The following is a 142,071-nucleotide window of genomic DNA, read 5'->3' as shown; positions in this document are numbered from 1 at the left end:
CCATGTGATATCCACCCTTGATCACCCAGAACTGACAGGCACTGTAATATCTGCCCCCATCCCTCAGTACTGACACTCGGGGGATATCTGCCCATATCAGACAGTGCCAACTCCCTATATGATATCTAACTAGGATTATCCAGTACCAACATACCATGCATGGATCACCCCATACCATTATTCCACGTGATATCTGCCCCAATCACCTAGTACCAATACCCCGCTTGATATCCACCCTTAATCACCTTGTACTAATACCCCAGGTGATATCTGCCAGTGTCACTGATCATCCAATACCAACAATTCATGTAAGGTGACCAGATAAGTGTGAAAAATTGGGACACTTTTTCTGCCTGTGAAAGACATCAGGTCACCCTAAACCAATGTGATATCAGCCATTGACAGGGGTGAAAGTAAGTCAAGTGACTTACCCGTACACTGGGGCCAGCTCCGGCCCCTGGAAGGGGCGGGGCCTAGGGTGGAAAGGGTGGGTCTGAGGGGGTCAGAGCCAGCCCCTGCCCACCCTGTAAGGTAAGTGACCCCCGTCCTTTTCCTTCTCTTCCTCCCCCACCGGGGTAGCAGCAGCAGCCTGGGGACCCGGGGGCTATTTAAAGGGCCCGGGGCTCCCCTGCTTCTACTGCCCCGGTCCTTTAAATAGCCGCCAGAGCCCTGGGAAAGCGACGGGGCTCCAGTGGCTATTTAAAGGACTGGGGCGGCAGTGGCAGCTGGAGCCCCAGGCCCTTTAAATTGCCCCCTGGGGAAGCCGGGCTGCACCAGGGCGTACCAGCTTACTTTCACCTCTGGCCACTGATCATCCAGTACCAACACCCTGTGTGATCTTCTCCACGTATTAACTAGTACTGATGCCTGTGTGATACCCTCCACAGATTAGCCAGTACCAGGACCCCATGCAATCCGTAGTGGTTGAACTAATCAGCTAGTTCCCCGCACATTATGTAATATCTAGGGGTGTCCAGCGATTAAAAAAATTAATCACGCTTAATCACACGATTAATTTTTTTAATCGTGATTAATCATGTGATTAATCGCACTGTTAATAATAGAATACCATTTATTTAAATATTTTGGATGTTTTCTACATTTTCAAATATATTTATTTTAATTACAAAATAGAATACAAAGTGTACAATGCTCACTTTATATTTATTTTTGATTACAAGTATTTGCACTGTAAAGAAACAAAAGAAATAATATTTTTCAATTCACCTAATACAAGTACCCTAGTGCAATCTCTTTATCATGAAAGTTGAACTTACAAATGTAGAATTATGTACAAAAAAACTGCATTCAAAAATAAAACAATGTAAAATTTTAGAGCCTGCAAGTCCACTCAGTTCTACTTCTTGTTCAGCCAATCGCTCAGACAGACAAGTTTGTTTACATTTACAGGAGATAATGCTGCCCACTTCTTGTTTACAATGTCACCTGAAAGTGAGGACAGGTGTTCTCATGGCACTGTTGTAGCTGGCATTGCAAGATATTTACATGCCAGATACGCTAAACATTCATATGTCCCTTCATGCTTCAACCACCATTCCAGAGGACATGCTTCCACACTGATGACGGATTCTGCTTGATAACAATCCGAAGTGGTATGGACCGATGCATGTTCATTTTCACTATCTGAGTCAGATGCCACCAGCAGAAGATTGATTTTCTTTTTTGGTGGTTTGGGTTCTGTAGTTTCCGCATTGGAGTGTTGCTCTTGTAAGACTTCTGAAAGCATGCTCCACACCTCATCCCTCTCAGATTTTGGAAGGCACTTCAGATTCTTAAACCTTGGGTTGAGTGCTGTAGCTATTTTTAGAAATCTCACATTGGTATCTTCTTTGTGTTTTGTCAAATCTGCAATGAAAGTGTTCTTAAAACAAACAACATGTACTGGGTCATCATCCAAGACTGCTATAACATGAAATATATGGCAGAATGCAGGTAAAACAGAGCAGGGGACATAAAATTCTCCCCCAAGGAGTTCTACCCCAGTCACAAATTTAATTAACACGTTATTTTTTTAACGAGTGTCATCAGCATGGAAGCATGTCCTCTGGAATGGTGGCCGAAGCATGAAGAAGCATACAAATGTTTAGCATATCTGGCATGTAAATACCTTGCAATGCCAGCTAAAAAAGTGCCATGCAAATGCCTGTTCTCACTTTCTGGTGACATTTTAAATAAGAAGAGAGCAGCATTATCTGCTGTAAATGTAAACAAACTTGTTTGTCTTAGCAATTGACAGAACAAGAAGTAGGACCGAGTGGACTGGTAGGCTCTGAAGTTTTACATTGTTTTGTTTTTGAGTTAATCCCGTGAGTTAACTGTGATTAATTGACAGCCCTAGTAATATCCAACCACTAATCAACGAGTAGCAGCATCTGTCCAAAATCTGCCACAAATCAGTACTGGGAACGCCATAATATCCTCCACAAATCAGTCAATAGTGACATCCAGATAGCATTTCATCACTAATTAGCCATTACTGGCACTCACACACATTTTCTACCACAAATCATTCAGGACTGCCAGTATGCCATGTTCAGCAAAAATTGACCAGAGTTGGCACCTATATTGTGCTATTTTGACAGTAAAGGAAATAAGAGCTTCAAAATAAATGTTTACTCTCACTATCATTTATGCTTAAATTAAGCATCTTTTAGTCTTGGCCATATCTTTTAGATTGCAAGTGTTATCCTGACTCTCCAGCCTCCATGATGTGTGTCTCCAGATACTCTGTCTTCAGGATTTTGGTTCTATCTGTACCTGATACAACCTGTGCTAGCTAGTCTTGGCTACAGGTCTGACCGAATAAAATAATTAGCTCTGCCCAGAGGCTGCTGCTTTCTGCCAGTAGGCATACAAATAAGAAAACAATAAAATGCTATGGAGTTCTAAGAAAAGTGCTGGACGCAGTCAGGATCAGGAAATACTAGGGCAGTACTTTTTAAGGAGCAACAATATGCATTGCTGCTGCACCACTTTAACTGTCAGAAGGGGAAGAGCTTTTGGCAAAAGTTCAATCTGATTTTACCTGAGTTATTCTGGCATATCACAGTTCATCACCATGGTAGCAATTGGGCTGTCACAAACAGTTGATTATATCATAGCATGACTCAACCAAACTTGGATGGCGTGGCTGAATAGAAAAGGCAAATTTTCCATGCACAAAACTTATAGTAATCAGAAATTACAGGAAAATAAATGCAGTGTGTGTGTGTGTATACTTTTTTCTGGAATATGGCAGTATGCAGAATTAAATTAATTTGGAGTCCAATCTTGCAGTCCATTTTCAAGAAAAATTCCACTGAAGCCAATGGGAAATTTCCCTCCACAAGGATTGTCATTTTGAGCCTTTTAGGTTTAAAGAAATGCTCTTGGAATGCTTCGGAAAGCCCAAGACAGCCCAAAGCCTCAGACCTCTCTCACTTTTACAGCATTTCCTGCTGTTTGGAAGTAAGTACTATCAACTACATGCTACAATGCGTAATTTTGCTTTAATTAGTATTGTTACAGACATACATAAAAGCAGAGACAAAAGAGTTAAGAAACATGGGAAGGGAAGAAACACTCAGTTTTTAGACGAGATCTGAAAATAGTACAAAAGTCAATGCGGCAAAGAGATATCAGAATCCTGGCACGACCTACAAAGGAGATGGCTCTTGGCTCCAACAGTGGCAAGTCTGTCTGAAATGCTAGAAAGGTGATCAGTGCTAGATGAAAGGAAAGAAACAATCAGGAGAAGATAAGATTTCATGTAGTAGGCAGGACTGAGGGAGAACATCCTGAATGGAACAGGAAGTTAATGAAACTAAGGGTATGACTATACTGGCAAGTTTCTGTGCCACAAGTTATACCACTTTTATTAAAACGCTGAAATTAAACCACTGTTGCATCTCCACTGTCCTCCTTGATCAGTTGCCAAGAGAAAACAGGACAAATGTCCACTTTTGCCAAAAAGTGGGGTGCAGAGGAACGTGCAGGGGGACAGCAGTGATGCTAGCCCCGCAAGGCGGGGCAGGGCTCTGGTAGGGGGCAGGCAGGGCTTGAGCGAGCAGTGATGCTAGTCCCAGCTCCACATGGGGGACAGGCAGGACTTGGGAGAGCTGTGATGCCAGCCCCAGTCTTTTGGAAATATGGTCACCCTATCTTGTATGTGCATTGCTGCTCATTTGAGCCCTGCCTGCCCCGTGGGAGGGAACGGGGGCTCTGACGAGTGGCTTGGTCCAGCCCTGTAGTGTGGGGGAGGGCTCGGGCCCGCCCCATGCAGTGTCCCTTTTTCCCTTTGGGAAATATGGTCACCCTATTAAGGAAGGAAGTTGAGAGAAAGCTACACATTTACAGAGTCAAAGTAGACAGAGAGGGTGGAATCATTTAAAGTTTTAACACCATATGTGCACTAGAGTATCCTCACTGTAAAGATGATAACTAGGGTTATCGGTAAAAATAATAAATTGGAGAGAGAACAAAGAGTATGTCTTTACTGCAGTTAGCCAGATGATTGGCACCAGGGGTTAGCTTTGCCCCGTGTGAGCAATCACACTGCAAAATCCTACCCGAGTTATGGTGCACTCACTGACTGCATCCTCAGGGCTTCTGTGGGCACAGCCAAAGGTTCTTAATGTAAGGGGATGGTTGCCCTTTACTAAAACTTAGTGGGGGGTTTTGGTTGGCCATTTCCCAGTACCAAAGAAAGCGGAAGGGTCAATGGGAAACCAGGACCCTGAGACTGACAGTCCCCAGGGGCAATGGGGAGAAGCCAACATTCCAGGTCAGCCTGACTGACAGGGCAGGCAGGCTACTGAGGGAGTCAGGAAGCCAGGGTCCTGTCCTCCCTGTGAGGTGAAGCTGCCTTACCAGAGTGGGGCCGAGCTAAGGAGAGAGCCGGAGCCTGAGCTGCGCCAGGGAGCTGAGCTGCGCTGAACAGAGCCTGAGTGAACCAGAGAAGCAGCCCGAGCTGAGCTGAGCTGAGCTGAGCAGAGCAGAGGAGCAGCAGGCAGTGGGGCCAGAGAAGCAGCCCAGAGAGCTGTGCTGAGAGCAGAGCTGCAGCAACCAGAACCAGAAGGACCAGAGAAGCAGCCCAGGGAGCTGCGCTGGAGGCTGAGGAGCAGCAGGAGAGCTGAGGCAGAGTTGAACAGGGGCCGGAGCTGTCTGGAACCAGGTGCAGTGAGTGGCTGGGAAGCATGGGGGGAACCCTGGGCAGTGGGCCCAGCACAGGGAGATGCCTCCAGCCAAGAGGCCTTTCAAGCCTGACAGGGAGGGAGATGATGCTGGGAAGAAGAGTCCTGCCACCTAGAGCCTGAAAGCATGTGGCCACTGCCAGAGCAAGTGTCTGACCTGCGGCATCCCTGACTTGGCACATGTGAGGAACAGTCTATGAATGTCCCTTACATTCCAGTGACAGCTATTTATGATGTCCCCATGCCACAGAGCGGGGTTACATGTTTCCCTTTAACCTTTCCCATTTTTTCCTTATTTTTTTTCAATTGATTGCTGTTTAATAAATTGTATTTGCTTGAACAATATGCAATGATCAGAGGGTCAGGGAAGCGTCCAGAGCAGAGCGAGTACCCCAGAATGGGGACAATGTAGCTCTGTCATAAAGGACCACAACAACATAGGGGATCAAGCCCCCCAAGAATCCTAAGCCCACCCTTTTCAGGGTCATGAGGACTCTGCCACACAGGAGGGTGGAAGGGGAGTCCTCAAGGTCAGGCAGGCCACTGTGTAAAGGGAGTCGGAGTAGGACTCAGATCCTTTCACTAGCCCATTCCACCAGGGTAGCGTATAAGCCAGGAAATTCCCAACAATTTCCCCGCTTACATTTGTGCTGCAGTAAGCTGAGCCACTTGATGATTCTTTTCCAGTGAAATGTGGGAGAACCTGTCTATCCTTTCGCACACAGGGTGGAACTGTGTGAACACACTGGAGGACTATCAAAGCTTGAGTGATTTAGTCCGAGTGCTGACTGCAAAGTGGGTGGGTTACCAGCCTGAATGAAAGCAGAACGTGGGCTCTACCCCACAGCTGGGCCGGCTAGCCTGGGCTGAGTTGCAAGCACTACTAAACTCAAGTGAGAGATTTTTGTGTGTGAACAGGCGGGGTTTAGGGGCAACGTCAGGTAAGAGTCCTGGCTACCTCTGCAGTGAAGACATACCCTAAAGAGCAAAGGGCCAAAACCTGAACTCCAGAAAGGAGATGTCTTAACACAGTGAAGGACTCACCTAACATTTGTCAATGGCAGTGATTCTCAACCCGCAGCCCAGTCAGCACACAGCTGCAGCCCATGTGACATCCTCAGGGCCATACAGGTAGCATGTATATATATTGAGTGGATGAGCCCCACATAACACACAGGGTGCTGCATATGTGGCCCACAATGGTAAATAGGTTGAGAACTGCTCAGTGGCACTGGAACATTTTTAATAGTGGGGGTGCTGAAAGCCAGCCCCCTTGCCCCTGTCCATGCCCCCGCTGAGGCGAGCAGCCGGGATCCCGGGCACAAGCTGGCAACCGAGACCATGGGCACGGGGCTGGCAGTTGGGAGCCGGGGGGTGCTGCAGCACCCCCCGCACGCCTTATTCCCACGCCTATGAAACTGCTGGTCTATGTGGAATATTTTCAAATGTCCAAATGGAGTTGGGCACTCCTCTTTTTGCCTTTCAAAATCTCCCTCCCCTGTCCATTTCAACTCCTCAGATATGGACACAGGAATTATATAAGATGAGAGCAGGAGCATGGGGCTCCTACGGCCTCACAGGCTTCACAGGACAATTATAAACTCTGACATTAACATTCAACAGCAAAAAAAAAAGACTGAAAATTATTTTAATAATGGAAACGCCGTACGTTTTAAAATGCTCTGTCTTACAGTCTGCCAGCGCTGGATACATGTGTCAGACTATACTAACGTTTTCAGGGCCAGTAAGCATTTGTAGTCAGTGGTCGTGGGTCACAAAGAAAAATTTGATCTTTGCCGTCTCAGACTCCACTGGCTGAAGCTGTCAGACCAAGCTGTCACTGTAGTTCGATTAGCTCAGTACTGCAAACGCAGGAAGTCCCACCGAGGGTGGAAATAGAATGCTGACATGCTGCCTCGCCTGGCAGACCCAGCTACGCCATTCCTCAGAGCTGTGGTTTTGAATAGATGGGCTTAACCATCCCTCTCTTTTATGGCTTTCTTTTGACATCCCTGGAATATTTCTTAAAGGATATATTCTCCACTCTGTGAATGGAGGAATTTTGGCAAACTATATAACTGTATAACATCTGTTAGCCAGAGTGAATATAGAGGTTTGCTACAGCTTGTGATGGGAATGTGGAATTACAGCTGAAGAATACTGAGTGTTGATGTTGATCAGCAGGTAGTAATTTATATTGATTTATTTTCCTGTATATAAAAGAATGGTTCTTAGTAAATCTACATAGCATCCATGAGGACCTGGACCAGTACTGACTGAATTTGGCAAAGATTTCCATTGACTTCAATGACAGTTAGATTGAGCCCTGATAGAGTCATCCTGTTGACTTCAGCCAGTAAGGACTACTTACATAAGCAAAGGTAGCAGGATTCGGCAATATTACAAATAAGTATCTGGATCATGGCCCATGTCTGAAAATCCTCACCCTCCTTGAGAGTGCAGATCCCTCCATTCTTTCAGACATGGAACTGAGGATTAGCAATGCCAGGAAAGCTATGTACTTACAGTCAAATAAAAGCTCTAAAAAGAGAGAATATGGTTACAATTATTCCATTTGCAGTATTTTTAACGAAAACTCTAAGACAATATAAAAGATATTCTCATCACTGTTCCTGAAATGGGTACGGGTTTGATCCAAAGCACATTGAAATCAGTGGCACATTGACTTCAATGGGCTTTGGATCAGGCACTAAATCACTACAAAATTTAGTATCTGAAATATAATAAACAAAAAACAACAACCCAAGAGGAAGACCCTGTTTTGTCAATGAGTATGTGGAGTAAGACTGAGAAGCTCCCACTTGAAGCCAATGGAAATCAGGGCATTTCAAAGTAGCTGTAAAGTTCTTACATATATAAATGTTTGATTAATTTTAGCAGTGCTTGAACGAATTGTGACATTAACCATTTTTTATTTATAAAAATGTCTAGTGCTTAAAACAACTTTGACATTTTTGTAGCATTCATGCAAGGTTCATGCACTTGGCAACTTTCAGGGCACACCCGGAGTGTTGTGTAGGAGCAGTGCACACACGGCTCCTCTCAAGGGCATGAATCTTGGAAACTCGCCCAGATGACATGAACCGTGGGAAGCCTCCCAGGACTAGGCTCAAGGCCCAAGAGCAAGGAATGCGGTAGATAGAAATTGGTAAATAAGAATATTAAACAAAGCCAGTGTATTCCTTTTATCTGTTGGAGTATGTAATGCGCAGGAGGAGGGAGAGAAATAAAAGAGAGGGTGGAAAGCTGACAGGCAGACCAGCCCGTTGGCAGACCAGCCTACTTGCTTGCTTAAAGCCTTGTTCTGTCTTGTATTTGAACCGCAACACATTTTCATTGCTATAAATTGGGAACTGAATACTTTCAGTCCTGCTGCACATCAAGGGCTGGACATCCTGCTGAGAAATACAATGCCGTATTATTATAATTGTAGTGTTACTTCACGGATGGTGGACTTATTAATCAGAATTTTAGGGAATGGCAATACTACATTTTGAGTGATTGCTGGAGATATGCCCATCTTGACTTACAGAGATTTAAATTATCCTACTATTTTCCCAGCTATATCACTAAGTAAAATATTGTAGAAAGAACATTAGCTGTGTTCAACATCTTTAAGTTACCCAGTAGCCTATAAATAGCTACATATCCCTCACTGTTTAAAAATCCTCAATACACTGTAACCAAATGCAGATATTAAAATAATGATAGGTATTTGAAAAAACTGTTATTGCTCTGGCAGTATGTGCCTGCCTAGAACACCCCACTGTGCTAAAAGATGTGGCTCCTGCTGGGAAAGAGCTCAGTGGAGTCTGCTGCCCCATCTAGCTAGAATAGAAGTTGGATAAAAATTTGAACATAAACCATAAGTCATTTAGTGGAATACGAGCAACATTTGCTCTGGAAAGAAATATTGGGCATTATATACATGATATGCACTTTTTATACTTTGCCTTTGCGATTATTTTTCAAGAGAGCTGAGAGACACCTAGTGGCAGGATTCTTAGTTAAACAGCTTAATTTCCCTTACATCCACCTTATCTGACAGTGCTTCCACATTGTAAGATTGTACTTTGAAGGCAAAAATTCTCAGCTGATACAATATAGTCTATTTTCATATAGTGGCTTCAGTACTCTGAGTCACCAGAGCCCTTACTACATCAGTCAAATAGGAAAGAAAAGTTCAAGGAGAGATTTGTGCCATTATGGCCTGCTCCAAAAAATACGGTCATCAAAGGAAAGACTCCTGTTTCAGTCCGGCCCTGAGTATGTTCCACAGAAAACTTAGATAACTGTATCACTAGTTTGAGTAACTCCTATGTGACTTGTTCTGATTATATACATAAAGGATTCTGCAAACTGACAATATCAAGAAGGCTGAGGAGTTTACTGCATATTGTGTTTGTCTTCATTAAGAAACTTAATAGTGACCAGATCCTCAACACAATTAATATTATCAACAAGGGGGAAGAAGAGCAAAGCAAAACAGGGAAAGAACAGATTAAAGAATATTGAGATAAGTTAGATGTATTCAAATCAGCAGAGTCCAGTGAAATTCATCCTAGGGTACTTAGGGAACTAGCTGAAAGAATCTCAGAACTGTTGCAATTATCTTTGAGAACTCATGGAGGATGGATGAGGTCCCAGAGGACTACAGAAGGGCAAACATAGTACCTATATTTAAAAAGGGGAACAAAGAGAACCTGAGGAATTATACACCAGTCACACTAATTTTGATACCTTGAAAGATACTGGAATAAATGATTAAACTATCAATTTGTAAGGACTTAGAAGATAATAGGGTTTTAAAGAATAGCCAGCATGGATTTATCATGAATAAATCATGCCAAACCAACCTAATTTTCTTCTTTGACAGAGTTACTGGCCTAGTAAGCTGGGGGGGAGGAGCAGCAGATGTGATATTTTGATTTTAGTAAGGCTTTTGACAGTCCCACATGATATTCTTATAAACAAACCAGGGCAATGTGGTCTAGATGAAATGACTTCGAAGTGGGGCACAACAGGTTGAAGGATAGCAGGTGTAGTTCAAAGAGTGGTTGTTAATTGGTCATTGTTAAATTTAAAGGGACTTATGTAGTGGGATTCCACAGGGTCAGTCCTGTGTCCGGTTCTATTCAGTATTTTTATTAATGACTTGGATAATGTAGTGGAGAATATACTTATACAATTTGCAGGTGACACCAACATAGGAGGAATTGCAAGCACTTTAGAGGACAGGCTTTAAATTCAAAAGAACCTTGACAAATCGGAAAATTGGTCTGAAATTGACAAGATGAAATTGAATATAGACAAGTGCAAAGTACTTCACTTAGGAAGGAAAAATTAAATGCACAACTACAAATTGGGGGGAAATGGCTAGGTGGTAGTACTGCTGAAGAGGATTTGGCTGTGAGAGTGAACAACAAATTAAATATGAGTCAACAATGTAATGCAGCTGCGAAAAATCACCCCCAGAATTATATTGGATTGACAGAAGTGTTGAATGTAAGATATGGGAGATAATTGTCCTGGTCTACTCATCACTGGTAAGACTTCAGCTGGAGTACTGTGTCCAGTTCTGGATGTCAGACTTTAGGAAAGAGGGGAACAAATTGGAGAGAGTCTAGAGGAGAGCAACAACATTGATAAAAGGTTTAGAAAACCTGATTTATGAAAAAAGATTTTAAAAATTTGAGCATATTTAGTCTTGAGAAAAGAAGACTGAGGAGAGACATGTTAACACAGTTTTCAAATATGTTAAGGGCTGTTATAAAGAGAGAAGAGTATGTACAATTGTTATCCATGTCCACTAGAGGTAGGACAAGAAGCAATGGGCTTAATCTGCTGCAAAGGAGATTAAAGTTAAATATTAGAAAAAAAATGCTAAAATCCTCATCACTGGAGGTTTAAAGAACAAGTTGGACAAATGTCTGCCAGGGATAGTCTAGGTCAATGGTTTTCAACCTGCGGTCTGTGGGCCCCTGGGGATCCACAGACTATGTCTAAGATGTCCAAAGGGATCTGCACCTCCATTCAAAATTTTTTAGGGGTTTGCAAATGAAAAAAGGTTGAAAAGCACTGGTCTAGGTTTATTTGGTCCTGCCTCAGCACAGGGGTCTTGATGACTTCCTGAGGTTCCTTCCAGCTCTACATTTTTATGATTCTACGAAACATGGTTTATCTCTTGATGTATGAAGCAGCATAAACAGGGCTCTCATACCTCATGTTCAAAGAGTGTTCTACACAGCACACAAAACTTGCATAGTTTCCAGTGTTAATCTGGAGGGCATTCAAGACATTGAAAGAAATAAGGAAAAAATGGCTGTCAGGAACTGGAAGAGAGTTTCTTATTAATATAGCAACATAAATGAAAAAAGCAACCCCTAATTAGGTGAAGAGGAGAAGGGTATGAAGTCAGAGGATAGGAGTGCAAGGGCTGATGCTTATTACACGAATCATAGTCCTCTCACTGTTTCTTTGTGCTTCCTGTCTATCTGTTGCATCCAACTGTTGTCTTTTGCTGTATACTTTGATTGTACGCTCTTCAGGGCAGGGCTCTTCCATTATGTGCGTATTCAGTAGTTAGCCACAAAGGGTTTTGATTCCTGTTTGGGGCCAATACAATGCAAAACAAGTATTAAAAAAAATAGAATAAGAGTATATCACATACTTAGCATGACAATGAATTATTAATTTAAAAATAAACTCATTGGACAGGAGAAAGTAAATTTTATTGAGGAAAATATTACTGTATTGCTACAAATTTACTGTACGTGTCTTTTGTACAAATTGGAAGTGTGTGGATATAATAAATACACAGATGTGCAGTATGTACTATAAGCATTGGCCCAGATTTTCGAACATGTCAGAAATGTAAATGCATGCCTACTTTAGGCACACAAATCAGATAATTGTGTATATAAATTTTGCATGTGCAGTTACTCCTCTGATCATTTGACAGTGTGGTCCATAATGCAATTACTATGTTTCCAAGAGCGAAACAAAGACATTGATACCAATAAGAGAAAAATCCTGGCCGAGAACTGAAAAAGAGTCATATGATGAATAAGCAGGTTTCTGCTGTTTACATCCTCATGGGTGAATAACAGAGGAGTCAAAAACAATGTCAAATGCAGCTCAGTGGAGTGACAATTATTATTCCCTACTGATAAGGCAATCAGATAACCCTACAATGCCACTACCCTTGATGTGACTATTCTGTGGAGAAGCAGGCTTTTAATCTGGCACCTTTACAAGAATTAAATTCATTTGGTAAAGGGAAAGAAAAGCAATGTGTAAAAACAAATACTAACTACAGGATATATGCCTTTCATTTTTACATATGCACTTTTATGTATCACTGGGTGAACACTAAGACAGGAGCTACTGTTTGTTTGTAAAAGCATTAAGGCCCTGAACCTGCAATGAGCTTCATGAAGGCAGACTCTGACTTCAGTGGAGCTCCACGTGGGTACAAGTCTCTGCCCATAAAGAATTCATTGCAGGATAAGGGCCTAAGATGACGTTTTCTATTATTTGTGCTTTAGGGGTGAAATTCACTGTAGCACTGGGTCTATTATTTGTGTTTTTGTTAATGGGAAATGTACTTTAAGTCCAGAGTGGGCACTTGATTGTAAAGTATCAGGGGGTAGCCGTGTTAGTCTGTATCCACAAAAACAACAAGGAGTCCGGTGGCACCTTAAAGACTAACAGATTTATTTGGGCATAAGCTTTCATGGGTAAAAAACCACTTCTTCAGATGTAGTAGTTCTTCACTTAATAAATTTATTTTTCAAGAAAACAAACATTCTTGAAGAGGTAATGTAGTAAGAATGATATATTTCACATTAAATAGTTTTTTGGTGCATCTCTTTAGTTCATTATTTTTTGTTTTTGTCTGTACCATTCAGGATATGTTTGATAGCTGTTCATATCTCAGGACTGGCGTGTGAGGGTTGGGCATGACTGAAGAGTAAGGGAAGGAAGCCACTGTGCCAGGCGCTTGGCCCCTTCAACTCCCATTAACTTCAGGGGCAGGTGAGGGAACTAGTCATCTTGCAGGAGGCACTCAGCACCTCTTACATATGCCCCAGAAGTGATCTGTCCCCTCACAAAGTCATGCCCCATCATTGTTAGTCATTTTGGCTTTGTAAAGCAAGATCTGTTGTGTGTAGATATTGCAAGATATTTTGGAACCAACTCCTCCTCTATTTTCCTCTGTTCAACAGACAAGGTGAAAGAGTCACAGCTAATGTGTCTGATATTGCTCCCACTACGAATCAATGGAAGTTTTATTAATCGGGTCTTTAAAGCAAGAACTATGTGATTAGAATGCAGTGAAATCTGTATGAGACCATGCATATTAGGCAACCTCTGGTCTTAAAGGGTTACCTCAAAGCATTCTCATGTGTACTATGGGCTATTCAGCTTTCCCTTTATTAGTAGGCCACCTCTACTGAGCAACTGGTTTGGGGGCAAGTTTCACTACAGCTGTGTATCATACAGAGATCTGGTTTTGCCTTAGAAGCTACATAGGCAATTATTCATAAAACTAAATTTAATTCATTCTTTAAAACAAATGAAATAAGAAAAAGTCCTCTACCATCTACAGTAGGTTGATTTGCCATTTATGGTAACACATTGATCAAACAGAGGTTTTTAATCAGAAGACTTAAAGCTTTCCAAATGTTTCTCAGATCTGTAAGCTGCAACCCCACCTTTATTGGCTCATTTTTCTGTTTCAGGGGCCCCTTAAACTTCTACATTATATAGTAAATGTGGCACATCATGCACTATTTGTTGTCTTCTCATTAAGCATTCTTTCAAGTCTACTTTTCCCTCCTCCTAAGGATCTCAGCATGGCATGCAGGGCATAGCAGTTCCACTTGAACATGGAATCTTCTGAAATGAGGTAAATATCAATAAAACCTTGTATAACTCAAAGGCTTTTGTAACCAGTTGCATGTTGAGACCATGGGTGAAATCCTTTTCCCAGGGAAAACGCCCATTGACTTCAGTGGGGCCAGCATTTCACCCTATAATTTTAATTTCTAAGATTTATTCTGATGGGACCAATCTTGGGTCTCTTCCTCGAGAATTTAGGCAAACAGTTCTTTTTGAGCCACACACTAGTACAGCTCTATAAATGGGTGATAAAACCATGGAATATGGAAAAGCATCATTTTACCTCTCTGCCCCAGAAGCCGGTATATATCTCTTCTACATTGTACCAAGTACTCCTGAGCCAAGAAGAGAGAGATTCAAGGTTACTCTCACACCCAAGCTTCCATGCTCCAATACACAGCATTACTGCCAAGCTAATGGATCTAATGCCTTGACATCCACAGCCATTCTAACAACACAGAGAGAAGTATTATCTTTGTATATGTTTTGTTTAATAAACTCCATTTGACTTAAAGAGAACAGTGGCACTAGTGAGTAGCAAAATTTTTAACCTCTATGGAATTTACATGGGGTCAAATCCTGCTGAATTCACTCAGTGCTTGGTTCTGGTATCACTTATTCTTGTGCAGGAATAACTCAACTGAAATCAAGTGAGTTAAACCACTGTAAAACTGATGGAAGATCAGAATCAGACCATCAGTTTTCTCATACTAACTTCCTATTGACTGCACTAGGATTTTTTGCTAGCGTGAGGACTGAATAAGCATTGAGCACATGTTTACTTCATAAATATAAAAGCATATTTTGTGTTTTAGGCTATACTTAACTGAAATTTGTGTGTTATGAACTGTAAATGCAAGATGAATAAAAACTAACACAAAAATATTTCTCCTTTTCACCTGAATGTCCTTGGATCTTGTGCTGCAAATAGTTGATTGATGACTAACATCAAAGGCATCTCAGTTTGTATGTCATATGCTCCAGTTAAAATAGTTACACACTGAAGCCCAGATGGGAAAACTCCTTGATTTGGCTAGATATCTGTAGAACCTTTTATTTACTGGGAAGTGGAATCTAAAAATGGAATAATTTTATAACAATTAAAGACACAATTAGAATCATGATTAAGTATATATACAAAGGGTCTGCATCAGTAGTGAATACACTGACTTCTGGCCCCAAGGATGGAAAGTCCAGCTGGAAGAATGCTGCAGTGGCATGAGGTGGCCTCCTGCAACCACTGCCCCACTGTTGGCATGGTGACAGCCAGTGGATCCTCAAAAAGGAGTGGTACTGGCCAACGATGGGGCATGGCTAGAACAGGGTTCTCACAACAAATTTTTTGGCAGCCTCAGTGTGGCCACCAACTCTGGCTGGTGGCCGCTCTGACAATTGTTTCCCTAAAATACTTAATTAACTTTAGAAAAACTCAATAGTAAAAATAACGTACAGTTATATTTTGGTGCCCCGACCTCCACTACCTCCCCGGGCCCCATTGCTTCTCCCCCATTGCCTCGGGCTCCCTTCCATGGCCTCGGACCCCAGGCTCACCCCACTTCTTGCTTCTGGACCACAGCGCCTGGTAAAACTGGCCTTGCAGAAGCCCAGAGCCAGAGCCCCATGGCTGGAGCCAGGGGTGGGCTGAAGCCCCAAGCCCACAGGCAGAGCCCTGCTACTATGTGGGGACTGAAACCCAAAGCCCTGAAAGTGGGTGGTGGTGGGGGGGGGGCTGAGGCCCACCTCAGGAGGCCCACAGCTGAAGCCCTGTGCCAGAGTCCTGCGGCTGCAGTCAGGTGATGGGGGGACTATAGCCGCCTCTGGCTGAACTGGGCGGGGGAGGCTGAAGCCCACCCCTGAGTGCTGCAGGGAGGGGCCACTGCTTTGCCCCCTCCCCCATCTCTACACAAGAGGCTGTTGTGGCTGCAGGAAAATCCCTTGGTGGCCGCATGTGGCCACAGAGGCCACATTTGAGAAACACTGGGCTAGAGCATCCAGGATATGTGCTGTTTGGGGCATCCTCTGCTGCTGAAAACTTCTATGGAGTCCCAGATAGAAATTAAAGCTATCCTTCCCTGGGTGAGTCCCCTGGGAGATTAGTGGTGTCACCATTGCCTACTCTCACAGGGGGTGAATCCCCCTGAGGCACAGTGGCTCCCATTGGCACAATGGTATAGGTTCAATTATACCTGTAGTAACAAAAGGGGTGAATCTAGTCATACATTGGGGCACAAGGGTAATAGAAGGTTTTTATCAATTAAATAGGAAAAAGGCTGGCGTGTCCAGTGTATACCAATTATTTACACAGGAAAAAATTGATTGTGTTCATGGTGATACAGTATACTAGCAAGGGTACAAATTCCTCAGTTATATTTGTTCTTCCCTTTTGTTACCCTACCTATAGTATCCACCCAGATACCCATAATATCTTGTGGAATATTTATCTCCTTTACTGTATCCAGTGGGTCTGTAAATGCAACATCCTAATGAACTACTTCAGCTAGTAACTTTGATGCTAGAATGTTACCAGCAAGAACTTTACTAAGAAACTATGCAGTTTTCTCTCATTGAGCAAACTGTAACTTCGATCTTTTCTTCAAAAAACTAACATAAAAGGAGACTGTTTACAGAATTTCTGTCACCAGAGGAAAACTTATAAAACAATGCTTCTCAGAAATCATTTTTTAACAATGCTAGATTCTTCTTTCTGCTTCTTTACTTTCAATACTAATTAGATTTCCCTCCCCTGTCCACTTCACAAACTCAATTTCACTGACAGTTGGATATGCAAGGTATGGAAGATCATGTCCCCCATGCATACCATGGAGACCCTCGGTAAGAAAGGAGTCTAAATCCTAGATTCCTTACTCAGGCAAAATGCCACTGAAATCACCGTAAAAAAATAAATAAAAGATTGAGTTATTTGGTTTAAACAATAGGTTACTGTGCATGTAAGTGCATATTTCTTACAAGATAGTACTTTTCATTAGTCCAGAATTACATATTTACACAATTTAACATCTGTTGTCAGAGGATAAATAAATACAGTTTTATTCAATATTGAAAAGAAATTCGACAACACCAAAGTGAAAGAAAAAGAATGACCAATATTTGCAAATTAGAAAGTCTAACGTTAGGCACCAAATACTTAAAAGTGTTGCTTGATTTTCAAGTAGCTCTCCCTGAAGTCATTCAGAGCTTCTAAGAACTCAGCACTTTTGAAAGTCAGGCCAGTTTCTTACATGACTAAATATGGAGTTTGGAACTTAACTTTAGACTCCTACTTTTGAAAATCTTGGTCCCAGCCATTTTTTTAGAGTGATTTCCATAGGAATTCACTGAACTCTGTGACTTGAATAAGAGTTGCAGGTGTTCAGCATCTTTGAAAGTCAGGCCATTTAGGTGCCCAAACATGGATTTAGGTGCTTACGTATACGCACTGAAATTTTTCATTTTTTGGCCATGCCCCCCTTACACCAGGGCTGAATTTGCCCCATTATACATGACAGCATGCAGTGATGTTAGGACCCTATAATTCCTCAACACAGAAAAGTGAGTCAGATAGTGTAAGTCAGAGCTTTAACAGTTAGCCCTGAGTTTATTTGCTTTTATTTTGCAGCGAGCATCTTAACCTTAATGTAATCTATATTTTGTGTGTGTTAATATTTTAGAATCTGGACAACGCTAGAAGTTGAATTCAGTTTTCATTTTAGTATTAAAATAATAGGCAAGTCATTGATGCGCTGATGAAACACATTCTCATGAGGGCATGCCTAGACTACCCCATGCTCTGTATTAGGAAATACTGTCTTGATCCTACACCATTATAGTCAATAGGAGCATTGCCATTAATTTCAATCAGCATAGAATCAGGCCCAAATACACCATGTTATTCTTCAAGTTTTAAAGAAACATCCCAGGTAAAGATGTAAGGACAGATTGCGATGCTTATATAACCTTTGAAGATGGATAGAAACATTAATATTTAATTATTCTCATTAAAGATTTCTATACACTTAGAATGTATAGACTATCATATGCCAGTCATAACAAGAGTTGATAATGTGAAAGTCTATGTATAATTGATATAAATACTACAATATACGTTTACCATACTATTTTTGTCTCTACTCACATTTTCAGCTGGAAATTAAATTCACTAATAATAGATGATAAACCTGAGATACTTGCTTTTTAGTGCTATCAGTCCAATCTGAGATCAATTATTCATGTGTGCAGCATTTCTAAAGCAATTTTGTATCACTGACATTCCTGTTTCCTAAAATATACCATGTTCACAAGGTATTTGTAATGGGACTTAACATATTGTAGTATTTACAGTGGAAAGCTTCAAAACATCTGTTTGTTTCAGAGTGTCAAGATGAGGATCAAAATAACACAGGAATAAAGTTACAAGAAGAAGATAATAATAACCCCATACTTACCCAGCTCATTAGTGAATTCATTGGATTCCTCCCCAGCAATGTTTTTTTCCAAACCTGGAAACTAAATTGAGTGTGAAGAAAAACAACATATGTTTAGTTTTGAACAAAATTTTAATTTAGCTTTGAAGGGCCCAATTCTGCAAAGTGCTAAATGTCCTCAACTTCTATTGAAGCCCGTGGGAACTGAGAACACAGAGCACCTTAGAAGACCAGGTCCAAAACTAATAATGTAGTACTGTACTCTGCAGAAATTCAGAGATTCATGGTTTATACTGTACTTGCTTCTCATGGCTCCCAAGACAAAGAACCATGGGACCAAAATGAATCAGGAAGCAAAGTAACCACTTTTTTTTCTGCCACAGAACTTTCTTCTCCAGACTTTGCCAACAAAGCATAAACTTGGTTGGTGATTAGTCATATCAGAGAATTAGTTTCTTGTCCTAGGAATGATAACAGTTTAAAATCCAAAGTCCACTGAAATCAGTGGAAGTCTTGGCATTGACTTCAACGGGCTTTGAATCAGGCTGATAGTCATACACACCTGTCAACTATTCAGAGAGAAGATGTAGGTGATTAATAACATCTAAGAGCAGAACCCAGAGAGGGTGTTCCCTCCATTTCCCCCCTCTCTTCTGGTTTTGTCTGTTTACCAGACCGTCCAGTTCCATTCATCCTGATAGTCACTGCAGTGGAACTGGAGGTCCAGGAGATAAGAGCAATGCTGAATAATCTAAACCAGCAGTTCTCAACCTTTCTGGGCTCAGGATCCATTTGAAAATATTTATGGCCTGTCGTGACCCAGTAAATAGTCTGGGGTTGGAAGCCCTGGGGTTGTTTTGGTCTGAACCTGAACCTGCCCCACTCCTTCCTCGAAGGAGTTGGGTCCTGCCCAGCACACGTAGTGCTGGGCAGCCACAATGGCAGCTCCTGCAACTCCTGTGCTGTGGGGCTCGCTGCACTGACCTCTCAGGTCTGGCTGGGCATTGCAACCTCCAGGACTGTAGCACCGCTGAAGTTTGGCCCCACCCTCCTGACTGGACAAATTTGTGAGAGTGGAGTTGTGGCCTGGCTCATGGGATTGCAGTGCTACTCACTCAAGTCTGGCCTACTCGGACTCCCATCATCATGACGGCTGGGCCAAACTGAGTGGCACTGGGACTCCACAGGTTGCATTGCCTGGAGCAGGCAGGTAAGCCCAACCAGCCCTGTGAGACAGGAGCTACGGAGCTGCCACATGATCCTTTGAAACATTCTCATGACCCAACAGTGTTATGTACATGTTTGTTTTGTAATTATTTATATACTAGGTTTGGTCAAACTATTTCCCCAGTGTATCACAGTATAGTGTAAAGGTCTACATCATGTGGTTTTTACACCTTCTCTGGAACCCAACATCCAACCACGTCTAAAAAAACTATGTTAAAAGTGAAGCACTTAAAAGTTAGAAAATGCCAGAATTAAGGTTCCTTGGACTTCTCATTCAGTCTCAGTTTCCTCATTTTTTCTGGCTCCTTGTCCCAGTCTCTTTGTCCAGCTAGTCCGCATCCAAGTCTACACCCCCGTGCCAGACTTGAGTCCCAGTCTCCACCTCCCAGGCTTCTTGGCCCAGTCAACTCCCAGGCCTCCACCACGATGCCTAGGTCTGGCACTTGTCCCCTCTGCATTTTAATCGGATGACTTCCTCCTCCACGCTGCCTGGGTGCCGTTGTGGAGTGGGAGGAGAGAGAGAGAAAGGGAGGGTGTCACTGACGGCACAGGTGAGACAGGCTCCCTGTTCTCAGTTCTAGTGTCTGACCTTACCCCGCCTTGGAGCAGTCATTACAGGAAAAAAGACAGCTTCATCCTTGTAGCCTGTGCTGGTGTATGCTCCATTGCTCTGTGGGGATAGCATACATGCAGTTCTGTCACACATAGGAGTTTTGATGGGATGGAGCATGTTCAAAATGTCTGCTCAGCACAAGGAGCTCTGACACTTGAGCATGCTCAGTGAGGATGGAATCTTTGGAGATTTTAGCTGCTAGAATGTCCAGCAAGTCTCTACTGAGCATGTACAAACTGTGACTTTTCAGAGGCTCGTAATTTGACCAAATCTGGGCAGATGTTCATAGGGACAGCAAAAGGCACATCCTTGACATAAACACCAACTTCCTACCAAATTTCAAGTCCCGGCACCAAAGTATGGGAGCACACGAGCTTTCAAAAAAAAAAAATTGACAGAATTCTTTTTTTTTTACATTGAAAAACAATGTATTTCCCCTTAGCCTTATTCTAAGAAATGACTGAACTGTTTTGGTTGAAATTGCAAAAAAACAGCTCAGCCTGAGGCAGATACCTATCATGGAAATTTCATCCCAAACTATTAGTTTGGCAGTTATAAAAACTGAAAACAGTCTTATAATGGGAAATGTTAGGCAACCTTAATAATAGATGGGGTTACCAGTCACACCTGTAAAGAAACTATCTACTGAAATAGACATTTTCTTTGTGTCCATTGTGAACGTACGTGTTATAACAATACTTCACTTTTTAGTTCAATAATAAATATGGTACCTACTTTGCATGATGAAATTGACAACTGGAACCACTTACATAGCACATTACACTTTCAACCAATGCTTATTAATTCTTACAACACCCCTGTTATGTAGATAGAAATCCTTCTCCCCATATCGTAAATGTGGAAACTAAAGACAGGGGTAAAGTGACATTCCTATGCACAGGCAGTGAATGGCCAGCAGAGCTGATCTTAGAACACAGGTGTTCATAACTCTCAGACGTGTGTTCCTTCCTCTATTTATTTATTATTTGTCTCTTCAATGGCTCCCAAGTCTGTCCTCCCTGAATAGTATATACAACAGAAACTCTCAAAGCTGTCCTCCTCCTATTAGTTTGATTGTAGGAAGTTATGATTTGGTCTATAGGGGTTGTGTTGCTTAAACAGAATGCTTTTTCCTCTGTAACAAAATTCATTAAATATCCTTTCCGTAAGGTTACTAGTTACATGTTACACATAGCTGTGGACAGTTGGTAAATGGAGTGGTTGCCATTAAAAAGTCAACATTTGTCTACTTTTACCACACAGCTGAGATGACTACAGTTGATCCCTATGCTTACAACAGAAGATATCTGTGATAAAGGATGGTAAAGATTTACTTTCTAATGGCTTCTACTGTGCTATTTATTCTGCTGACCTATTTTCTTCATCATTTTTAAATTCTTCAATTTGTTCTGCCCTGCCCTTTGCATCATTTGTGGCATTTAGCAAGATATTTCCCCTTAAGCAACATTCTTTGAAGAAACAGTTCCAGTTGTACTCTAAAATTGAAAAAAGCAAAGCAAAGAGACTTTGAAAAAGATCCAAGCACTGACTCCTGTTTAATCCAAATGGAAATATTTTAAGTGACATTAGTACCTGTGTAATGTGCCAAATTTATAATGCCTATTTTGAACATATATAGAAAATTTCTCTTTACAAGGTTAATTGCCAAATTTAGCCAAACTGCCATGCCATATCTAGAAGGACCATCTCTTGGGCTGAGAGGATTGTTCCATTTCTATGTTAATTACATCCTTGACCTGTTGAAACCATCAAAAAGGATACTAATTACTGCCAGTACTTTTGTGATCAGTTCATTAGGAACTAGACTGAGAACACCCACTAATTTCACCGACGAACAACCATCAAATTGAAAAAGCTTTCAGGTAATAATAATCTAGGGCCAAATCTTTTAACACCTGGGTGCATGGAACTCCAATTGAAGTAAAAACATCAGCATGGAGCCACAAAGGGACTTAGATATTGCAATACTCAGGGTCGCAATGCCTAACTTCCAGGTGCCTAGAAAAATAATTGGGCTCCACAAACCCTCATTTAGATGCCTAGATTTCCTATACAATCCATGGGGAGAGATAGACATCTAAGAATATGATCTGCAAAAAAAGACATCATGCTAGACAGGGAGCCCCTTAAGCTAGCCCATGGGAGATGCTGAGGAGAGGGATGTGTCCTAAGTGTCCCCTCTCACTGTTAGGTTCCACAGGCTTGGTCTCACTACAGAGTTAGGTTGACATAAGGTAGCTTACATCAACCTAACTCTGTAAGTATCTACATTACAACATTGCTCCCGCCGGTGTAAGTCGCCCACTACACTGACCTAATAACTCCACCTCTATGGAGGTTGATGTAGTTAGGGCAACATAGTGTCAGCATAGACACTGCTTTTCTTATATTGCCTGTTGCTGTGAGCTTTGTGTGGGGCTGGCAGCTCGGGCTTTCAGCCCCAGGTCGGAGGCGGTTCGGGGACTCTAGCTGTCAGTGCCCCACAATGCCCAACACAGTTAAGTCGATGGAAGAGCTCCTAGTGGGGATGCGCACTGCCAGCAGAGGGGGCGTAGTGTTTATATGAACCACTGCAGTAATTACTGCCATGGCTGTATGTCGACCTAACTTAGGTCAACTTAATTTTGTAGTGTAGGCAAGGCCTAAGTCCAGGCTGCAGGGAGGTACTTAGCTCGGCTTGCAATCCACAGCTGGAAACCTTCTGGAGTCACGCACCTTAGGCATCTAAGGGCATGTCTATACAGCAAAGAAAAACACATGGCTGGTTCATGCCAGCTGACTTGGGCTTGCGGAGCTCATTATATATCCCCAGAGCCATCCAATCCTGTCCTGGTTCATTTTATATGAAGAAAAGTTCAGAATGACAGTAGTTGGCAAGAGAAGGCTATATTGTAAGATTAATTTTAGCTTGAAAATTCTGTATGTAAAGATTGCCATGAACAACACCTTTAAAATGAATTAATCCAGTGGTAAATGTGGTATGGAATTACAAGTAAGACCTTTAATACTGCAGAAAAACAACTGACAAAGGGAAATATCTGCAATAGTCTAAAGGAAGTCAGTCAACTTACATGTGTTTAACATTAGGAATATTTCTCTTTCCTCAGTGTGGGCCTGTAACTCCAGCAGATTATAATTATGAGTTACATGTGAATTAATGGATAGTTATAAGAGGCATATATTTAAAATATTAAACACTAAAGTCATTCAAAAGATTTTTTTTAAGTCTTAAGGCAATTAGTTTCTTTTCAGATCTTGTTTCTACTTTCTTTGTTTAACTTTTGCTAATGGAATCCCATCCATTGATACTTCTGCTGCATTATACGCAAACATGTTAATTAGATTTATACATCATTTCCTTTGTTTCTGGGCTAGTCAATGGAAGGAATTAATCACAGATAAGCATTATGAGGATTCTGCTCCAAATCTCTCATTCTTCCCATTCCTCCTTTAAGACGATTCACGTTAATATAGGCAGACAGTGGTAAAGCAGGGTCAGATATTGCTCCTATTGAAGTTAATGAACATGATTCTCCACTGCCTTTAAGACCTGTGCAAAGTGGATATAAAATACTACTATTGTGGGTGTAAACCACTGCAATTTGGTAGCATTTAAAACCCACTTTCCACTAATTTTTCCATCTTCATAAATCACTGCACAAAGTACAAGGCAATGGAGAATAAAGCTTAACAAGATTTTTAATCATTAGATTTTGTATGCTTTATCAGAGCCAAATGCCCCAGAACTCAATATTTGCCTGTTATGTTACTTTTGGTGTTTGCTCCAAATAAGCACTGTTCCTAAAATGTTGTTAATGCAATGTCTTAAACTGAGATGACAAAATAATTTGAAAGTATGCAAACAATATAAATATTGATTGAATTCTGGGTTCAGAGGGATGCACTGAACTCAGTAATTTGAGGTGCACCAAATTCAAGGCATTATTGTAAATTTATATTATAAAATTTTGTAGATTGCCATATATCCCATATAGATAAAATTAAATTGCGCCTGATTCTGCAAGCTGGTGTGCACCATCAGATCTCACAGAAGATGCTCAGTGTCTTGCATAAGGCACTCAGCACCTTCCAGAACGGAGCCCTTTGTTAGAAAATAAGGTATACAAAAGGTATTCTGTGATGTTCATGGATCAGCAAATCATTTGTAATTCATAAGCATCCATGTCTGAAAGCTTGTGTATTATCAATTATTTGCTGCTTCATGAAAACCTAGATAACATTCTCTGCTTTGCACACATTTTTTTCATGGATCACAATGGCTGCAAACACTTTTTGTACAAAAATTTGAATTGCCAGCCCTATAGTCTAAATCATACAAAACTAAGTTGTGGGATATATCCTGAAGAGTGCTTGGTGCAGCACAAGAGTGGAGGATGCAAAAGAGGGGTTTTAAGACAGCTTTACATTCCTTATTCTAGAGCCATGTTAGTACTGGTGCGGTCCCCAGGGTAAATTAAAGCAATCTGAAGACAACTCTATTGTATGCTGGTTGCCAAAAGCACCAAGAAGCCATTATGGCAGTCACAAATCAGCAGGGCATAAGAGAGCCGTGGCCATCCCTTCTTGTAATGAGTTGCTGTGAGCTCAATCAGTCCCACCCTGGTTCACCTGCATGTGCTGTCAGGCTTGGAGGGAATGGTTAAAAGAAAAGGTCCATCTCAGTGAGGAGGAAGAGAAGTTCTCTAGTGTTAGCCTCCTCAAGGATAGCCTGGTTGGGGTTGCGGTACAACCAGTACTGCTAGATGCCAGAGCCACCCTGAAGGAAAGTAGGTCTGGCCTACCACTATTGTGTTTACTTTGTTACCCCGGGCTATTGTGGTCCATTTTTGACCCAGGGTTATTGTGTTTACTGTTCTATCTAGAACCTGCTTCTGGTCTGACTGGGACTGCTGCAGGCAATGACTCCCCTGAAGGGGATGAACACACTTAATAAACCTGTTGCCTTGCCCCCTACTGTGTCTCTTTAATATTTTCTGACAGCTCCTAAAGTGATATGGTCACATTCCATTGGCCAAGAAGAGATGGCACAGGAGCTATTACAGAGTCTTTATGCCACCTAAAGATTCCTCTAGCATTGAGGAATCTTCCAATAGCTGGCTACACTGGCTTTAAGGTATTTTTGTGCTGTTTACATAGCTTTCATATCATTTTATTATTATATAGTATTTGTATTCATGTAGAGCTTGGGAGCTCGAGTAATGGGCCAGGACTCCATGTTCTATAAACAGCAAACAAAAGACAGTCCCTGCCCCAAAGAGTTTACAATCCAAGACTAAAACAACAAATAGATTCAGACAGACTGATATGGAAGTATTAAAAAACAATGAGACTATACTGGTCAGCATGACAGGCAATGGTCTCAGCACACTAGCAGCCTAACCATTGTCAAGTTATTTGTCAGCATCATGGAAAATGAGAATTTTAAGGAGGGTTTTGTAGGAGGATTTAACTATATTGGTTTAGAAAACAATATAATTTAAGCAGCACAACCCCCTTAGTCTGGATGCAGCTATGCCGTGTAAATGTTCCTTATCGGTATAGTTTATTTCTATAAATATGCAGAAATAAACTATACTAATAAAGTAACCTTTATTCCAGTATAATCACATCCACACTATCGGTTCTACTGCTTTAAATATATCAGTTTCTAAAAGCATTCTTTTTTGTATCAGTCTTTTAAGAACAAAAACTATAATAAGTGATAAAAATAATATAATCTTTTAAAGGTATTTCTTCAGAGTAAAATAGTGCCTTACATTTTTCACAATTTGGTACAAACTTTAATCTAAGATTTAAAAAAATGTATTTCTATTTAACTGCTCAGTGTTAAGCTAAACATTTGCTGAACTTAGCAGGATTAACTATGTACTTATGCTGTTCTATACACTCTAATACTCTTTATAAAGTCTCGAGGACCCAGAAGGTGCAGAGGACCTAATCCAAAATTCATTAAAGTCAACTCCCTTTGTCTTCAGTGGGTTTGGATCAGGACCTAACTGAGCTCACACATATTCCAACATCTGGGATATTTTAAAAGATCTAGTCTAGTCTACCTCAGACTATTTCCCCTTTGACTTTGAAGTGCTATCTGTGAAGTGGTGAAGGTCTTGTGATATTACTTCACAGCATGAATCTGGTTGTTAGTTTTACAGATTCTACTTGCACATACCAATACTGCATAAACATTTCCATCCTAGGGAAAACAACAACAACAAAATCTTGGGCAACAGCCTATGTAAAGCTGATGAACTGGATTTCCACCTCTCATATGCCAGTGTAAATCAGCAGTAAATCTGAAGCCAGTGGAGTTACATAAGTGTAAAGTGGGCATACGTGAAGGAGAATGTCAGGACTGATATTCTGTAATATAAATAACCAATCCACAATATATCAAAAACAAGCAACCTTCTCCCCTTCCATATGCACATATGGAGATCACCCTGAATCTCACACAGTGACAACGGATCACATAAAGGGATACATAAAGGTGACATAAAGGGATACATTTTGTCTCACCCAGACTCTCCAAAATAAACTCAGTATTTTTCTATCTAGATTCCTGAAGGCCCCTCTTAAGGATAAGCTTCTCTAAGGGCTAGTCTATTGAAGCAGTACAGTGGCGGAGCTGCGCAACTGTAGCATGTCTGGTGAAGAGGCTCTATGCTCTCCCATTGGCATAATACAACCACCTCCGCGAGAAGCGGTAGCTATGTCAGTGGGAGAAGCTCTCCTGTCCACACTGGTGCTTAGGTCCTTGATCGGGGAGTGGCTTATTCACACCTCTGAATGTTATACCAACATAAGTGGTCATGCATACAAACCTAAGTGATAGCTGCTGGGCTGCCAAAGTGCCCCACTAGAGCTATGAGGGGAAAAGCAATATAATCATGTCATCCATATAGAGCTACTCACTTACCTGAGGACACACAAAATAACAAGAGGACAGGACGTTCCCTTCAAAAATACCAAAAATAAGCCTCATTAGTGACTAAGAAAGTTCATTCCCCTCAAGCTCCCCCTCAACCCCTTACAGCTATTTTCACCCACACTTCAGCTCTTTCTTGCTGTGGTTAAAGAATAGAAAGGGTGAGAAGGATTGCTGCTGGTGCTCTTCCTCCAGCGGGTGGCTTAGATGGTCAGCCTGCTGCAGCATTGCTCACTGCTAAGGTTGAGTTGGAGGCTGGGGGTGGGGTGGGGTGTTGGAGTGGAATCCTTTAGCAAGGGAAGACATCAGGGCAAACACCGCCCACCCCACATGCACATGCACTCATCCGCACAAAGCTATTGCACTGCACACACATCTGCCCAACCTATTCTCCTAGGGCCTGATCCTTCACGGTGCTGAACAGTCAACTCCCACTGAAACCAACTTCAGGAGCTACGCAGCACTTTGCAGGATCCAGCCTCTGGCCAGATCTCTTGGGAAAGGTCATTTGCCTGCTGCTTAAGAGGGAAGATGTGCTATGGAAGGTGCTGCTTATCCCAATATATAGATGAGAGAGAGAGATGGTGGAGAAGGCGACAAGGGAGATGCTACTACCCCTACCCCCTAGGTGATGTGGGAGAAAGTTTGATGAGGATGTCATCTAACCTAGGGAATAATGGAGAGATTGGTACAATGGGGGCTATTGCTGCCTGTAACACCAGGGTGGTGGGAGGAAGCATGTGCAGTGATGGATGTTACTGGGCCGAGATCCTTGCTGCTGGGCCTCCATCCCAGCAGAATCATAATAGCAGCTGCAGCCGCTGCAGAATGCAGCCGCCCCCTCATTTCCCGAGGCTTCCTCTGAGGCCCTACAATGGAAACAGCTTCACTAGAAACAGTTTCATAATGCCTTTGCTTCCATCCTTCCCCACTAACAGGATGAAGATTACATTTGGAGAAACACACTTATTTCTCTCTCACGCATTCTTGCTGCGGGACAGAAGTCACTGCTTCCTCATTGCTGCAGGCCATACCCCAAAACAGAATAAAGCAACTATGACTTCAAAATTGAAGTGAATTTAACATTTGTGAAAGGTGTTAGACTAAAAGCTCTGGAGACTGCAGTTCCCTGGCCACAGGATTACTAAAGTACAGGCAAAGGCTTCCCCCTACCATACTAGTCTCCCAATGTCCCTTAACTCTTCCCTGGGTGAGGGTCACTTTTAGGGAATATAATAGTTCAGTTTTCACAGTCCACTTAGGACCTGTTCCTGCTCCCACTGAAGTCAGTGGGCGATTTGCCATTGACTTCAGTGGAGCAGAATTGGGCCTTTAGTCCTTGGCCTCTCTGTTGAGGTTACCAAGTAGGATTGCCAGGAGTTCAGCTTTCAACTGGAACACCCAGTCGAAAACGGATCTTGGTGGCTCCGGTCAGCACTGCTAGTAAAATATAGGTGTATGTTATATATAGGTAATATATAGGGATATATAGGTAATATATAGGTGTATGTTATTAATCATTAGTATGTAGGTGACATACCAGGAATCCAGCTGCTGCTGGAGCCCTCCTGCTAAATCCCGGGAGTTATATTTAGCTGCTGGAACTGTATTCTTCTCTGCAGAAAAACAGTTACACATGAGTCCTCCCAGAATTGCATTTTCTCCCAAACTTTGAGAACCCTGATGAGATTCTCAGAACCCTCATCTCAGTGGGATAAATACAGCTTGCCCTTCCTTCTGGTTGCCATGGCTCTCCCCCTGACCAAATATCCACCCACTGTAAATACCTGACCTGGCTACTAGGGGTACTCTTCCTCCTCAGCAGTCCTTTTTCCCAGTTGCTAAGGCTCTCCCACACCCCTTCCACTGACAGTATCACCTGGCCCATAAATTCAGAGGTGAAAGGGTTACAGTACAATGTATTCCTTCTTGTACAACTCCATCCTCCCCATTGTATTTTTTCCTATTTCTGCTTGTAGGAGTCAGTGGACCCGGCTCTGTAAAGTATTTTCTCTCTGACATTCCTCTCTGCAAAGTGTTTTTGGAGGAAGACTACTGGAACAATTATATGTGTTTAGAGATGGGCTGAAGCCAGTATTGGTATAACACATTTTTTTGAGAAAATGTAAGAACAGCCTCACAAAGACCAGCTTCTTCAGTCACTCTGCCCTCACAGAGGCTTTCCTTGCACACACACACACCTGTCCCCTTGATGGTGTTGCTGTCTCCACCTTCTTCCTATGTAAAAACAAGAAAAACATGCTGCATATTCTCTGCTCCAAGTCCCAGCATCTCAGACACAGAGTCATAGAACTGGAAGGGACCTCGAGAGGTCATCTAGTCCAGTCCCCTGCACTCAAGGCAGGACTAAGTATTATCTAAACCAGTGGTCTCCAAACTTTTTGGCTCAGGCACCCCCAGGGTGAAGACCGGAAGACCTGCCGCAGATGTGCCACCGACGGAAGAAGACCGGAAGACCTGCTGCAGATGCGCCGCCGGAGAGGAACACCAACTGTGGACGTGCAGAGCTGCCACCGAAGAAAAAAAAACGGCGGAGTGCCGTCCGGTGGCGCTCCTGCTGCCACACACCCCCTGGGATCATCTCGCGCACCCCTGGGGTGCGCGCACCCCAGTTTGGAGACCACTGATCTAGACCATCCCTGACAAGTGTTTGTTCAACCTGCTCTTAAAAATCCCCAATGATGGAGATTCCACAACCTCCCTAGGCAATTTATTCCAGTGCTTAACCACCCTGACAGCTAGGAAGTTTTTCCTAATGTCCAACCTACACCACACTTGCTGCAATTTAAGCCCATTGCTTCTTGTCCTATCCTCAGAGGTTAAGAAGAACAATTTTTCTCCCTCCTCCTTGAAACAACCTTTTATGTGCTTGAAAATTGTTATCATGTCCCCTCTTCACGTCTTCTCGTCTCCGGACTAAACAAACCCAATTTTTTCAATCTTCCCTCATAAGTCAGGTTTTCTAAACCTTTAATCATTTTTGTTGCTCTTCACTGGACTTTCTCCAATTTGTCCACATCTTTCCTGAAATGCGGCGCCCAGAAATGGACACAATACTCCCGTTGAGGCCTAATCATCGCGGAGTAGAGCGGAAGAATTACTTCTCATGATTGCTTACATTATTCCTGCTAATACATCCCAGAATGATGTTTGCTTTTTTTGCAACTGCGTTACACTGTGAACTCATATTTAGCTTGTGATCCACTCTGACCCCCAGATCCCTTTCCGTAGTACTCCTTCCTAGGAAGTCATTTCTCATTTTGTATGTGTGCCACTGATTGTTCCTTCCTAAGTGGAGTACTTTGCATTTGTCCTTATTGAATTGCATTATATTTACTTCGGACCATTTCTCCAGATCATTTTGAATTTTAATCCTATCCTCCAAAGCACTTGCAACCCCTCCCAGCTTGGTATCATCTGCAAACTTCATAAGTGTACTCTCTATGCCGTTATCTAAATCATTGATGAAGATATTGAAGTGAACTGGACCCAGAACCAATCCCTACGGGGCCCCACTATTTATACCCTTCCAGCATGACTGTGAACCACTGATAACTACTCTCTGGGAACGATTTTCCAACCAGTTATGCACCCACCTTATAGTAGCTCCATCTAGGTTGTATTTCCCTATTTTAGTTATGAGAAGGTCATGTGAGACAGTATCAAAAGCCTTACTAAAGTCAAGATATACCACATCTATCACTTCCCCACATCTACAAGGCTTGTTAACTTGTCAAAGAAAGCTATCAGGTTGGTTTGACATGATTTGTTCTTGACAAATCCATGCTGACTGTTATTTATCACCTTATTATCTTCTTGGTCAGTGGTTCCCAGACTTGTTCCGCCACTTGTGCAGGGAAAGTCCCTGCCAGACCAGGCCAGTTTGTTTACCTGCCGTGTCCGTAGGTTCGGCCAATCGCGGGTCCCACTGGCCGCGGTTCGCTGCTCCAGGCCAATGGGAGCTGCTGGAAGTGGTGGCCAGCACGTCCCTCGGCCTGCGCCGCTTCCAGCAGCTCCCATCAGCCCGGAGCAGTGAACTGCAGCCACTAGGAGCCGCAATCGGCCAAACCTGTGGACATGCAGGTAAACAAACTGGCTTGGCCCAGGAGGGGCTTTCCCTGCACAAGCGGCAGAACAAGTTTGGGAACCACTGTTCTTGGTGTTTGCAAATTGATTGCTTAACTATTTGCTTCATTATCTTTCCAGGTACAGAAGTTAAGCTGACTGGTCTGCAATTCCCCGGGTTGTTCTTATTTCCCCTTTTATATATGGGCACTATATTTGCCCTTTTCCAGTCTTCTGGAATGTCTCCTGTCTTCCATGACTCTTCAAAGATAATTGCTAATGGCTCAGATATCTCCTCAGTCAACTTTTTGAGTATTCTAGGATGCATTTCATCAGGTCCTGGTGATTTGAAGACATCTAACTTGTCTAAAAAGAAAAGGGGGAGAGAAAACCTTTTGTAGTGATAAACACCCATTTTTTCATGGTCTGTGTGTATAAAAACATCCTCACTGTATTTTCCACTTTATGCATCCGATGAAGTGAGCTGTAGCTCATGAAAGCTTATGCTCAAATAAATTGGTTAATCTCTAAGGCGCCACAAGTACTCCTTTTCTTTTTGCGAATACAGACTAACACAACTGTTACTCTGAAACCTAACTTGTCTAAGTAATTTTTGACTTGTTCTTTCTGTATTTTAGACTCTGATCCTACCTCATTTTCACTGTCATTCACTATGTTCGATGTCCAATTGCCACCAACTTTCTTGGTGAAAACTGAAACAAAGAAGTCATTAAGCACCTTTGCCCTTTCCACATTTTCTGCTATTGTCTTTCCCCCGTCATTGAGTAATGGGCCTACTCTGTCCTTGGTCTTCCTCTTGTTTCCAATGTATTTGTAGAATGTTTTCTTGTTTCCTTTTATGTCCCTAGCTAGTTTGATCTCATTTTGTGTCTTGGCTTTTCTAATTTTGTCCCTACATACTTGTGTTATTTGTTTATAGTCATCCTTGTAATTTGACCAAGTTTCCACTTTTTGTAGGTCTCTTTTTTGAGTTTTAGATCATTGAAGACCTCCTGGTTAAGCCAGGGTGGTCTCTTGCCATACTTCCTATCTTTCCTATGCAGTGGGATAGTTTGCTCTTGTGCCCTTAATAATGTCTCTTTGAAAAACTGCCAACTGTCGTCAATTGTTTTTCCCCTTGGACTTGCTTCCCATGGGATTTTACCTACATGGAATGTAATGGAAACCATGCATAAGAAAATGCTTTGTGGAACCTCACTGTTTGCATAGCCTACCACCCAGTCTGGTTCAAGGTGCAAAATTCCAATGTGGAGCTGTGAGCAGTTCACAGGATTAGGAGATAGGAGACCAGGGGCTCAAAATCCCATAATTTACACTAGTATTAATCTCAACTGTACTGAAGCCAATCGGGTCACACTAGTGTAAAAATCAGTGTAAGTTAGAAAAGAATCAGATCCTGGGCTTCTACTCCTGGATCTAACAGAGACATCCTGCGTGACCTTGTATTGAACACAATCCTCCCCTTTGCTTTAATAATGGGCTTCCGAGAGCTCCCAAAAGTCCCCTCCAGCACATTTCTATAATTTTGAGGCAATCTCTGAGTCTGTATTTCCTCAGTTGTACAATGGGAATAACAACAGATAGCATTTACCTATCTCAAAGAGATATTGTAAGGCTAAATACATGTCTGTAAATTATACAGAGTCTCAGATGGAAGGTGTCATATAAGTGCAAAATATTACCTGGATATCAAACTCCTCATAATTCAGGTATATTTCAATTTGAGGTTTAAGTTTGGTCCATTTACAGAGAAGTCATTTTTAAAGCATGGATGGAGATCTGGGTTCAGATCTCGAACTCCTCCAAACTTTGGGGGCATTCAGTTATGGTGTTTTGATTTGGGCCTATTTCTAATTGTACTGTATTGAGAGGCAGAATATTGATGTCTTATACATCAAAATAGATTAACAGGCTGCATTTTTAATAATAATATAATTTATGGCCAAATCTAGACCCTGATATCTTGCAAATGATTCCATGTGGGCAGTACCCTTGGTGCCTGCAAAATGAAAATGGGGTTCCATGTTGGTGCAGTGGTCTGTCTTTGCATAACAAGTTGCAGGAGTGGGGCCCTAGTTTGTTAACCGTCCGTATTACAGAAATTTACTTCATCCTCTTATGTCAAGTTTTAGTCAATTTTTTACAATTGAATTTAAAACATACAGAGAAATAAATTGCAACAGAAATGCTATTATAGATGGTGCTACTGCAAGTAGGGACTGACATTTTCAGAAACGAAAAGCAAGTCTGCCATCTAGAGTCTTTTAGTTTAGTCTCTAAGGTGCCACAAGTACTCCTTTTCTTTTTGTGAATACAGACTAACATGGCTGTTACTCTGAAACCTTAGTGTTTTTGAGGTGGATTTTTATCCAGGAAAACAAATCTTATTGTAAGTTTTTAAAATGAAGTTGGATCAAGACAACAAGGTTAGCAAGATGCTACACCAAGATATGTTGATATGTCCCCACGTCATGAACTGCAGTTTCACCTACCCCGCAATCTTTCTCACACACTTTTAAACTCTAATACTAATATTCTCACTCAAAGTGTTAACATAACGTTGGTATATATCCTTCACACTTATATGTTAGAGAACAGCACTGAGGAGACCTCAAAGTGATTACTAAATTATTTTTACTATATTATTGTAACCAGTACATGGACACCTAGGACTTCACAGCTCTTTTTACACAGGACTGTATGGCTATTTGGAACTTTGTAGTGGCAGTGGGATAAAACAGTGCATTTTCCTCCACTGGAAGCACAGGCCCATATTATTTGAGTTAAAGTAGAATCTTTGTTAGCTGTTGGCAGGGTAAGGCCTGTGAACCCATTTATACAGTTCTGATTCCATCCTGTAGAGAGCAAAGATATAAATCACCCCCAAAGTTTTCCTTAAACTTTATTTTTTTTTTCTATTTTAAGGTGAGTGGTGGCACACCAGGGATAAATCCAGTCCTGCAGTGATCTCCATATGGGCAATCAATGGGAATCTACTGGACAGCAGAGATCCACCTATATGGACCTCATTGCAGAATCATCACCCAAGTTCCTAATCTCACCAAAGATGTAACCATGTTTGAAAATCATTTTAAAACTCTGCTCAAATAGACTCCCATCCCCAAACGTGTTAAAACATTTGCAGCTGGCTTTTCTAGACAGGGCAGTACTATGTTCAAAACCACTTTAAAAAACCTGTACTCACTATTAGCCTCTACCATGTCTCTCATATGATTTTGGAAACTGGTACAGCCCTATTCACGCTCAAAGCCAGTTCAGAGAGATCCCCGTTTGAATTGTGTTTTGAGTAATGTTCAAACACAGTAATGCTGAATAAAAGCAGTAAAAACACTTTTGCTTTTGACTTCATGCAAAGAACTGCATCGTGCTAACAAGCTGTACATGAGAAGCCGTTTGCAGAGCACAAGTTCTGCATACTCTTGAGCACCATCTTCTTTTAACTATTTACATAACAGTAGTAGCATTCATTATTTGTATGACTGCAGCAGCCTGTCACAGAGCAGGACCACATTATGCTAGGTCCTGTACAAACATAGAATGAAAAAGATAGTCCCCAGCTCAAAAAGCTTACAATCTAAGTAGAAGACAAGACATACTCTATACCTCTTTTAGAGACAACTCCTATGACAGTGAGGATGGGGCTGTGTTTGTGCTCTTAGTAAATGCAGACTTCAGTGCATTCAAACTCCCCCTTGAGCTGTGACAGTGATGACAATGGTATAGTTAGGTAGCTAAAACTTCTTCAATTAAGTCTATTTTCAGTGACCGTGAGCCTGTATACCAACACTTAGCTAACATTCATCATGTGCTCAAATTGAATTGCAACCAATTTGAAGGGCTTCTTCAAGACTTCTCTACTGAGGTGGGAGACATACCAGGCCCGGCCCTTTGTAGTCCTGTTTGCCATTAGGAAAACCAGGGCTGGCTGTCTACTGTTTCCCCATAATATATTCTCCACACAGGAGAGCAGATCTACCTATTATTCCCCAGCTGTTCAGTAGCAGCAGGAATCAGGACCTATTAATGTTGCTCAGTGAGGAACCCTCTAACCTTACCCTTAAAGCCTGTTCTTAACAAGTCATGGGGGAAGGCACTGGATTCTCGCACAGTTGCAAATATTCCTATTCCTCATGGGGAAGTGCTAAAGGTGATTGATAGGGAAACATCACCTGCAGAGTGGGTTGTGTGATAAGGGATATTGATCAGTATAATCTGGCAGAGATAGGAAAAGAAAGGAAGTGGATGTGAAGCAGAGGGTTGATAGAAGGAATTTGGTCCCTTTACATTAGATGCCTATGACAGGTCAGGGTGAGCTTTAGAAAATGTTTCAAAACTTAATGGGGAGCACTGAAGCAGGTAATTGGACATACCAGAAGGAGATCAGGGTATATGTGTGTGTGGGTCAGCAGGGCTGGGTGTAAGAATGTGCACAGGAGCAGCATAGAGTGTGCTGCTGGAGGGAGGGAGGAAACACCACTGGTGTGAAAATGTGTGGGTGAGCAGTGGACAGTGTGAGTGCAGATGAAGTACCAGCACTAGGTATGGGTGGGTAGTTAGGTGAGGTATCTGTGTGGGAGCAGCACTGGCTCTGAGAACTGGGGTGTATGTTGGGAATATCACTCATTCTGAGTGCAGGGGGACTAGGGCTGGGTGTTGTTGGAGTATGTGGGGGGAGGAGAGTAAATTTGGGTGTTGAGGGGTCTGGGGGTGAGTAAGGTTGGGAATTGGAAGCAACAGGGTTGAGCATGGCACTGGCAGAAGCAGGGCTCGGTCGGGGTGAGGTATTGGTGGGAGCAGGACTGGGTGTGGCTGGGTCAGGGTGTTGAAGGGAGCAGGGCTTGGTTGGGGTGGGGTGTTGGGGCAGCGGGACTGAGTCAGAGTGTTGGGAGCAAGACTGGCTGTGGCTGGGTCAGGGTCCTGGGGGCAGAAGGGCTGAATCAGAGTGTTGGTGGGAAGAGAGCTGGGTGTGGCTGGGTCAGGGTGTTGGGGGGCTGGGTGTGGCTGGGTCAGGGTGCTGGTGGGAGCAGGGCTTGGTTGGGCTGGGTCAGGGTGTTGGTGGGGGGGATGACACCAGGACTGGGCGTGGCTGGGTTTGGGGTGTTGGGGGGGATGGCACACTAGGGCTGGGTCGGTGTGTTGTGGGGTGGGGACACTAGGGCTGGGCGTGGCTGGGTTGGGGTGTCGGTGAGGGATGACACCAGGGCTGGGTGTGGCTGGGTCAGGGTTCTGGGGGGGGGACACTAGGGCTGGGTGTGGCTAGCTCAGCGTGTTGGTGGGGGACGGCACAATAGGGCTGGGTCAGTGTGTTGGTGGAGGGGGACGACATTAGGGCTGGGCGTGGCTGGGTCGGGGTGTTGGGGGACACACACACCAGGGCTGGGCGTGGCTGGGTCGGGGTGTTGGGGGACGACACACACCAGGGCTGGGCGTGTCTGGGTCAGGGTGTTGTGGGGGATGGACACGACACACCAGGGCTGGGCGTGGCTGGGTCAGGGTGTTGTGGGGGATGGACACGACACACCAGGGCTGGGTGTGGCTAGGTCGAGGTGTTGGAGTGGGGACACGAGGGCTGGGCGTGGCTGGGTGGGGTGTTGGGGAGGACACCAGAGCTGGGCGAGGCTGGGTCGGGGTGTTGGGGGAATGGCACACTAGGGCTGGGTTGGGGTGTTGGGGGGAACACTAGGGCTGGGCGTGGCTGGGTCAGGGTGTTGGGGGAATGGCACACTAGGGCTGGGTTGGGGTGTTGGGGGGAACACTAGGGCTGGGTGTGGCTGGGTCGGGGTGTTGGGGGGCACACTAGGGCTGGGGGGCTGGGTCGCGGTGTTGGGGTGGACACTACGGTTGGGTCGGGGTGTTGGGGGAGGGACACACCAGGGCTGGGCGTGGCTGGGTCGGGGTGTTGGGGGAATGGCACACTAGGGCTGGGTTGGGGTGTTGGGGGGCACACTAGGGCTGGGGGGCTGGGTCGCGGTGTTGGGGTGGACACTACGGTTGGGTCAGGGTGTTGGGGGAGGGACACACCAGGGCTGGGCGAGGCTGGGTCGGGGTGTTGGGGGGCACACTAGGTCTGGGGGGCTGGGTCGTGGTGTTGGGGTGGACACCACGGTTGGGTCGGGGTGTTGGGGGAGGGACACACCAGGGCTGGGCGTGGCTGGGTCGGGGTGTTGGGAGAATGGCACACTAGGGCTGGGTTGGGGTGTTGGGGGGCACACTAGGGCTGGGTGTGGCTGGGTCAGGGTGCTGGGGGCACACTAGGGCTGGGGGGCTGGGTCGCGGTGTTGGGGTGGACACTACGGCTGGGTCGGGGTGTTGGGGGAGGGACACACCAGGGCTGGGCGTGGCTGGGTCGGGGTGTTGGGGGAATGGCACACTAGGGCTGGGTTGGGGTGTTGGGGGGAACACTAGGGCTGGGGGGCTGGGTCGCGGTGTTGGGGTGGACACTACGGTTGGGTCGGGGTGTTGGGGGAGGGACACACCAGGGCTAGGCGAGGCTGGGTCGGGGTGTTGGGGGAGGGGCACACTACGGCTGGGTCGGGGTGTTGGGGGAGGGACACACCAGGGCTGGGCGTGGCTGGGTCGGGGTGTTGGGGGAATGGCACACTAGGGCTGGGTTGGGCTGTTGGGGGGAACACTACGGCTGGGTCGCGGTGTTGGGGGAATGGCACACTACGGCTGGGTCGGGGTGTTGGGGGAGGGACACACCATGGCTGGGCGAGGCTGGGTCGGGGTGTTGGGGGAATGGCACACTAGGGCTGGGTCGGGGTGTTGGGGGAGGGACACACCAGGGCTAGGCGAGGCTGGGTCGGGGTGTTGGGGGAATGGCACACTAGGGCTGGGTCGGGGTGTTGGGGTGGACACTAGGGCTGGGCGAGGCTGGGTCGGGGTGTTGGGGGAATGGCACACTAGGGCTGCGTTGGGGTGTTGGGGGGAACACTAGGGCTGGGGGGCTGGGTCGCGGTGTTGGGGTGGACACGACGGTTGGGTCGGGGTGTTGGGGGAGGGACACACCAGGGCTGGGCGTGGCTGGGTCGGGGTGTTGGGGGGCACACTAGGGCTGGGTGGCTGGGTCGTGGTGTTGGGGTGGACACTACGGTTGGGTCGGGGTGTTGGGGGAGGGACACACCAGGGCTGGGCGTGGCTGGGTCGGGGTGTTGGGGGAATGGCACACTAGGGCTGGGTTGGGGTGTTGGGGGGAACACTAGGGCTGGGGGTTGGGTCGCGGTGTTGGGGGAATGGCACACTACGGCTGGGTCGGGGTGTTGGGGGAGGGACACACCAGGGCTGGGCGAGGGTGGGTCGGGGTGTTGGGGGAATGGCACACTACGGCTGGGTCGGGGTGTTGGGTGGCACACTAGGGCTGGGGGGCTGGGTCGCGGTGTTGGTGTGGACACGACGGTTGGGTCGGGGTGTTGGGGGAGGGACACACCAGGGCTGGGCGTGACTGGGTCGGGGTGTTGGGGGAATGGCACACTAGGGCTGGGTTGGGGTGTTGGGGGGAACACTAGGGCTGGGTCGCGGTGTTGGGGTGGACACTACGGTTGGGTCGGGGTGTTGGGGGAGGGACACACCAGGGCTGGGCGTGGCTGGGTCGGAGTGATGGGGGCACACTAGGGCTGGGGGGGCTGGGTCGCGGTGTTGGGGTGGACACTACAGTTGGGTCGGGGTGTTGGGGGAGGGACACACCAGGGCTGGGCGTGGCTGGGTCGGGGTGTTTGGGGGGCACACTAGGGCTGGGGGGCTGGGTCGCAGTGTTGGGGTGGACACTATGGCTGGGTCGGGGTGTTGGGGGAATGGCACACTAGGGCTGGGTTGGGCTGTTGGGGGGAACACTACGGCTGGGTCGCGGTGTTGGGGGAATGGCACACTACGGCTGGGTCGGGGTGTTGGGGGAGGGACACACCAGGGCTGGGCGAGGCTGGGTCGGGGTGTTGGGGGAATGGCACACTACGGCTGGGTTGGGGTGTTGGGGGGAACACTAGGGCTGGGTGTGGCTGGGTCAGGGTGTTGGGGGAATGGCACACTAGGGCTGGGTTGGGGTGTTGGGGGGCACACTAGGGCTGGGGGGCTGGGTCGCGGTGTTGGGGTGGACACGACGGTTGGGTCGGGGTGTTGGGGGAGGGACACACCAGGGCTGGGCGAGGCTGGGTCAGGGTGTTGGGGGAATGGCACACTAGGGCTGGGTTGGGGTGTTGGGGGGAACACTAGGGCTGGGTGTGGCTGGGTCGGCGTGTTGGGGGCACACTAGGGGTGGGGGGCTGGGTCGGGGTGTTGGGGTGGACACGACGGCTGGGTCGGGGTGTTGGGGTGGACACTAGGGCTGGGTCGCGGTGTTGGGGTGGACACTACGGCTGGGTCAGGGTGTTGGGGGAGGGACACACCAGGGCTGGGCGAGGCTGGGTCGGGGTGTTGGGGGAATGGCACACTACGGCTGGGTTGGGGTGTTGGGGGGAACACTAGGGCTGGGTGTGGCTGGGTCGGGGTGTTGGGGGCACACTAGGGGTGGGGGGCTGGGTCGCGGTGTTGGGGTGGACACGACGGTTGGGTCGGGGTGTTGGGGGAGGGACACACCAGGGCTGGGCGTGACTGGGTCGGGGTGTTGGGGGAATGGCACACTAGGGCTGGGTTGGGGTGTTGGGGGAATGGCACACTAGGGCTGGGTTGGGGTGTTGGGGGGAACACTAGGGCTGGGGGGCTGGGTCGCGGTGTTGGGGTGGACACTACGGTTGGGTCGGGGTGTTGGGGGAGGGACACACCAGGGCTAGGCGAGGCTGGGTCGGGGTGTTGGGGGAGGGGCACACTACGGCTGGGTCGGGGTTTTGGGGGAGGGACACACCAGGGCTGGGCGTGGCTGGGTCGGGGTGTTGGGGGAATGGCACACTAGGGCTGGGTTGGGCTGTTGGGGGGAACACTACGGCTGGGTCGCGGTGTTGGGGGAATGGCACACTACGGCTGGGTCGGGGTGTTGGGGGAGGGACACACCATGGCTGGGCGAGGCTGGGTCGGGGTGTTGGGGGAATGGCACACTAGGGCTGGGTCGGGGTGTTGGGGGAGGGACACACCAGGGCTGGGCGAGGCTGGGTCGGGGTGTTGGGGGAATGGCACACTAGGGCTGGGTCGGGGTGTTGGGGGGAACACTAGGGCTGGGGGGCTGGGTCGCGGTGTTGGGGTGGACACGACGGTTGGGTCGGGGTGTTGGGGGAGGGACACACCAGGGCTGGGCGTGGCTGGGTCGGGGTGTTGGGGGGCACACTAGGGCTGGGTGGCTGGGTCGTGGTGTTGGGGTGGACACTACGGTTGGGTCGGGGTGTTGGGGGAGGGACACACCAGGGCTGGGCGTGGCTGGGTCGGGGTGTTGGGGGAATGGCACACTAGGGCTGGGTTGGGGTGTTGGGGGGAACACTAGGGCTGGGGGTTGGGTCGCGGTGTTGGGGGAATGGCACACTACGGCTGGGTCGGGGTGTTGGGGGAGGGACACACCAGGGCTGGGCGAGGGTGGGTCGGGGTGTTGGGGGAATGGCACACTACGGCTGGGTCGGGGTGTTGGGTGGCACACTAGGGCTGGGGGGCTGGGTCGCGGTGTTGGTGTGGACACGACGGTTGGGTCGGGGTGTTGGGGGAGGGACACACCAGGGCTGGGCGTGACTGGGTCGGGGTGTTGGGGGAATGGCACACTAGGGCTGGGTTGGGGTGTTGGGGGGAACACTAGGGCTGGGTCGCGGTGTTGGGGTGGACACTACGGTTGGGTCGGGGTGTTGGGGGAGGGACACACCAGGGCTGGGCGTGGCTGGGTCGGAGTGATGGGGGCACACTAGGGCTGGGGGGGCTGGGTCGCGGTGTTGGGGTGGACACTACAGTTGGGTCGGGGTGTTGGGGGAGGGACACACCAGGGCTGGGCGTGGCTGGGTCGGGGTGTTTGGGGGGCACACTAGGGCTGGGGGGCTGGGTCGCAGTGTTGGGGTGGACACTATGGCTGGGTCGGGGTGTTGGGGGAATGGCACACTAGGGCTGGGTTGGGCTGTTGGGGGGAACACTACGGCTGGGTCGCGGTGTTGGGGGAATGGCACACTACGGCTGGGTCGGGGTGTTGGGGGAGGGACACACCAGGGCTGGGCGAGGCTGGGTCGGGGTGTTGGGGGAATGGCACACTACGGCTGGGTTGGGGTGTTGGGGGGAACACTAGGGCTGGGTGTGGCTGGGTCAGGGTGTTGGGGGAATGGCACACTAGGGCTGGGTTGGGGTGTTGGGGGGCACACTAGGGCTGGGGGGCTGGGTCGCGGTGTTGGGGTGGACACGACGGTTGGGTCGGGGTGTTGGGGGAGGGACACACCAGGGCTGGGCGAGGCTGGGTCAGGGTGTTGGGGGAATGGCACACTAGGGCTGGGTTGGGGTGTTGGGGGGAACACTAGGGCTGGGTGTGGCTGGGTCGGCGTGTTGGGGGCACACTAGGGGTGGGGGGCTGGGTCGGGGTGTTGGGGTGGACACGACGGCTGGGTCGGGGTGTTGGGGTGGACACTAGGGCTGGGTCGCGGTGTTGGGGTGGACACTACGGCTGGGTCAGGGTGTTGGGGGAGGGACACACCAGGGCTGGGCGAGGCTGGGTCGGGGTGTTGGGGGAATGGCACACTACGGCTGGGTTGGGGTGTTGGGGGGAACACTAGGGCTGGGTGTGGCTGGGTCGGGGTGTTGGGGGCACACTAGGGGTGGGGGGCTGGGTCGCGGTGTTGGGGTGGACACGACGGTTGGGTCGGGGTGTTGGGGGAGGGACACACCAGGGCTGGGCGTGACTGGGTCGGGGTGTTGGGGGAATGGCACACTAGGGCTGGGTTGGGGTGTTGGGGGGAACACTAGGGCTGGGTCGCGGTGTTGGGGTGGACACTACGGTTGGGTCGGGGTGTTGGGGGAGGGACACACCAGGGCTGGGCGTGGCTGGGTCGGAGTGATGGGGGCACACTAGGGCTGGGGGGGCTGGGTCGCGGTGTTGGGGTGGACACTACGGTTGGGTCGGGGTGTTGGGGGAGGGACACACCAGGGCTGGGCGTGGCTGGGTCGGGGTGTTGGGGGGCACACTAGGGCTGGGGGGCTGGGTCGCAGTGTTGGGGTGGACACTACGGCTGGGTCGGGGTGTTGGGGGAATGGCACACTAGGGCTGGGTTGGGCTGTTGGGGGGAACACTACGGCTGGGTCGCGGTGTTGGGGGAATGGCACACTACGGCTGGGTCGGGGTGTTGGGGGAGGGACACACCAGGGCTGGGCGAGGCTGGGTCGGGGTGTTGGGGGAATGGCACACTACGGCTGGGTTGGGGTGTTGGGGGGAACACTAGGGCTGGGTGTGGCTGGGTCAGGGTGTTGGGGGAATGGCACACTAGGGCTGGGTTGGGGTGTTGGGGGGCACACTAGGGGTGGGGGGCTGGGTCGCGGTGTTGCGGTGGACACGACGGCTGGGTCGGGGTGTTGGGGGAGGGACACACCAGGGCTGGGCGAGGCTGGGTCAGGGTGTTGGGGGAATGGCACACTAGGGCTGGGTTGGGGTGTTGGGGGGAACACTAGGGCTGGGTGTGGCTGGGTCGGGGTGTTGGGGGCACACTAGGGGTGGGGGGCTGGGTCGCGGTGTTGGGGTGGACACGACGGCTGGGTCGGGGTGTTGGGGTGGACACTAGGGCTGGGTCGCGGTGTTGGGGTGGACACGACGGCTGGGTCGCGGTGTTGGGGTGGACACGACGGCTGGGTCGGGGTGTTGGGGGAGGGACACACCAGGGCTGGGCGAGGCTGGGTCGGGGTGTTGGGGGAGGGGCACACTACGGCTGGGCGTGGCTAGGTCGGGGTGGTGGGCGGAGCAGAGCTGGCTGCGGGATCACGTGGATGCCCAGGGCGGATAGCGGGCAGCAGCGGTAGGGGGCGCACTCCCCTCCGCCGATACGTGTCCAGGCCATGCTAATGTCACAAGCCCGTACGTCACTTCCGCTTTCTGTGGCTTCCGCGGAGGGTGGTGATTTCTTGTTTCCGGTCTGTGCCGCGGTGGCGCGGCTGGGTGACGCCCGTTGGCTGCGCCGTCCTGGCCGGCGTGTGGCGTGCGCGGGGAGGTCGCGGTTTCTCACCGCCTACTGGGGATGGGGCCGCACTGGGGTCTGGTGGTGAGGCAGCTCCCCAGGTAAAGCGAGCGGGAAACGGACAGGGAGGGGCGCGGGAGTGGTCAGCCGTTCTGGCCCGGCCCGGGGGCTGGGTGTGTCACGGTCACGCCGCCCCCCAGCTCCCTTGGGTGCCTGGCCCTGGTCATGTGAGGGTCACCCATGGGCCCTAGATAAGTGGGTGCAGAGCGCCCCTTTCGTCCCGTTGTCACTGACCCGCCCCGGGACCAGAGCGGGAGGTGGCCCCCTACAGCTGCCCAGAGAGCCCTCCCGCCCCTGCCCAGTCCGAGGCACTGCCCCCTGGTGAGTCCCCGCCTCCTCCCTAGGGCAAGGAGAGGACACCTGTGGGTCAGGCTCCTTCAGGGATGAAGCCACCCTGCACAGTCTGACATGGAAAAGTGTTGCCAGTTTATGTCAGTGCCAGGGCACATAATCTTACAGTTGGCCCTTAGCAGTCGCTCTTGTTTTAGGGAAGTGCTATTTAAAAGCATCAGCCACAAAAGATCTTCCCACTACTTAATAATGAGGAGTTCGTAGAAGATGACTTTTCTTTTTATGCTGTGCAAATTTTGGTCAGTTACAATTAGGTGTTGTAGGCCACACCTTTGAGTTCTTGCAGTATTCCTGGAGAATGGCAAACATAGCACCTCTCTTTAAAAAATGGTTAACAAAGGACCCAGGGAATAATAGGCCATGTAACTTCAATACCTGGAAAGAGAATAGGAAAAAACTTATTAAGCAATCAGTTTGTAAGTACATGGAGGGTAATTAGTAATAGCCAACAAAGATTTGTCAAGAACAATCATGTTGAAACAATTTAATTTGCTGCTTTGACAGGTTTCAGAGTAGCAGCCGTGTTAGTCTGTATTCGCAAAAAGAAAAGGAGGACTTGTGGCACCTGCCTCCGATGAAGTGAGCTGTAGCTCACGAAAGCTTCTGCTCAAATAAATTGGTTAGTCTCTAAGGTGCCACAAGTCGTCCTTTTCTTTCTTTGACAGCGTAATTGGCCCAGTGGATATGAGAAGCAGTAGAGGTGATCTCTTGACTTTGTCACACAGGACTGTGTCAAAAACGTTAATCTCATAAGCAAACTAGGGAAATGCGGTCTAGATTAAATTACTATATGAGTGCATAACTAGTTGCAACACTGTAGTCATAATAATGAATAGTTTGCTGTCAAACTGGATGGACATAGCACGTGGATTCCCTGGGTCTAGTTCTATTCAATATTTTCACAATGATTTGGATTACAGAGTAGAGCTGTACTTTTAACATTTGTAAATGTTACCATCTTGAGAGGTGTTGTAAGCACTTTGTAGGACAGGATTAGAATTTAAAATGTTGATAAATTGGAGAATTGGTCTGCAATCAACAAGATCAAATACAATAGAGATAAGTGCAGAGTATTTTGCTTAAGAAGGGGGAAAAAATCCAATACACAAATACAAAATGGAGAATAACTGGCTAGGCAGTGGTACTGCAAAAGAGGACTTGGAGGTTATAATGGATCATAAATTGAAGGAGAGTGTCAGCAATGTTATGCTGTAGCTAAATCGGTAAATGTCATTCTGGGAACTATTAACAGGTTATCGCATGCAACACATAGGAGGTAGTTGTATTGTTCTGCTCTACTTGGCGCTGGTGAGGCTTCAAAGGTGGAGTATTCTGTCCATTTTGGGGCACCACACTTTAAGAAAGATGTGGGTAAGTTCTGGAGAGTCCACTGTAGAGCAACAAACAAATGGCTTGGAAAACATGCGCTCTGAGGAAAAGTTGAAAGAATTGAGCATGTTTAATCTAAGAAAAAAGACTGAAGGGGAAACTTAAGTCTTCAAACATGGAAAAGGTTGCTATAAAGAGGACATTGATCAATTGTTTTCCATGTTCACTGAGCATAAGACAGGTAGTAACTGGCTTAGTTTGCAACAAGGGAGATTTAGGTTGGATATTAGGAAAAACTTACTATAAGTATAGTTAAGCACTGGAACAGGCTACTTTGGGAGGATGGGGAATCCTTGTCTAAAGTAGTAAAACCCCAGTCAGGGATGGTCTAGGTATACTTAATTCCTCCTCAGTTTTGACAGATGGACTAGATGACTTCGTAAGGTCACTTTTAGTCCTACATATCTATGATTAAAATTATCCTGGGGTGGGGGCAGCAACCTGCAGCATTTAATTTTAAAACTCAACCTGCAGTTTGGGACACTTGCCAATTATTTCATGGCAGAAATTAATACCCTTAAAATAGACAACATTAAAATAAAAATTTTGAAGTGGGGATCTGATAAAGTGAAAAAATCTCCATCTATGGGGCTGTTTCTCACCTGGGGCTGTTGTCTGAAGAATTATAGGGGCAAGATCAGAAAAAGCAATTAATGGAGGAGTTAATTAGAGAATTAACCAAGCCCCTGGAGGTCAAAAAGAAATCTATATGGAAATAGGACCCATGTGGCAGGGAAAATATGTATAGTCCCTACCCATTGAGACTGTGATATTTGGTGATTATATATTCATGTCTTCAATGTGCAATTCTAGGGTCATTCTAGTTTTGGTGGGGTACTGTCCCTGAGAGTGAGATTTGTTCACAAGAGGATCAAGCATTTGATTAAAATCCCCAGGAAACGGAGTAGAGAGATAGAGTTCTCTATATATTTTAGAGAAAGACCTATAGAAGATTGCATATAAGCAATGATTAGTTCAGATCCATTTATGGTGTTTTACAGATTAAAAATCTGCCCTGATCTAGTGAAAGTGACTCAGACTGTTACTGCCATTACTTTATGGAAGTGTATGGATTCTCCTCTGGATTTGAATGAGAAACATCAAGGCATTGCACTCATTCTAATCAGTGTCAATGTTATACCAATAAAATAAAAACCAGCAGGATCTTATTAAAGGGGAAAAGGCAAAATGCCACATTTATTGTGAATACAGAAAGAATCATAGTAAGCAGTTAGTTACAGCTATAACATTACAGTTGGGGGGGAGGGATAGCTCAGTGGTTTGAGCATTGGCCTGCTAAACCCAGGGTTGTGAGTTCAATCCTTGAGGGGGCCATTTAGGGATCTGGGGCAACAATTGGGGATTGGTCCTGCTTTGAGCAGGGGGTTGGACTAGATAACCTCCTGAGGTCCCTTCCAACCCTGATATTCTATGATTCTATGATTCCATTAAATTTCATATTTATTCACACATTCATTTATACACACACACAGGTTCTGCAGGGTTGTTGTTATAGTTACCAACCTTAGAGTTGCTCATGCCAAGCCACTGGCCAGGTGGTCTGGACATGAGGAGGGAGCAGGGCCTTGTCAGATGCTCATCTGATGCTCTTGGAAGTTGGTTTACAGAATCAGACTCCAAAGTTCTCACTTTCTAGAGTCCATTTTTATAGGAATTTCTTCCTATGCCAGTCTATGGGAATTGCTTCGTCATGCTGTTGCTGAATCAGTCAGCAGATGGCACATTCCTGATGCCTGAGTGCTGCCAGATGTTATCTTGTTCTTTGGTTCTCCCATTCTTGAGGCTGTTGGGTGGATTCCAGTCTGCCCTCTGGGGGTCCTCTGGTTATTTCCACTTGATGCCTTCTTCAGCCGATGGACACTGGATTCTTAGGCTGGCACCTCCCTGATCATTCAGTTATTATCCACACCAAGCATCCATCCACATACATCCTCTATCTCTATTTTAATCACAATTGTTAACAAAGCGAAATGAATATAACAAAAGGGCGGGGAGTCTCTGGGTACTGTTCCTGTTGTTACAGAGTATTGCTTTGAGTCTCTCTCTGTGTGAGTAGTTGTTGTTACAAAGAATTGCTTTGAGAACAGACTCTGTCTTAGAACATTATCTTAATAAAATTATTATATCTGTACTAACACAATTAGCAGCTTGCGAGTTCCACACATAGAGGGAGAGAAACAGTACCAAAAACCAAGAGACCTCTTAATTAATAATACCCTGGAATTTAAACTATGGGGAATCAAACTCATTTGTGATTTTAATACAGGACTTTTTTAATATCCAACATCAAGTGTCTCTTCTGCAGCAAAAACACCACATATCTACCTTTGCTTTCTTTAATAATGAGTATACTTTCTTTTAATTGGCGTGTTGAGTTCCTTTACATTCTAGGAAATAAAACTGAGCTGGAGGACCATTTGGTGATGTTAATTATTTTTGTCACATGTGGCCTTACAAACAAGGATGACAGTGCTTGTGTCATGTGCTCTACTGCACTTCAACCTATGCCCTACACAGAATTCCATGAGGTGGGAGAGTCTACAGATGAAATGCCTCAGACGCTTATTCCACAGATTTTTGGATTACCTTGCCAGATGCTTCAGGGAATAGGGTAGATACATCAGCATTAGTTGCAACCGTCTCCAGAGGCTTGATGCAAGTCAGTCATGTAGGGTGTAATTTTCCTGCATGTTTCTGGTCAAGAGAGAGGTGGGAAGAGTAGCGGTAGTAAGGGGATCTGAGAGGCTTAGGAGAGGGAAGAACACAGCCAGGTTAAAGCAAAAATATAAAACCACATAACATATATAACTTGGCCTATTATCAACTGTGACCGGTTGTCTTAGATATTAGTATAGGGCAGTGGTTCTCAAACTTTCGTACTGGTGACCCCTTTCACGTAGTAAGCCTTTGAGTGCGACCTCCCCCGCCCCTTATAAATTTAACACACTTTTTAATATATTTAACATCATTATAAATGCTGGATGAAAAGTGTGGTTTGGGGTGGAGGCTGACAGCTTGTGATCCGACCCCCCATGTAATAAACTTGCGACCACCTGAGGCGTCCCCGACCCCCAGTTTGAGAACCTCTGGTATAGGGCATCGCAGTCCCACTCTGTCCTGAGTGGTATCTCTCCATTCACCACTTAAAAAGCAAATCACAGTGAAAAAGCAGCCATTGTGAAACACTTAACACTATAAACTAAACTAACCCAAGTAGTCAGTTCTGGAGAGGGTAGGCCAGGGAGATGCCATCCAGGCCCGGAGCTCTACTGATAGCCACTATTTAAACTATATTTTTAACAGGCACTCTATATTTCCTATAATACAAGGTAGTAACCACATTATAAGGCGATAGAAAGGGAGTATGCACTCTGCCAACATGATATTTCTTAACTGGTATGTCAAGGTTATTCCTGTGTATTAATCTCTTAACTATAATCTTTTCAGTTTGCCAAAGTAAACACCAGGGTATTGGTAATATAGTGTGGTGTTCTGAGTGAGATGCTCTGGTGATTATTTTCCCCACGCTGCATGCCCCTGTTCCTTTGGTTTACAACCAAACATTCGGTTTCCCTTCCTCATATTAAATGAGCATAACTGACAGGGGACAAGTCTGACTGATCCTGCTGATTGCAAGTGTCTTTACCAAAGGGCATAGCTATCAGATTAAGCTCATGATTCTTCTATATAAGTCTATGTTCATGTACTCAGGGCCTGATATTGTAGAACGTGTTAGGATGGGGGAAGAAATGGAGAAGTGGAAGAGGAAGGGAGCAGGGGCTGGAGGTGGGGAAAGGGACAGGGTGAGAGGGAGGAAGTAGGTGGTGATAGGGAAGGCAGAAATTACTGGTTGATGTAGCTCCACAATCAGCGTTTGTCGTCTTTTCTGTTGCGTTTGCCTATAAGGGGTGAAGCTATATCCCTCAGGTCCTGTGTGCCTTTGCCTGATGCCTTGCAGGGAGGAGAGCCATCTTTCACCGATGATGTCAAGCTGCTAGGCTTTGAGGATCCCCAGCAGTAGGGTGTGGCAATGCACCAGTGTCTCCCATTGGCAACTATTTTAAAAGATGGAATGGGAGCCCTCAAGTTCCTGCTGAGCAACAGGGATCTGCACTACCCCCTGGTCATCTCTTTGATGTACTTCACTGCTGAGCTTACACACACACTTTGTATAATCACAAACAAATAGTATGTATTGATTTGTCAGGGGTATGTGTACCTCTGGTGATATGTAGAGGTCTTCCAGGGGGTATATCAATGCATCTAGATATTTGCCTAGTTTTTCAACAGGCCACATAAAAAGCACTAGTGAAGTCAGTAAAAACTAAAATTTCATACAGACAGTGATTTGTTTATACTGCTTTATACACTGAAATGTAAATACAATCTTTATATTCCAATTGATTTATTTTAAAATTATATGGTAAAAATGAGAAAGCAAGTAATTTTTCAGTAATAGTGTGCAGTGACACTTTTGTATTTATGTCTGATTTTGTAAGCAGGTAGTTTAAGTGAGGTGAAACTTGGGGTACACAAGACAAATCAGACTCCTGAAAGGGGGACAGTAGTCTGGAAAGGTTGAGAGCCACTGTTTTAAATAATCTGCAGTGAACTTTCTGCTTCTTATGGCTTTGGGAACAGAGGCACTTTTTCAATGTCTTGACATGGAACTGAGTGGGAAACTTCATAAAATATTTGAAACTTCATTACTTGGCAAGTTCCCTAGCTCTTCTAAAGTCCGGTCTCTTCAGCCACATCTTTTGCAAAATCATTTTCTTGGTATCCCTCAAACTGTCGTCCTCCCCTTTGAGCTAGCTGCATTTTTCCCTCTTTTACAGTATGTATTAGAAGTTTGATTACCAGTACGTGAGATTTGGCATTTGAGGCTGGCTTTAAGAATTAGGGAACTGCGTGCTCTAAGTCAAATTTAAAATAATCCATTAGGTTGAGCACTTCTGAAAGTATGCTCAACCTAATGCTCAACTCTTCTGAAAAGAGCCTGGGAACAAATTCTAGGGGGTTTCACTTTCTGCTATTTCAGGTACTCCTTTAATTCTCAAAGTATTGTGGTGACCTTCCATTGGTCTGCCACTTTAGATTTAAGAGAAGATAAGTCTGTTCGGCTTCTCTGCACCTGGGTAGAGACCCCTTGTACCTGATCTTCCAGAGTTGATATTCTTGCTTCTCCTTCATTCACCTATCCTGTCAGCCCTTGCAGAGAGAGTAAAATGAGAGAAGTCAGGAGATATCAAGGCCACAATACAATTGTATCTGCAGCAACTTTCTCCAGCAGGGCCAACACAGACACAGCGCCCTAATTAACCATTTTGTCCAAGGGGCTAGAGTCTCTGTTCTCTTTGTCTTTTAGCTAGTTGTAGAGCCCACAACAGACAAATATATGACTGCTGATTTTCAAGAGATTTGGGGGTACCTTTTCCTTTACTAAGGCTGGGGGTGTTGGTCAGGGGCTCTGTACTACAGATGGAAATAGATATTAGCGGATGGCTCTGGAGCTCAAGGTATCTGTTCCTCCAGGCCATGCAGCACCTCCTGCAGCTCGTTCATGTTAGGTTTTGTACATTCCCACTTGTTGCAAAATGTAATTCAGGCCTAAAAGTAGTTGGCAGCATGCTTTTAAATATATTCTGTTAATGAACTTCAGGTATGGAAAAGCCAACAATAGGATAATATTGGGAATAAAATGAGAAAAGTGATATAAACTAGGACACTGATAATGTGGTTGATTGCACACTGGCAATTCATGTACATGTATAAAAGTTATATAAGACATCTTTTATAGTCAAACTGCCATAGGTCTTGATAAACTGAAAAAAATCTGGTCTCATAGAACTCTGGCAAGCATCATTCAGTCTGCTCCCAAGAATGGGGCAGGATAGCAAAGAGGAAGTAACTATGCAATATTCTCAAAACAAAATAGTTTATAGATCCAACAAAGTAGGACTATATGCCAAAATCTGCTCTCAGATACATTGATGTAAATTGTGCATAACTCATTAGATTTCATTTGAGTTATTCTCAATGCGCACCAGATAAACTAGAGCACATTTTGTCCCCAAATAACTAATTTATATAATTGTCTCTAGAGGTTATAGAATCATAGAATCATAGAATATCAGGGTTGGAAGGGACCCCAGAAGGTCATCTAGTCCAACCCCCTGCTCAAAGCAGGACCAATTCCCAGTTAAATCATCCCAGCCAGGGCTTTGTCAAGCCTGACCTTAAAAACCTGTAAGGAAGGAGATTCTACCACCTCTCTAGGTAACGCATTCCAGTGTTTCACCACCCTCTTAGTGAAAAAGTTTTTCCTAATATCCAATCTAAACCTCCCCCACTGCAACTTGAGACCATTACTCCTCGTTCTGTCATCTGCTATCATTGAGAACAGTCTAGAGCCATCCTCTTTGGAACCCCCTTTCAGGTAGTTGAAAGCAGCTATCAAATCCCCCCTCATTCTTCTCTTCTGCAGGCTAAACAATCCCAGCTCCCTCAGCCTCTCCTCATAAGTCATGTGTTCCAGTCCCCTAATCATTTTTGTTGCCCTTCGCTGGACTCTCTCCAAAATAGGCGAAAACTATGATAGGGGAAACTGAAAAAAATTGCAGAAATGCCAGGGCTAGAAAATATTCCTGAAGCACTGAAACATGCACTGATATTTTTGTAATATGCCTACTAAATATTGGACATTGAGCCAAGCTGCTGATTATAGTCAGGACTTCCTTCTGTATGTGTGCAAACTTCCTTTGAAACTTCTAGGCACTTCAGAACTGGCAGTGGTTTGTACGTGTTGACAAATGCTATTTATTTGTTCTTTTTTTCCTGTTCCTTTAAAACCAACAACTATTTACAATGCTAGAAACACACGTAAAAAAACCCATTTTAGTGATTTACGACAAGTCTGTTGTTTATGACTTTACAGGGTGATTGCTTGTACACTATTCGTACTAACCATAATTTAGAAGTTGAATTGTGCAAAGTTGTATATGTTAAGAAAACCTGCCACTGACTTGACATGTACAGCGAGAAACTTCTATCAAAGCTTAGTGCAACTCACTCAGAGCATTGAATTTTTGAAATGCTTTAGCTACCATTGAACTTGGCTTTCTTGTTTCAGATTGAAGCCATTCAACAGATTACAAATAATACTACAGCACTTGGTAAGTATAGGGTTCTATCTGGTAGTGTTAAAAGCCGATTTTGTAACTTCTCCCCCTTGTGTGATAGAGAATAAGTGTATAGTTCTTTAGTTTATCCAATCATGGCAGTATTATACTGTAAATTCAGCTTTTTAATGTTTAGGTCTAATGTTTCCAGTTACACTTCAGCTGGAGTTTACTACAAATTCCTTTTACAATAATAATATAGATTTATTAGTTTTTGGCACCCCACATATTTTGAGTGATTATTCTGTTTTTCTCAGTAGATTCAAACACAATGTTTTCCAGTATGCTAAATTGTCTTCTGTATATTTTAGTTTGCTGACTTTACATTTTAGTTTTGAGTTTTAAATTGAGTTTGCTTATGAATCATTTGAGTAACTTTTTTGTATAATACTGTCAAACATGATCAGACAAGGCCATTTGCCATGATCCCATGTGTACTGTGTTAGATGGTGAGTAGGAGAATAGTCTTGTACATCTATCATCATAACTGATGCAAGTGTTTTCAACGTGGTAGTCTCAGTGAAACAAGATCACAACCATATGTCCTAAATAAAGACATTGAGGAACATAATGTATTTCAGAATGTACAACACAAAATATTTCCAAATATTCCTGCAAATTAATAAGCGCAAAGCTAGTATAATATATTTAGTATGGCTTTCGGAGCATTATTAAAGAGTAGCTGAAATAAATCAATTTTTAAATAATTTGAGAGTTGTGTTGGAAAATGTTAGTCTAGAATTCTGTCAAAATACTCACAATGACCTGAATCACAGTTACGGTGAGTTTTGAGAATGTTTATGGAATTATACTCTATACCGTATGGTTATTCAACATGAAAATACATTGTTTTACTTAGTCTCCCTATTTTTGCATGTACAGAATATGTCCAAACACACAGATTCTGCAGCTGAAGTGTTATTGGAAAAGAAAGGATGTGCTGGAGTCATAACTATGAATAGACCAAAGGCTCTAAATGCATTAAATCTTTCCATGATTCGACAGATTTATCCACAGTTAAAGGTTAGTGGCTTTATTTTAACTCAGCCTAAATTCATACATCTACTGGCAGTTTTAAATATAAAGCTGCCACTTCTTTGTTCTTTCTAATCAGTCTGTAACTTCTTGTATGGAGTCACTGACCCAATCATTAAGACCCTGCTTCAACCGGTACTTAAACTTGCACCTAACTAAACGTGTGAGTAGATCCATTGAATTCAGTGAGACTACTCACAGTTTTAAAGTAAGGCATGTCCTTAAATACCATCCTGACCTACAGATTAGGTTGAAGAATCCACATTTGCATGGTAGTTTGGTTCCCCAACTAACTTCCTACATTTAAGTGAAATGCTGAACAGTGTTGCATATGTAGTGATATGGGTTCCTTTCTCCAGAGGTTATGTAAGCCGGGCTGGGGGTGGGGAGTACTTGAACTACTCCAAATCCTCAACTGTAGAAATCATACCACTTTAACTATACTGGCATAAAGTGGTTCAACTCCCTTCTTTAGTGCAGATGCAGTTATATTGGTATAAATGTTTATATTGATATAGCTTATTACCATATGGGAAAGGGATTAAAATAGATGAATATAATGCACTTTTAAAAACTGCATCAACACTGGGAGGCTGTTCAACTATAATTATTTCAGTTAAAAACAAAAACATGCTACACTGATGTAGTTATACCGGTACAACACGCTGTGCGTAGACCAGGCTTTAGTCAATTCATTTGGCTGAAATCCATTAGTACTACAAGTCATGTACTTCCTGCCCAGTCTGTTTGGGCCTTTAACACCCTGGTCTCCTACTGGCTGAACTTTGAGCCCCAGTTAATACCATCTCAATCACAGAATCTTCTGTGGGTAGTACTGGTAGGAGCTCCTCGCAGGCTGACTGCTCTAGGGTGTAGCAACTCCTACCAGGAATGAGGACAATAGTCCTCACAGGGCACATACTTCTAATAGCAGCAAGTGCTTCCCAGCTGCTTCCCGTTTCTCTTCTGATGGTATTGACACTGAAGCTGTCTGTTGGAAGATTCAGGAAGACCTATCTACATCAATTAACCTTCCAAGCATGAACTAAATGTTTCTGACCCAGGAGAAATTTCTACTCAGCTGCATTTGTGGATTTTCAAAGTCCTGCTTTTTGTATGTTTTTAGGGCTCAGTTGAAGTTTAAGGAGGATATGGCTCATTTTCTGGAAGGAGTAAGAAGAATGACCAAAGACAGCATTTGGGAAAAGTGGTTTTAAATGAATTTTTATATATTGGGGAATAATATTTCTTTTGTCCTTCCTCTTAGACATGGGAGAAAGACCCTGAAACTTTTCTAATAATTATAAAGGGAACTGGAGGAAAGGCTTTCTGTGCAGGGGGTGATATCAGAGGTAAGGACTTGAGAATGTGCTGAATTCACCCTGGTCACTGTTTTACAATTGTGACATACAACTTTCAGTGATCAGTTACTTCAATATTCATATCCCCCATTCTAAGTACAGGGCATATGTGAATTAGTGAGATAGAGGTAAATAGATACTGTTGTGCAAGAATCATCAAGGTTTTAATGTGGCCACTGCAAAACATTTATGTATCTTAAATGAGTTCCTTTTCAGTGTAAGTAGATAATACAGAGATAAAGCAAAACTGTATTTGCCCTAGGACAGCTAAATTTTGTTATAATGGTTGAAAAATAACTCTTTATGAGTAGCTGGCTAAAACTTAAAATAGGCGTGACTGAAGTGAATGTGGTAGGAAGAGGGAAGCACTTTGAAGAACTTGCCTTCTCAAAAATATCCCTTGCTACTGAGGGCATCTGTCCTTGCAGTCTGGTGGCCCTGTTAGACAACCCACTGATATTAAAGACCCAAATAGTCATGGCAGCAAAAAACACCTGCTTATATTTATGACTTGCTATAAAGATTGTACCCTATTAGACAGATCTGACCACAGTGATCAATGCATTTGTGTACTCCCTACTAGATTACTTTAGCTAATTTAAGAACAAACTATATACCCTGAAAATGCTCCAGAGGCTGAAAATGCAACAGCCTGTCTGCTCATTGTAAACTAGTGTCCTCTCAGCACTGGGTCCTCATTTTCCAATATTCAGTCTTTCATAGGAATGTTTTTAGCTATCTGGGAAATTGGCTTTCCCTCTGTGATCATGACCTCCTGTGATCATTCCAGTGAAACCAAACTGTGAAGCTGCCAACCAGTAGGAAAGGCTCATGAATGCTGCAGGCATAATTTATGAGAGCTGGACGTAGATTATCAGATATATTATGACAAGAAATTAGTGGGGAAAAATATGCATGATAATGAAAATAACTCAAGGAAGATGATACTGATTGTATTTAAGTAATTACAATACATTTTTAAGTCTACTGGTAATTGTCACACTTCCATTTGCTGCACTGGAGTGCTGCAGGAGACAGGGGCCCCTCCTATAGAATTTAAGTCCATTTTGCAGAGTACACAAGACCTTGCTTATTGTCAATATTTAATATTACAAGGTCATTTTTGTTGTGCTGGTTAAATTTGACCAAATTTTTAAAGCAATTTTTAGTTTTAATTTTGTCTTATTTTACTAGCTATCACAGATGCAGGAAAAGTTGGAGATAGGCTAGCACAAGATTTCTTCAGAGAAGAATACATCCTGAACAATGCTGTTGGTATGTGTGTACAAAGCAATTTCCAAATCTAAAATACCTGTAGAATATTTGTGGTTTTGATTTTTCACAGTGGTGGCTCTAAAGCATAAATTCAACATTTAATTTAATAGAACTGGTAACACAGGTAAAGATTAAATCCGAAGGTATTAATTTCTGACTAAATGCCAGTTTTCGTAACCCATCACTAATTTGGCAGTGGGGAATCCCTTATAGTTTTAGGGGTGCGGCTAAGTATGGTATTCATTTCCCATTTTAAACTGTTAAACAGCTTCTCCATTTCATCTTGGGGGTTGTCAGTAACTATATTTCAGTGATGGGGAAAGTGATTCCTAGATTTGCAGATGAAGTATTTTAGATAATTGTGAAGTATTATTTGTTTAGTTTAGAGAAGACACAAAGAAGATGTGACAAGATACATAAAATGGGCACTCCTATATTTACTGTCTAATAATGTAAGAATGTGGCAGCACTCAATGAAATTAGAAGGCAGTACTGCTTTACTCATTGCATAACAATTTGTAGCAGGAGTTCCACTGATTATTACTGTGGCAAGGAGCTTAGTCGGAGTCAGAAAAAGATTGGACCTTTATGTGAATAATCTATTTACAGCCAGAGACACAAGATACTGACTAGAGGGACCATTGTTTTGATGCTGTATGGCAATTCAGGTGTAGCTAAAAGATGTTTTCAGATTAAAAATTCATATTTCTGAAAAGTTAGTGTGTTATCGTACAACACCCTTAGATTATTAAAACAGGCCTGTTCTACACTAAAGAAATAGGTTGACTTGTCATGTCACTCATGGTTGTGAAAAATCCACACCTCTGCGGGGTGTGGTTAAGCTGACCTAACCTTGCCTATAGACAATGCTAGGTCAATGGAAGAATTCTTCATTGACCTACCTACCGCCTCTGGGTATCTATGCCAATGGGAGAACTTTTGTTGGCATAGATAGTGCCTACACCAGTGTTTCCCAAACTTGGGATGCCACTGTTCAGGGAAAGCCCCTGATGGGCCGGGCCGGTTTGTTTACCTGCCGTGTCCGCAGATTTGGCCGATCGCGGCTCCCACTGGCCGCAGTTCGCTGTGCCTGGCCAATGGGGGCTGTGGGAAGTGGAGGCCAGAAAGTCCCTTGGCCCGCACCACTTCCCGCAGCCCCCATTGGCTGGGCACAGCACACCGCTGCCTGTGGGAGCCGATCGGCCGAACCTGTGGATGCTGCAGGTAAACAAACTGGTCTGGCCCACCAGGGGCTTTCCCTGAACAAGCGGCATCCCAAGTTTGGGAAACACTGGTCTACACTGATGTGTTACAGTGGCACCTCTCTAGCATTTCAAGTGTAAGAAGTCCTGAGAATATAACATCCAACTTATGTTGTTCTCGAATCTAACTTCTGTTATCTCACCTTTGATTATAAAAGGTGCACAAGTCAGTTTTATCATTTTACTTTCTTGTTCTCATGCTTTTGCAGAATCCTACAATGTTTGTGCAGTAAGAACACACAGGACTTTATGTAAACCTTTACCATTGCCTTTAAAGCACATACAAGTTTTTCTATTGATCATGGCTTCATTAAAGCATATATAAAGCAAATGTATATTTTTGCCAAATTTGATCTGATAGCATTCCTATGAGTGAGATTTTGTATTATGTATTGAAAGCATCTCTAGTGGGTATCTAAAGTTGTCAGCAAATAATGCATCTTATTTATGCAGTCAAAGTAGACATGTAGTACAAAAATTGGTTTAGCAATCCAGGTAGTAATATTGCATTTTCATCTGGGGTGATGGGGTTAAAGTGCACGTCCTTTGTTATATTTGCTAAATACTATTTCCCACTACTCAGCGTGGGGATCTTGTAGTGAAAGACCCTCTTATATATACACACATACAGAAAGAGAGAGTTAAAATTGATGTGGGAACTATAACTCCACATTTTCTTGCATTTTGTGTGCTAGTTGCTATAACGGCATGAGTTGGGATTTTGCAGTTTCTTAGATTTAATTTAAAATACTGATTAAAAAGCATAGCTTCATTCAAAAAAAAAAAAAAAGCTGTCCTCATAGAATATCAGGGTTGGAAGGGACCCCAGAAGGTCATCTAGTCCAACCCCCTGCTCGAAGCAGGACCAATTCCCAGTTAAATCATCCCAGCCAGGGCTTTGTCAAGCCTAAACTTAAAAACCTCTAAGGAAGGAGATTCTACCACCTCCCTAGGTAACGCATTCCAGTGTTTCACCACCCTCTTAGTGAAAAAGTTTTTCCTAATATCCAACCTAAACCTCCCCCACTGCAACTTGAGACCATTACTCCTCGTTCTGTCATCTGCTATCATTGAGAACAGTCTAGAGCCATCCTCTTTGGAACCCCCTTTCAGGTAGTTGAAAGCAGCTATCAAATCCCCCCTCATTCTTCTCTTCTGCAGACTAAACAATCCCAGCTCCCTCAGCCTCTCCTCATAAGTCATGTGTTCCAGTCCCCTAATCATTTTTGGTGCCCTTCGCTGGACTCTCTCCAATTTATCCACATCCTTCTTGTAGTGTGGGGCCCAAAACTGGACACAGTACTCCAGATGAGGCCTCACCAATGTCGAATAGAGCTGGGACCTTGGTTTTGCTCCTCCTAAGTTAGCCTGGATGTTTAGGTATTGACACACTTACAGTCTTAAAAATAATGTAGGTTTGTTTACTGGTTGCTTTTTAAATGCATTCTTAAGGATGGTAGAAGTGTTTCTAGAACTTGCCCCCTAGAGAATTAACTGACAAATCATACTGAAGTTTATTTATATAATTTATGAACTACTTCAAGTACCTGTATTGTTGGGTGGTGACATAAAATAACTTTATTCATTATGAATTTAACATTTTATCCTTTTATCTCTTTATTGTATAAAGTAATTTGTTAAAACTACAGCCAGTTAAGTGAAATATCTGTGTGTCAGAGGTATTTTCTTCTAGGCTGGGGTTAAGTGTATAAAAATATATTACATATGCCTAATTGTTACATTTCTGTTAGGTACCTGCCAGAAGCCGTACGTGGCACTTATTGATGGGATTACAATGGGAGGTGTAAGTAAAATATCTTTATAAGTGAGACAGTTGAGATGGCTTGTCTATGTTAATGTAATATTTGATTAAAAACATTGCGTGAAGCAAAATTGACAGCAGTATGTACTGTAACGCCTCGCTTAACGTTGTAGTTATGTTCCTGAAAAAATGCTACTTTAAGCTAAGCGATGTTAAGTGAATCTAGTTTCCCTATAAGAATTAATGTAAATGGGAGGGGGTTATGTTCCAGCGAATTTTTTTTGCCAGACAAAAGACCATATATATGTACACACACACAAATACACAGTATAAGTTTTAAACAAACAGTTTAATACTGTACACAGCTATGATGATTGTGAAGCTTGGTTGAGGTGGTGGAGTCAGAGGGTGGGATATTTTCCAGGGAATGCCTTGCTGCTAAATGATGAACTAACACTTGGCCGAGCACTCAAGGGTTAACACGTTGTTAATGTAGCCTCACACTCTACAGGACAGCAGGAATGGAGGGAGGAGACACAATAGATGCATGGCAATGGCTGCAAACATTCCCTGTGGGAACTGAATGTGATGATGAACCCACGCTATCCCACTGAAGTGCACCACTCCCTTCCACTTTCCAAAGTGCTGATGGGGGGGGGGGGGGGTGCATGTGTGAGAGAGAGACAGACACACACACACACACCGTGTATGTGAGAGAGAGAGACGCGCATTGCCCCTTTAAGTACGCTGACTCCACTCTAAGTACACTGCCTTTTTAAGTAGATCAGCAAGTTGAGACAACAGCTGCTGGCAGCAAGCTCCCTCCATCCTGAGCCCTGTCCTGTCCTCCCCTGCTCTGTGGAGATCGGGTGCAGGGCAGAGGGATACCCAGACATCAGCACCCCTGTCCTCCCCACCACCTCGGCACAGCAAGTAGGAGGCTCCCAGGAGCAGCTCCAAGGCAGAGGGCGGGAGCAGCACACAGCAGTGGAGGGAGGGACCCTTGAACTGCCCAGCAATTGATAGCCTGCTGGGTGGCTGCCACACAGGGAACTTAGGGGGGCTACCAGTCCACCCTGGTTCCAAGCCCCAGCAGCTAGCTCCAATGGGCTACTCTTCCTGCAAGCAGTGGACAAAGCAGGTGGCTGCCAAACAACGTTATAAGGGAGGATTGTGCAACTTTAAATGAGCATGTTCCCTAATTGATCAGCGACATAACAACGAAACAACATTAACCGGGACGATGTTAAGTGAGGAGTTACAGTATAATAGTCATTTAACATAAGTCATTTTCAGATATTATTGGGTGATGCTTGGCCCAAATCATTTAGAAAGTAGTTAATTTTCAAATGTAACGTCTCTCTTTGACATAACCCATTAATATACTGAAGAGGTAATGCAGCTTTTTGTGCAGCTTTTTGTTCCTATCTCTCAAGTGACCATTGCAGAAAATAGAAAAAAACTGATGTGACTCCATATATAATGAACATTAACTCTGGAACTTGCTTTTCATCTGTAAAATACCATCCAAACCTATGGCATGCTCATGACAACTCCAAGAATCTAGTTCTTGATACATTGCAGCCCCAAAATGAATTTAAGAGATGGTTTTACTGTTTTGCTAAAACTAAGCAATAAGTTGTATATTCTAAAAGTTATATGGTTAAGACTAGTTGACATTTATTTTCTGATTGGAATTATATGCACATATTGTTAATGAGCTGCTCTTTCACATGGAACAGGAGGGAAAAATACTTCTAACTAGGCAAAGTGAATGGGCTAAAGGGAAATTGTATGCATCAGTGACTCAGAATAACTTCATGGGCCAAATATTCACTGCAAATTCTTTGAAGGTGTGTTTACCTTATCCTCTTTATAGCATTCACATTTGGTAGGTGTAATCAGAGGGAAGGAGATATCATCATATATAAGAGAGTTCTGCCACAGCAGAGCAGACTGCTATATTTAATGATTCTGTTACTGTTAATGATAAACCTGTGCTTTTCTCTGAGGATTTGGTAGTAGCTTTGAAGGCAGCAGAGGACCTTGCAGTTTATTAAGGAGGCTGAAATTTTGGTATAAGAACCGTGAAAGAGTGGGGACACTAGCATGCAGAATCTGCAGAAATTTCTTCCAGCTCTGGTCAGTTTGTTGTTATTTGACACTAACCATAGTTAACTTACTTTCTTAAAGGTTAGAAGTCTGAAATATAAATATCAGTTATAACTGATTAGCTACCATTGGCTGCACACGTTAGTTCCATTTTGTTTCTTAATGATACCATATTATATGCAATACCATGAACAGAGTACTCTAAGAAAGATATATTGTGGTCATTTCTCTTTAAATTTGGCTTTTTAGATTTCACTGATAATTCAAATCCTAGCAGAGCACATCACATGATAGAAAATAAAGTTTGTATATTTGTGGTATAAAATCTGGAAATGGTTAGACCTGGGTCTTTGAGTGATTTGTTTGGTAGTGGAGTGTGTCTGTATGGGCTGAGTTTTCATTTTTAGGTAAGAATATCTGTGTGATCACTGGAAGATCTTTGTTTTCAACCCAGTGATAAAGCATCTTAAAACTATCCGTGGAGATAGCATTGCCTTAAACAATTTTACTGGTGGTGTTTGAGTGAACAGCAACACTGACAGAAGTAGTACCAACAGTAAAAGTCGTGTCTGACTACAGCAAGCTGTGGAAATAAGCCGTGGGAAGGCAGTAACTGACTGAATTGACTATCAATTTCTTAGTTTTGCATATATATATAAAAATCTGCTAGCAGCCGAAAGAGGATAGCATTTGTTGCTTGGCAGATGATAGGGCTAATAGAGTCCCTGGATGAAAGCAAGTTTTTTTTGTTTGTTCCTTGCTTGACTAGTTTTATCTACCTTCTTCTTTTCATCCCTTCTAATATACACAGCTTACTATACCAGTGCCTACCAGTATGTAGGTAGTTTTTCCAGAGTTAAGTTAAACTAAAAAAAGGGAAACTTTCCATTTACAAACCCTCACATCTAACTAAACACAAATACATGGTATCTCGTTGAGGGAGATAAGCTCATGTTGTGGTTATACAGTTGTCCTGAGCTCTTTTCACCCCTTTCATTTACTGTTTCTGTTACCAGCCTTGCTCTCCCTGCCCTCCAGGCTCCTTTCCTTCCCACCTGTAACAGGGCACACCCTGCCGTCAGGTCACTTCTCAGTTTATTCCCCATCCAGGGGGGAAGAAAAAGTACAGACAAAGTCTAGTAATTTTTATACTGGGCCTTTGGCCCCCGTTTTGGACTCATCTGTCTGATTCTAGGGTTTGAGGCTTGTAGCCTTCTACTGTGCAGATAAGGGAAACTAGCCATATCCTCTCCTTTGGGTTCCAGCCCAGGGGCCCTGTGTTGGGCAACTAACAACCACACCTTCTAATCCCTTGTTGTTTCCCTAGGCTGCTCCTACCTTTTCCCTGTTTGTCAGCATCCCTCACAGGAACATGGACTCCGCTAGTCCCATTCTGGAGTTTTCTCCTTGTGTGGCTTCTTCCCAGACAGCTACTGAGTGCGTTCTCAAGGTCCTTCTTAGTCTTCTTGGGTTATACTGGAGGCAGTCTCTCTTTCCTTAAGACAGGAGTTCCCTGCCAGTCTCTTCCTAGATTTGGGGTTATATTTCAAGCAATCTCTCTGGTCTTCCTCCTTAAGGCAGGAGTCCCCATAACCGCCCTCATCTTGGAGCTGGGATTATGGTTCAGGTAGTCAGTAATGCCTTCCTTAAGACAGGATTTTTCACAGCTCTCCTCATTAGATCTGTGATTGTGATTTAGGCCAACTGTAGGGCCTTAGCTAGCTTTTCCTTCAGCTGGCCCCTTTTTTCCCCAATTAGTCCTCCAACTTGGAGAGCTCAGCAAGCCAGACTTCTCCTGTTAGTGCCTCCTCTGCTATGAGGCAGGAGGCAGCATATATGCTGGGCTTCCTTCCTGAAGTTCATCCCAATTGGCTGGGCAAGAGGGGAGCCTTGCCCTCCCCGCTCTGCAAGGCTCCTAGTCCCAGGTCCTTAAGGAAACAGTAACAGGTTTTCCCCACTCAAGCACTACATTTTCTTGGGGCTACTTCCTATCTACCAGTATTTCATATTTCTTTTGGTCTTTGTATACATCAGACCTCCCAAACTCCTAAGGGGCCATGCCATGGTGTGCTGTCCCCTAACCACTACTACCTCTAAAGGGACAGATTAACCCTCCCACCCTTTAGATACCTTGTGTCCCTTTCTACTTTTTCTTATTCCCCTGTTTTTGTTAACCCATGCACTCTCATCCTATCCCCTATTTTTAGATATTAAATTCAAAATGTGACAATTAACGTGATATTTACCAAACATTAGGCCAAATTCAACAAACTGTTACAGGGAGGTTTAAAGTACTTTTAAAAAAAATTGTGCTAAAACAGAGGTTTACCCCTTTACAGAGCAGTTTAAATTCTTGCATTTTTTCCTGTCCTGCAAAATGATAAATCTTTCAGATTAGCTGGTGTGTCTAACAATGTGGTTGGTGCTTTCTGGTATTAATAATATAAACAACTAAAAGACTCATGGTGTCAAACCCCTCTCCTTATAACAGAGCCTGGAGCAATGCAAAGCAAGTAAAGTGCTCAAGATTTATGTTCAGATCACCATATTGCCTGTTTCATTTGACTATCAGCTGTTCTCCAACACACCAACTATTGTTTAATACTCAGATACTGGTGGAACCCAAAGTCCTGAATCTGGATTAGGGCCTTCTTTGTGCTCAGTTCTGACAAGCTGATGATCGAAGTAGACTAGACAGAATAAAGTGAGTTAAAGATGATTGGTCAGCCATTGCCTTGATCACTTTGCTTGTATGTTGCACCCCTTTCCCAACTTCTTCCTACATCTTTTGTCTTGTCTGTTTGGATTGTAAAATCTTCAGCGAGTTCAGGTGATTACTCATAAAGTATGGTAAGTATTTCTTTCTACTGAAGTATAGTGATATTTAGAATCAATTTTTTCATATAGGTTAAGGTAGAAACACTGAAGGAAATCTAGTTTTGGTGCATTCTAGGTTCATTCCGAAGTGTCCTGCCTATATTTTACAATAGGGAGGAACTTTGCAAAGAATAAGAAATTGAGTGGTTTCCTCAAACATGCCAACTTTCCTTTCAGCTAATCAAACCTTCTGCCTTGCATTATCAATCTACTCATACTCTTGTTTAAAGTGGAGGGGATGGAAAGAAACAGTGTCAATATTTATCAAGCAAATGTTACACTTGAGAATTTCATATTAAAATATTGAAAATACCTGTAAAAATGGTAACATTCAAATAGTATTTTGTGTGGCTAGAAATAATACATAGCAAAGATAAAAACTTGATGGAGTTTAAAAATGTGTATGTCTTCTCTTCCTCCTCTCCTCCAGGAAAAATATAGCCTACCCAATTAATATGGTATAGTCTGATGTCACCCCTTCATTGGCAGTATAAAGTAGCATATTAAAAGAAAAAGAAATAGGACCATATCTTGCAGACACTTAGACAAGTGTTGGGGTACCTCCAGACCTCTTCCACTTGGGTCCCCAAGAACTCAGTTCAACTCCAGTCTCATCACTCAGGTTCCTTTATTTGGCATACAATAAAGCTATGTTGAGTTGATCAAACTGAGGCATAGGAGGTGCGTGTAGGGTGTACAACACATCCAGAGTTACACAGTAAACCTCTTACTTTATATACCTTTACACATTACACTGCATTTACTATACATTGCATCATATGTTTTGGGATTGGCTTGGTCACTTTGTAGGAACCAATCCCTGTACAGCCCACACTGTCCATGTACAATTTACCCTTTACCTCATCTTACATTCCAGGACTATCTTATCCATTGTTATGTTGTTCATTGTAAATGTTTCTCTGGGTGTTCTCCCTTATCTTAGTTAGTACAGACATTCTGTTTCCAGCCTGCTGATTCATTTAGCACCTTAATTCTGTCTCCCAAGACATGAGGCCTCACCCAGGTCCAGTTACTCATCTCAAACCAGGCCTCCATTCCACTGCTTTTGGTTTTGTTTTTTTTAATATATTAGCGTTTGTTTTATTTGTATTTTATTTTGAGGGTTTTTTGTGGTTTCTGTTTTAAATTTACTATCCAGCAGTACATTTCCAAGACCGCAATAGTTGTAATTATTTGAATCATCATTAATATTAGGCTTAAAATATGAACTAGGAGGTGCAAGCTCACTTTGTTTGGTATATCCCACTGGGATGTAATTTTACATTATTTGCTTGCTGTGCCTTTAAAGCATTTTTTTTTTTTTGGTAATTTTGCTTTTACTATATTATAAAAAACTGATTCATTCTCTCTCTCTCTCTCTCTCTCTCTCTCTCTCTCTCTCTCTCTCTCTCTCACTAGCTAGCATGGGAAATTTAGGTGTGAAAGAGAACATAGGCCAATTAAAATAATATTCCCTAGGTCCTTACCAGAAGTGGTGCTTTTTAGCCACCACACAATTCTTATTACCAGCACAACCAGTTTTTACTTTACCAATGTTCCAGCATCTCAGCTGTACTGTGCAATTTGGAGTCTGTTCTCCCACAGTGAACCCACATGCTGGCAACTCTGCCTGGAAGACATTACACATGCATATGTAAGGATCTCCCAGGTCAAACAGCAGTACAAGTCTGGGGCTTTCCAGACCTTCCATTGTCTTGTAACAGTATTTCTATGGCGATAAAAAAGAGCAAGCTGTTTGGCTCCATATTACGTACCACTGGTTTTACTGTGTATGATATACTAATCCTGTCTCCCAGAAATGAAGCCTCACCCGTGTCCAATTACTCATGTCAAGCCTGACCTACAGTAAGCAGGCCGATCGATGTAGTGAGGTTACTTTTATGGGGAGATTGCTTGTGCAAAAGTTTGTTCAGTATAGCAGGGGTTCTCAAACTTTTTTTTTCTGAGGCTCCCACAACATGCTATTAAAAACTCCATGGCTCAGCTGAGACACAACAACTGTTTTCTGCATATAAAAGCCAGAGTCAGCATTAGGGGGTAGCAAGCAGGGTAATTTTCTGGGGCCCACACCACAGAGGGCACCATAAAGCGAAGTTGTTCAGGTGTTGGTGTTAGCCCTGGGTTGCAGTTCCGTGTGGTGGGGCTTCGACTTTCTGCTCTGGGCTCTAGTGAGTCTAACGTGGGCCATGCTTGGCGGAGCCCCTGAGACCTGCTTGCGGCCCCTGGTTGAGAACCGCTGCAATACAGTATATTACATCTGCTGTTTGGTAGCTATCAGAGTTTGCCTTTCCTTTCCTTTTCACATTGAGTGGTTAGGGTGCAAGGACACATGTTCAATGAAACTTTTAAAATATGAGTTGAAAACTTGTAGGGATGTTTAAAATATTAAACATTGCCTAGAATCAGCGCCACATACTTTTAAGATGTAGTCATGTGGGTTGAATGGAATTGTTTTTACTGACAGGATCTAGTGTATTCTATATTCCAGCATGTATAATGTGCACAGGAAACCTGTCAGATGCTGCAGGGAAGCAGAGCTCCACGGTTAATACAAGATCTTAAAATAGCCCTACAGACCAAGACCAATCTGGCTATTAACTAATTAGTAGTCCCGTTTATTCATTTTAAATGGTATCTTCTTCATTTCAGTATCATTTAGTTCTTGCCACAAAGATACTTTGAATTTAAGGAAGTTTGTGTAAGTGTTGGCGCTCCTGCTGCCTTTGAAAGCTTACCCGAGCAGTAATGAATACAAATGTTTGCAGATTTTTACAAGTTTAATGAATGCTATGATTTTGCTTAAGATAAGTTATTGCATTTGTAAATGGCCTGTACAATTACTGTAACTTTTTAATGCTTGTACTCTCTCACAATGCTGGACAAAAAACAGAATTTAGATGAAGGCTACGATACAATAATTTATTTAACTAGGTACTGTGGCAAGTTGCTGGCATTTCTTTGATGGGTCTCTCACTCTCTTCTTGGGGAGGGTTCAGGGCACTGTTTCTTGCCCCTGAACTGGGGGATTAACTGCCCAACTAGTGTCCTAGAGGAGGGGAGTGGAGAGGGAGGGACCCGGGCCCGCCCTCTACTCCAGATCCCAGCCCAGGGGCCCTAGAGATAGCGGTAAACCGCTTGAACTAGCAGTTCCTTCCCCTGGTCTACTTCTCTCTTCTGCCCTTCAGCTTGTGCAGTTTCCTGTCCTCCCTCTGCACAAACCAGGTGTCCCTTTACCTAGGGTCTTGGTCTTCTTAGCCCACCGCAGCAATCTTCCAAACTGCTCTCTGCTCCAACACCAATCCACTCTGCTTCAACTCCTTCCCCTGTCTGAATGGAGCAGGGGGGTTTTATCGGGTGACTGGCTTCTGGTGCTTTAATTAATCTGTAGCAAACTTTCTTCTCTCTACAGGGAATAAGGCTTCCTTCTAACACTCTCCTGCTGCCCTCTGGCCATGCTGTATCACAGTACTTAATCCTTACCAAAACATTTATCACAGATTGTTGCTAATTCCAAGAAGCTGATGTTTAAGTGTTTCAAGTCTCTAAAGTACATCATGGAACATTAGATGATTGAATCTTCTTTTCCCTGCTTATCGAATCAGTCCTGCGGATGGTTTTTTGATGTTTTTAAAACCTTCTGTATTTATAGTTGCGGTTGACAACATTTGCCAGACCAATAACAGATCAGGGAAGAGGCAAGCATCTGTCAAGATAAAATATGGTTAGGTAGAAAAAGGAATGAAAACAGACCGTGTTAATAATACATTTCAACTTAAGTGTAGCAGCATGAAACCACAGCTTGAACCTTTTACCCACACGCTACTGATTGCTAACTCTAATTTTATTTGAGTTAAAGTATACAGGATGTTATGGACAGGTTTAAATAAGAAGTTTTTGGAATGTTAGCCTAATATGTCTTTTTGCATATATACTGAGTAAACAGTTGTCATCAGGCTACCTTTCTTAAATTTCATATAGCTAGAATGTCCAAAAAAAGTAGCAATGTGTGTTTATATCTTGACCTTAGTAAGGCTTTTGATACTGTCTCGCATGACCTTCTCATAAACAAACTAGGGAAATACAACCTAGATGGAGCTACTATAAGGTGGGTGCATAACTGGTTGGAAAATCGTTCCCAGAGAGTAGTTATCAGTGGTTCACAGTCATGCTGGAAGGGCATAACGAGTGGGGCCCCGCAGGGATTTGTTCTGGGTCCGGTTTTGTTCAATATCTTCATCAATGATTTAGATAACGGCATAGAGAGTACACTTATGAAGTTTGCAAATGCAACCCCTCCCAGCTTGGTATCAAGTGCTTTGGAGGATAGGATTAAAATTCAAAATGATCTGGACAAACTGGAGAAATGTTCTGAAGCAAATATTCTGTAATTCAATAAGGACAAATGCAAAGTACTCCACTTAGGAAGGAACAATCAGTGGCACACATACAAAATGAGAAATGACTTCCTAGGAAGGAGTACTACGGAAAGGGATCTGGGGGTCAGAGTGGATCACAAGCTAAATATGAGTTCACAGTGTAACGCAGTTGCAAAAAAAGCAAAAATCATTCTGGGATGTATTAGCAGGAGTATTGTAAGCAAGACACGAGAAGTAATTCTTCTGCTCTACTCTGTGCTGATTAGGCCTCAACGGGAGTATTGTGTCCATTTCTGGGCGCCACATTTCAGGAAAGATGTGGACAAATTGGAGAAAGTCCAGAGAAGAGCAACAAAAATGATTAAAGGTTTAGAAAACCTGACTTATGAGGGAAGATTGAAAAAATTGGGTTTGTTTAGTCCGGAGACGAGAAGACGTGAAGAGGGGACATGATAACAATTTTCAAGCACATAAAAGGTTGTTTCAAGGAGGAGGGAGAAAAATTGTTCTTCTTAACCTCTGAGGATAGGACAAGAAGCAATGCGCTTAAATTGCAGCAAGGGCAGTTTAGGTTGGACATTAGGAAAAACTTCCTAACTGTCAAGAGTGATTAAGCACTGGAATAAATTGCCTAGGGAGGTTGTGGAATCTCCATCATTGGGGATTTTTAAGAGCAGGTTGGACAAACATCTGTCAGGGATGGTCTAGAACTAGATAATACTTAGTCCTGCCTTGAGTGCAGGGGACTGGACTAGATGATCTCTTGAGGTCCCTTCCAGTTCTATGATTCTATAATCACATCTTTGCCAGCAAAATGCCATTTTAAATTAAATACTTAGAAGATGTATGATTTGCAGTCTTGGCTAGAAGGGAACTCCCCCTGTGAGTCCTCTAATGGCAGTTATTGAGAAACAAAAATATCATGTAAAACCCTTGAGTCTAGCATCCTCAATAGTGGCTACTGAAATTAATCTCAAATACTCTAAAGCTGTTCCGTAGGTTACTCTAGATTTTTTGCTTATTTACATGCTAACCACTGTCCTTGTGCTTAACATCAGCTTAAAACTGAATTAAGTTAGATATTGATAGCCATGAAGCATTGCTAAACACGGCATGTTATATGGGGTAACGTTCTATGTGTAGAGCATTTGTAATGATGCTCAGTGAATCCTGTCTTAAGGAACCACTGAAGAGACTTAAAAAAAAAATATTGCTTAGCAGTGGCGGTCTCCTAATAAAAAAGGGGCAGAATTGTGCTAAGTGCACGTGTCAATAGTTGCCTTATAGGGCAGAGAAAAAAGTGGCCTTGTAAATAAGGGAAGGTTCTTGTGCCTATTTCACTTCACGATTGTATTCTCAGTCATCGTTTCCTGTATGAAAAAATACAGTTCAGATATAGATTTTTGCCTTGCATAATTAAGTGTGATGATTAATTTTTTAAACTTTGTTAGATGATAAACTTTGTCTGTTCTGTTATAACTTTGTTTAAACAGCAACCAAAAATGAGATAGCTGCTTTACAGAGCAAAACATAGTTCCTGATTGAAGAGTTTACAGGGTAATTTTATGTGAAAATAGCAACATTGTATCAAATGTCCACAATTGAGGCATAGCAGAAAGTTGGGGGAAGAGAGGGAGCTTTGCCAATATTCTACCCTCCCCACAGTTAGAGCTCTGTGGGAAAATTCTGTTATAGCCTTGATTCTGCAACTTCGCCAAGCTCAAATTGCCAGTAATTTTAACAATGGTTCTCACAGTGAGCTACAGCAAGATAGGGACATAGGAGCTCTGGGTTTACAGGGATCTTCACCCGGATTACCTCAGCATAGTCGTGAACAAGCTCCAAAAATTTACTTTCCAGAAAGAACTTAGTTTTCGTTCTTTAAAGAACATCTTTTCTTTCCCAGACGAATACCCAGATAAGCAATATATGGAGTAAGGCTGACATTCTGTCTCACGCAGAACTCAGATTTCTTCATTTGGTTCACTTGCTTTTAAAGCATATTTGTCAGTAATATTAATGGTGTCAGTTTTGGCATGTTGCAGTAGGAGAGTATGGGCTTAATCCTGCAATTGTTTTATGTGCAGAATTTAAACTGAATTCAAAAGCAGTTTTGAGTGCAAATTATTAGTTTGATCAGGCAGAGAGGGGTTGGAAGTGTTGTAAGAAAAGCCATAATTTGAGTTCAAAAATTCTTTTTGGGAGTACAAAAACCTCTTTAGAGCCAAATAACTTTGAAAATCCTGGCTTAAATTCTGGAAAGTGACTCGTAATTTTGGGTGCTTCAGTTTAAGTGTGTCCGACTTGACACACCTTTGAAAGGGGGCTCATTTTCAGAAAGCATGTGCTCAGCATTTGTGAAAATCAGATTTCAAGTTGGGCAAAGTCATTAGCACCTTCTGAAAATTTAGGCCTTCTGATTTTATTAGGAAAGGTGTGCGTCATTTGCAAAAAGTAATTTTTAGTGCAATGGAAACTTCAGTAGGGTTTAGGCGATTTTTCAAACTCTAAATTTTTGCCTTTTTAAACAGTCATGTAAATCTGTTGAGGAAAAGATTAGTATGCAGGTATTTTCTAGTGTCCACATAAACCAAAACAGATAAATATGATTTAGTAAACAAATGTTGCCTCCACTTTTAAAATAATATGAAGCTTTTTAGAAGAATATTTGTGCCATGCAATTTACCACACTTGCAAACTGTATTTTACGGAGAAGTTGCACAGTATGCTGAGCTATAAACTGAATCTATATGGCATAATTAGATTACAGTATAAAGTATCATGTAATTAGAAAGGGTCATACGTTGTCATTGACCTGTGTTTGAAACTTCTATTGATGTCAAGGGAAGTTTTATGTACAGATAAATGGCAGAATACGGCCCAGCATTGTTAGTTGTTCTTTTGCTAGAGCAAAAATACCATAAACTGTTTTTATGTAGTTCATCTTAAATAATGATATTTAGGGCTTGTATCTAGTCAGCAAATAACGGGTCTGTGTGCTCTGTGGCAAACTGGACCTAACCGTTATGGCCATCTCTCTGGATTCTGTAGCTGTTTGGTGCAATAGACTAGAAATTGTGCATGTTCAATTTACAGTTTTTAAAAAGCTTTTAATAAATTCAGTACAGAAATGGATACAATTATCAAAGTAACCCCTGTTTATTTTGATAGTAAATTTATTTTATTTTATGTTGCCACACATTTGGTTTTGTATTTGGGGCACTCAAATCTAGGACACTTGTCCACATCCCATGTAACCTCCACTCTGGGTCTGAACAAGCTGGAGTCTGACCTTTCACTTATGCTACAAGGTCTGTCTGTTTTCTAGGGAGTCATAACCTGTAAGTCATAACCTGAAGGTCAATAGGAGCTAAAAGAGCTTGCAACTTACGAAAAACAAGCCACTTACTTAGCTGTTTGAAGATGGATGTAAGAACTTAACGTTAGGCATCTAAATATGAAAAATTTGGTCTTAGGCTATTGAAGACATTGTAAAGAGAAGAAGTTGGAAATTTTGGTCCATCTAGTAAGGAGAGTTGGAGAGGAATTAAAGTCATTGGTTAATTTTATAAGTTTTGAATTTGGTGTTTATACTGTAAATTCACCTAAACTTTAGAGCTTCGGCTCGGCATATTTTATAAATCAAAAATGATAAATGTTGGGAACATTCTTTTTGCATACTGTGATTTATATTTTTATTAATTTTTGACCACTTATCAATATATAAAAATGTGAGTAAACAGATTTTGGGTTACTTGAAGTCACAGAATGTAGAAATATGAATGTTGCTTGAAGGTACATTGAGGTACTCTTTATCTTTTACAGTACTACACATATAAAAGAGTGCCAAATCTGACTCTTAATTGGTTTTTCTTTAAAATTAGACAAACACCTGATTCAGATCACTTTCCCGTTTCTGACACGTATAAGCAGATGACAGTGGAAATGGCAGGGAAATATATTAATCTATAGGTATATTTTTATTCTTTGTGACGATTCAATTTGGAACTGGGTACACAGTGAATGATAACTATCTATAAATCTTGAATTGCTGTCAACATTTGTAATGGATGTGTTTTTCTGTAAGAACTTTAAATGAGCCAGTAGGTGGGGTTGTAGAGCTTATTAATTTTCTTAAGCTTACCGTGTACTCTTCTAGAATTGTAATTTTTTGTGCCACGTAAAGTTGCTTGTTTTTTATTATCTTCATGCATGTGTAAGGGCTTCAGAATAACCTGCTCAACTGACAGAAGTGTGGCTAATAACAATAAGATGAAAATAGAACAAAAACTGGAGTGAATTTGACAAGAAACCTTATACTGAAAATCAGTAGGACAAGTTCTGGGTGCAAGGCACACACTGGGCCTGTAGAAAATTAGTTTGGCTTATGGTAATATGACAGCTACTCAAATGGTTATTTCATTTGTTGACTTCTGCCCAGCCAAAATCCAGACGTTTTATTTTAAAGGAACGCAAGAGGCAAATGGGCAAGAGTGCTGTGTACAGAACACCAGAGATAATATGCACAAGGTGTAATACTGATATGCAGGGTGGGGTTTTTTTTGTTAACAATAGGGTGAGTTAAAGATGTAGGGATGGCTTAAATTTGGAATTTTCTAGAACAAAAGAAATCCCTTTCCCCTGCTTTAACCCTGATATCGGGGCAGTTGAATGGAGGTGTTGCTTCAAGAGCTTTGCTCTCTCCGCAGCACCTGTACTTCCAATTGGGCCTTGCTGCAACAGGAACTTAATTATGTTGGTCAGTCCAGTTACTGGTCCTGCCTTCATAAGGTCAGAACTTCCAGTCTAATTAGGATTGTATTTCATATGCACTGTAATACCGGTTCTCAACAGTGAGAGTTAAATACTACCAAGGCATAGCAAAGAGTAATTGCACAGAACTTTGAGTAATTATAAGGTATAACCCAAAACTTGTACTTTTAAAATCTCATAATTTTGAGTAATCTTGAATAAATCCATTTGCCACTCTCTCTCCATATTTTTTCCCTTTGAAGCAGACAAAGATCTTGAGATATCATCAGAACACTTCTTGTGAATTTCAGAAACACCCTGTCATAAATATAAAGGGAAGGGTAAACCCCTTTGAAATCCCTCCTGACCAGGGGAAAGCTCCTCTCACCTGTAAAGGGTTAAGAAGCTAAAGGTAACCTCGCTGGCACCTGACCAAAATGACCAATGAGGAGACAAGATACTTTCAAAAGCTGTCAGACCAGGAATGGAGTCTTAGAACTTTTAGTAAGTAATCTAGCTAGGTATGTGTTAGATTATGCTTTCTTTAAATGGCTGAGAAAAGAATTGTGCTGAATAGAATAACTATTTCTGTCTGTGTATCTTTTTTGTAACTTAAGGTTTTGCCTAGAGGGGTTCTCTATGTTTTTGAATCTAATTACCCTGTAAGATATCTACCATCCTGATTTTACAGGGGGGATTTCTTTATTTCTATTTACTTCTATTTTTTATTAAAAGTCTTCTTGTAAAAAACTGAATGCTTTTTCATTGTTCTCAGATCCAAGGGTTTGGGTCTGTGGTCACCTATGCAAATTGGTGAGGCTTTTTATCCAACATTTCCCAGGAAAGGGGGGGTGCAAGTGTTGGGAGGATTGTTCATTGTTCTTAAGATCCAAGGGTCTGGGTCTGTAGTCACCTAGGCAAATTGGTGAGGCTTTTTACCAAACCTTGTCCAGGAAGTGGGGTGCAGGGTTTTGGGAAGTATTTTGGGGGGAAAGACGCGTCCAAACAGCTCTTCCCCAGTAACCAGTATTAGTTTGGTGGTGGTAGCGGCCAGTCCAAGGACAACGGGGGGAATATTTTGTACCTTGGGGAAGTTTTGACCTGAGCTGGTAAAGATAAGCTTAGGAGGTTTTTTCATGCAGGTCCCCACATCTGTACCCTAGAGTTCAGAGTTGGGGAGGAACCTTGACACACCCTATTAATTGAGTTTGGCTTAATTGACTCTGTTTTCATTTATTTTCTCATTAAATGACTTGTATACTATTTTTTGAAGTGTGAATACTCAAGATGGATTATGACCTCAGGTGTAATTGTTGTGGTAGAAAAAGACAGCACTCTTTTTTAATAATGAGTTAACCAGTATTAAAATGTCAGCAACACCTCTGGCTTTCAACAAAAGAGTATAATGGCCTATTTTGGGGCAGGAGTCATTCTTTCCATTTTCATTATAAATCAGATATCTTTCTAAAACACAGATCATATTAGCAGACACTAGCTCAGTCGTAGTCCCTGTGATAAACTTTGCTCAAGAATTATTCTGTTATTGAGTCATTCAAAGTCCTTTTTACATAGTGAAGAGTTTAGACTGATTTTTGGGAAGAATGAGAAAATAAGTATGCTAAGCCCTTTCAGCAATATGTTGAACACTTCTAATCTGTTTTGGGGTTTTCTATGTAAGCAATACAGACTTGTCAAAGTTTTCACATTAAATTTCAAATTAAAATATATTCCAGAATACTCTCCAACTTTTTCATGCCAGGCCCATTCTTACTTTCCCATCATCATATACAGAAGGATTTTCATAGATGATAAAAGTCTGCTAAGCAGTGCTTTGCATATTTTTCCTGACATAGTCTTAACAACCAGCTCTAAATTAAATGCTGTTAAGAGTTCAGTTATTTTTATCCATAGCAGAGCACTTGAGCTGAAGAGATAATATCTGACAGCCAATTTTTTTCATTCATTTCACTAAGTGTCAGAATTTTTTTTTATTTTCTACCCTATAAAATAGAAAACTGTTCAGAGGAAAAAACAACCAGAAAATCATTAATATTTTAGATGAAAACAATGTCCAATGTTTATACCCACTGTCAGGCACCTTGCTGTTCGTTGGTGAGTTTCACTTGCCAACAAAGTGTTCTTGCATTTCACACCAAACAGGAGCTGGCAATCACTGGAAGCCTGTATGGAGAAGAAAAAAAAAAAGAGAGAGAGAAAAAAGGTTAGCATACTTCTCAAGTGGCCAAGGTTCAAGACTGGGATAAACACCCAAAAACCAGACATACAATTTGTGCTACAAGTTTGAAATAAGAATTCCTTTTGCATAAACCATATTTCATGATTCCATATTTCTGACAGAAATCTACAATAGAAGTGAGAAGAAATGTGTGTAATGAAGGCAATCTCTTATAAGGAGACGGTTTAGAGAGATGAAATCAAAGTTTAGAAAAGTGCAAAAATTATTGCCCACTTTGCTTTGTTTGGGGCATATATATAACTTAAGTTGTATAATTTTTCTGTTGCTTATTGAAAAGAACCACACCAAGCTGAGAAATATTTGCCAGTGCCATGCCCAAAATATCAGTCCTATTATACATTTAACTGATCTGCTTAAACTGAGAATTTGAGGCAGTTGATTATTGATGGGTATTATCATTCAAAGTCAGGAAGATAGAAGAGTCTTTGTTAGCATATTGTCCCATTCCATGGATATTAGACTTTAACTGAAAAAAATCCTCTTGCCTCATGTCAAATGTAGTACCATCATATCTAGTAGCTGCTAAATAGGATAGAAACCATAACAGCACATAGATATAAAATGTGTGTATGTATATTTTAAGTCTTCTTTCATCTCAAATCTTTGGTTTAATAAAATCAAAGATTTGAGATGGAAGAAGGCTTTTAATATTAACAAATCAGCAGTGCTCTTGTGACATCTTGGAACTATAAAAAAAGAAAACACCATGGTTTTTTTAAACAGATGATTCTTGCCATTAATTATATTTTACTCCAGCTACCTGTCCATTGTAATTATTATTCTATGGCACTTTACATGAAGCTATGAATGTTGTTGTTTAGCTCTCTGGTGCTAAAAAGTTCTTTTTCTAGTAATTACATCCCTTGTATAAAAATGATGGTTATGCTAGCTAGAAATAAGTACGTTATTTGTACAAGCTGCACAAAGGATGTGTCTGTCATCCTGCTTCCAAGGGCACTTCTACAGTGGGGTAATGCCAACGACAGGGGTGTGATTTCTAAAGCACACCAACGTGTTGCACATTAATTAGTCTGTATAGAACCTGTTGGTGTCTAAAATTCCCTAATATGCTTAAATGTAGTACTGTTTCAGACTTTTAGTGCACACCCACAGGACCCACACAGACCAATTAAAGTGCAACAGATTAGTCTGCTTCAGAAATCAGATCCCTGTAGCATGCATTACCCCACCATGTAGACAGTCCCCTAGAATTCTAACCAGGCAATGGAGGAAGCTCTCAGATTTGGCTTATATTTTAGGCTATAAAACTGCAGCATTTAGTTTTGAAAGCTAGGAGTTGTACTCAGAAAATTGACATTGTGGTTGAAATTGACATTGACATGTTCATTCTGTCATCCATAGTAAAATTGTTCAATTTACAAGTCAATATGACTCTTGTAGTTCCTAGCACGACACAGTCTGCCAGAGTTGTGAAAGTCAAATGGGCTTTTGTCTCTTGCATCTTCACCAGTGTTATCAGAATTTAACTGCCTTTTTTTGTGTTTTGTTTTGTGAATCTGGGAGTCTGAACAGATTCCACTCCCTCTCCCATTGCTTTATTGGGTCTGAAGTATTAATGGTATTTACCTGGTTTTTGTCACTAAAGTAAGTGAATATGACTCAAATATACACTGGACAAATACGGTTAATTAAAGATGCTATTTGTTTGGTCACTCTTCGGTATTCCAGTTCTCTTTTCCATTCTTTAACTGCATCAAGGAAAAAATTGTTAGTCTTTAAGGTCCAGAGTTTTCAGACTTAATCAGGTGGTTGTACATACACAGTCAATTTCGGTCACTTCAGGGTGCAGTTGCAATAATTGTACTTATAAATTAGGTGTGCAATAGAGCACCTACTCTGAAAAATTGGCCTTAAAGTCTTAGCCTGGTACCTGTTAACAAAATAAAACTAACAAATCCATATATCTTATAATTTAGAGGTAATGATATTAACAGTTATACATTAGAGCTATAGTGATGTAACTCTTCCTTTTTCTGCTCTGAAATGTTTTATCAAGCTATGAGGACAGTGTCTCCATTTTGGGCAGTTAGTTGCCAAAATGTTTAAAAACATGAATATAATAATCTCCCTATACAATAGTAAGTCATCTATATGTAATTGATACTTTTCATATTTCTCTATCTGACTAGGGACAAGTTCTCTATGCGAATGGCTGAAAGTATTTATTACTGCACAGGTAATCTGACAATAAGAAAGATCTAGTCCATGGATTAATTCATTCTATATCCATAAAACAAACAAACAACATAATCTAGAAATGTTTTCTCACTTGAAACTGTACCATCAATTACTCACACTATGCGTAACTCCAAACCATCTTTAAGATCTCATAATTTTTCAGTGTAATTGACTCTTATCAAATTAATATTGGAGTAATCAGTTGATCAAAAGTCAGCTTGTCTAGTAGGAACCATAAAACTTATAGTGCATCATCAATAAATCGGTGACAAAGTGAACTCTTTAAATTTTCCCTGTCTTGCCAATCTCTTACTCTTTGAACAGAGTAAATATCAGTACTTTGTTTAAAAATAAAAAAAGGCCCAAAGCTGGAGAAGAATATGTACAAAATACTAATAGAAAAAAGCTTCCAGGTGAGCCTTTAATACTGAATATCTAAGTTTCTGTTAAGAGCTTGAAAGTGAGTTCATAGAATGAACATAAGAACGGCCATACTGTGTCAGATCAAAAGTCCATCTAGCCCAGTATCCTGTCTTCTGACAATGCCAGGTGCCCCAGAGGGAATGAACAGAATAGGTAATCATCAAGTGATCCATATCCTGTCACCCATTCCCAGCTTCTGGCAAACAGAAGCTAGGGACACAATCCCTACCCATCCTGGCTAATAGCCATTGATGGATCTATCCTCCATGAATTTATCTAGTTCCTTTTTGAACCCTGTTATAGTCTTGGCCTTCACAACATCCTCTGGCAAAGAGTTACACAGATTGCAGTAACCAAAAAAGTAGAGTCCTTCCTTTGTGATATAAAAGTTAAAATTTGCAATATGGAGTTACATACTCAAAAGGAATAATTTGGTAACAGATGTAACAAACAGATGCTTGACTCTGCAAATTTAAGTCTTAACATTTTATGTTTAATATACATTAGGTTATGCAATTTTCCCTTTCTTAGAGAGAACATATATTAGGCCAGTCTCACATTCAGTTATAGAAAATAAATTTCAAATGGCCACGTTTGATAAGCATCTTTAAAATTGGTGTTTAGAATTGACAGAATCCTGGCAGTAGCAAAACTACTGGACACTAGTGGAATTCAGAATTGAATGTGATCATCAAGGTCAAAATAAGATGTAGGAAAGGGTCAGAATTTGTGCAGATTACTAGTATACCAAAATTTCCTTCAATATAAAGCTTCTTAAAGGTTTTGTAATGGAAAAAAACAAACCAAAAACCAGACCTCAATTTCTGTATTGCTTTCTTTTTTCTATATAGCCTTACAGTTTTGTGCATATTTTTGTGCTTCTCAATTTGATTTAGAGAGTCACAGTTCACCTTATGTGGTGTTTTACAGGTCCTTTACTTCCAGTAGATGTAGTTATTTTCTCTATATGCTTTTTAAACACTTGATTCTGTGCTAAATATAACCATTATCTACTGCTGACTCATTGTCACAAGAGAACTGAGTGTTCTGTATGTGCAGTGCAAATATAAGAACACATTGTATTATGTGGAAGTTATTTGCCTTTGTTTCTGTAGTCAGTGTAACTCTAACAGTGAGCAAATTACAGAAAATAGTTGCTGTTGAGTGTCAGTGGTTGAGTGTGTGATGTTACACTCCATATGATTTTATGAAAATGCGCTAAGGAGTGTGAATATAATGTAACTGGAATATGCTTCATGACAAAGGTCTCTTGTAAGGTATCATTACAAAGCTTATAATCTACCAAGTTTGTTCATCCTGTTTGTACGAATGTATCATTCTTGTATCTGAAACTAGGAATTTAAAATATAACTCTGAGGTCCTATTGTAGTTATGCAAAGGGTGGGCCATTAATGGTGGTTTAAAATCTTGATGGCTCTCATCAAGTAGGACAATTGACTGTAGATGGCTCTGTTTACTTGCAAGCCTTCTTGTGAGTCAGGTCAGGAAGAATGGAGGGTTGGGGTCTCACAGGACATGTAACCATGTCACTTGGTACTGGAATCCATCTTAAACCTGGGGCTTTTCCATTTAGAAGGAGGGGTGGGGACCCAAAGAGAAAAAAAATTCCCGCCTTGTGCCAAAGCTATATAAAGGGGTGGAACAAAACAAAGGAGGCTCCACTCATAAGAAATCCCCTAGCTACTACCTGAGCTGGAACAAGGACTCTACTGGGGAACGGATTGGGCCCAGACTAGAAAGGAGTCTAATCTGTGAAAGAAGCTTATTGGAACATCTCTGACGGTGAGATTTACCTGCATTTAGTTTCCTACTGTATTTGGCTTAGACTTGCGTGTTTTTGTTTTATTTTGCTTGGTAATTTACTTTGTTCTGCCTGTTATTACTTGGAACCACTTAAATCCTAATTTTATATTAAATAAAATCACTTTTTGCTTATTAATTAACCCAGAGCAAGTATTAATACCTGGGGGAGCAAACAGCTGTGTATATCTTTCTATCAGTGTTATAGAGAGCAGACAATTTATGTGTATAAGCTTTATACAGACTAAAACAGATTTATTTGGGGTTTGGATCCCATTGGGAACTGGGTATCTGGGTGCTAGAGATAGGAGCACTTCTTAAGCCATTTTCAGTTAAGCCTGCAGCTTGCGGGACGTGGTTCAGACCTGAGTCTGTGTTTGCAGCAGGCTAGTGGTCTGGCTCAACAAGACAGGGTACTGAAGTCTCAAGCTGCCAGGGAAAACGAGCTCAGAGATAGTCTTAGTACATCAGGTGGCAGTCCCAAGGGGGTTTCTGTGACCCCAACCTGTCACAGAATATTAGGTGATATTACTCACTAGTGGTTGAGATTCATCATAACTAGCATGGAAATTTTATCAATACAGTTATAGACATGTTGCTTAGCAAAATTTGATCAGCAGTTCTGTTATACTGTGTTAATGGATGTAGCAAAATTCCTGTCAGGTAGTAGTCGTATTACTAGGAGGATGTATTGCTCAGAAGTGATATCATTCATAGGCATGAAATACAATCAGTTAAAAGTGTGAAATATTATGAAGTAACTTGTAGCAAATAGAATTTCATTATGCAAAGGAACTTAAAATAATTTGAGTGATAGCTGCATTTATTGTGATGTTCTCTTCCTACTTATTCAACATTGTGTGGATGTCACTCTGTGAAACTTCTCTTGTTGCTCTTAGCAGGTGCTTAACTGTTTTGACATCAAATGGTAAGTCTAAAGTTTTCCTTGTTTTTCCTCCAACAGGTGTTTATAAAAATCAGAGGGGTTAATTTGAATGACTACTTTTGTTGTTTTTGTAAAAATGAATTTGTTTCTTGATGGGCTCATCCTCTCTGGACTGCAAGGATGTCCAGTGGGAGGGGCACTTCCCTCACTGTTTGAAGTGAAACATTGCCTGTACCCATGCTGCAGGGTTTAGCCCCACCACTAACTCTTTGAGCCACGGTTTGAGTTGGACTGCTGACAGGGAAAGAAGGAAATAGAGGGGAAAAAAAACCAGGAGAGACGAAAGAGGAAGGTCTGCCACCAATACCCCAGGGTCCACAGACTAAATCCACCTTCACCCATAAACTGTTCACCGGCAACACTATGGCGCATAAGCAGCAGACCTGGAGCCTCTGATACCATTTCTTGATTTATATGGCAGAAGCAGAGGATTCTATCCAATAGCTGTTTCTGTGGCATGGCATTAGTGGGTGTGGTTAATCCAACAGTCTTTCCTAGTCTAGATGGCTCTTCTGTTATGAGAAAACAGCCTTGCAGTAAATTCAGATTGTCTATATGCATTCTCTGCAGACTAATGATTTACCTTCCGATATATATGTGCAACTTAACATTTGATTGCTGTTTTATGTTTAAAAAAATCTGAATGAAAGTTGTGTGCATCTATTTTTATTTAAAACAAAGACTAAAGAATTGTAAGTGACTTTAAGTAATCGGATTATAGTATGTAAACAAGTTTAGGTAAAATGACTGAAGAGTAAAGGAAGGAAGCAAGGAGGAAAAGGTTAAGGATGATTGGCTACTTTACCTCTCTCATTTTGGTAATCATCTGTTTATAAGCAATCAGCAGAAGTAGGAGGCTGGAAATATAGTTACAGTGTAGGTAGTATGTAACACTTATTTTTCAATTAGGAATTTTGTGATGGTCCTCAAATACATAAAGTTCCGTATGGGAAAATCATGAGTGAAGCACCCATACCTATCTCAGCATTGTGATAACAGCTGACCACTATCTTTGTTTTTGCAATATATCAATCTGCTTGTCTATTTACAGTGTGTGTATAGACAGACACATTACATACAAAAATTAATATTCTATTAATTAAGGCTACAAAGTCAAGCACTCAGAAATTTAGAAGTATTAGTATAAACATTGCATTTTAGAGCTTTGTTTAGACCCCTTGTGTTTACGCATTATAATATGGCCTTTAATTACATCATCACATGCTATTTTTCCACAGGACCTCCTGCCTCATGGAGTGCACAGAATGGATGTTGCTCACAGAATGAGCAGCTATTCAATATTTCATTTTCTCCTCTTTGGTTCAGTGTATGGCCCCAGGCCTTATTTACTGCACACTACTCAAACCCTGCTCTGAATACAAAATTATTAATTTCTTCCTGGATTTTTCTCTGGAATTCATTGCTATAGTATCCAAGTGCTTCCACAAACCTAAATTTATTTTCACAAAACCCCTCTGACAGTGGGGTGGTATTATTCCCTTTTTACAGACGGGGAGCTGAGACACAGACATTAGTGTCAAAAATATCCACTAATTTTGGTTGTCCAATTTGAAATGCCTCTGGCCTGCGTTTTTTCAGCATTTTATAGCACTTTATTTGTTCAGAGAATGATTTTCACTGATGTCAGTTGCAGCTGTGAATGCTCCGTTCTTCTGCAAATCAGTCTTCAGGTGTTTCAAGTTTTGTTTTGTATATTTAACTATTTCTCTTTCCACTTAGTCAGTAAGGATGATATCTCTTAAATCTTTACCCTTTGATAATCAACACTGTAAATGTATCGCAGTACTGTGATGTTAGAGGACTTGATCCTGAGTTGTACCAGTCAACCTATGTGTACACTGTTCCTTCGGGGACAGCCCAGTAACAGGGGCTAGATACTGCAGGAAGCACTCATAACTCTTGGGGGTTGGTGTATGCCTATCGCTACCCTGCACAGAGAGGGTGAATGCTGCACAGACTGGCAAGTCACTGGTTGCATGGCCAGAAATGGATTGTCTCAGGGAGCTGTGCCAGAGCACGCGCAGATAAGACTGCTTCACACTAAGGGAAGGTTGTGGTGAGGTGCCTCACAATCCAGAGTACCCCTGGAGAATGTCACGTATCTGCTCTGAAAATCTGCCATAAGGCAAAAGTTATTGCCATCCTAAAGCTAGATAAGCTGCTTTCTGACCCCTCCCTCTCTTTCCCTCCACAAACACATGTGCACACATACAAAATAGAAGCTTCTTGCCTAATCTACTGCATTCATGCATTCACAACTGAAGGTATTTATTATTGTGAAATATGCAGAATAGTTTGCAGATACTTATCTCCTATACTGAGTCATAAGTCCATAGGAGATCAACTTGGGTACTGAGTAGCACTAGTAATATAGAATATTGAAAGCAATGTAGAAGCAAGACTAAAAAAAGATTGTTTGCTGATCTTGCACTATATTTACCATCTGGCATGTTGGCGTGACGGCTAAGCTCCTGCTCATGATCCTAAAGACAAATGGTACAGTTCATTCTGTAGTTAATCTCTGACTAGAATATCAGCAGCTCTTGAGTTTTTTTTTTTTTTTAAAGCTATTGAGTGTTCTAGGATTTATGCTAGCATATGCAGTACTTTCAGGGAAGAACTCATGACAACTCACTTTATTAAAAAAATATGACCTGATTACTAACGGTACTTGGTGGATTAAAAAACAACAAAATTACTGACTTCACTAGTGCACAATATGAAAGAATTGTTAGCGCCATTTTCCACTTAGATAAAAGGAAAAAAAAAAAGAGCTTTCTTGAACACTGATAATACAAATACCAGACCTGAAAAAGAGCTCTCTGTAAGGTTGTCTCTCTCTCACCAACAGTAGGTCCAATAAAAGATATTACCTCACTCACCTTGTTTCTCTGATACAAATATCTGTTTATTTTAACGTGATGTAGCACTTCAAATATTAGGATTCCAAAATGTGAGAAACATTATTTCCATTTCAGTCCTGGGGTTATTGCTACATAAAGAGGCCAAAGTAACATTGCAAGTTAGTGTCTGCTTTGTGAGTAGAGGGCCCATCTCATGCTGTAGTTTGCTTTTTTTTTTTTTTTTTAAGTTAAACTTTGGTGTACTGAAAAGTTTGTTTTGGTTTTTGCTTATCATATGAAGCTGCAGTACTCCTGCGCTGTTGTGCACCATTGGAGGCAGTCCAGAGATCTTGCACACTTCCTCTTTTATACATTTGTTCCTCCTTCCTTAACTCCACCATCTTCCTTGCTAAACACCTTTGCCTCTTTCTCTCTAATTGAATCTATGCCTAAACCCCGATGAATGATCTCTACCTTTCATTTGCTTATCAGACTCTCTCTCCCTCTACTTCTCTTTTAGCTCAGGATCTCCTCAGTTTTTAAGGAGGAAAGTGATACTGTCTGAAGGGAATGGAATCCCCTGCTTGCCTGCCACCTTTCTGTGTCCCTGTGACCCTCCCATCCACACCTGTATCTTGATTTATCTTGTTCCCAGCATTATTCCCTTGTTCTTATTCTCACTGTTCCTTGCTTATCTGACCCCTCCCCATTTATTTTTTCCTTTAAAAAAAATACAAGGAACACAAACTCCTCAATTAATTCCTTGTTCACCAAGTAACTGTGGCCCCAATGCAGCAAGATACCTAGTCACATGCCTAACTTTAAGCATGTATGTATTTCTGTTAACTTTAATGGGATGATTCACAAGCTTAAAGTTAAATACGTGTTGCTGTACCTTGCTGCACTGGGGCCGCTAGCTCTGTGCTTGCATTTGTTTCAGAGGGGTTGAGGTGGAAAGATGTGCAGACATGGTGCCTACAGGAGCCAGAATGCTACGTGCGGGGGTGGGGCTCAGAGGATCACAATGCTGGAGCTAACCACCCAAGCGATTTGAGTTTACTTTTTCTCCTGATCCTTGGTATCTGTCTGGGTTTTAATGGCTGTCCAGCTGCCATCTTATAGACTTCTAAACTATTTCTATGGCCACTAGGGAGCAGTATGGAGGAAACTGATTTGCTGGTGTTTACTGGACCTTTCGTAGCATCAGATGCTGCAGAAAACCCTATAAACAAACTGAATGAATCCAGACTTTTTAAATCAGAAATCAGTAGAGCACTACTTATACACCATTTCATTACCATTGTTAAACACAGACAATTATTTTAAGTCCACAGATGTTTCATTTAAAATAAACATTAGCCGAAGAGTAGCCCTGAATAGAGATGAAGAAATTTGCCCTACTATTGATCCCTTATATTGTCAGTATCCTGACCATGCTCGAAGACTGCTGGAAGAAAATATAAATGTCATGTACTATGTCTTCCTTAACATTCGTGGAGTGTTGGGTAAGCATAGAGAAAAAAGAATGGGTGAATTTAGCATTTGACATCAGTGTAGGGTGACCAGATGTCCCAATTTTATAGGGACAGTCCCGATTTTTGGGTCTTTTTCTTATATAGGTTCCTATTACCTCCCTACCCCCTGTCCTGATTTTTCACACTTGCTGTCTGGCTACCCTAGATCAGTGTCACCAGCTAGTGTAGAAACACAAAAAAAAGTTTTTTCAGACCAGATCTAAGTCTTTTCCTGCCATATAGGGTCTACTTTCTGTGGCATTGGAAGTCTCAAATCTTCTGTTTCCCCCAGTGTCTTGGAAGACTCTTTGATAAAAGAAATATCTGAATGCTGATGCCATGAAGCTTTGTAGGCTTGGTGGAGATAAGAGGTAGAAAGTGACATACAACATTGAAGCTGCAGCAAGAAAAAATCTCTTACCCTTACTACTAAAAATAAGAAATTGCAGAATAATTCTAATTGAATAATCAAATGTTAATCTTGTCAGTCTATTACCTAAAAAATAAAAATACTGCCAAGTTTTGTGTTAAGGCAATACATATATTGCCAGCTAGCTTCACTATATCAATGGATTTCTAATTCAGTTTTAAACTGTATTATATATAGTTGTACCTATAAATTAGATTAAAGTTAAATTAATATACACACACTATATCGGATACATGAATAATATATTACAATTAAATTATACATTATAGTTATAGATTGTGCTCAATCCGATCTAACTGATTACAGGGGGTTTGGTGGGACCAAATTTGTTTAAATATCTAGGACTATATTGGAAGAGAATCTACACATAAAAAGCCAGGCTGGTAGTTCATCAGATAAGAAGATTCAAATACTGGAATTTTGCTAAGTAGGGCGTGGATTTTGGCCATAGATAAAACACAATACAAGTAAGCAGTAAAAAATAAAATGAGACACTTGGACTTGATGGCTTTTGGCAATGAACTGGAGCACAAAGAATCAGAGTGTGTCCAAAAAATGCCAGCATCAGGCATGGCACAAACTTTGTCTTTTGAAGTTAGAAACAGGGTTTGAAGAAAGAAAACATTTAAAACTGAAAAGTGGGTCATCAGCAGCGGCATGGATAAAAAAAATAGATTAAAAAACATTTTTTATTTAAATTGAAATTCTTGGCTTTTAAGTACAGGTTTATTTTTAAAAATAAACATTTAAAATTAAAAGCCTATGTGACATTCTAAGCTACTTATAATCTATTAAAATAATTTTAATTAAATAAAAAAATTTAATATTAAGGCGTAAGTGTTTGCTGCCAAGTTTTAAAAGAAAGTCAAACAACCAAACTGGTGGACATCACTTGCTAAGCAGCTAGAACCAGAGTTTGCTGAAGTGCTAACCAGCTTTTCACAGCAGTAGAATCTTCTGCAGGTTCAGAAAGAATATTTTCTTCATTTCAGTTTAGTTAGCTTGTTCAGTTCAATGACCAGTTCATTCAAAGTTAAGACATTGACTGGGAGTTGAAAAAGCAGGAAGGTTTGTTTTCCTCTTCCAGCTCAAGAATAAAAACTAGGTGTGAGAGGATGAGATTCACTGGTTCTAAAAATCTTGAACAGGGTGAGCAGAAACAATCAGTTCATTTAACTACGGATAATACTTCCTTAGTTTTATATTTAAAACATGTTTTGAGAGACTCTTACGTATCCACTGTATTTAAGGTAGTCTTACTTAATACAAGTTAAAATGCTGTTTTTGTGCATTAAGTTAAGATAATAAAAAGGTATATAATCATGATTTAAATCAACAAGCAGGAAACCTTGATTTAATTTGATTTTAATCATGTTTTGCAGTTGTACTTTTTACTGGTTTTTCAAAAAGGTCCTTCTCATTGGTGGTATCCATTAAAATATGCTGATTTGCAACTATTTATAGCCTTTGCTCTAAATTTGGCACTTTTTGGCTAACTAGGAGGATACATATGTCTGTACCACCAATGAGAATGAACTTTGAAAAAAAAATCAGTAAAAAGTACAAATTTAAATCAATTTAAATCAAGGTTTCTTGCTTGATGTAAATCGTGATTAAAATTGGTGATTTAAATCACTGGTTTAAAATCAGTCCACTCTCAGTATTATCATAAATAGCGTATACTAACTTGATCAGGTATTTCTCAGCAACATATCTACAACAATTAAATCCCAGCAGCTATAAATCATAACTAGTGTAATTAAGTCCGTAGGACACCCCACAATCCTCCTTTATAGTCGCTTTCTTTTTAAATGTAAAATTTGTGTTCCATTAAGCAGTCCAAGTTTATACGAAGGCTCTTGCCAAACTAGCAGAAATTGCTTGTTTCAATAAGTGTTTTGAGCTTTGAATGGACTTAGTTTATTGTCTCTGGTCATTCAGCACGATAGTCTTAGCTCAGTTTACTTTATTATGCCGTATTGATCTTGCAAACCAATCCATCCGGTCTTTTAGTAACTGCATACTCTGAAACCAGATAAAACTGAGTTATGCTCTTTGGGCTGGTCCATAACATTATGAATGATTAATTGTTCTGCATTTTATGCGGACAAATTAGTTTTGATACATCTTAAATTAAGACTCACTATTGTCTGAAAGCCTGGGTAATGCTCTTAGGCCATTGACAAAGTTATTGATCTAATGTAATTGTAAATCTCTGCGTTCTGAAGCTTTTTGGAGTAATTCCACTCATTTGCTTTCACCACTAACACCTCTGAAAATCTGTCAGCTGGAAAAGATTGTTCTGTGTTGCTTTTAATTCATCTGTATTTAATGATTATACTATTTCGTGTCCAGTCTGCGTTCATCACTACATTACCTTTGGGCTTTGAGCCTAGCTTTTCAAGATCGGAATGGCATCATTTAAGTACATTTTTCTGATTGCTGGAGGAAAACCCCCGGAAAGGAACACTCAATGCAGAGAATTTTAATAGTTATATTGTCAGATTTTTTATTTGATCAGTTAAAATCACATCCACTGGTACGAATGTGAGTTGAGATTAGAATTAGGTTTCTCTTTGCTATGCTACATTACTGCAGTCACTCTTTCTATAGCACTGCATCCCTGAAAACTCTTTTTTCCTTCTACTTGATGTGGTATGCATTAACAAACTGAATTTCCCATGAAATCTTGATTCTGATTGCTTAGTAAACAGAGGATAGTATTTTACAGTTTTGTAGTGAGACAGACATTTTATGCTTGTAAACTAAATATGTACAAGGGTATTAATTCAGCTAAGGAATCCACTCCACTTGATACTAAGTGCCATTTTTTATACACAATCAGAACAGAATATGGTGAATATCAACAGTCATTCAGCATCTTTGTCATTTTGATTATCACCATTCTTAGTATTCCTAACTGCTGCACTGCTCAATCCACGCTCAATTTGTAAACATCTTCTTTTGGATGTTACAGGTTCTCAGATTTGCTAATATCATACGGGCCATGCTACAGTGTAACCTTTGATGGAGAGTGTAGCTGTATGATTTTTTTCCTCTATATAACAATAACCATTTACTCAGTTTCTTCCCATAGAGAAGCCTAAGGCTCTACAGCCATCATGAGGTCGGGTGTAGGGAATTGAGACTGGAAATTAATTACATTCACTACACAAAAATTGTACAAGGTGGTATTTCTTAGGAAGTCTTGTATGTAATTTACAAAGTTCAGCTAGTTCTCTGGGCTTCTAGAGTTAGCTTATACAATCACGTAGAGAAAGCATTGGCTTTGGAATTGGGAAATTTTGTTTCTTCATGGTACAAGACTGATATTATATTTTTCTGCACTTAAGTGTTTTTAAACAATTTGAAATAGAAGTCCTTAGTGTACAAGATAGGTGCAGTACTGCTGTGTTGCAGGATATTGCTTAATTTTGGGGGGAGGGAGGGCAAGAATCAGTACCATTAACCATGTGTGCAAAAAGCTACATTTATTCTGTTATACTAATTCATTCTCTGACCTCAGCTGTAAAATACTGATTGCCTAATTAGTCAGTTACATGAGGGTTCCTTTTTTGTTTAAAAAAAAAAAAAATCTATTCTATGTCACCTGACTGCCTTCTCCTTTTTATGCGTGGGAGTGGGGGGGAGAACCACATGCCCCACTTCCATATGATGAGGAAGCTTTCCTGGGCGAATGCTTTCAGCTTCAGCAGAATCTACACTTGCATTCTCAAATAAAAATTTCCAGCCTTACTGCTGATCACAGCCTGACACTCCATTGCCGCAGGATGGTGAAACCAAATTTCACACTTTAAAAATGTAAGACCCCCCCCCCGTCAGCCTAAAATATAATATAAATGCTAAATACCGTGATGGGTGGGCATGTGTGTATGCACACATGTACCCTACTCCCTTCTCAGGCCAGAATCAGAACAGCTCAGGTGTGTAACACAGGCACTATGCTAAGAGGAAGATAGAACCTTCTTCAACTCAAGTGGTCTGTGTGAGGAATGGAGTGCTAATCCTCACTAACCCTCTGAAGTTCTGATGACATTGTGCTACAACCATAGCCAGCAGAAGTGTTAGGTGGCCACTGAAGTGTTAAAATATTTTATGTTCACTCTTTAAATTATGCTTGAGCCAACAATCAAGCCATTGTCCACTAGTTTGTCATTTTGTACCTTAAATATGAGATAATGTGAATTACGGATGTTGCAGAATGTAGCTGTACTCTTTGCAGTCCCTAATCTTTATATCCAATCCTAAATTGTTTGAGTTGTCTTTTTGTCCTTGTACACACTTGTGATGAAATCTGCAAGAAAGTTCCGCATTTCAAAATTTGGTTTTGTTCCAAATCAGAATGAAACAATTTTTTTCCCCTAAAAAGTTCTTGCAAACTAGAAATTCCAAGAAAAAAATTTGTTTTGGAAACACCAACACAGATGTTTGCAAATCGAAATTTGCACCCAGTGGACAGGCAGTAGCAGAATGAAACTGACCTAGGAAATTTTCCAACCACTCAGTTCTAGTAATTTCCTGTTAGAGACCCATATAATTTTTATTTATTTATTTATTTTAAAAAGAAGAGAGTTCAAGAATTTGAGTGAAGGCAGAACTAAGATGGATGAAAATTGTTTTCAGTTTGTAAAAATAAATAACCACCAAAACCAGAATGTACTGGTGCTGTTACAGCTAGTAGTCTTATCCAGAATAAGTTTGGTTCCCCCCAGAGACCATCATCATCAGGGAACTATCTGAGCAAATAAATTAACCTTACATTGTATTTTGAAGGTCATTCTCTTGATCTAACAGGAGGGGCCGGAGTTCTAGATGAAAGGGTATTCCATTGAGAACATTTTGCCTCCAGTCCCAGATGTTTGAATATTGGGACTGTTCAAGCACAGCACTCTGGCGTGCAGCTGTTCTGATGCGGCAGAGGGAGAGAAGCAGCCTTCTAGGTAGCCAGGACTAACTATACAGGACTTTATAGATCCACCTGCAAGGTGAGAGAGTTTCAGAACTCAGGCTGCAGCCTGAACCCAGAAGTCTACACTGTAATTCAACAGCCCTGCAGCCTGAGGCCCACAAGCCCGAGACACCCATGGGTTTTTAAGTGCAGTGTAAACATAGAGAGCGCTCTGAATTGCATTCAGAAGCAGAGATGGAGGTGGTGCAAGACTTTTGGATAGCGTACTGAGTGTTCCCTAAATAAGCATGCAGCTAGTTTTCTGCACTAGTGGGAGATTCAGAAGTTTCTTCAGGGGTAACCTCCTATAGAGTGCATTGCAGTAATTAATTTGGGAGGGAAGTAATCCTACAAAAAACTAGGCTGGTTGTCAGTTTAGCACTTTTAGCCTTTTGCCTATGCTAAAATTAGTCACTCATTGCTCTTCTGATTCTTCTATCATTTTATTTTAATGTTGGATTATTTAAAAGTGATCTGCAGAGGAAAAGAAAAAATGGGTTTGTGCCTTTAAAAACAAAACAAAAAACCCCACCACACTTTAAAATTAGGCTTTTGTCTATACGGGAAAACTTGAAGGATATCTAGAAAGCTTGTCTTATTGACATCGGAAGTACTAAGAAAGGGAAATCTAAATTGTAAGGAGGTGTGATAGTCATTAAGACTGTTTAAAAGTCTGGTTATGGTTTTAAACACCTTTTTAAAAACACTTGGGAGAAAAGTTCTAAGAATTCAACACTCCATTGCTGACGACTTCACAAAAATGCTGAAAATTTGAGTTTGAATTGCCAATTAGTTCTTCATAGGAAAACTAGAAAAAAAGACTCAACATTTCTGATTTCTGAGATTAAAAAAAAAAATCTATATATACACACACACGACACTATACAGAAGCAAATGAGGCACAAACATATTTTTTTCCTTTGCAAGTCATTTAAAAAAATATGGTTTTCCATAAAAGGACTGTATTTTAGTGGTTTAAAAGCAGGAGAATGAGGGCTTCTCTAAATGGACACTTGCATCACAGTAAGCTTAGGTGTGATCTACCCCACTGTGCATTAAGTGTCTGCGCAGAGCCTGCTACTGCACACTGAGTTCCCTAGTGAGCTTTAATCTACTCCTGTTTCAAAGCGGGGTAGATCTACCATGCACTAAAAGTTCCTCAGTGTGATCTGAAGGGTCCACAAAAGCTAGTGTGGGGCAGATTTACATCCCTGATTGTACACTTAGTCTGTGGCATTTAGGCAAGTCCCGAGTGTCTAGATTCCTGGCTTTTATTTCTACCTATTCTGCCACGAAACTGAGCAAGTCATTTAACCTCTGTATGAGTCATCTTAAGCAACTAGTAATACTTTCCCTGAGTCCCAAATTTGTTATGATGATTGCCTAATGTTTGTGCTATCAACTATTTTGGGATACTATGTTGAAAGTCTATGCATAAGTGTAAGTGTTATAGTATTTATACAAATAGAAGTAGTTCAATGACATTGTTTAGTAAGAAATATACTTTAAGTGGAGCTGTATGTGTTGGTTTTAAACATTACAGTTTCTGTATTTAATACTTTTCTTGATAGGGTGTTGGTCTGTCGGTCCATGGACACTTTCGAGTGGCTACTGAGAAGACACTTTTTGCAATGCCAGAGACAGCAATAGGTAAAGATTGAATACAATGTCATCTTTTAATGTGTTTCAAATGATACTAAGTTTGTTCATGTAACTAAGAGAAAGTGTACTTGATTGAAAGTAGAGAAACCCATGAAAGAAAATTTCAAAAGGGACTAGATGTAACATTAAAAGTATTTTCTATTAAATAGACAGACTAATGGTAATAGATTTCAGAGTAACAGCCGTGTTAGTCTGTATTCGCAAAAAGAAAAGGAGTACTTGTGGCACCTTAGAGACTAACCAATTTATTTGAGCATAAGCTTTCGTGAGCTACAGCTCACTTCATCGGATGCATACCGTGGAAACTGCAGCAGACTTTATACATACACAGAGAATATGAAACAATACCTCCTCCCACCCCACTGTCCTGCTGGTAATAGCTTATCTAAAGTGGTCATCAGGTGGGCCATTTCCAGCACAAAGAAGTTACCTACTACAGGACAGGCCTAACAAAGAAAATAACAGAACGCCACTAGCCGTCACCTTCAGCCCCCAACTAAAACCCCTCCAACGCATCATTAAGGATCTACAACCTATCCTAAAGGATGACCCAGCACTCTCACAAATCTTGGGAGACAGGCCAGTCCTTGCCTACAGACAGCCCCGCAACCTGAAGCAAATACTCACCAACAACCACATACCACACAACAGAACCACTAACCCAGGAACTTATCCTTGCAACAAAGCCCGTTGCCAACTGTGTCTACATATCTATTCAGGGGACACCATCACAGGGCCTAATAACATCAGCCACACTATCAGAGGCCCGTTCACCTGCACATCCACCAATGTGATATATGCCATCATGTGCCAGCAATGCCCCTCTGCCATGTACATTGGTCAAACTGGACAGTCTCTACGTAAAAGAATAAATGGACACAAATCAGATGTCAAGAATTATAACACTTCAATCTCTCTGGTCACGTAATCACAGACATGAAGGTCGCTATCTTAAAACAAAAAAACTTCAAATCCAGACTCCAGCGAGAAACTGCTGAATTGGAATTCATTTGCAAATTGGATACTATTAATTTAGGCTTAAATAGAGACTGGGAGTGGCTAAGTCATTATGCAAGGTAGCCTGTGTCCTCTTGTTTTATCCTACCCCCCCCCCCAGATGTTCTGGTTTAACTTGGATTTAAACTTGGAGAGTGGTCAGTTTGGATGAGCTATTACCAGTAGGAGAGTGAGTTTGTGTGTGTATGGGGGTGGGGGGGATGTGAGAAAACCTGGATTTGTGCAGGAAATAGCCCAACTTGATTGTCATGCACATTTTGTAAAGAGTTGTCACTTTGGATGGGCTATCACCAGCAGGAGACTGAATTTGTGTGGGGGGGTGGAGGGTGAGAAAACCTGGATTTGTGCTGGAAATGGCCCACCTGATGATCACTTTAGATAAGCTATTACCAGCAGGACAGTGGGGTGGGAGGGGGTATTGTTTCATATTCTCTGTGTATATATAAAGTCTGCTGCAGTTTCCACGGTATGCATCCGATGAAGTGAGCTGTAGCTCACGAAAGCTCATGCTCAAATAAATTGGTTAGTCTCTAAGGTGCCACAAGTCCTCCTTTTCTTTTTACTAATGGTAATGATACTCAAACCAGCACCTACTCTCTATATTGATCAAAATAAAAGATTGGGATAAAATATTTTTGATAATTGAAGTGAGGGACTGATAGCATTGGCTATCGCAGCAGGGACTACAGAACACTCCCAATCTAATTGTGCCAGTGCATTTCCATTCTCTGTTGCTGTTCTAAACAAGAATTAACTGGGCTAAATGATCTGAGGCTTTTATGATGATCTGCAAACCAATGCTAGAAACACAGGTTGTCATAAATATAAAGGGAAGGGTAAACCCCTTTGAAATCCCTCCTGACCAGGGGAAAGCTCCTCTCACCTGTAAAGGGTTAAGAAGCTAAAGGTAACCTCGCTGGCACCTGACCAAAATGACCAATGAGGAGACAAGATACTTTCAAAAGCTGGGAGGAGGGAGAGAAACAAAGGGTCTGTGTCTGTCTGTAGTCGTCTCGGCCGGGGATAGACCAGGAATGGAGTCTTAGAACTTTAGTAAGTAATCTAGCTAGGTATGTGTTAGATTATGCTTTCTTTAAATGGCTGAGAAAAGAATTGTGCTGAATAGAATAACTATTTCTGTCTGTGTATCTTTTTTGTAACTTAAGGTTTTGCCTAGAGGGGTTCTCTATGTTTTTGAATCTAATTACCCTGTAAGATATCTACCATCCTGATTTTACAGGGGGGATTTCTTTATTTCTATTTACTTCTATTTTTTATTAAAAGTCTTCTTGTAAAACACTGAATGCTTTTTCATTGTTCTCAGATCCAAGGTTTTGGGTCTGTGGTCACCTATGCAAATTGGTGAGGCTTTTTATCCAACATTTCCCAGGAAAGGGGGGGTGCAAGTGTTGGGAGGATTGTTCATTGTTCTTGAGATCCAAGGGTCTGGGTCTGTAGTCACCTAGGCAAATTGGTGAGGCTTTTTACCAAACCTTGTCCAGGAAGTGGGGTGCAGGGTTTTGGGAAGTATTTTGGGGGGAAAGTCGTGTCCAAACAGCTCTTCCCCAGTAACCAGTATTAGTTTGGTGGTGGTAGCGGCCAGTCCAAGGATAACGGGTGTAATATTTTGTACCTTGGGGAAGTTTTGACCTAAGCTGGTAAAGATAAGCTTAGGAGGTTTTTCATGCAGGTCCCCACATCTGTACCCTAGAGTTCAGAGTGGGGGAGGAACCTTGACACAGGTCTAAGGAGAACTTAACCCACTGCAGTGCCTAAATCTGTCATTGGGATAGATTCAGATCTAGAGCAAGCAGGTGTAATTCCATTAATATTAGTTAAATTGCACTTGCTTATATTAGCTCTGAATTTGTCCCAGTTCATTTTGCTAAGTATTTATTCAGTGAAGATAAGTAAATATTTCAATTGGAACGCTATCATTTTTTTTAAATAAAAAAAAAATTCCTTTAGCCTGTGTGCCTTATTGGCAACTAAAAATCATAACATGGAAAACATGCTACCATTTTTTTAATGGTCAAAACAAAAAAAGTCAGTGGAAGGAATTTGGGAGTGTTTACATGCATACTGTGACACCAAGGAAAAAATCTGAAAAATATAAACTTTATTAAAGACAGTTATTTTAAAGCTAATAGCTTATTCAAACTGAAGGAAATAATTAATCAGGGCCCAATCCTTCAAGATGCTGAAGGCCTTCAATTCCAATTGATTCCAAAAGGTAATTAAGGATACTTAACTTGCAGGATAAAAGAAAGACAAATTAGAGTTCATATTTTCCACTGGCAATTATCAGCCATTTTTGCTTATTGCCAGGACAATTGCAGAATTCATAATGAAATTATTAGACTTTATAAATGGAACTTTAATATGAAGACTTTATAAAGGGTTAACTGATAGTTTAAATTGTTTAACAATTTAAACTAACTAATAGCTCGATCTGGTGGACTAACAGGTTGCTTATAAACAGTGGCTTATTAACCTTCTACTGATGTGGTTAGGTGTATACTTTCTATTTGTGTCTATATCACTTGTTACCCTTTTGTAAACCATTTATAAAAAGCATGGCCAAAAAACAAACAACAACTGTTAGAGGACAAGTTATGTTTAATCTTTTAAAAATAAAAATCACAAAAATAGCTTGGTAATTTGAATTGTCTTAGTATTTACTCAGGTATAAGTTGCCTATTCTTCTGAAAAGTTGGTGCTTTGAAATTAAGTGCCTTGATTACAATAAGGGTTGCACAGATCCCATTTCTTTGTGAACTTTAATTGGGCAGGGGCTTTCTTTAAATGAAAAATGTGCAATTTCCACTGCAGCCCTTTTCTTGCATTTAATTCCCCACCATCTTACCTCCTTGCACAGCCTTTTATAAAACATTCTAGCAGTTTTTCCTTTCATAAATAGGATCTTTTAAAAAAAATAGACATTGTAAGGGTAGCTATTTATTAATGGGGCATCCCATTGTGCCATTAACAGAGAAAATCTGAACTGGTTTGCAGAATTATTGCAATAATCTTGATTGGGGTACTATAGAGGGTGCTTAGTACTGTCCTGTGTGGTTAAGGTACAGAAAAATTTGCCATAACCCACATTTGTGGATACTTTCTAGAACAGTGCTCTCTTATTGAGATTTTTCATGTTTGGTCTCTCCCTGAAGTTTGTTTGTTTTTAGTTTGAGCAAAGTTCTCTTTGCCTCATTGCAATTCTTTAAACCAACCTCTCCAACCAAGGAAATTAAATGCAAGACAAAAATAAAAACCTACTATTAATGAAACATTAAAATTGTGAAATCAAATAAGTAAAAAGATTCACAATTTTGTTTGAGTTCAAGTTCTGGCAGTGATGTTTCTACCACATTGCACTTACGTAGAATGTTTCATCCTTCCTTCTATTTTCAAATGGAAACCTTAATACATTCCTCTATATTAAGAATGTAGACTAGAAAACTCCATTCCCTACTCTGGGGGAATTCTGTGCCAAAATAATTAAAAATTCTGCACACAATATTTTAAAATTCTGCAAAATTCTGTATTTTATTTGTCAAAACAATAGCATCACACCAGTTTCAATTATTTTTAGTCATTTTATTTCCAAATACCTGTCAGCAAGTATGTCTAACAATACAGATGACAAAAAAGATTCGGGAAATGAACAGAACTCTGAGTAATTTATTTAAACTACAATATAGACCCGTATTTCCTGCACCTCTCAGAAGCAGTGCAAAGGTTTGGGGGAGTCAGGGGTAACAGAGGAGCTGAGGGTGCTAGTTCACAACAGTAACTTGTGTAATACTTTGCTTCATCTTTTTACTTCTGAGACTGATTAGTATATCTGCCAGTCTGGAGCTGGAGACAGATGACAAACTCAGATCTTCATCCTGAGTACGAAAGTAGTTTGAGCACAGTATTAAAATCCTAAAGGTCAGGATTTCTAATCCCAATTCTGATCTTTGTCTTAAACAAACCACTTAATATTTCTGCATCTGTTTTACCATTTCTAAAATAAAATCTTTATGTAATCTACCTACCTTGCAGCGGTGTTACAATGTTTGACAAGTATTTGGAAAATGCAGTAATGTAGTTGCTAAGTAGTAGTGTTAGAAGCAGAGCACTTGAATACTCTTCCCATTTTTTGGGCAGTTTTTTATATCTGCATCCGTCGCAGCTCAGGGTACCAGGTTCTGTCAAGCTTCCTTTTGTACCATAATTGTGCTGTGTTCACTCTGAAGTCAAAAAGGGACACAGGTGTTTGGCCATAGATCAATGGTTCTTAACTGGTTTTGGTTGCAGTTGTCCTGTAATGACTGGGTACTACTTCACTGTCAAGTCCTCTTCTGCCATGCCCTGATGCAGCTACTACTGTCTCCTTTATTCTGTTGGTTTTTCTTCTTGTTCTCTTTTCTTTCATCTTGTTGCTTCCACAGCCAGCTGGACAAGAAACTACCTTGAGATCATGAATAGAAAATAAGTCAGCAGCTCAGCTTACACCACTGACTTCTCTCTATAGCCTCTGGCATTGCCTTCAACTGGACAGTACTTGTGGTGCTGTAAATCTCCTTTACTCTCCACAGAGAGCCAATTGGATATAGGGGACCAGCCCAGGATATCACAAGCTTCCTTTGTTTATATCTTCATTGTAGACCCTGTGATGGTGTTAGTCACATCTTGCAATTATTGCAATTTCCTCTTGAGCAATTTCCTCTTGCCTCCTCTCCATCTCAATTGGATTGGGAACCCCTACTGTAGTGTTTATTTTGGGCTTGATTAACAGTCTGTTATGTTTGATACTATATCACTGTTACCAGATTTGTTAGGTACCATTAGTGACTTTTTAGTATCCAGTGGTTACCACATGTGAATCTCATTTCCGAGGCCACTATGAAGGGAGATTTCTGGAGCCAAGGATGGGATGGAAGAAGCACTCAAGAGGGGCTGGAGGGAGGAAGGGAGAGAGAGAGCTGAGCCAGTATGAGGATAGTGAGATGAGTGACATTAAGGAGAAAGCAGCTGAGGAACTTATCTCAGGGTTGGCTAGGCTGTAGATGTTGGCAGTAGAAGGGAGGTAGATGAAACTGAACTCTTATTTAAAATGGCCTGTGCCATGTAGTTTCTGGGAGTGTTAAATATCCCGTTTTCAGATCTGGTTTAAATCTGTTTTTGGTAATGTGGGAGTTGGTCTACATAGGCATTTATAAGATGCCAGTTGGTGAGAGATCTTCACACACAGGCATAAGCAGGGAAGAGGGTATCAAGGGAGATTTGAGGTCAGAACATTCCAAGTTGGGAATTCAAAGGTCTCTCCAACCTGAGGTTACTCAACTAAAGATGAATAAAAAGGTTATATGAGTGAAATAGGATCTTTTAGGTATTTGTGTCAAAACCAATACCTTAAATTCTATACAGAAGACAATAAGCAGCCAGTGCATCTCACCAAGCACCAGCATTGTGTGTTCATAGTGGGATACTCCACTTAAATAAGCTACTCCATACTACGCTTGCTTCAATGTGGATTTAAGGTACCATAGTCCATTCTAGAGGTGACAATAGTATGAATGCTGGTGGCAAGGTCCACATTTGAGAGGAGAGGATGCATTCTTCTGGCCAGATACCGATGGAAGAAAAAAAAAAAAGCAGTCTTGGTCAGTGTTCATATGTGATCTAAAAGCAGCTGGGAATCTAACCAGACATCCCCAACTAGTGACCCTACCTGTTTATTTCATAGAAAATATAAAATATTTGTGATCATAATCCTTACACTCTATGCTTTCTAGCCATACCATCTTTTTTATGGAACAATGTGGAAAACTAGACCTATAGCAGGGTACTGTGTGGAAGCAGTTGTTTAATTGTGGGTATAGATTGAATGGGAAGAGACATGTCCATATATTAAAATTGGTTTTATTTATTTTGTGTACTAGTCATTCTACTTATGTGACGCAGTAAACTTTATAAACAAAGTTTACAGAGTCAGAATATTGTAAATGTCAATGCCATTACAAGGCAGAGACTTCCCCCCCCCTCCCCCACTCCCTACAATGTTATGCAGTGTTATTGTGACAGTTGACACCCTAAAATAGCAACATTTGATCAGTATTGTATATGTTTATAGTTTGCAGGGAAACTGGGAGACTATTCATACAAATAAAATATTTGGTCATCTGAATTTTTTTCACCTGCAAATAATACTGTTCACATTTACTGAATTTTAGTGTCTTGATAACTGGGGAAATTGCAGAATTTCTACGGTGTTAGTAATTGTTTTATTGGATAATACTTACAACCCATTTTGCAATAGAGTTTTAAAAAGAGTTTGATTCTATATATCACTTGCAATTATAAGAGGTTATTTATTGAGCCATAGATAGAAAATAAAAATCTAGTCTTACCTTTCTTCCCCCCCATTCATCATTGTACAAAAAGTTCTTAGTTATTAGAATTCAATTGTGCTTGATAGAAGAGGTACAGTATACAAATCCAGAAAGTGTTACTGCTAAGAGTGTGGTAGTCCCTCAAAGGCCCAAAAATCCAAAGTTAAGGCTTCTTCATGCGATATTTAAGTCACACTATGGTGCTCCAGTACAGCAGAAGAAGGTATGTTATAGTAAATGCTCTTCTGCCTATGCATTCTGTGGGCTGGAGAGCAGCATGCGTAAGTTGACTAAGAAGTCACAATTGATGTGGGTGTGGGTAGGTGTGCACACACCCCCAGTCCACAACATGCCAAGTAGTGTGTCTAAGCAGATTTTAATAGCCAATCTGCACATCTTTGAAAAGAAGGGTATTCCAACCATCCTCTAATAGGAGGTTATCCAAAACCAGGCTAGTGGGCACCCCATTCACATTAAATGAAAATTCCATGACTTGAGCCAATCAAGGGGAATCACTTTTTAGAGATTTTAAGAGCTTCTGCCTATCGTCTGTAACATGGAGTTCTTATTAATATACCCTATTACACTGTGAAGTCATTATGAAAAGGATGATCTTATCAGAGACCTTATTCCCCCCCCCCCCCCATGGCAGCTGTAAAATTATGTTCCAAAATGGGAGCAAATCCTCTCCATTATTGCTCTCCTTGCCTAAAGAAGAATGCAGTAGCTTGTGGACTTTAACAGTGGGTTATTGGTAGGAAACTTTGCAGTGCCATTGGGTTTGTGTTGGTGATGTTGGCTAATGAGCAGAAAAATTATTGTGAATATTTCCAGCTGCAATTTTGTCTCAATTGCCATTGGAAATTGATTTTGTAAAAAAGTAAAAGTAAAAAAAATTAAAAATCAAAAGTAAAATTCTTTGTGAATATAATTTTTGAAGTAAAGTAACACATTATAGGATAGAAAAATCAAATATTTGACCATTATATTAGTGTAAATATGTAATGGGAAATGTAAAAAAAATTAAGGGTTGCTTTTGGGGACCACAAAACTTATATATTTGCCTTTGACAAGCCCAAGGATCTGTCCTTTTGGAACTCTTTAATATTAATGTGATTCTTGGACTTTCATTGTTTACTTTTTAAATAAATAAGTTTCTACCCATTGCCTTTGAACTTACAAAACTTTCAAAATGTACTAATCATGAAGGCTGAGATTCCCCCCTCCCACCTCCAAATGCAGGTTAGTTGTGGTCTTCTCTAAAGGTGCCCAGGACTAGTCTTTGGGGTCTCAAAGCTGATGGGTCCTAAAATTTTAGAGAGGTCTCAAAACATTCATGACTTTTCCTTAAAAAGAATATTATTTGCTATGTGGGAGTTTATTATATATTTTAATAGATTCAATGAACTATGAAGTTGGAGAGAAAGATTAGCTTCCACTTTTGATTTGCAACAAATTACTATCTTTTTCTTTGTGCTAATTCGGCAACATGATGCTAAGTGTTTTACAGATATATATAAAGAGAAAGTTCTTCTCATGAAAAGCTTGGGAATGAGCACTGATATCTGGCTTATCTGTTGTGAATACTTGCTAGAGGGAGGACTAGAATTTGAGGGCATTGTGGAAGAAGTGCACTTTAGGGAGAGGCTTGGATAAGAAGGTAGAGGTCTGGCAGACCAAGTCAAAGAGGGCTGGTACAGGCTAACGGGCTATGTAGAAACATGGAGGTGAGAGTGGGAGGAAGGCTGAAAGTGTGCAGTGAGTTGTGTGTTAAATGGCTGTTATGATAGTAAATTCTTTTCGACCTTTCCTTCACATTTCTTGTTTTCTTCAATTACAGGCCTTTTTCCTGATGTAGGTGGAGGCTACTTCTTGCCAAGACTTTCAGGAAAGATTGGCTATTACCTTGCTCTTACAGGATTTAGACTGAAAGGAAGAGATTTGCAAAAAGCAGGAATTGCTACACATTTTGTAGAATCAGAAAAGGTAAATCTGTCAATCACTACCTTTGATAATAGGTCAAAGTGTTAGATTTACTTGAAGTTGAATTTCTTCTTTGTGCAGATATCACAGATTAAACTGATTTTTAATTATGTAATTAAATTTAGCCTCTCAAGAGCATCAACCCCATTGATGCAATATGAGTATTACACTTTCTCAGGGTGTCCAGGACCATGAACCACCATTTTACCCTCCTGCCTCCAGTGAGATGGAGTCTTGCCTGCGGTAACTGTACTCCTCTCTAACTCAGGCAGATCTCATGGTCCAGAAACATACTCAACTCAAGCAGCCTGGCTCACAGGAGGCACTGAGCATTGCCAGCTCCCAATGAAGCCAGTGGTAATTGGGTGCTCAGCATGTATTAGGCACCTGTTCTTATTTACAAAACATTAAATTGATATTTTGCTACTGAAAGTAACAGTTATGTTCAGCACTGGATTGTGGTAGCCAGTTGTGAAAACTTCAGTTTACTAGAATCATCTATTGAAAGAATCTACTAATGCTTGCAAATGGGCAGCCGATCAAAAACTAGTCCAAGCCCACACCTGAGTCCTCATGAGAGCCAAGTATGAGTCTAGGTGATAGCAGTTAAGACAGCCACTGACTCCAGATTCCACTTGAAGATGAGCTGCTAGGTGGTCAAAACACAGGGAAGAAATCAAGTCACAGTCAAAACTGCATCTTTAGCTCTCTTTCCCAGTAACATATGTAGGTCTAGATCCCACAGACACTTTACATGCTGATTATCTTCTCACACATTAACAATTTCAGTGAAGCCAATGGAAATTACTAATGTGCAAGTTAGATTCCTGAGTGTTTACAGGATGGGGGCCTTAAAAAATTGGCTGGGGAGAAATCTAAATCATCAACTCATTTGGTAAAGTCATAGCATGAGATTGTGCCTATCCCTTGCATGGATGGGTTAAGTGGGCAAGAGAAAATAACCAGCTTTCCCTGTACTCTCTTCCTCTCCACCTCTGCACAGTGACACTCTTTGCACTCAGGAAGAAGGACCCCATAAGGCTAGTTCAGCTACTGACAGTATCTTTTCTGAAGCGTATCAGGAGGGTGCAAGGCCTTGACTCCACCTTCTCATTTGCGTTAGAGTTAACTAGGTGCCTAGGCTATGAAACGCTACACTATCTTTGAAGTGTAGCACAGCACCAGGACTCCCAGTACCCTCTCAAGCTCTGTGAGTTATTGTTTGCCTGCTTCATCCACAGGTCTCAGTGTATAAAAGATTATGCCTCAAGGTCACCCCATGAGGTGGAGGTGGACACCTCCTTTACCTTATATGTTGTTCTGTGAGCAACAGCAGTCGTGTGGTCTGAAATATAGTCCTCCAACGGTACATCATAGCAAGTGCACCTCCTTCCAGGGGGTTGTAAAATAGTCCATACAGAGAAGAAAATAGCTTTTAGACTCTCCAGGTAGGAGACCCTCTTCTTCATGAAGAGGAGGGGAAGCAGACTTTCAGGCTTCACAGAAAATCTCAGTTCCCATCCTCCTATGCAGCTAAAAGTCAAGAGTTAGAACTGGGAGTTTCAACAACAAAACCAGCTCATCTTCTTTTCTCAGTGGTCTCAGGATGGTAGTGCTCTGTTCTTTAACACATAGCCTAGAACTCTGGTCTGAGAACTCTAAATCTGATTGTTTCAGAGCACCACCCCCAGCTGGCCTGAGTTCTTCCCTTTTAAGGGCTCATCCCCAGGCCTGAGAAGCTGCACAGATGCAGCAGTTTGGGGCTGATTGTGACCACAGCAGTTCTTTAACTCTTTCATGATAAGTAGGGGTATGGGTGGCTCTCTGCCCCACCACACAGAGTTTCTGCTTAGGAAGAGGCCCTCTGTACTGATCTCCAAAGGTGTCATTCAGTCCAGACTGCTCAGTTTTCAGAAGTGCTGAGCATCTGCTGCTCCCATTGTCTGCTTATCACCTCTTTAAATCAGGTCAAGAGTCTTTAATCCATAACTGTTAAAATTATCTAGCTGGAAATACATTTTATTCCCCTATTATTTTAATTTGCCTTTTTTTTTTTTTTTTTTGGTAGCTGCCTGCACTAGAGGAAGATTTGATAGCACTAAAATCTCCTTCTAAAGAAAATGTTGCCGATGTACTGAACTCATATCACATGAAGGTAATCTGCTGGCTAGCTACAATCTCAAACTTTATTAAAGGGGCAACTTTAAAGTTAAATAATCTTATTTACATAACACTCATTTGCTGTATGTTTGTATAGCACCCTACAGAATGGATTCCCAGTCTCTACACACTACTGCAAATTGTTAATAATTTATATATTAACATTAAATAAGTGATTAAAATTGAAAGAATTTTAAAAATCTAATTTACTTTTCACTACTTTTTGCATTTCTTTCGATTTGGACAATGAAGTTAGACTAGTCAGTTTTATTTGGTGGTTCTCATCCACTGGCACAGTGGTGCTGAACATGTAAATTTCTAAGTAAGTGCTAGCTATTACTATTCATTGTTTTTCAGTTTTGATGTTCAGCGCCTGGGGACAGCCACTGACAGAATGAGACTAGCACTGAGGGAGGCACTGGGTGCAGGGGAAGTGGCCACGCAATCTGGAATTATGTGGATTCAGTGGCTCTGACATCCCACCACGTGACACCGAAACTGCTATTACAGCCTAAAGACCAAACTAGGAATTGTGAGGGACTCCCATTCATTTTAATGCCATGACATATCCCTCAGTTTGGGGTGGGTTTTGCCTTCCCACCTGTGCCATTCCCACTTTACCTGCATGAAACCATTTTACTCTGGCTTAATGTGAATTTCATCCTTATTTCCTTTAAAGTCATCGGCAGAGTCTAAATTTTGAGCCCAGACTTCAGCAATTAATGATGTCCCTTTAACTTTTGAGGCCCAATTTGGCAAATACTACCAAGCATAGTGTATGTTAACAGGATCAGGCTCTAGATAGGCTCTAGTGAAATGCATTTGGAACGTTAAAGCAATGCTTTAAATTAAAGTAACTAATTATTTCTAGTTTTACATTTTCAGAGAAAGATTACTTATTTTCCAAAGCGCAAATCCATAATTCTCTCTGTGAATTCATAATTCTTTGGCAGTGAATTTAACTTCATATCAAACAGGTAGAAAATGTCAGATTTCCTTGTAACACGTTGCATGCATGTATCAAAAGGTTTTAGATAATTTGCACTCAGTTTGTACAATAGGAATGTAGCCACTCTAGTAAGCTTCACAGTACTTATTCCAAAAGAAAAAAGCCCTGGTGCTAACAGAGGCTTAATTTTGTTCCTTCATCCCATGTATGCCTCCGAGATTGTTTGGTTTTAGAATGAGATTCATATCCACTATTTCCCAGTTAGAATTATTAGGTTCTTGTATAAGCACTGAGTGGAAAAATAATTGGAATAAATTAATGTATCTAACGCCACTGAATATCTTTGATAAAATGGAAACTATAAGCCTAGAGATAGAATATGTTGCTATAAAGTACAGTGCAAGCTGAGAGTTAAAGGATTGGAAGCTGCACTTTGGCAGTCATTGGAATAGAAGGGACAAGGAACCTGTTTGAGCTGCAGCTAGTGTCAGTGAAACATCAGTTTGTATCCTAAGCCCCCTAGTGCTAGCAGGTCTAAAACCTTTGTCATGAGCTCCAGTTCTAACACACCCCATCATGCAGTCCCAGCTGCTGGCAGTCAGTCAATACCAGCAGTTAATGTGAACCAATTAACCAGAATTGTTATGTCTTCTAATTGTGTATGTGGAAACATTTTATAAATATAAACAAAAAGGACTAGAAAGAGGCCCTGGTACTTCGATGAAGATTGGATGGGTTATAAATAATTTTATTGGTGCTGGTAAGGTGTTATCTTCATAGAAGATTGTATATTTATTGATGCAAGCATACCTGATTATCTTACAAGTTCAGAAGATGTCCCAACATTAATACTGTAAACCAAAACAACGAAGCAAGCACAAAAGAGGAGAAAAGTTTTATTCTTATAAGACTTAAAGAGAAAATAAAATTAATTGGGATCAGCCAATAAATTCCATCATACTAAGTTTCTTTAAAAAAAAATCACCCAAAAAACTCAGCAGCTAACAGCTGCTACTGCTTCCCTCCTCCTCCCCGCTTATAAATGGATATATATTAAAAGAAAATCTGTACATACCTTCCAGTTAGATATGGATCTCTAATATTAAAATGGAAATAACCATTGTACAAAAATGTTTACGAAAACTACACATCTCTCATATTACAGCTTTACTTCCCTTTCCTTACTGTTCCCCAGAGAACTCTGAAAGTGTATCTAAATCATCTCTCTCTGTATCTGTTACTGACAAATATTGACAAAACATCTTTGAGCTATCTGATAGCTCGTAACTAACTGCATCATGAGATAAAAACATTAAAGTATTCAATACACAATGACAAGTTTGTATGTACTGTAAAATACTGTTTGATTAAACATGGCAATCAGCATTAACTGAGCTATCTGCGTAAGCTTTTCTGTAGTGCAAATCAATATAGTATTTCAGTACCAGTGATGGGCTTTTAAAGTTTTCAAATAGGCTGAGACAGAACCAAGTGAAAGATGTATTTTCTTTTAAATAGTGCAAAATTGATCAAGAGAAGCAGTTCGTACTTGATGAACATATGGACAAGATTAACAGGTACGCAATCATTCTTTCCTCTTACCTCTTTTGTGTGGAAGATTTGCATTAATATTAATGTTTACTGGATTTAACAGGTTGTGTAATAGAAAAGGCTAGAGCCTGGTCTGAACGTCTGTTTTTGTAGGGTTCTTGACCTTGTAGACTTATTACTTACCCATGGTCTTCTACATATTACAGGTGTTCTTGGCTGATTCAGTGATAAAAGTAACTTCTGATGAACGTTGCTATAGTCATTAAGTCCCTTGTTTGTCAGCTTGTCACTCTTGTACATAACTGCCCTATAACACACTAAAAACAAAGACACTTGAAAATTGGAATTTAGGGTTTTGGGGGGCAAGGGACAGAATATGTATGTAATTCTTCATTGAGATGAAGCTACATCTGTGACCGGTTTTGTGCAGCTAGGTACCAGAAAGAGGTTGATGGATGGAAATCAGGGAACACCACTAACAAAAAACTAAGCCTTGTAGGATAGATTTGAGGAGAAGCTGAAATAATAATATATGGATATCTTGAATAACTGAGATGATATAGTTCTTTACAGATATTTTATGAGTGCAAACAGCAGTCAGAATGAAATTGATACCATAGGATTATAAATACATACATAAAACAAAAGTAGAAGTTTTAGAATTAATATCAGTATTCCCAACTGAGGTTTATTTGAATGTGAAATAGTCTTGAAAGGGAAATGGAGGAAACCTCATCAGTATATTTAAAAGTAGTTTGAACAAAGCAGGAGAGAATATTTTGTTGTTTATTATTTGTACTACCATGGCACCTAGGAGCCCCATTCATGGACCACAGCCCCACTGCACTAGGTATGACACAAACACAGAATAAAAAAGGGAGTCCCTGCCCGAAAGAGCTTACAATCTAAGTATAAGAGAAGAGACAACAGATGGTTACGGAGAGACTGATGGGGGAGCACAAGGAAACAGTGAACCAGCATTGGTCAGCATGATAGCAGTTGTCAAGTTTTTTGTAGGCTTCACAAAAAAGGAGAGTTTTAAGGAGGGTTTTGAAGGAAGATAATTACAGTAGAACCTCAGAGTTATGAACTGACCAGTCAACCACACACCTCATTTGGAACCGGAAGTACACGATCAGTTAGTGGAGACAAAAAAAACCTCAAGTATTGTACAGAACCATACTGTGTTAAACGTAAACTACTAAAAAAATAAAGAGAAAGTTTAAAAAAAGATTTGACAGGATAAAGAAACTGTTTGTGTGCTTGTTTCATTTAAATTAAGATGGTTAAAAGCAGCATTTTTCTCCTGCATAGTAAAGTTTCAAAGCTGTATTAAGTCAATATTCAGTTTTAAACTTTTGAAAAAAACCACCATAACATTTTGTTCGGAGTTATGAACATTTCAGAGTTACGAACCACCTCCATTCCCAAGATGTTTGTAACTCTTAGGTGCTACTGTAGTTAGTTTTGTGGATGTTTACAGGTAGCTTCTCCCAAGTGTGAAGTGGAGCACAGAAGAAAGCACAAAGGTGCTTATTTGAATATTTTACAAGTGGGTGATTAGAGGCGGGAGCTGTCCTTTCAGCACTGAATGAGAGATGATGGATCATAAAGGGCCTTGAAAATGAAGACAAGTAACTTATATTTGTTATGATAAAGTAAGGGAGCCCGTGGAGGGATGCAAAGAGAGGGTGACATGGTCAAAATGATGCCCCAAGAAAATGACCGTTGCTGCTGCATTCTGAATGGATATGAGAAGAGCAAAATTTTATTTGTCAAGGCCAGGGAAAAGGATGTTGCAGTAATTAAGATGAGATAGTGTAGAGAATCAGGCTGATGGTCTAGTTAAGCTGTTCTGTTTTTAATGTCTGTGAGTTCTCATTACTTTCCAGGCAGGAAGGAGGGTGGAATCAGATAACACATTTAGTCATATGAGGCTTTTCTTGTTTTTTTTAGTCTGTTTTCAGCAAGCTGCATGGAGGAAATCATTCAAAATTTGAAGCAGGATGGTTCTCCTTTTGCTCTTAAGCAGCTAGAGGTAATGTTTAGTTATACATTTTTACCTTAATAACTAAGTCTTAAGGATTGATTCTGGTCTCAATGAAACTTGTGTAAGTCTGGAGCAACTGCATTAAGGTCAGTGGAGTTACACTGGTGTAAAGTTGGTGCGATAGCAGGCTCAGGCCCTTCAGATCCAATCCTTAGTCCTTTAGGATTTAGTCAGTAGGACTACACACACTCGTAACTGTAAGATCAGAACCTAAGTCTTCATATTTATTGTAAAACAGTCTTACGCCGCACAAATTTTACTTCATATCTACTCCTGACCACACACACACACATACACACCTCCTCTCCCGTCATAATCAAAGGTTTGGTGGTAATGGAGGTTCTCTTTGTACTTTAGTTGCTCTGAAATGATATGTAAAAATTGTGCCAAACTCAGTGTTTTCCAAATTAATTCAGTGGCACATTTCAGACTCCAGTACTCAGAAAAAAGTAATGTCTCTTCATGTATTTAGTCATATGGAATCTTTGAATTTTCTGTCTTTTTATTAGTCTCAAGTAGATTTACTTTGCTGACCTGTGAAAAATTTTCCCTGGGTCTATTAAAACATTGCTTAATATTGGGTTGAATTCATGCATTTCTCAAGGAAAGCTTTGATACTAATGCAGGATTATAGCTACGGGAAGAAATGCTGCTCTTGTACAAATGTATAACATGTATTCTTCTCACCCTCCCGTGAACTTACAGTATAAGACATAACAGTATCATTAACTTTCCTAGGCAGACTGGAAATAAATGTCTTAAAATTATCAAAGAATGTACCTGAGGTAACACAGATGTAATTATCTGTAATCACTGAGGTCAGACTAGAAGATCACAATGGTCCCTTCTGGCCTTGGAATCTATAAATTATATTTTAGCAGCCTCACAGGTTGTAACCAATAAGCATTTGGCCAATCTAGGGTTTTTGTGGACAGTCAAAATGTTGACCATGGTAATATTTTTGCATTCTCACAGATTATATTGACAATCTTCTTCACAAAGAAATGTGAATTAAGATAAACATATCTCTAAAAAAAGGGAATTTTAGAAGCCACCTGCATAGCAAGCATTATGCTCAGTATTTAAAAGAAAAAGTTTGTTTAATGTTGTGTAGTAAAATAGATCAGTCAGGTATGTTGTAAGGATAAATACAATAAAGATTACGAGGCGCTTAGATACTATAGTGGTGGGGCCATATAAGATAGATACCTAAAATAGATCAACCCACTCAGTTGTATTTATAATCTGCTGAACTGCAATGGGATATTGTAAACCCCTTTTACAATATCATTGTAGAACTATGTTTAACCTCACGCTGATGATAAAATTAACTTTTGTGGAGGCTGACAGACCATCGAAGATTATTATTATTAACTATGGCTTTTTCTAAGTGTATAGTTATGGCACTATAAAAATAATGAAATCTAGTGGAATTGTTTGACAGAGAAGATAGTGTATAAAGGACGTTACAATGTTTTGTGCGTTCAAAATGCATCCGATGAAGTGAGCTGTAGCTCACGAAAGCTCATGCTCAAATAAATTGGTTAATCTCTAAGGTGCCACAAGTACTCCTTTTCTTTTTGCGAATACAGACTAACACGGCTGTTACTCTGAAACCTGTCAAAATACAGTTCACATTATAAAGACTAGAAGTGCTTTCTTATTGGTTTATAGTCACTATCCAGGCCCTGTATATTCCACGATCCCATAACTACCAGATTTGCTGCAGAATTCACCCCCTTGCTGCAGAATCTGACCTATTTAAAGCCAAAATTTAAGTTCTCAGTCCTTATGGTTGTGGAGATTACATTTGTTTCACATCTTTTAGGTTAACTGATGCAGTATCATCTGTGTCTTCAAGAAGAGCCTATGTATGAGTAAGCAAAGGCCCTGTGCCTCTAAAAAGAATTTTTTCCCCATCTGTTTCTTCCATTCGTTTGTGCATTTAATAGCACTTGGTATGTAGTAGATGATACTTTTTCCCCTCTATGGTTGGTTAATGGGTGATTCTTGTTCCTCAGGCTTGATACAGTAGTTACTAGGTGATGGTCTATAGCCTGTGTTATACAGCAGTTCAGAATAGGTGATTATGATGGTCCCTTCTGGCCTTGGAACCTATGAATCCTGCAAATACTTTATAAGATTTAGTGTTTATTACTGTGAATAATCCCTTTATTTCAATTGAATTACAGTAGAAGCCTTGTGCCCACTAGTAAGTGTCCAGAGGATCAGGGCCTTTGTTTCCCTTTTTGCTTTTGTCAGTCTTTCACACAGCCACAGGAACAAGAAACATTTTTAACAACTGGAAAATGGTAAGACCACAAACATTCCCTAGGGGAAACTAGGGGACCCATATTCTACCTGAAACTACTTTTAACCTTTTTTTTTTTTTCTTTAAATTGACTAGAATTCCAATTGTGGTGTCACTAACTGCAAAATTCAAAGATGTAACAGAATTATAGTATAAATACTTGTTGCAAAAGGAAGAGTGATGAGATGATTCACAGATAAAACATTAATTTGATACTTTTGAAAAACATTCCTGATATTTAGAAATTCCTGGCTGTAGATTGAATCCAGGGTAAATTATCTGGACCCACTTTAAAATCAACTAACTAGTGGGCTGCTTAGAGGTTTAAGGAGGCATCCCATGCAATCTGCCATTTATTTTTCACTGCAATGAGTTTACAGATATAGTTACCCATTCTCTTGGATTAAAAAGTTTAAAAAAAAAAAAAGACTGAAGTATGTGGTCTCCACTGTTTTAGAGTAACTCCAGTGTGAAAGCCTCTTGTTAACATGACTGGCTTTGGGGCTTCTGAGGTTACAGGCAGTGAGATTCCAGTGTCACGCCTGGGTCAGAAACAGAGATTTTGAAAGACTGAATAGCTCGGGGAATTGGTAATAAAATATAGAGTCATTCAAATCCAGCCCAGGAAAATTATGACCAAAAGTCGTTAACATCTGATGGCTGTTTGGTGGCCTGTGTGAAATGAGTCAATTTCTAAGTATTATAGACATCTTAAAGTACCATTGCTGCTGCCATTAACTGGTACGTTGACTGGCAGACGCAGCGCAGAGGCCAAGGATTGAACGTGCATATGATCATTTTTTCCTCAAGGAGGGTGATATCTCCAGGTCAGAATGGTGGCACAGTGGTGATGCATTGTGGGGAAAATTACGTTGCCACTACCATGTTGTTGAAGAATAGAAAGCTTGTCTACAGGGTAGAGGGATGAGAGGTTTTAGAGTGAAATTGTCACCAACAGCAATAGCCAGAGTGATAGATGCCTGTAGTTTACCTGATGCATTAATTACTTTTGGCAAACTGAATCCTATTTGTATGTAATATTTTTACCCTGGTTCCCCCTCTTGGCTGCTTGTTAATGAGTTCTGTAGAAACTTTAAAATTTCAATAGTTGTTGCTTTCCTTCCTCCTTTAAAATATTGGAAATGGGACAGGGAGAAACCATACTTTAAAAACAAAAACTAAGACAGCAGTCACATCTCAATATACATTCACAGCAATTCAGCCAGAGTTACCTGGTAACCAGTGAAAGGCAGGTTAGAAAGGTAAGAAGAGCCAAACAAAAGGAAGAAACAATGGACATGTCAGCTGCTGGGACAGTGGTTGGAAAGCTGGTGCAATGATGCCCTCTCCTGAGCTGGCTTCTCAAAATTCCCACTTCATTTCTAGTCTGCAAAAATGACTCAAAGTCCCTTATAAAAACATTTCAGATATTTTAGAAGATGTTCATTTACATTTTGCTTGTTAAAAGCACACATACTTCAAAAATACCAAGCAATATCATAACCCCCGTATTCTGGCCAGATTCCAGTTTGAGTAATTAGTTCTGCATAGCTCTGATTGCCCTTTTAGTATCATTTGGATATGTTACTCTTCTTCATTTCCTGATCTAAACTCTTATGTCTACTGTTGTGAACTGATAACCAGTGTAGTCTCACTTCACCCTATACATGATGGCATTTCATTCTCCCATATGTCGCTTTGGACAGATGATATAAAATAGAGCCGTGTGTTGCAAGCACTTATGCGCACAAGTAACTTTACTTGTATTAAGTGTTTGCAGAACTGCTACCTGTGGAAGGGTGGAATCGCTGCTGGTGTGCTCCCCTCCTGGCTGAATGTGGTGTAGCTGCTCTTTCTGCTGTGGCATGGTGTGTCTCCTGCCGATGTTCAGTCTGGTCCTGTGCGGGTCTCTTTTCTCATGACTTGGCCGTCCAGCCAGGTCACATTTTAGGTCCACCCCTTCCAGAGTAACAAAAGTCCAACAACCTTACATCAGATTTTCAGCCCTTGACTCTGGGTCCCAGGGTCCTTAAATCTTCTTGTCCCCCAGGTCCTTACATCCTCTTATCCACAGGGCTTTCACGAGTTCTCATCCCCTTATTCGAGGGGGAAGTTCACTCCACCTTCTCTGGTGACTGGTAGGGGAACTTAGGTCCTCCCACTTCTCTGGGTATTAGCCCAGGGACCCTATAGTGAAAAGATAAAGTTTGTCTATTCAGACCCACCTTGTGCTACCTTCTCTGCACTTTTTCCTACCTCAGCCTGTCAACAGGCCTTTCCGATGGCTCCTTCTTGGGCCTGCTGTGTACCTGTCTTTTTCTCAGACTCTCAGGGTATGTCTATAGTGTAATTAGACACCCATGGCTGGCCTGTGCCAGCTGACTCGGGCTCACAGGGCTTCGACAGCAGCGTTGTTTAATTGCAGTGTAGACTTCCAGGCTCAAGCCGGAGCCCAGGCTCTAGGACCTGGGGTTGGGGGGGGTCCCAGAGCTCAGACTACAGCCTGAGCCCAGAAGTCTATACTGCAGTTAAACATCCCTGCTTCAGTCTGAGCTCAAGTCAGCTGGCATGGATCAGCCCTGGTCTAATTGCAGTGCAGATGTACCCTGAGAGTCTCAGAAAAATACAGGTACACAGTGGGCCCAGGAAGGAGCTGTAGAAAAGGCCTGTTGACAGGCTGAGGTAGCCACGGGTGTCTAATTGCAGTTAGACATACCCACAGAGGTTTCATACTTCATAACTTTTACAGGATTCTTCCATGGAGATCTCCAACAAGTCCCAAACCAAAAGTACAAACTTAAACCACTTCCACCTTACCCAGGCTCGAACATGAGTTCTTCTGGAGGCTTCCCAGATACTTTGCTTCTTACTTCTATCAAACCATTCCCACAGTGCAAGAACTCTCAGCCTCATCTTTTCTGAGTCTGTCTCTAGCTGAGCATTCTGTCTTTTTAAGGAAACTTGACTCCTTTCCAGGTGACCCTTCGAACCAACCTTTCTAACATCTGTTCAGGTGCCAACAGGTAGATTAGTGGAGTTCTGAAGCTCTCATTAACCTTAATCTTAGTGCCAATGTGAGATATGCACCCTATCACAGTACCGTAGTTTGTAAAATGCTTTGGGATTCTCTAGATGAAAGGACTATATAAATGTCAGTCATGGTCATCTTCGCTATTAAGAAATTTTGACTATATAGAGTATATGGTTTTGTCAAATACTACACAACAGCATAGGTATTTAATTGAAAATATGTGCCTAAAAGACATTTAATCATTATGACTTATGCTTACTGGATCTAAACTGGTAGCTCAATAAACTTCTCTCTTTTGGGCTAGGAATTGACTCAAGTGGTCTTCAAAAATAGTTGAAAAAGCTGAAACCTTATATTCAGGATATGAACACAGGGCAACATCTAGTGAGACAAGGCAGTGTGTTCCTGGTACAAAGAGCAATATAGTTTATAAGAGCTGTATAATATTTCATAATTTAATAATGTCATTGTTGACTTAAATTCCAAAACTATGTATTTTTAAAAAGCTGCAAAACCAGGTTTGAATTTTTTTTAAGTGAAAAAATCTGTATTAAGTTTACCAGATATTTCTGTGCTTGAATTGTGTAATTAATGTTTTTACTAAACTCAGCTGAAGACAGCAGACAAGACAGGAAAACATAGCTGGATATAGTTACTTGTATGGGAAAAATCAGTCTTTTTTTAAACCATCGCTCATCCAGACTGGATCAGAAATGTTGAAATAGTTCACAGTATGTACAAATGTATAGACCAAAAACCTGCTTGACATTAACTTACAGGGGAGTTTACATATTCTAAATAAGTTTTATTGGCCTGAACTTGGGATGGCTACATTACTTATGAGTGAATTATGAAGGTCATCCCAAATGACTGTTGATGAAACCTTTACATCACCCTACCTCATCATATTAAGTATTCTGTATGTGCTACATGTTATAGGAAAAATATTTTTAAAGTCTTTTAGGCAATTATAAACGTATCTGTTGACACTGCTTTTTGTACAACTCCACTTGTATGTCTACATGCCTTAATTGCCATGGGCCAGATCCTGCACCCAGCAGAAGCTTCCATTGACTTCAGTGGGTATTGGATTAGGCCCCAAGTGACTAGTTGTACAAGGTACAGAAGGAGCCATAAAAATCTCCTAACCCAGAATAGCATTTTTAAATATTAGAAGCAGAAAAGTGAATCTGACACTAGGCCTGGGGGGGCAGATGTTTGGCCCCTTGTCTGGTAGTTTTGCCCACCTGGCAAAGGGTCATTCCAGTTCCCTGGGTGCATTTCTGTTGCCCTGGCTTTGCCATCTTTTTCAGTGGAACCAGGATTTCACCGTTGGTGTCTAGATAGCTTAGATAAACTTTAATTTGTTCAGTGTATACAGGAATAAATACAAATGTTGTGTGTGAGTTGTTTGTATATTGGTAAATTAAAATGGTAAATAAGAAAGAGGACAGATCAGCGCTACAGAGTAATCTGGATCACTTTAAGCTGGAGACAAGCCAATAATATGCATTTTAATACAGCCAAATGTAAATGTACTTCTAGGAGCAAAGAATGTCGGCCATACTTTCAGGATGGGGGACTCTATCCTGGGAAGCAATGACTCTGAAAAAGATTTGGGGGTCATGGTGGATAGTCAGCTGAATGTGACCTCCCAGTGCAACGTTATGGCCAAAAGGCTAATTCGATCTTTGGATGCATAAACAGGAAAATCTCAAGTAGGACTAAAGGTTATTTTACCTTTGTATTGGGCACTGCTGGAATACTCTGTCCAGTGCTGGTGTCCACAATTCAAGAAAGATATTGAAAAATTGGAGAGGGTTCAGAGAAGAGCCAAGAGAATGATTAAAGGATTAGAAAACCTGCCTTACAGAGATAGGCTGAGTTCCTTGAGTCTATTAGCGTAATAAAGAGAAGATTAAAGGGTGACTTGATCAAAGTCTGTAAGTACCTCCCAGGAGAACAAATATTTGATAATGGTGTCTTTAATCTGGCAAACATATAATTAAACTTATTCAAACATCAAAGGCCGTAGAACTCCCCCCACATTTTTAATAGTGAGAGTAATAACCATTGGAACAATAAGGGTTGTGGTGGATTCTCCATCAATGACCATTTTAAAAATCAAGATTGGATGTTTTTCTAAGAGAGATGCTCTCGGAATAATTTTGGGTGAGTTCTAAAGCCTGTATTATATGACAGGTCAGATTACGTGATCACAGTGGTCCCTTCTGGCCTCAGAATCTATTAATGTGTAGCTATTATGGTGTATCGTGGGCAGGGTATGGTTATTCCATAGGCATTACTGAAAGTCAAATGCAGAATATATTATTCTGGAAGTATTAGGCCTTTGATATGCGAGTTGTTTTAGTGTTAATAAAGTGGAACGAATAGCACTGGCTGTGATCCAGGTATACTGCAGGCAGTTGCTCTGCTGGCTATCCAGCTCTTGCCAGTGCAGTCCTGACATACAATACCGCTGCTTTCCTGAATCAGAATATGGTCGAATGGGCACTCTTAATGAGGCCACTATGCAACTGAGCTACAATATCAAGAAGTGATGACAAAACCTGAAAACTGTCAGAGCGGTCATTTGATTGTAGCCAATTGATATTTTTTAAAATGTCCTTCAGGACAAACTTACCTCAGCATCATGAGAGAGTGGTGTTGTGTTGTCATGACGTTCATAAAGTGGTATTGCACTGTAGCAACACCTCACGACCAACATTGCTCCCTCTAAAAGATGTTTTGAAACACTTTAGTGTCCTATAAACTTGTCTTACAGGCTATGGGGACCCCTTGTCAAAATTAGGGTGATTGCTTTTTTTAAAAAAGTCAAGTTAGGAGACAAACACCAACTTGTGAAAGTTCAGATACTTAGATGTGTGAGAGGGATAAAGGAGGCACAACGCTCTGGATTCAGGAATTCCCTCCATTAATGTATGGATCTGTGAAGGCTGGACTCTGTTGGTGCACCCTTTCATGTCCTCTATAGTACCCTCTGCTCATGCTGGCTACGGTACGCCAGTGGTCTGACTCTTCTTGTGACTCAGCCCTCTGGACAAATCATGCTTTAGTCTTACCCTTTACAGGGTGACAAAGTGCATCAAAGGAATTCAGCCTGACTTGGGGTCCAGGGACCCCACACATTTCTCTCAGGTTTTCTGTTGTCCATATTCCCTTCTCATGAGTGGCCTCCCACCACCAACTCCACTGGCAGCTGGTTGGGGTACCCAGGTCCACCCGCTACACAGGGTTCCAGTCCAGGGACCCTATAATTAGAAGCCAAGGGCTGCTTCGTCATACTTCTTTCTACTACCTCCCTGGACTTCTTTCTCTTCTTGTCTCTTTCTAGGCCTTTTCCTCACACCCTCTCTAGGGTCACCCTTTTTTCAGGGCGAGAACTCACAGGGCTCTACTCTGGAATTCCCCAATAAAATCCTAAACTAATAGTACAAACATAACCCACTTCTCCCCTCCTCAGACTTGACCTTTGATCCATCTCCATTCCTCAGCTGAGCACCATCCAAGGCTTTCTTCTTGGAAGTCCAGGTCCTGCCCCCTTATCAGGGTTCACCACCAGAGCTTGCTCCACCCCACTGGCTTCTCTGTATCTCTGCTGTCTCTTGTCAACCTTTGTTACTCAGCAGAGGATTCCAGAGCTAACTCTCCCCCTAAACTTCATCTGTGACCCACCCAGTCTCTCACACCAAACAAGGAACTGAAGTATGCTTTCCCACTCTCCCTGCAGCCTCCTTCTCATCTGTGCTTCCTTTCTATATAGTCATCACCCAGTGCCTGACCCACCCTGCAGGTGCAGCCAGATGAGTTAATTGGCCTTTCAGACCCACATTAACCCTTTCAGAGCCAGGATTGAGATATATCACATCACGAGATCCTATTGGATTACAGTAACAAGCTAATAATAAAAGCAGAAAAGAAAACACACACAGCCCTCCCCAAAACTTGAAGCTTCTTGCACCCAAATTACCAGAGGTCCCGTCAGCATTTCAGAAGAGCAATTCCTGATGGGCCAACAGAAAATTGTAGCCATACAGTTCCCTTTAAATTGTTTTCCTTTACTCTGCTGGATAGTGCAGCATTTTCCTTTTGTTTTTTTTTTCCTTATCATTCTTAGTTCAACCAAAAGAAACCTTATGAGTTCATCTCAGATTAATAGAGTTGACTGGTCTCTCTTTTAGCAAGCCAGTAATGAGTGTCTCCTCTCTATTCTAAGGAGAAGTGCCACATTAGACACCAGTACTTTCCTTTTTAGGCTTAGAAACCCAGCAAAGATTATGTTTTCCTGATACAGCAGTATGGCGTTTACTTGGGGGTAGAAAGAGCTTGGAAAAAGTTGAATAGTTTGAAGAAAGAAAGTGCCACATATTACTCATTCATACAGGGGAGAGTAGCCTTGATTCCTTGAGCTCAATTAAACTTAAAATGAGTTAACACGGGAAACCTCAGATTAATCAAACACTCTGGGTGGGATCCACAAAGGTACTTAGGCCCTATTTATTTATACCCAGATCTAGGTGCCTAAGTATCAGGTTTAGGCACCTTAATCCCAGTGGCTCCACTGTGATCCAAAACTCCTGCCAAGCCCTGTAGGTGCCTAAACTCGGTGCCTACGTTTTTCAGAATAAAAGTTCCCTCCATGCCCATGTTTCTGCCGCTGAGCACATGCACTGTTGCCCCCTTAGGTATCTGGACACCTATCTCCTGCCTAAGCCCAGAGTGAGTCACAAACCAGGAGAAGACAGGCATTCAGCAGCTGAGTTGCCTGTAGAGCCCATCTTGTGGGGGGCTCTGCACGTGCCTACTAGAGCAGGTCCATTCAGAATTGATGTGTGGGAGCGTGCTCTCCCACAACTTTTAGCCAAGTGGTTAGAGCACTCGCCTGGGAAGTAAGAGACCCAGGCTCAATTTCCTCCTCTGCCAGAGGAGGCTAAAAATTATAAGGTGGCAGCAGCAGCTGCTCCACCACCTTCTCTGGTTGTTTTATGTGTAGGGAGGCAGGCGCCTAATTCTCTTGCTCAAACACAGCTTAGGTGCCTGATTCCAGACAGCCGGTTCCCATTTGTGGATCGCTAAGATGACATAGGCACCTCCCTGGAGCCTGGACTGCAGCAGCCCTCTGACATAGGGGCGGGGCTGAGCACACACTCTTCTCGTTGGCATTTCGTTGGCTAGCTTAGGCAGAGCCTCACCTAGTGTGCTGGCTTTGTGGAGTGCATTCTAAGGTGCCCGTCTCTCCCCATTCATTGTCTAGGGAGCCTAAGCGCCTAATTTGGCCGTGTGGATTTCAGTGTTATTCCTGTGACTTCCTAGGCACTGTGACCCTCAGTGTTGCAATACCGAAGTTCCTTTCTGGATCCCAGCTTTGTCACCTGTTTCTCTTAATATAGTAAGGTTTTTCACTCCCAATTCTCCCTGCAGGACATAATTAACTCTTCATCTCTGTAAATAACCCTTTTGTTTCTTCCTCCCTTACAGTTGAGGGGAAAGGGCTACTTCTGTCACTCTTCTCAAACAAACAAACAAACAACCCTCTTCTTCCCAGAAACTGGATGCTATGGTGCATATGAGAAACTTTCTTAGCAACCTATATTGTGTGACTGAAAGGGAGCAATGCTGCTATTCCAGTTGTTATTTTTGGGAGGACTCCATTCCTTACCCTTAGTTCCCTCACCGTACGATGATAAAGTCCTGATGTTTAATGGTGTTGCAAATCCAACTTGCAGTATGCAGGACTCCTACACTGAAATAAAGATGATCCTTAAAAAATGGAATGAGTGGCAACACCCTTCCTTATCTGCCTCTCTTATTTCTCCCTCATAATGCAACTTGTTCCTCTTTGATCTTGTTCCCTAGACATGATCTTCCTCTTATACTATCAGTTCATTTATAGATATATTGGTGACTCCTTTTTTCTGCATTACACTCACCTTTTGTGCTTCTTTTTCTTTCCCTTTCCTTGATTCCCTGCACGATTTATAGCAATGCTCTCTCCACCTCCAGCCTCTTTGGCAGCCTCTGTGTGCATTAGCTTAGTAAACTGCTGTTTTCAAATCTTTCCTGCTTCAGTGCTCCCCTTGATCAGTGGTGCCCCACGGTGCACTGTGCATATTTCACCCAGGGAAGCTCATAGGTGCCCAGAATTTTGAATATAACATCTGGTCTGGTCCCAGCAAAGATTTCCAGATCACACAAGAGTTTGCCACTGAGCAAAGGGGTAAAGGGCCCTATGTGGAAATGGGGCCAGGAAGAGAAAAGGAAATTAAGGGGAAAAAGGGAAATTAAGGCGGCTTTATTAGGAATCGCTGAACAGGTCTGAAGAGCAGCAAATTGCAGTCGGGGTGGGTGAGGGAGGGAGGTAGAGGAGCTAAAGTACAAAAAAGCAGCTATGGGTCTGTGATAATTAATGGAATTATGAAAGTTATCAGTTCAAGCCAGGATGTATTTTTTCCAAACTATTTCCCCGAGCTCTATTTTCAAACCAGCTGATGGATACATGCAAAACTGTGATAAAACTTGAATCACTAGTTACAATTATAGGATCTACTGCTTGCACAGCAGTTGAGTTCATAGACATAAGTAAACAGGCAAACAAGGTTATTACTCTCTAGGGGCTGTCATCTGGAGGGAGAGAGAATGAGAAATCAGAGCAGTGAGGAGCAGAAAATTCCTTGGTGTTAATGACTGGAAATCTGCTATTTCAGTCTGTGGGTTAAGAGTTTAATATCCTCATTGATAATATGAATAGGTAAATCTTACCATCTGCCACTTCCCATTGTAGTAATAAACAATCTTTTGTAAATCAGAGAACACTATTGTGGTATGAATGGTGTGGATCATTTATTCATGCTTACATAAAATCCTTCAGTTTTAAGATTTAAAAAAATACAGTCAACCTGTGGAACTCTTTGCCAGAGGAAGTTGTGAAGGCCAAGATTATAACAGGGTTCAAAAAAGAACTAGATAAATTAATGGAGGATAGGTCCATCAATGGTTATTAGCCAGGATGGTGTCGCTAGCCTCTGTTTGTCAGAAGCTGGGAATGGGCAACAGGGGATGGATCGCTTGATGATGACCTGTTCTGTTCATTCCCTCTGAAGCTCCTGGCATTGGCCGCTGTTGGAAGACAGAATACTGGGCTAGATGGACCATTGGTCTGACCCAGAATGGCCGTTCTTATGTTCTTATTAATCACCTATTTGTCATAATTAAAAAATAGAATTCTTGTTTACATTCCTTTCTCTAAGGAAATTTTTGGAGCTCAGTTCTAATTCCTTAACTATGTTTTTTCATCCATCTGGCACGTGGTCTGTTTTTAATTGAAAGGTTTCAGAGTAGCAGCTGTGTTAGTCTGTATTCGCAAAAAGAAAAGGAGTACTTGTGGCACCTTAGACTAACAAATTTATTTGAGCATAAGCTTTCGTGAAGTTAGCTGTAGCTCACGAAAGCTTATGCTCAAATAAATTGGTTAGTCTCTAAGGTGCCACAAGTACTCCTTTTTTAATTGAAAGTTATTCATGAGTGATAGGCTTCTGGCAATTATTTTTTATTTAAATTAAAAAGACACTATCTTTTTTTTTAGTGGCAGTAGTGCATACCAATTATCTGGTCTTTACAAATAAGTATAAGGAGAAATGCATGTTTTTAAACTCAAATGTTGGGCCAACTCACATATTCCCAAATTATTCTGATCATTGCACTAAACGAAACTTAAATACTGTATCCATAGCTTACCTGCAAGATCTCTTGTAGCTGTAGATGATGCAAATAATGATCAGAATTTTAGAAGTTTTTTTAACTTGTGCCTGTAATTCTTAAATGTGTAATAGTTCATACTGAACTGATATAAAAGGCCAAATTCTGCTCTAATTTACCCTTGTATGAATCAAGAAGTCCACTGACAAATCAAATTAGTCGAGATTTGAGCCCCAGTCCTGCAAACTACTCCTTGGGGGTGGAATATGTGCCTGCATAGAACTCAGATAACAATGAGCGTCTGCCTGGGCACAGGGGTCCTTGTGTGGAGTAGGTTGCTGGTTTAGTGCCTGAGCCCTGTCTTCACAGGATAGACTTCTGTTCTCCATTGAAAGAGGGGCTGTAGTACTGAGAAACAATGCACAAGAGAAAAATAAAAGATTAAGAAACAGCAGGGGCAATTTTGAGGCCACTTGGAAGCCTGCTAGAGATCAATGGGATTTCAGTGCTATTTTTATATGCCATAGATAAGAGCTTAGGGAAGGGGGAATAACAGAGATTTTTGGGCAAATTAACATGATTTCATAACACAGCATGGCAGAGGTGGGTTACGTAGAGGTGGAGAGGATCGGGCAGTTAAGCTTAGGAGGATGGAAGTGCTAGACTATTGCCAAGTGTTGTTTTATATTGTTACACCTGTAATAAAATAACCTTTTGTCTTCATTTTTGAAAACCATTTAACCAAAAATCTAATAGAGAAAAAATGAAGTTTAATGTCTTCCACAGACAATTAATAAAATGTCACCTACGTCCTTAAAAATGACTTTGAGACAGCTTAGAGAAGGCGCTTCCATGAACTTGCAAGATGTATTAACTATGGAATACAGACTGAGCCAGGCATGCATGGTAAGAAAAAAATATGGTACATTTGCCCCTTCCAGACATAATAAGCTGGTTGCCCACTTTTGCAATTCCATACTAATTATATCAACAAATATAGCTGACAAATATATAACTGTCAGTATCTTAGTGGTGTCTTTGTTCAAAATGACAGTTGCCATTTGTATGCCTGCTTGTGCAACTGGAAGGAAAGGTAGCCAGCAAAACAAGGTTATAGGCGGGACAGTGGTTTACGAAGAAACATATGGTGAAGCTACAACCTGGAGAATTAAACAATAAGTCGCGTTCAGTACGTAGCTTGGTGAAGTAGTTCTGGCGCAGCAGCCTAGTTGTCTGACTGAAACCCTGTAAGATTCCTGACCGGAAGCCTGCTTTGTTCATTTAGTCACTTTTTGTCATATAAAATATTAAATGACATAAAAATATTATTTTTGAATGGATAGTTTTGTTTAAGATAGACCTTGGAAATGTGTGGCATGCCTCATTCATACTGAAAATATTGTTACTCCTTTCCTCAAATGAGTACTGTCACTCCATTTCTAATAAAATGTGATCAAGATTTGATAGAACATAATTATTTAACTGAAAAGTGTGATAAGCATGCATAGTACATCAAAAACCAATGAAGACAAGGGCTCTGCCTTGAGGAGTTTACAGTCTAAAGACCAATCCTGTAAGCCCCCATTGTGTGGAACTCCCATACAATGGAAAATCAATGAGATGTGCCTTGGGAGGATGATGTGACCATAATTCAGTCAGCCACAGTGCATAGGACAGCAGTTCAAATGTTAGGAGGTTTGGAGCTAAGGTAGTAAGATGGATCAGTATAGGAAGATTTTGGATGGGAGGAGAGCACTTGGTGGATTGACTCAGAAGGTTGTTCCAAACATAGAGTGTAGCATGAAAGAAGGTGCAAAAGCCAGAATTAAGGAAAGAGAGAAGGGAGCAGTTAGGTGAGAACATCCAGAGCAGTGTAATAAGAGTAAGAGAAAAAGACGAGTGCAGTGGAAGGGAAGTTGGGTAGAGGCTTGGGTAGCATGGACTTGATGCAAAAGCAAGGAGCCCCCAATGAAAAGGGGTGAAATGGAATGTATTGTTTTACATGTTTCTTTGTCTTTCAGAGTGGCCATGACTTCTATGAAGGTGTTCGAGCAGGTAAGCATGCACACCAGAAAGATCACTTAAAGTTAATAGTGGGTAAAACACATTGCTTTATTGCTCATTTGTAGATATAAGTAAACGTGCAGCAGTTTGTTTTTACAGTAATATCCAGTATCATCATCTTAGAGAATATGGTCAGTACATTAATTTATCCTGCTCATTGTATTCCCTCCATGCAGGCATAGATTGCCAACTGGCCTGTTGTCATTCTGTAACACGATAGAAAAAGGCTTTCTTGTTAATGTAAAGTATTTTCAGTGTTTTGTAGACATGTTCCCCTTGCACCATTAACTGCTAGTACAGCACCATGAAAACATGTGCACCAGGTCATCTGAAAGAAACAAGATATATCCAGTGTGGGCAATAATAAGCAATGACGATGTGACGCATGATCTACCATCTCTCATGCATTCAGTTCGGTTCTGGTGTCAGCCAGAGTGCTAGGCAGTCAGACAGCTCTAAAGTGATTCACAAAATCAAAAGGTAAAGTTAGTAACACATACGTTGGTTGTTTCAGGGTGGAAGCACATTCATTAGCACAGGAACTATTTTTGGCAAATGTCTCATATATTATCATTATCTATATCTTACCATGGAAAACATTCCTGGGTACTGTGGCAAAGTTCCTCCTCTACCTTGGTGGGTCTTGTGCTTATTGGCGGATTTGCTCGCCTTGGAGATTCACAGCAGCCCTCAGTTTGGCCGTTTTCGTGAACCCACCGTCCAGGTCTGACCAGGAGTTGGGAGGATTTGTGGGGAACCCGGGCCCGCCCTCTACTCCGGGTTCTAGCCCAGGGTCCTGTGGAATGTAGCTGTCTAGAGTGCCTCCTGGAACAGCTGTGCGACAGCTACAACTCCCTGGGCTACTTCCCCATGGCCTCCTCCCAACACCTTCTTTATCCTCACCACAGGATCTTCCTCCTGGTGTCTGATAATGCTTATACTCCTCAGTTCTCCAGCAGTCCGCATTCTCACTCTCAGCTCCTAGCGCCTCTTGCTCCCAGCTCCTCACACGCGCACCACAAATCGAAGTGAGCTCCTTTTTAAACCCAGGTGCCCTGATTAGCCTGCCTTAATTGATTCTTGCAGCTTCTTGATTGGCTGCAGGTGTTCTAATCAGCCTGTCTTAATTGTTTCCAGAAGGTTCCTGATTGTTCTAGAAACTTCCCTGTCACATTACCCAGGGGAAAGGGACCTGCTTAACCTGGGGCTAATATATCTGTTTTCTATGACTATCCTGTAGCCATCTGGCCCGACCCTGTCACAGTACATAAACTTTTGAATTTTTTAAACCATTTCTCAGTATTAGGTAGGCAGGAAAGGAAGTGGCAGCAAACAGCAGGGCTTTTGTCTATTGGATTGATCTGGGAGTCAGACTAAGGTTCTCTCCCCAGCTCTACCATTGAGTCACTATGTGACCTTGTGCAAGCCTCTCAATTTCCCCATCTGTAAAATGGGACTCGGTGGTTATTTAAGAGCTGATGCACTTAGCACAGCATGAGACACTGATGGAGATGGTTTCCTAAAGAGATTACAGTGTAAGACAGCAGATCTAGTTAAGACTGAGAGACCCAGATGAGATTTTAATTCAGAATTTATTTAATTCATTTAAATATTATTTCCTTTTCTCTAATAATCCTTATCTACCTTTGTAAAGCAAATTTAAGCTCTGTGGATTAAGGGTGTGAAGTATTAAGTATTAATAAAGATACCTCAGGCCATATCTATCAAAGAACAGGTATGGCATCATTGTGCTAGCAAACAAGAGAAGGAAACATGCACAATTTAAAAGATGCAGTTCCTAGAATATGTTCTAAATCTACGGGAAAATATGCACAATCACTGAGATATATCTGTATGGAAAATGGCAGTCCTCACTCAAAGGCCACGAGAGAGAGAGTCAAGCAGCAGATGTGATTCTCATTTGTAATGCACAAGGTCATTAAAATCATCTGGGAAGTGGGCAGAGGACAGAGACAGATTGCTTGCCATACTGTTCAAGATAATCAAACAGACCACTGATTAAGAAACAAGCATCAAGAGGCAACAGCTGGGAAACTTCCATTGGCTGCATAGTATTTCTTTCTTGTGTGTGTTATAGCACGATTATATGATTAGAATAGGCCTACAGGTAATAGAAAATATTCAAATTTCATTGTGCAATATATAATTGGCAATTTTATCAGTTGTTCTTGAATCATTTTTAACCCCAAGCTGCCCCCTACTCGCACTGATTAGTACCTTACTCTGTGAATAATCTCCCTGAAATCACTAAGACCACTTGTCAGATAAGGTGCTTATTTAATGTGAGAAAGGGTGGCAGAAACTGGCCCTTAAAGATGAACGGTAATATTTTATTTTTTTCATATATATGCACACTCACCCAAATCATTGACAGTTTGATCTTTCAAGGTGCTGAGCACCCTCAACTCCCATGAAGATGCTCAGCACCTCACAGGATCAAGCCCTACTTTAATAATATGTGGATTTAAAAATTAGAACAATATTTAAGTGGTTGCCATTAAAAGACAGCATTTGCCAAGTTATCACAGAGGGGTATCATAGATAACAAAGCTTTGCCCTATATGGGAAAAAAAAATTCGAAGGCATCGGGTGGCAAATGTGATTAGTTGCAATAGCACAGGTAGCTAGGCAGAAATGTATGTCTGCAATTTTCAAAGCAATGTTTAGGTCTGGCTTTTACTGGTTTCACATCTCCGCCACTGCAAATGGTTGCAGTGCTGCTACTTTCCATCCTGGAGAACAGACATTCTTCTAACATAAGGCTCCTCCTGAGAAGTGCTGAGCAGATGTGCAAATCCCATTAAAGCCAATGCAAGTTTCAAGTGCTAATCACCTCTTAACAGCAGTCTGTAATCAAATGCATGAGAGTCGGAAGAACTTGGTCTTTGGAGGTCAGATATTTACTAGTATTAAAAGTGGAGTTCATGTTAAATCAATGTTAACTTAATAACAAGCCATGAACTTGCCTTAAATCAACTGCGGAAGTCTCCCAACTTTCTCATCTGTTCATGTTTGACAACAACACTTCCCTCCCCATATCAAGCCAGATGAAAACATTCTGTTTCTTGAGTCATTTTAATGGACACTATTTGAGAACATTTTAACAACCCAGATTCTGTGATTATGGAATGTTTGGCTTCCATTGAAGAAGGCAAACTGTGGCTACTTGGACAAAGATTTAGAAAGGCAAAGCCCTGGGGTCAAAGGTCTTTCAGAAATCTGGCCTATGAAACAACGCAGCATATTGCTAACTGGCAATCAGCTGCATCAACAAGCAAGGGAAGAAAAAAGTATGTTTAGGATGAACAGGGTCAGTTGTGATATGTCAGGCAGTCCTCAGGGTTTTGAAACTATCCTGAAAAGGAAAGTGCTAGTTTTAAGCATAAGAAAAGGAGCTTCCTGCTAGTTTTTGTCTCCTGTTTACTGGATGAAACCTAGCTTGTGCATATAGCCTCCATTATCTCCAAGGGCAGAGGCTGTAGGGAAACAAGTTCTGCGACCCTAACTCCTTAGCCGGCCAAGTCATATTTGGTTTCAGCTGTGCTTGAAGATGTCGATAAGTAACCCTGTTAAAATTCCAGCCACGTTAAGTGTGGTCACTGAACCTATCACATTCCTTTCGGGTCTAATTTAACCTGCCTCCTAAAGGACAAGAGAGTGAACATATTTGCTACAGCGGCAGATCTAGGGTCTCTGGGGGTGGCACTAGCCCTCCCCTCTTCAATAAATATATGACTAGATGCTCAAAGTGTATAATACTTATTAAGCTACATGTCCTGAGACTTCATGGATTGAGGTCCAGGCAGGACCGTTATGATTATGTATTTTGATCTCCAATATAACACAGGCCATAGATGTAAATAAGGAGAATGGTTTAACTGCACAGTTGTGTAAAGGACGGGAAGTTTTCTGTGCAACACACAGAACAGGTTGTTGTGAGTCTGGCTTGAATGTTCTAGAGGCAGGAGGTGGAAACTGAACCAGCACACACTTTGAATTTTAACAGCAGAATGATTGATTTGTCTTTCTCCCCTAGAAACAGCAGCATAGCTCCTTCATTCAAACCCATACAGTAGATTACCCTCTTATGCAAATTAAAATTCCGGTAGCCATAATATTGACCTTTGAGGAACAAGGGTCAAAGGCTTTCTGCCCACTATCTAATGCGTTCATGACTGGTGCTTAAAATAAAGAAAGCCCAAGTCAATATGATCAGAGTAAAACTAAAGAACATCTTTTCTTTTCATCTGAATACATTTTTTAAATTTAAATGTGGAGGGCTTTTATTTTTCACTAATATATTTAGTCAAATCATTGAGCTACATAATCAGACCTTTAAGAGTTCCCTGAAATTGTATACAGAGGCATCAAAGAACCTTCTTGAAATTCCATTCAGATTTTTTTCCACACCATATAATACTGTTTATTGTTCCTTTCTGATGGGGGCAGTCTCTTGCTGGTTATGTAAAAGTCTCTTCTACTGACATATCAATTAGCTCATCTCCAGCTACATGTAAGAGATCCACATGGAATTTAAGTTTATTATTTTGCCTTCTCTTTTTTCCTAACTAAGATCCATTTCTTCTCCTGGTCTGTTGGGAATGGATCTCTGCATCATATTTTCTTGTGTTATATTTTTGCATATAGCCCATTCATTACTGACTTTTAAATACAGCATTGGGGGTATATTCCAGTATTGTGCAGAATATACATATTACAATGGTAATTCTTCAGAGAAATTATATGTCTCTCTCTCTCTCTCTCTCTCTCTCTCTTCAGAGAAATTATATGTCTTCTCTCTCTCTCTTTCTCAATAGCTGTATATAGCTACTGTTGATTTTCCTATGAGGATATCCTGCCATATTGTTTTCCCCATTATTATTATATTAGTTTATATGACATTCCCATAGGAATCTGAATGTCTACCCTCTACAGTCTTCAAAATTGAGATTCTACATGAGGATTTAATCATTCTTTTTTTAACTGAAGCATCCTACATAGAGCCCTATACCTACATCCAACCTCCGGGAGGTGAGCTGTATATGTTAGGATTGAGCAACAGGTCTACAATAAATGACTGGTTAGAGGCTTGCTTGATAATAGTATCGGTCATCACTCATAGTTTGTGAATGCTATATTGGATGGGGTCATTATGGGGATTTCTGGAGCAATAAAATATTCTCAGTGCCATGCAACTCAAGGGTGTGACTGTTCAGTGAACATTCATAAAAGGGTAAAAAGTTAAGCCGTTACTGAAGCCAAATACACTGTACTGCAAATACACTGTACTGCATATTGATTTTACTCCTAATATATACTAAATATAGCAACAGTATAATCTACTGTCTTGATGTGATCTGAAGACCTCTTGATTGAGAAAATTCACTAATAACTTCACCTTTTTCTACTTTACCTGATAGTGCTGATTGACAAAGACCAAGTTCCAAAGTGGAAGCCAGCTACCTTAGAAGAAGTAACAGATGAATTTGTGGAAAATTGCTTTAAGTCACTGGGAAACAGCGATCTCAAATTATAATGATGGTGTACAAGCCTATCAAGGTTGTATTCATCTGTATAATTCTAGGATAGAAAAATTAATAATGATGCAGAGACTTTGATGAAGGAGGTATGGTAACACTCTTGTGTCTAATCTGCTTGAGATGCACAGTCCGTAGCTTTTACTGCGTCTGTAGTACCATAAGGAGAAAACTGAATCAGGGGAATAAACTACTTTAAGAAAAAGCCTTTTAGTAATTGCTATTATGTAATAAAGAACATTTTGATTTTGGAGACATCTGTTAGTTTAGTGGGGCGATGCTGAGGCGGCGGCCTGGTTCAGTGAATAATGTATTGGTCTGGGAGTCAGGAGATCTGGGTATTCCAAGGTCTACCACTGATCCACTACATTGGTTCTGTGCCTCAGTTTCTCCTTTATAAAGTGTAGATAAAAATATTTAACTTCATAAAGCACTCAGAGCTACAGCTGAAAATGCTGTGTATGTGTACACACACACACTCTAAGTGCTTGGTAGTGGGTAGTATTTTCAATAATATCAAAGTAAACAGACAATTCTAATAACTTCTTGGGTTGACAACAAGAAGTTGCTATGCTACTGATTTAGCATCAGGTCAGTATTATGACCTAGTATTTGATAGAACTTCATTGTCTGGAATGGCAAGCCAGTTTTACAGATGAAATTGCCAGCCAACCTACCGTATGGGTAGTATTTTACAGAGCTGACCAGTTTTAACTGTATTTTTAATACAACTGCCATTTACCACACTTTAGGTTATTTTTACAGTTTAATCTCTATGAAGATAACTCTGCATAACAAGGAATTTACCTTAACTTGATAAATCACTAGTGAACTTTCCCTGGTTTTGTGATGACAGTTGAATTCAGTGGTGGAATAATTGCCTCTAAGTGTGGTGAACATTGAGGGCCAAATTCACTGTGTCAGCAGCTGCAGCTCTGTTAACTTTAGTCATGCACAGATGAACTTGACAATGCATGTCTGCAGTTTAGCTGTACTGACCAATAAGCAATAAATCTGTCACTACTTCACAGGTGTAGAAGGGTCACATGCAGCCTAACAAGGAAGATCTATTGCATGGGGGCAAGGGCAGGATTTGTGGAGGCAATGAAGGGGGTGCACACCCCTAAATGGTGCATGCTTAGAGCATGTGAGCAGAGGGAGTGGAGAATACATTGCTACAAGGATCCTCAAGTCCAGTGGTTTTCAACCTTTTTTCATTTACAGACCCCTACAAAATTTCAAATGGAGGTGTGGAGCCCTTTGGAAAACTTAGACATAGTCTGCAGACCCCCAGGGGTCATGGACCACAAGTTGAAAACCACTGACCTAGTCCATTCCCTCAACTAGTGGATGTGGGGAATGTATGGGTAGGCTTAGAAGCCTATTCCAGTCCTTAGCCTGAAGTATCAGCTGTAGAATGGCTCTGCTCCTGTTGCACATACAGGTTCTACTGAGTTCTCCCCTGCTTAGCCCAGTTTCCAGGGCTGGATGCAAAGGAAATGATACAATGTAAACTAAGTGGCAGGAAAACCAAGTCTGCTGGCCAGGCCCAGTGGCTAGTGCACTTCTTGTCTGCAACAGCCACTGGAAAAAAAGCTGAAAGTAAAAATTGGAAAGACTCTAACCAAACCATTATTAAAAATGACTGAGAACTGCTGTCTGGCTGCAACATTCATGCTCCAGAGCTCGTATGTAATTTTCACTTTCTTAACAAAAAGTAAAACGGGAGTTTAAGTTTCCCATATTTAAGAGCTTGATTAGAAAGCCCCTGTCAGTGCTGCTAAAGCTGCAGCTAGTTTGACTATTTCAACTTGATAATAGAAAATGGGTGCAGAGGAGAAGGAAGGGGGAAAAAGGACCAGGAAACTTTTTTTAAACCATCTAATAAAAAAACCCTCCTCAAATGTGCATTAAAGACAGCTGTTCCATCTCAGGCTTCTGCTCATGTTAATAATGCCCTGAAGTTCCACAAATAACAAGAGCCAATGGATGTAATTATATCCTTATTATGTACAGTTAACATTTCCACGATTCTGTAGGTCGTACATGGCCACTGGTCTATGTTCTGTTTGTTCAAAATGGAGACTGCTTTTTCTAGTTAGTTTGACAGGTTAAACTTCAGCGACTCTTTTTCCAGTTATTTCGATGGCAATAGAAGAGGTCGTCACAAATGTAAGTTTTTGACTCCTCTGAAGACTCTAGTCAAGAGGAGGAAAATGAGCTGAAAGGGGAAGAGCTTTTATTCAAACAAATGTGTTCAGTAATTGGCACCGCCAAAATAAAATAGAATGACGAAGCAGAAAGAGACCGCAGAATTGTTTACAAGGTGCTCAAAGGCGTGCAGCAATTAGCCCTACACGGTACGTAATTTAGGCAGCTAGTTGACCTGTAATCTCTTGGTGCAAATAATTAAGGGAGAGAAAGAGAAAAGCACTGGTGTCTTGACTGTTCACTAATAGCTCCTCTACTCAGTGGTCTCGCCTTTAACGTGCAGTGGTAAAATTTCAGTCCAGCTGCCAGTTATTAATGGTAAAATTTTCAAAAGTGCATGAGTACCAAGACACTTTTGAAGCTTTTATTCTTAAACAAAAAAACTTTAAAAATGATTATAAGCTCTGAAGTAACGAGGTAAGTTCTCATTTACTCAGCAAAATTCTGTTTGTTCCATTATTCTTGTGCAAAATGTAATAGTCATCCATTATGTGTTTAATAAACGAGGCCAAGAGTTTGAGTTCCTTGAGGCAGGAATCTTGCCTTCTCTGCTTGCAAAGTACATAGCACACTGCTGGCATTGCAAGATTTTATATGTGTAAATTAATATACTAAGAACGGGATGTAATGTGTATTTTAATCAAATAAAAACCTTACAAGCAATTAATTACAACTTAATTTTATTCAGTTAAGAAAATGTTTTCACAAAAATATTGTAAAAATATATGGTCATATTAGAGTTTAGATCCAGCTCTGTCATGCTGCTGAAATGTCAGTTTTACAAAGTTGTGCTGTAGTTAGGTTTTGAACCAAAAGTAGAGCATCAAGCAAGGCAGATAACATGCATTAGCGAGATACAACTGTCACTGTTTTATGGGCAGTCTCATGGACATTGTATAAAGTATAGTATAACTAATTAAAAAGAATCCATAAATGTTTTTCCAAAACATGCGTGCCTGTCATGTGAGTCCTTCAGTATACAATCTCAAATGAAAAAGCTAGTTGCAACTTTTGTTGTAGAGCCACTGTTGCATCTCTATCATAAAAATTATACTACCATTAAAAACAAACTAATATTGAGTGGGTATTGTGTAGTTTCATTTAAGATATGATTTAGGTAAAGTCCTGTAGCAATATCCTTACCAAAAATACTGCAAAATTCTGGGAGGTTACTTTAGAATACTGTCCTGTGGTCTTAAGGATACAGGCATCATTTGCAAAGGTCAGCGTCCTAGAAAACTTAAATGGATAAAAAGTCAAATGGTTTTCCTGCTATGCAGCTGTGTACACGGCTGTCCTTAGTGCTCCTGAGCCTATTTTCCAACTGCTCTGTGCTTGCCTGAAGTGATAATGTCTTAGGCCTGGTCTGCCCGGGGTGGGGGGGTGGGGTGTCGATCTAAGTTACGCAACTTCTGCTACGTGAATAACATAGCTGAAGTCGACATACTTAGATCTACTCACTGCGTGAGTCAATGGCTGCTGCTTCCCTGTTGACTCTGCCTGCGCGCCTCGCGGCGGCCAAGTACAGGAGTCGATGGGAGAGTGCTCGGGGGGGTCGATCAATCACGTCTAGTGATAAATCGACGCCAGCTGGATCAATTGCTGCACACTGATCCAGCTGGTAGTATAGACAAACCCTTAGAAAGTGGTGTTCCTGTCAGACACTGCTAGAGTAGCACTCTGGGTTATATGAGAGCGCTGTGAATTGTCAGGAAGTAGTGGGGGAGAACAGGTTTGGAAATCACAGTAGGAGATTCAGATATGGAAAGGATTAGCAGTAGGAGACAATTTTAGTAGGGGGCCTATTGTAAGTGGTATGTGTAGGTAGAGTGTAGTTCACAGCATCTGTAAAGTTAAGTATTCCACTAGCTCTGTGTCATACACTGTTTACCTTCAGCTGGGTAATTTTCTCCTTTGGTTCTTGTGCATTTAACATGGTTTCTGATGGACGGGTGTGGGTGCTGTGATTCAGCTACAAGTCGAATGCCTGGGTGTCTTGTGCAGGGAAAGGTGCAATTCAGCAACTAACCAAACTAAACCACCCTCCTGGCAGACAAGCTGCTTATCTGCTATCCCAGCGCTGGTAAGTGCCAGACCCCAAGCCAGTACAGAAAAGGAAGGAGGCAGGAAGAGGTGTTCTTCTTGCCCACGCTTCCCTGCTCCCTTTTAGCAGTGCCTTCAGCAGTGGGAGTGCATTGGCAACTTACTCTGTTGTGCCTACTGGTGCCTCATCTCCCAGCCTTTCAAAACAAAACAAAAAACCCCTTTCTCACTGAAGCCTGTTCATAGTTACCAAGAATCAGGTGGACCCAACTGGGTGGAGACAGAATAGCCCATGAGCTACTCCTTCCATCACCTCTCTCCTTAAGCCATTTGGCCTTTCCAGTTATGGGTGTAGACATAATTTATCTGTTTTCATAGATCAGCTTATTGATTAAGGAGCCCAGTAAAACAGCTGAGCATTCAAGTGCCTGGAACTCTCTCTTTGTGGCTTATAGCATGCAGTCAGGCTGCTAGGCAGAAGCATGAAAGTAGTCTCCTTCCCCCTTGTTGGCACACAGAGCAGTAGGGGGCCACCGGAAGAAGAGAAATAACGAATATATACTAATTTGTAAATGAGGACATCATTAACTAGAGCATTTTAGTAACAGATAGTGCAGCTACTTGAGCAGGAAATGAAAAGAATGTACTTAACTACAGATCTGTATAGGCAGCCTTTCCAAACTTTGTTAAACTGACACTTTATTGCCAACATCTCTGCAAAAAAAGGAACAGCACTGCAAATGGGATTCAGTTTAATATCTAAAGTAGCTCATTCCTTGGCATTTCATAACCAATGCTTAACATGCGGCTAATGGTGTTAAGAGGTTTCTTTTGACATAGGAATAAGCTTTTACTACAACACAAGCTTCATCTAGTCCTCCTGAATTGGATTTGAAGTGTAATATGAAACACAGCCTCCTACTCCTTAAACTGTAGTGCTGTTAATTTCAGATTACAGCTAAGTGTATTTTAAAAATAAATCACGAGGAAATGTCATTGGAATAGCAGATGCACAGAAGCAATGTCTATGCCATTCAGTTAATAGTGATTTAAAAAAAAAATCACTGTCTTCAGCAATGGGACAAGTTATTTTCCTGCTGTACCATACCACACATGATCTGATGCTAGGTGAGGGAGAGATTTGTTTTCCTACCTTTTCTCTTTCTTACATTGGAAGAGATTCACTTTTTAGACCGATTAACAAAACAGTAAATTAAGACAGGATTCATTTTTTTCTGGCTGATTATTCCATTTCTTTTTTAAATTCACTTCATGTTTGGAATCACCTTTTTTATTGAGGGCACCTGTAGAGCATGGCTGAATGTACTGTACTCACTATAACTTCAGGGAGATTCAGTTAGATTTAGGTTGGACGTGGTGTATTACAGACTGTCTATTAACACAATGACCCATTTTAAAATACAGAGATGGAGAAGACGATAGTATTCAATAGAGTGGATCCAAATTGTTTTTCCTTTTCTTCAAGGGCTTGGGAAAATATTCTAAATAGCAGCACAGTGTGATCTATGGAATTAACTTCAGTGTGAATAAGAGACCTTTATTTCAAGTCAGTCTTGGGCTGCGTTATTGGAAATACTCTTCCTTTATGAAATTTACTCCTGGTAAATTGTCATTTACCTGTATACACTAACCCAAAATAACTTGACTCCTTTTTCAGTTTGCTTCATAAATGTCCATATTTTCTCTGTCTCTCTCCTACATGGACAGATCATGGCTCAATCTTAGCAGCAGCAAGAGAACTGCAGCAAGAGATGACCATTCTAATTCCCAAAAATATTACTCAAACTATCATTTTTTGTATTATTTAATAAAATTTTCAAAAATGCCTTTAACTTGCCTGGAAAAGCTGTTTTCTATTTAAAAAGTTGCAAACCCATTATTTGCCTGTTAAATTACAAGTGGAATGAATGGAAATATGCACCTACTTTACTGACTGCCTTATCTAGGCATTTTTATTATTGACAATGGATTTTGATGGAGGAGGAAACAAATGCAAAGAAACCAAACTCCTAAGAGGCATGCAGCTGGATATAGTGTTTGAGTGCAAAACTATGCTCATTGGCTTTAGGTAACATATTGCAATCGCCCATCCTCAAAATCCATTCTTGCATCTCTTGCTTAACCTACAAGACCCCAGCTGTGTCTTGGACGGGCCAGACTACAAATCCTGTTGAAGAAGGGCACTTTCTTAATGAAGAATGTTCCCTTAATGCTTTAGCCCCTTTGGCTCTAATATAGTTTGGACCCATGGCATTTAATCATCATTTAGTCAGACTCACTATTCAATTAACAGAAAAAAGAGATGGCCCCTCATAGTAGCATGAGAAAGGCCTGCTACTCCAAATGGCATCCTGTCAGTGGTATTTCAGTACAATGCAGCATAATATTTAGATGAGATGTTCTCAGCCATTCACAGTTATACTGATTAATAAAATGAATCTTCACAGGCATATTTATTTTCCCTCACCTTTCTGGCTAAACTAAGTATCTTTGGTCTGAGTATAGTAATCATGTAACTGATTGCTACAGCAATGAATGTTGTTAACAACTTTAATTTATGCTTTTAGGGATTAGTCAATACCCTTCACCTAGTTTGCAGAGGCCAAGGCATCAGTTAAATGGTTCATCAGGATAATTAGATTATTGGTGCCTTTCATGCGTTTCCTAGTGATGCGTTTAAGAAGGGCAGATTTAATGGCAGCATAATCCAAATGGTTGGTTTGCTACTTTTCACTGTTACAAAGCACATTGCCTTGGCTTAACAGTCAATTAGCAGTTCACACATTTAGTCAGGTCACCCTAAAAGATCAAAGGTAAATTTATGACTGAACCCCTTCCAGTTATCTATGCTATAGCTCTATAATCCTGATTCCCATTTAACAGAAGTTAGAGCATTTTATCATACGTGCAATTTCTCACGTAAGATCACAGGCAGATGCAAGGCTTACACGTTTATAAAGTAATCCATTGTCACAATAGCTTTTATGCAGCACATTAAAAAAAAAAAGGCAATTTGTACCTTATCCTTAAGAATCTTTGGTGCTGATGTTGCTGCAACCATTGGGGGGTGGTTACAGTTGCAGCAGTTTTGCACATCCATTTTCCTGACATTCATTACGACCAGACTCAGCACATTACAAAGCAGATAGAACACACACAACCTATGGCAGATCACAACTGATGCTGGATTAATGGATTCTGCTGTGGTCCAGTTGCTCGTGAATAAAAGGACATTTTATGCTCCCTGACCTTCCAGACACAGTACTGTTGTTGGAGTTATGCTTAAATCACAACTGCTTTTGCTTGAACTTATTTATTTGCAATAGCACCAAACGTGAATTGTTTAACAGACAAATGGAGGCTTATTGAGAAGATAATCCTTGGAATTCAGGGCACATCACTTTCGATGAAAGGAATGTCACTATATTTGCTTTCAGTCACTGCCCATTGTTTCACAGCCTGATCAAGAATTTCACGAGAGAGACGGTGAGCATAATCCAGCACTATGGTACTTGATGAGCCTCTCTCATCCAGCTTCACTGTAATCAGTGAAGATTTCTCCCCAATGCATCCCTTACCACCTTCCCTGCTCCTCTCATCCAGGATAGTGTTTGAGCCTGGAAAAGCGTTCTTGGACTTGATGCATCCCATGGTACGTCTAAAAACGTAGCTGCAAAGGTTAGTTTAGCAGCATGTTCTGAACAATTGAAATCGTTTTCTTGATTGACGCAGAGCTTTTATTTCTTCCTGCAAGTAGTTCCAGCAACTTCGAAAGAATAAACTGTCCCTTTTGTGCCTCCTCACATCTATAGAGATCTGTCAAAATAATGTTTTGTATAATTTCAGTTTAAGAAATTACATCATTCTTAATATTGAACAACAGAGCTACAATTGGAAGCTTAATTCACCATAGCAGGTTATAAGAGAAACATTTTGCACATACTAGCACAGAGATTTATATTTGTTTTCATTTGTAAGGTCCATCGATTACAGTTAATACAACTGGGGTTTTTTTTGGACTTTTATCAAGCAGGCCTTGAAAAGTTCAATTGCCAGTTGTGAGAAGTGAATTGTAGGCTGCCTGGTGCCTGCAGAGCTTTGTTTTGTGTTTTTATATTGATTTCCCAGCCCTGATGCCTTACAGAGGTAGCCTGGCAAACACAAATGGATGTGGTGCTCTTTTCCTGATTCTGTAAATAAATACAAGTTACCTGCAGTGGCCCTGCTGCTGCTCAGGAAAGCTAACAAGACCCTAGTTTTCACTGCTGCTCTTCAGAGCCCATTGGACAGGAGGGACACTGACAATATCAGTGTCACTTTGCTGTTGCTCAAGAAAACTATGTAGAGAGGCGATCACTGGGAGGTATTCCTGGGGAAGGAAGGCCATTGTAAAATTTAAAAGCTTTGGGAAATAGAGAAGCAGCACCCAGCAGGCTGGCATAGGACGAGCGGAGACTTCTGTCCTCAACAGGCAGGACAACGCTGGAGATACAGAAAGGGAAGTGAGGAAGGAAGTGGTTGCTCTTCTTTCCGACTATCCAGAAGAGGGCTGTAAATCTATCAAACACCTCCCACACCAGCATTACCTAGTGTGGGACAGAGAATGTTCAAGGGCTACAAGCTGGATAGATGCAAACGCATGGTGGGGGCTGCTCAGCTTTCAAAAGAGGAAGTGCTGTACTAGGCAAAAGTTAATACAGCCGCAAGCAAGGTTCATGGAGAGCACTCTGGCAGAAATCCCAGCACCTCTCTCGAAAGCAGGCTGGGGTGGGGGGGAAGGAAGGGGAGATGCGCTTCTCACTACAGCATTGCCCCTCTATCTGACTCGTTAGTGGGTGTCTGCCCCTGGCTTTGAAAGCACCAATACCAAGACTCAGGAGAACTTCAGTGAATTCTCGTGTATGCCGATAAGTTTACTAAGATGTGAAACAATTTCTCAGGCCATTTCCTCTGCTTTGCCTGTGCATAATCTCACACATGTGCCTGATTTCAGTTGGCATGAACTTACTGATTGTCAGGACAGATATAATTGCCAACAAGAATAAAGAGTGCCCAACATAGAAACCAGCTGTCCCTGCAGCTTATCCCAGTGACTAGGGCCAGCCAAAGTTCAACATTTTTCTGTAATTAGTCTTAAAAGAAAACCACATGTAATCATGGCAGTGGCTTATAAAAAGCCCTGTTCATTTGTCTTATCCAGCACAGAGGAAATAGAGCAGTGTTTCCCAAACTTGGGACGCCGCTTGTTCAGGGAAAGCCCTTGGTGGACCGGGCCGGTTTGTTCACCTGCCACGTCCGCAGGTTCGGCCAATCGCGGCTCCCATTGGCCGCGGTTCACTGTGCCCGGCCAATGAGGGCTGTGGGAAGCACCAGCCAGTACGTCCCTCAGCCCACGCCACTTCCTGCAGCCCCATTGGCCGGGCACAGCGAACCGCAGCCAGTGGGAGCCGCAGTCGGCCGAACCCGTGGACGTGGCAGGTAAACAAACCAGCCGGGCCCGCCAGGGGCTTTCCCTGAACAAGCGGCATCCCAAGTTTGGAAAATACTGGAATAGAGGATCCAGTCCTGCCACTTGATCCTTGTAGGAAGATCCTTACAGCCAGAGTCCCATTTCTAAGTCATTAGGGCTCTCTCTGGGCATAAGAGTTCACTCACATGGATCAGATTACAGGACTGGAGCTCTGGTGAGATACTTTTATGATGGAAATAGGAAAAGGAGAGAAGAGTTGTCTACTCTAGTAAGAATTACACATAAAAGTTTCTTCAAGGTTTACCAGACAGGCCAGCCATTCCTTGCAGACATTGTTTTTATAGCCTATTCCATACAGGCATTTTAACAATAATTCAAGCAATTGAATTTCTGGAAAGACACATGTTGTTGGCAGCATATTTTAGAATTAGAGACTAGTCACTAAGCCTATAAACTTAAATCGTACCATCATAAAGTTTGTAATTTTACTAAACTCAGAAAAGAGCTATGAATCTCCAAAACACACTGATTACCAGAGCTTATTCATTATTAGGAAACCAAAAAGGACAAGTTGATCCCTTGGTTTCACAAGAAGAAACCATACAACCCTAAATAGGTCTATACAATTGCCACTTATACCCGTTTCCCTCATCTACACGCACTGAACAAACAGAAAATGCTTACACAGCCTACCTACACAGCCTACCTAGTAGCTATAAGCAAAGCAGCTTTCATACACAAGATTTACTGGGGCTACTGTTTTCAGAAAGTCATTCAAACACTTGGATAATATTAATTTTGCCTCGGAAAGAATATCTTGTACCCATCAAATTCTAATATCTACCATACAATAAAAAATACCCAATATTATGATTTCATCTGCAACTGTTTTTCTGAAGCTGAACCATGATAGAGAAAAAGAGAATTAGGTAATATTTAACTATCCAGTGTCATTGGTCACATAACATGTGAACAAGGGTGATCCAGTGGATATAGTTAAGGCTAAGTTTTTGTCACGGATATTTTTAGTAAAAGTCAACAGGTCACAAGCAATAATGAAAAATTCACGGAAGCCCGTGACCTGTCCTTGACTAAAAATAACCATGACAAAATGGGTAGCCTGGGTGGCTGGGGAGGGAAGGCGGCTGGGAGCTCCAGGGTGCCCCCTGCTGTGCCTGGGAGCTACCAAGGCCCACGTTGCATGGGAGGAGCGGGGACTGACCCAAACAGTGGGTCCCCCCCTGCCACCCTCAGCGGCTGTGAGCAGCGGGGATTCCCTCTGCCACTCCTGGTGGCCGGGGGCAGCAGGGGAGCTCTGGGGCAGGGACCCTGCAGCTTGCAGCTGACACTGGCTGAAGTCAGAGCGGTCTTTGGAAGTCACAGATTCCGTGACTTCTGTGACTAAATTGCAGCCTTAGCTACAGTATATTGGGACTTTCCAAAAGCCTTTGACAAGCTCCCTCACCACAGGTTTCAGAGTAGCAGCCGTGTTAGTCTGTATCCACAAAAAGAAAAGGAGTACTAGTGGCACCTTAGAGACTAACCAATCTATTTGAGCATGAGCTTTCGTGAGCTTATGCTCAAATAAATTGGTTAGTCTCTAAGATGCTACTAGTACTCCTTTTCCCTCACCACAGGCTCTTATCCCATGAATGCTTACTTTGCTTAAGAGGGAAGGTCCTCTCATGGATACGTAACTGGTTGGAATAAATGGCCAGTTTTCACAGTGGAGAGAAGTAAATAGTGGGGTTCCCCAAGGATCTGAACTGGAACCAGGTCTGTTCAATGTAGTCATAAATGATCTGGAAAAATGGGTAACAGGGAAGTGGCAAAGTTTGCAGATGATACAAAAATTACTCAAGATAGGCAAGTCCAAAGCTGACTGCAAAGAGTTACAAAGGGATCTCAGAAAACTGAGTGACTAGGCAACAGAATGGCAGATGAAATTCAATGCTGATAAACGCAAAGTAATGCCCATTGGAAAACATAATCCCAACCACACACATAAAATGATGGGGTCTAAATTAGCTGTTACCATTAAAAAAAAAAAGAAAAGATCTTCAAGTAATTGTGGATAGTTCTCTGAACACATCCATTCAATGTTCAGAAGCAGTCAAAAAAGTTAATGTTAGGAACCATTAAGAAAGTGATTGATAATAAGACAAGTTCTCATAATGCCACTATAAATCCATGGTATGCCCACACCTTGAATGCTGCATACAGTTCTGATCACCCCATCTCAAAAAAATATATGGTCAAACTGGAAAAAGTACAGAGAAGGGCAACAACAAGGATTAGGGGTATGGAACAGCTTCCATATAAGGAGAGATTAAAAAGACTGGGTACTGTTCATCTTAGAAAAGAGAAAATGAAGGGGGGGGGGTTGATAGAGGTCTATAGAATCATGAATGGCATGGAGAAAGTGAATAAGGAAGTGTTCTTTATGCCTTCACGTGACGCACGAACCCGGGTCACCCAATGAAATTAACAGGAGCAGGTTTAAAACAAACATAAAGAAGTACTGCTTTACACAAAACAGTCAACTTGTTGAACTTGTGGCTAGGGGATGCTGTGAAAGCCAAAACTATAAAGGGGTTGAAAAAAGAACTAGATAAGTTCATGGAAGATAGGTCCATCAATGGCTATTAGCCAAGACAGTCAGGGCTGCAACCACAGGCTCTGGGTGTCCCTAAACCTCTGTCAGAAGCTGGGAGTGGACGACAGGAGATGGATCACTCAATTGTCCTGTTCTATTCATTCCCACTGAAGCAGCTGGCATTGGCCACTGTCGGAAGACAAGATACTGGGCTAGATGGACCACTGGCCATTCTGGGTCAGACCATTCTTACGTTCTTATAAATTTGGGGTCAGGAACTTGATAGTTTGCAAGCTATATCCAAGCCAGCTTGATATACAAAGTCATCACGATGAGCAGTGTCCCCACGTGCAACACCCCATCCCCTGCCATGTCACTCCCAGTTGTGATTTAATGTATTACAAGACCATGCATGACAATCTTTAGACTTGGCCAAGAGGGTGAATGTTAGCGATGTAAAGGAAACAAGTGGCTGGTTGGTGGGAATACCACTGGAATATTTTGCACACTGTCAAAA

At 41.6% G+C, this 142,071-nt stretch overlaps 2 protein-coding genes and 1 long non-coding RNA gene across 3 annotated transcripts; 1 reads left to right on the top strand and 2 right to left on the bottom strand.

Moving 5' to 3' along the window:
* Positions 1 to 13,871: 13,871 nt before the first annotated feature.
* Positions 13,872 to 19,686, bottom strand: INPP1 (inositol polyphosphate-1-phosphatase). Its single transcript, XM_073306952.1, is given in 6 exon segments — positions 13,872 to 14,051; positions 14,053 to 14,224; positions 15,017 to 15,191; positions 16,513 to 16,677; positions 18,560 to 18,620; positions 19,669 to 19,686. Coding segments are annotated over 6 exon segments (771 nt in total).
* Positions 19,687 to 43,459: 23,773 nt separating this feature from the next.
* Positions 43,460 to 131,430, top strand: HIBCH (3-hydroxyisobutyryl-CoA hydrolase). The gene is made up of 14 exons (XM_073306182.1): positions 43,460 to 43,621; positions 52,474 to 52,516; positions 53,405 to 53,545; positions 54,825 to 54,909; positions 56,113 to 56,193; positions 59,207 to 59,259; positions 92,350 to 92,428; positions 101,681 to 101,826; positions 103,892 to 103,978; positions 106,451 to 106,509; positions 108,440 to 108,521; positions 122,378 to 122,497; positions 123,613 to 123,646; positions 129,097 to 131,430. Exons 1-14 carry the CDS (start codon positions 43,581 to 43,583, stop codon positions 129,210 to 129,212), a joined length of 1,167 nt encoding a protein of 388 aa, XP_073162283.1. The 5' UTR covers positions 43,460 to 43,580; the 3' UTR covers positions 129,213 to 131,430.
* Positions 64,830 to 120,086, bottom strand: LOC140895745 (uncharacterized). Its single transcript, XR_012154334.1, has 4 exons — positions 119,827 to 120,086; positions 112,634 to 113,031; positions 75,444 to 75,536; positions 64,830 to 67,930 (listed from the first exon to the last, which is right to left on the bottom strand). It is a non-coding gene; the product is annotated as an uncharacterized lncRNA (long non-coding RNA).
* Positions 131,431 to 142,071: the final 10,641 nt, after the last annotated feature.

This window comes from Lepidochelys kempii, chromosome 11, assembly GCF_965140265.1.
Source record: "Lepidochelys kempii isolate rLepKem1 chromosome 11, rLepKem1.hap2, whole genome shotgun sequence".
NCBI classification, from domain to species: domain Eukaryota; kingdom Metazoa; phylum Chordata; order Testudines; family Cheloniidae; genus Lepidochelys; species Lepidochelys kempii.
This window is presented reverse-complemented; position numbering and strand designations above follow the sequence as displayed.

What these genes read in the sequence shown, in the direction of transcription:
- HIBCH (XM_073306182.1), top strand. Translation starts at nt 43,581, where the DNA reads ATGGGGCCGCACTGGGGTCTGGTGGTGAGGCAGCTCCCCAG. An exon ending in AGATTTATCCACAGTTAAAG is followed by an intron (nt 53,546 to 54,824) that starts GTTAGTGGCTTT and finishes CCTTCCTCTTAG; the next exon opens with ACATGGGAGAAAGACCCTGA. An exon ending in CTATGAAGGTGTTCGAGCAG is followed by an intron (nt 123,647 to 129,096) that starts GTAAGCATGCAC and finishes TTTACCTGATAG; the next exon opens with TGCTGATTGACAAAGACCAA.